Genomic DNA, 144,179 nt, shown 5'->3' on the forward strand with positions numbered 1-144,179 from the left:
TAGATTAGTGCATTATAATTTTATACATCAATTGTATTTAACTCCTCAGAAATTAAAGAGATATAATTTAATTTCTTCAGACTTATGTTTTAGATGTACTAAAGAAGCAGGTTCTTTTTTTCTAAGGAATTTTTGGATAAAGATTTAAAGATTCATTTACCAATGGACCCAGCATTATTTCCGTTAGGTAATGTTAAAATTTTGAGTTTGAGTTTGAGATCGACTAAGTACCAAATTGCGTTTTTATGGTTGGCAATGGCTGTGGCAAGAAAATATATAGCCATAACTTGGAAAATGAGATTAATTTGGGGTTGCAGAGATGGCATTCATATGGCATGTATCCCTTTGGGAAAAAAATAACATAATTCACATGATAATTATCTTTTGTTTCAAAAGTGTGGAACCCTTATTTGGATTATAATAGGTTTAAAATGTTGAATTCCCCAGAGCTTGGTGTAGTGGTGTGGCTTTGATTCATGGTAGTCCTTTGATGGTTTAAACCTTCTGCTTCTTTCTTCTTTCTTTGGGATTTATTTGGGGTGGGAGGAGGGTGGGTATGAGGGATGGGGAGAGGGGGTGTGGGGTATAGGGAGTTTGTTCATTTATTTGTATTGAACTTTCAAAATTTTAAATAAATTATTCTAAAAGATAGTAGCTTTTCCTGTCAGTCATAGCTGTCAAACCAAACTAGCTCATGTGAGTCTAGTTTAGTAGTGAAGCTCCTGCATTTGCTTCTGGTATGAATTGAATTAACACCAACAGAGTGGACAGGCCCAACAGTTCTTTGTGTTATAGAAGCCAGCTTTGTCATTTTGCAATTTTATATGCACACACAGATGTTGGATTTTTCCCATTCAATAATGGGATTGGATTCCCTGTTCTGTTAAACTGCAGTGCTTGGCTCAGAACAGAGTCAAATTACCTCTGTCAGAACAGATTTTTAAGATGCATTATATAATTACCAGGATCACAGAGTCCTACGGAATAGAAACAGACTTATTCCACCCAATTTATTCATTGAATTGAAAGTGGCAACCTTAGCTCATCCCATTTGCCTGCATTGGCCCATCTCCCTCTAACATTTCCCATTCATGTAGCTGTATTAATTTTTTTTTAACAGTGTACTCACCTCTACCACTTCATCTGGCAACTTGTTCCATATATTCAAGTCAAGCTTATTATCATCTGATTGCACAAGTACAAAAAGCATTCTCCAGTCCTTGGTGCAAAAACATGCAGACACATGACCAGACATTACACATATAGAGACAAACTATACATATACAGGACAAGTATTCATATATACAGATGTGTATGGGGTGCAAGGGGTCCTCAATTATTTTGCGTGCTTCAAACAATGATCCCTGTAGATCAGGTCGATGAAGGGGAGAAATAAATAAAAAATAGAATTAATTACTCAAATTAAAAATAGATAAACAATATGAACAGGTTAAAATCCTGAATTATATACAAAATTGAATCAAACACCAAGCTAAATTTGATTTCTTCTCAACACATCCAATTGAATGTCAGCTTTTGAAGAATACATCTAAGTTTTATATCCATGGAGATAAATCAGGCAAACCTTTAGCTAATCAGTTGAGGGGATATAAATAATAAAGATTCTAATGGAAAATGGCAATATAACTACAGATCATTCTGAGATAAATTATATTTTTAGGAACTTTTACTCGGGGTTTTATACTTCTGATTTTACATATGATAATAATACGATGGAAGATTTTCTGTTTTAAAATATTCCCGCATCATCCTCAGACAAAAGAATGAGTTTAGATAAGCCTATATTTCAGGAGGAAATAGTTGCTACTATCTCTTTATTACAAGCAGGAAAATCATCAGGTTCTGCAGTTTTTTTTAAAATCATTCTCTCATATGTTTGCACCTCATTTAGGTTCTGTATTATCTGACTCCTTTAAACATGATAAATTACCGGTATCATTCATTAAATTTCACTCATACCAAATAAAAGTAAAGATTCAGTGGAGTGCTCCTCCTACAGGCCAATTTTTATTATTAAACATGGATATTAAAATTTTAGTCATGGTTCTGGCCCATAGATTGGAGAACTTTTGCCTTCATTTTTTTCAGAAGATCAGACTGGTTTTATAAAAAAAATACTGTCACTCTTATTTTAATATTACCATTTTATATTTACCTTCTCGTGCAGTCCCTGAATGTGTTCTTTCTCTAGATGCTGAGAAAGCATTTGATAGGGTGAAGTGGAGTTAATTATTAACAATCTTAAAAAAAATAAATTTTGGACCATGTTTAATTACCTGGATTAAATTAATGTATTTATGCCCTACTGCTTCAATTCTTACTACCTCTCAATCGTCTCAGCCTTTCAATTTGCAAAAAGGCTCCCACCAAGGATGCTCCTTAAGTCCTCTACTTTTTGATCTGGTCATAGAGCCATTAGTGATTGCATTTAGGGAGTGACAATATATCTCTTGGATTTGGAGGAAGGACATTGAACACAAAGCTTCCCTCTGTGCAGATGATCTTTACTTTACAGATCAGACCCTGCAACCTTCTTTCCCTGTATGTTGTCACTACACCTTCAGTTTAGTCAGTTTTCAAGATATGACTTAAATTTACATAAATTGAACTTTCTCCTTTGAATGTGTCTGCTTCTTTTTAAGATTGTGAAAAATCAATTAATTTATCTTTCTTAACTTATTAAAGCATGTGAAACCTTCTTTCGCACATTGGTCTTCCCTGTCTAAAAATTTGATTGGCCATATTAATTCCATTAACTTGAGTATTCTACCTAAATTTTTATACCTTTTTCAATCTATACCAATTTTTATTCCTAAATTGCTTTTTTACTTGCTTGATTTGGCCATATCATCTTATATTTAGAAGGTTAAGTGCCTCATCTAAATAAAGTTCATTTACAAAAATCGAAAAGGAATGGAAGCATGACCTTGCCTAACTTTAGGTTTTATTATTGGGTGGTCAATATATGTATCTCACGTTTTGGTTATATTTTCATAACCAAGTCAATTGTCCATCATGGTTTACAATGGAGCTTAACTTTGCTTTAAAAAAAATTCAATTTCAGTGCTTCTTGGATCCTCACTTCCTTTTTCTTTAGATAATTCAATTGACAATCCAATTGTCAGATAATCTGTGATGGCATGGGTTCAGTTCAGGAAGCATTTTGGATTTATTTCTTTTTCTTTCATCCAATTTTATTATTTTTATTCTTATTATTTTATTCATTTCCGAACAGTTTTGTACAAATCTATTTTTTAAATTTGGCACAAAAAGAGATGAACCTTTCAGAGATTTTTTTTGCTAATAGTTTTGCATTATTTCAACAACTATCGAGAAGTACAATTTACCAAATATTCATTTTTTTCAGATACTTGCAAATCAGGCATTTTCTTCAATCTCAAATACCTGGTTTTCTGAGGGAACCTGATGTGAATGTCATTGATACATTTTTTTTTTAGTTTCAAACTTTTGTGTAAAGGTTTAATATCCTTTATTTATAATGAAATGGCTGACCTAAGGCATTCCCTGATACTTACAATTTAAAATGCTTGGGAACAATATTTAAATTTGTTCATATTGAAAGAGATCTGGGATTCAATTTCTACATCATTATGTGCCCGCCACTGTTTATTACAATTTAAAGTTGGTTACAAGGCCCATATTTCCAAAGCCAAATTATCTTGTATCTATCCAGAGGTAAATTCTTAATGTGATAAATGCAAGAGAGATGAGGGCTCTTTAATTCATGTTTTGGTCCTGCCCTAGTCTTGAAAAGTACTGGAAGGAGGTTTTCCAAAAATTATTTTTAATCTTTGATATAAAGTTAGAACTAAATCCTTTGATAGCTCTTTTTGGTACAATGGGAGATGTTGTATTACTTACTTCAAATCTTGTCTTTTACTTCTCCTTTGCCTAGACATGCTGTATACTCAGGAGGAAGGATGCCGTCCCCCCTACTCATGCTCAGTGGCTGAAAAATATTATGTTTTGTTTAAGTTTAAAAAAATTGAATTCAATTAATAAAATCTAGCATAAGGTTCCAAGCATCGTGGGGACCATTTTTGAATTGTCATCACAATCTTTAGATATAATTTAAAATCTGAGTTTTGTTGTATTTTTTTCATTTCACTTTTAGGAGTGAGGTTTATTGTTGTTTCTTTCTGCCTTGCAATGTTTTAAGGGGATGGGGTTTTGATTTATTTTTTGATATTTGTCTTTTTAAATTTTTTTTGTCTTTGTATATTATATTTACTTTTGTTATTTCATTTTGGATACAATATAATATGTTGATTTGCATAATTTCATACTTACATTTTGCATTCCATATGAACCATATAGTGTTTTTCTATGTATAAAATAAATAAAAACATTTTAAAAAGAAAGATTGGGGGAGAGAGAGAAAGAGACCCCTGTGTGGAGAAATTTGCTCCTTCAAATCTTTTCCCTTTCATTTTAAACCCATGCTCTCTTGTTTTAGACCATTACTTTATCTGTCCTCTTTGTGATTTTATAAATCTGTATAAGCCCGGCCCTCAATCTTCTATACTTCAGGAAAAACATTCCCATTTGGTGCAGTCTTCTTTTTGCTCAAGCCAACCAGTCCCAGAAATATGATCACCTTTTCCAGCTTAGTTATATGTTTGCTAAAGATAGTAACTAGATCGGCATACAATATTCCAAGTGTGGGCCATCGATATTATGTATAGCTGAATGTGATAGTACAGATCTATCACCAATGTACATAGTGTATATAGTTACTGTATCTAGACTGTGCTTACAGCGATTGGCTGAAAGCTAAGCCACACCTATTGTCTGGGCCTTAAAGGGTTGTGTCCCTAGCCAGGTCGGATCATTCCGGTCTGGTCGGCCACCTGTGAAGAGCTCCTGTCTTTTGCTAAAAAAAGCCTTGGTTTGGATCAACAAGTCTTTGGTTCTTTCGACGAGCTCTACACTGTAATAAAGCATCTCGACTTTTGTAAGCTATGCCCTGACTGTCGAAGGCAACTGTGCTGACCACCTTCTTAACCACCATATCTACCTGTGTCACTACTTTTAGAGAACTATGTACATTTATGCCAAGATGCCTCTGTTCTACAAACTCTACAGGGCCTTGCTGGTTACAGTGTACATCCTGCTCTAGTGTAGCTTCACAAAATGCAGCTTCACAAATGCAACAATTTCATCTGTTGTTCCTTCACCTATTTTTGCAGTTGATCTAAATTCTGTTTTAATCTTGTATAACCTTCTTGACTCTCCACAATATCTCCAAATTTGATGTTATCTACAAACTTATGAACTATGCCACATACATTGTCATGGAAGTCAGTAATATAGATGACAACAGCAGGGGACTGAGCACTGATGCCTGCTGTAGCCCACTGGCCACATGCCTCCAATCCTCCATTGTCACCCTCTGACTCTTGCCACCAATCCAATTCTCTATCTGATTGATTAGTTCACCCAGGATCCCATGAGATTGAACCTTCTAGACCAGCTTACCATGCAGGAATAAATGACTGATGCACCATAATCCCTTTGCCTCCACATCTGCTGCTTGATGCACGAGTTCTTCCAACAGTTTTTTCTCTCGATATTCCAGCACTTGTATCTCTCTTGAATCTTTATTGAATCACTAATTGCCAATCATTAAGCATCCATATATAATTTTACACTATTTCCAATGGCTCTGAGTTAAATGATCCTGAATGTTCTCTATCGCCATGTAACATATGTAGCTCTTGCAACATTAGGTGTTTAACCCTTTAAGGATTAAAACATGTGACCAGTTGTGTTCTATACATATTGGTACAGCTTAGAGCAGTAGTTCTCAACCTTTTGCTTTCCACTCACATACCACTTTAACTAATCCCTATGCAATAGGTGCTCTGTGATTAGTAAAGGATTGCTTAAGATGGTAGGTGGGTGGAAAGCAAAAGGTTGAAAACCACTGTTTTAATCGTGCCTAATTGACTCGTTATGTGAACGGTTTCATAACTCCAAAGGAAATGGGCCAATGACAATTTTTTTTAAGCAAAATATTTCAGTAACAATTGGGTCCAGAGCAGTGATTCTCAACCTTCCCTTCCCACTCACAGACCACCTTAAGGAATCCCTTACTAATCACAGAGCACCAATAGGATAGGGATTCCTTAAAGTGGTCTGTAAGTGGAAAGAAAAAAAGTTGAGAACCACTGGCTTCGAGAGAAAAAAACTTTATTTTTAAAGAAAAGACGTGTAATTATCTCACAGGGGAGAAATAATGCATCATTCTCCGTGAGCGCTTTTGTTCAAAAAGCACTTTGCTAGTATGTCTTTCATTGAGCATTTGTGTGGTGGCATGACCGCTAAAGCGGCATCCACACCTATCTATTTTTCGAGTGCTCATATTTCTTTGGTTTGAGCACCCTGACCTTCTTCCTTGCCCTCTTCCACAATCTGTGGTTTGTTTCCCTTGAAAAACACTTCCATCTATGTCATAAAATTTGAAGAGACGTTTGCTTTGTCATGTGCCAGGGCTACTGACATAGATGATTTTTGTTTGAGTGCCCAGTGTACCTGTATTAATAGTTATCGGGTGTACACTGGAATACACTGTTCCTCCTGTGCTCAACTGTAAGCTCGAGTCCCATTATTCCAGTCTGCATACTAAATCGCTATGACTCACCCAGTCATTTGATGACTTATTTTCAGCAGCTTTAATACATTTCATTCTGTCCTTTTCACCAGCATATTAATTGCTCGCACGAATTCTTTAATCCCGAGTGCAACAGCATGCGGAATGTGCAGAGAACTTGGTAAAGCTCAAAAATTATTTCAGAAATTAATATTTTATTTTAATTTTTGAGGTGCAGTACGATAACAGGATCTTCTGGCCCACAAGGCTGTGCTGCTTAAGCACACCCATATGACACATTAACCAACTAACCCTGTATATCTTTGGAATGAGGGAAGAAACTGGAATACCCAGAGACATGGACATGGTGAGAACTTATAAACTCTTTACAGACAGTGCTAGATTCAAGCCGGAGTCACTGGTGCAATCAATGTTAAGTATTATACTAACCAAGGGTTCAGTTTATATATGATACTTGGACTGTTCACTCACATACCAGGGTACCCATGTACAAATATGTCATACTACTTGTATCTAACAATGGGGGGAACCTGCAGTAGTGGTGGTTCCCTGTCCACACTGCACTCATTGATATGGGTTTCGATAGAGCTGTCGGATTACCCTGTTTGTGTGCTGGTTGAGGAAGGAGTAACTGTATAGGATAGTAGATGGGATGCCAGTAAAAGGTGCTGCTTTACCCCAGAAGGTGTCTAGCATCAACCTGATTGTTCAGGTTGCACTCACCCAGGCAAGTGACAAGTGTTCCATCACACTCTTAACTTTGATCTTGTAGAAAGGTTTTGGAGTATTAATAAATGAGTCAGAATATCCAGAATCTGACCCCGTCTAGTGGACAAAGAATTCAATATATCCATTTTTCTGTTCATTGGTTATCCCTGAAGCTTGACAATGCAACATGTGAAAAAGGCAAATCTGTTGACTGTCAAAAGTAAGTGGTTGGACTGTTTTTAAAACCTGGAAAACTGCCATAAAAATAATTTCACTCTTTAATAAAGCATAATTTAAGCTGGTGGTCAATAATGAAAATCTCTGTTGATTTTTGACTACCTGTTTTCATAGATTGTCCTTTTTCTTCCTTCAGAACATTAGCCTTATTTATAGTGTTAATGAGCCCAGGGGCCCCCAAAACCCAGCAGCCACAGATACTCACCAAAACAAATCTTACTTCAACAAACATTGCTTTTAATTATCTTTAAACATGAATACAGCATCACACTTTAACTTACCACGATTGTCTTAACTAATCTAACTTTTCCCCCTTCTAATTCTAAGCACACATGTATGTCATGTGTTTGTACATTTAGAAAAGTTCTTTGGTTCACAGTTCTCTTTCCTCCAAGTTCACTGGTTGCAAGCAATTCTTATACTGTGCACAGAATTTAACATTTATGAAGCTCATCAGGCTTTGGTGCTAGAAAGGTAAATGGTTACCGCTCAAGAAGGTTCTTGTTGGTTTTCAGAGAGAGATTTGTTGTTCACTGGACACCCTCAACTGATTCCTTGTAATTAGCCACTTCAGTGTCTTGCCGAAGAAACCTGCCCCATCAGGGTTCTCCAGATGATAACCTCTTTCTTTCAGGTCACCACAGAGTTCCTTTTGGTTTCCCTTATTTCAAATGAGAAATTAGGTAGCCAGTCCTCTCCTCTTGCACAAACCACAAAGGCTTTGACCAGGCTGAAATAAGCAGTCACAACCCATCTTCCAAATGGGGTCTTCCACAAACTTGCCAGTTTGTCCTTTTCCAGTCCCAGCTCCTGCTGCTGACTGTCAAACTGCAGAACATAATTCTCTCTCTCTCTCAGAGAGAAAGCCTGTTTTACTCTCTCTGCTTGCAAAACCACATGACCCTCTTAAAACAGCAAATTCCTACAGCTTATTGCTCTGATGAGTTCTTTCATCTGTCACCTTTTGTAAACAACAATCCATTAGTGACATCTCTTGGACACTCTCCAATACTTTTTCAAAGGCTCTTGGCGCCGGCCCGTCTATCATGAGCAGAGCTCCAGTATTTTAAATAAGATCTGTTTTGAAGTGTTTGTATGTGACCTACACTAAAAAACCTGCACCAATTTATCTCTCCAAAACATATCTATTTACAATACAAACAATAGTTTGTACTTGATGGTGCCACCCTGTCTCACCACAACTATGAATGTTTGCTGACTGTATTAACCCTTAAAGTGACAGTCACAATAAATGCCACGGGAGCTTGTAATACTACCTTTATCCTTAAGTGGCTCTATCTTCGCTTTGTCATCCTTCTCTTCTTCACGTAAGCATAGAACATCTTGGAATTTTCCTTACTCCAAATTCCCAAGGCCTTTTCATACCCCATTATAGCTCCCCTATCCTTTCTTAAGTTCCTTCTTGGCTACTATATAATTCTCCCTCCTGTATTTTGTTTCCTAAATCTAATGTATACTTCCTGCTTCCTCTTAACTAGTTGCTTCGCCAGTGCTGTCAACCACAATTCATTTTCCTTATCATTTTGTCCCTGTCTCAGGAGGATAAACCTATCCAGAACCCTGCTCTAGTAGTCCCATAACATCCTCCAAATTATTTATGTGCTTTTACCCCAGAACATCTGTTCCCATTTCACTATCCCTAGTCCTTGTCTCACCCCATTGTAATTATCCCTTCCCCACTTGAATGCTTTATCATTTTGTCTGCTAAAGCTCAGGGGGTTGTGGTCACTCTTTCCAAAATACTCCCCCACCTAGACGTCTATCACCCGACCAGGTTCATTTTCCAGTACCAGATCCAGTATTGCCTTTCCTCTAATTAGCTAGACCACATAATCCGTTAGGAACCCTTCTTGAACACCCCTGACCAATTCTGCCGCACCTATCCCTATTGCAGTAAGCAGGTGCTAGTCAATACTTGGTAAGTAGAAGTCTCCCATTACAACAACCATGTTATTTCAGTTCCATTCCAAAATCTGCCTGCTAATCTGCTCGTCAGTGTCCCGAGGCCTATTTCATGATTTGTTCTTTTCCTATTTCTGATTTCCACCCACATCAACTCAGTATACACTCCCGCCACAGCATCCTCCCTTTCTTTATCTGTGATACAATCCCTAACTAGCAATGCTACTCCCCTCCTTCTACCCCTCCCCCTTTCCTATCTCTTTTAAATTATTGAAACCCCAGTACCTGCATCAGCGTATCCTGTCTTTACAACAGCCAAGTCTCTGTAACGGCCACATTGTAATTCCACATATTGATCTATGCACATGTGGAATAAATGTTAAAATCACATTGCACCGTGTCCTGTAGCCTTTGTTGGACCTTCTCCTACGACATTAGTGTAGCAGTTAGTGCAACATTCTTTTATCAGCAGCTGCCTGGTTTCAAAATCAGTGATGTCTGTAAAGAGTTTAAATGTTCTTCTTATGGCCTGCATGGGTTTCCCATGGTGCTCTGGTTTCCTCCCACCCTCCAAATGTACAGTCTTGGAAGGATAATTGGTGCATTTAGGCAGTATAAACTCATGGCCCAGAAAGACCTGTTACCATTCTGTATCCGTAAATTTAAAAAAAAAATTAAAAAGCTGTAGGGATCTGAAGAGTGAATGCTGGAATAAAGATTCCTCTATTTAACCAATGAATTTTAAGCTTTGGTACAGAAACAGAGGAAGGCACAAAGGCAGAGCTGGTAGAGCTGTAAATCATTGGTGAGTAATGAGTAAGGAAACGTTATTGTCGTATATATAAGTTGTGGTGATACACCACCTGCCTACTGCAGGGGGTAGCCTCTGTACCTGCAGGAAGAGCACTGGAGGACAAGATAACACCTGGCCGGCTGTCAATCAGCCAATTTGAATGGTCCAAGCCCCACCCGGTCAGCTGCCAATCACCCTCTGGGATATAAGCTACATCCGGCCCCTCGAGGTCAATCTCAGAACCAGCACAGCTACTCTCACAGCCACCTCTGTGGAAGTTTGTGTGGAATAAAGCCTGCTGAACAGACTTTATGTTTCTCTGTTCAATAGCGCATCACATAAGTACAACGTGCAGATGCATAGTAATTCTTATTTGTAGCAGCCAATCAGGTATGTAAAATATACCATCTACAATAGTATATATTACCACAATATAAGACAGGAAAAGAGATAATAAATATAAAAAGTTAGATAGATAAATATTCAAGGTGGCAATTAGGACAAGAAAAAGTGATATCTCAATAGTGCATTCAGATCTTTTGGTTAGGGTTGGGGTTGCATGCTGAAGTTTGAGAACCTGTTGACATTGGAAAAGAACTGTTCTTAAACCTAGAGGCACTGGAGTTCAGACTCTGTACCTTCTGCCAGAAGGTAGCAGCAAAGGGAGATGATGATCAGGATGATAAGGTTTCTTAATGATATTGGCTGCCTTCTTGAGACAGCATCGTTTAAAGATCTTGAATGATTGTGGTGGGGGGGGGGGGGGTCAGTGCCCATGATGGATTTGGTTAGGTTTGCCACTTGCTGCATCTTTCTGAGTTCCTGGGAACTTGAGTTATCAAACCAGACTGTGAAGTAACCATACAGTTTACTTATCACAATACACCTGCAGAAGTTTGACAACATGCCAAAATATGAAGTGTAGATATGCCTTGTTCACAGTTGCCTCAATATGCTGACTCCAGAAGAGGTCCTCCAATACTTGGACACTTAGGAATTTGAAGGAACTAACCCTTTTACCCAGGACCATCAATGAAGGCAGGTGTGTGATCCCTTGGCCGCCCCTTCCTCAGTACTACCTGTTTTCCAGCAACCTACAAAGATAGCATTACTTTTTTGTGATCTTATCCTATGGGGCTGGACTAAAACACAAAGACAATGGACTTAAAGAATGAACTGTGGAGCATTATTGCAGGAAGATGTCTCCTCAGGTCAATTACTATTTTTTACATACCGCAATGGAACAGGATCAGTTTTGTCTGACATTTCAAAGTTTAGACCCTTATTTATAATGGACTGTTCCCTACTTTCAAAAAGTGTAACAGTGGTAAATAGGAGATTGTTTTCAACCCTGAAACAGAACTATTACAGGTGTGACCTGCAATTTGATCCACCATAAAATGTGTGATGAAGAGCACTTGTAGCAGAATGACAGCTGCAAACTGTCTTTCATTACACTGAACTAATTTTTAAAGACAAGCGATGAAAAAATTTCTAAACCACTTGGACGGTAGACAGAAAGTGACCAATAATAAATTTGTTTTGTCATAGATCCATTGCAGCTCCTTTGCGGAAATGAAGAAGACTTTTTTTTAATACAAAAAAGTGCTAGAGAAACACCGCAGGTCATGCTATGTTCTTTATGGCATTGATACAGGATACATAACCAACGATTTAGGCTTGAGCCCTTCATCAAGGATGCTCTTTGTTGGGAAGTTGAAGCACTGATGCACTTTAAGAATATTCTTCTATTGACCACATCGGAGAAGCAAGCAATTGATGTGTCTGGGAAGTTTACAAATTCATGGCTAATGGGTTCCTTCTTCAAAATAATCATGCTAAAAATATAAGAGGCCTAATTAGTAAGTTTGTGCAGAACAGAGGGAGAGATTCCTCTCAGACTGCTGAGCTAATAGATTAACTGTTGGTTTCTCTAAACAGGTTATGCAAAGGTACTATTTTCTCCAATTCCACTTGTTGTGTAGTGCAATTTTCTAATTAGATGATGAACCAGGTGCCATAAAGTACATGTTAGGCCTCCTATTTTGTTTGAAACATAAAGCTTCAGGCTCACCCAAAACAGAGAGAAGGCTTACCCTATTATTAAAAATGATCTGGCAAGGCATTTGGAAAAATATGATGTAATCAGACAAAATCAATCTGTTTTAGTGAAAGGAAATCAAGTTTGACCAACTTGATTTGCGAAGAAGTAACGCATCCTGTGGATGAAGGGAGACAAGCAAATGTACTATATTTAGAACTCCAGAAGGCAATGAAAAAGTCCTGCCCTATAAGTTATTGCAGTGGATAAAATATTAAAAGGTAGGAGATACATGGTATCTAATTTTAAGGAAAAGAGAAGAGGCAAGAATGGATCATCTTCTGATTGGCAAGATGAAATGAGTGGCATGCCACAGTGATTTATAGGTGTCTCAACATTTTACAATTTATATAAATGACTTGGATAAGACACCAAAGATATTGTTGCTAAATTTGCTGATGAACCAAATACAGTTAGATAAAGAGGCTAAGAGAACATTTTGGTCCTTATTGCAAAGGGATTTCAGGTAAAGGACAGAGAGGTTTTAATGCAGTTGTACATGATGTTGTTGAGGCCATAGCAGCAATCTTTGGCTTGGCTTCGCTGATGAAGATTAACGGAGGGGTAATGTCCACGTCAGCTGCAGGCTCGTTTGTGGCTGACAAGTCCGATGCGGGACAGGCAGACACGGTTGCAGCGGTTGCAAGGGAAAATTGGTTGGTTGGGGTTGGGTGTTGGGTTTTTCCTCCTTTGTCTTTTGTCAGTGAGGTGGGCTCTGCGGTCTTCTTCAAAGGAGGTTGCTGCCCGCCGAACTGTGAGTCGCCAAGATGCACGGTTTGAGGCGATATCAGCCCACTGGCTGTGGTCAATGCGGCAGGCACCAAGAGATTTCTTTAGGCAGTCCTTGTACCTCTTCTTTGGTGCACCTCTGTCTCGGTGGCCAGTGGACAGCTTGCCATATAACACGATCTTGGGAAGGCGATGGTCCTCCATTCTGGAGACGTGACCTACCCAGCGCAGTTAGATCTTCAGCAGCGTGGATTCGATGCTGTCGGCCTCTGCCATCTCAAGAACTTTGATGTTGGTGATGAAGTCGCTCCAGTGAATGTTGAGGATGGAGCGGAGACAACGCTGGTGGAAGCGTTCTAGGAGCCGTAGGTGATGCCGGTAGAGGACCCATGATTCAGAGCCGAACAGGAGTGTGGGTATGACAACGGCTCTGTATACGCTAATCTTTGTGAGGTTTTTCAGTTCGTTGTTTTTCCAGACTCTTTTGTGTAGTCTTCCAAAGGCGCTATTTGCCTTGGTGAGTCTGTTGTCTATCTCGTTGTCAATCCTTGCATCCGATGAAATGGTGCAGCTGAGATAGGTAAACTGGTTGACCATTTTGAGTTTTGTGTGCCCGATGGAGATGTGGGGGGGCTGATAGTCATGGTGGGGAGCTGGCTGATGGAGGACCTCAGTCTTCTTCAGGCTGACTTCCAGGCCAAACATTTTGGCAGTTTCCACAAAACAGGACGTCAAGCACTGAAGAGCTGGCTCTGAATGGGCAACTAAAGCGGCATCATTTGCAAAGAGTAGTTCACGGACAAGTTGCTCTTGTGTCTTGGTGTGAGCTTCTAGGCAGCTCAGATTGAAGAGACTGCCATCCGTGTGGTACCGGATGTAAACAGCGTCTTCATTGTTGAGGTCTTTCATAGCTTGTTTCAGCATCATGCTGAAGAAGATTGAAAAGAGGGTTGGTGCGAGAACGCAGCCTTGCTTCACGCCATTGTTAATGGAGAAGGGTTCAGAGAGCTCATTGCTGTATCTGACCCGAGCTTGTTGGTTTTCGTGCAGTTGGATAACCATGTTGAGGAGCTTTGGGGGGCATCTGAGGTGCTCTAGTATTTGCCAAAGCCCTTTCCTACTGACGGTGTCGAAGGCTTTCGTGAGGTCAACAAAGGTGATGTAGAGTCCTTTGTTTTGTTCTCTGCACTTTTCTTGGTGCTGTCTGAGGGCAAAGACCATGTCAGTAGTTCCTCTGTTTGCGCGAAAGCTGCACTGTTATTCTGGGAGAACATTTTCGGCAACACTAGGTATTATTCTATTTAGGAGAATCTTAGTGAAGATTTTGCCTGCAATGGAGAGCAGTGTGATTCCACTGTAGTTTGAGCAATCTGATTTCTCGCCTTTGTTTTTGTACAGGGTGATGATGATGGCATCACGAAGGTCCTGAGGCAGCTTTCCTTGGCCTCAGCAGAGCTTGAAAAACTCATGCAGTTTGGCATGCAGAGTTTTTCCTCCAGCTTTCCAGACCTCTGGGGGGATTCCATCCATACCTGCTGCTTTGCCATTTTTCAGTTGTTCAATTGTCTTATATGTCTCTTCCCGGGTGAGGACCTCATCCAGCTCTAGCCTTAAGGGCTGTTCAGGGAGCTGGAGCAGGGCGGATTCTTGGACTGAGCGGTTGGCACTGAAAAGAGATTGGAAGTGTTCTGACCATCGGTTGAGGATGGAGATCTTGTCGCTGAGGAGGACTTTGCTGTCTGAGCTGCGCAGCGGGCTTTGGACTTGGGGTAAGGGGCCATACACAGCCTTTATATCCTTGTAAAAACCCTGAAAGTCGCCAATGTCCGTGCTGAGCTGGGTTCATTTGGTGAGGCTAGTCCACCACTCATTTTGTATCTCCCGGAGTTTGCGCTGAATATGGCTGCATGCGTGATGGAAGGCTAGTTTCTTCTCTGGCCAGGACAGCTTTTCAAGGTGAGCCTGGTGGGCAGCTCGCTTCTTTTCCAGCAGCTCCTGGATTTCCTGGTTGTTTTAGTCAAACCAGTCCTTGTTTTTCCTGGAGGAGAAGCCCAGCACCTCTTCAGTGGATTGCAGTATGGCAGTCTTCAGCTGATCCCAGAGGGTTTCAGGGGACGAGTCCGAGAGGCAGATTGCATCCTCGAGCTTTGCTTTGAGGTTTGCCTGGAAGTTTCCTCTCACTTCATCTGACTGCAAGTTTCCAACTTTGAACCTCTTTCTGGGGGCTTTACTGTTCCTGGACTTTGGTTTGAAGTGAAGGTTGAGCTTGCAGCGAACAAACCGATGGTCAGTGTGGCATTCCGCACTGGGCATGACCCTGGTGTGGAGCTTATCTCGTTTGTCTCTTTCTCGCACCAGGACATAGTCCAGGAGGTGCCAGTGTTTGGATTGGGGATGCATCCAGGTAGTCTTCAGGCTATCCCTCTGCTGAAAAACGGTGTTTGTAATAACAAGCCGCTGTTCTGCGCAGAGCTCCAACAGGAGGCGCCCATTGTCGTTGCACTTGCCGACACCATGCTTGCCCAGGATTCTTGGCCAGGTTTCTGAATCGTTGCTGACGCGAGCGTTGAAGTCGCCAAGGATGACAACCTTGTCGGCTGTAGGGGTGCGTTGAATGAGGTTGCGCAGATCAGTGTAGAACTTGTCCTTTTCTGCTGGTTCCACCTGGAGGGTTGGAGCATAGACACTGATGAGGGTGATGTGACACTTGTTTTGAAGGGGGAGTCGCATGGACATGATCCGGTCCGAGTGGCCTGTCGGGAGGTTTTCGAGGTTGGAGGCAATGGTGTTCTTGACCATGAAGCCTACACCAGATAGGCGTCGTACATCCATAGGCTTGCCAGACCAGTAGAGTGTGTAGCCCGTGCCGCGTTCTTGGAGGCTGCCTACATCTGCAAGGCGGACTTCACTGAGAGCGGCTATATCGATGTCATGTCTGAGGAGTTCATGTGCGATGAGGGCAGACCGACGTTCAGTTCGGTGGCTGTCAGCCTTGTCTAGCATGGTTCCGATGTTCCAGCATGCTAGCTTGAGTTTGTAGCATCTTTTGAGCGGGAGGACATAGAGTGGGAGGACGTGGACATGTCCTCGGGCCTGTGCAAAGGAGCTTTTAGGTGGAATACTGTGTATAGTTTTGGTTACCATATTTAAATATTAACATAGCATCATTGGAGACAGTCCAAAGCAGATCTACCCAGAGAGGGTCAAGAACTTCAAATTCCTGGGTGTCAACATCTCAGAGGCCTCCAGTTTGATGCAATCACAAAGAACACTTGCCAGCAACTATATTTTGTGAGGTGTCTGAAGTGGTTAGGTATGTCACCAAAGACTCTCATAAATTTCTACAGGTGTACCGATGAGAGCATTCTGGCTGGTTGCATCACTTCCTGGTATGCAGGCACCAACTCTCAGGACAAAAATAAACTCCAGAGGTTTGTTATCTTGGACAGTGACATCACAGACACCATAGATCACTCCTTTGAGGATATCGAAATGAGGCTGTGTCTTAAAAAAGACCCTCACCACCCAGGCAACCACCCACCACTCCACTACCATAAGAGAAATGGTACAGGAGCCTAACGATGAGCACTCAGCAGCTCAAGGACAGATTCTTCCCCACTGCCATCAGATTCCTGAATGATCAATGAACCAAAGACACTGCCTTACTTTTCATGCTCTATTATAGTTATTATTATTTTATTTTATTTTTTATAATAATGTTGCAAGATGGTTATAATATGAATGTTTACACTAAGATGCTGCTGCAAACACCAAATTTCATGACTTGTTCATGCAATAAATCCTGATTCTGATTCTGATTTATATGGTGGGAAGGTTGTTTGATTAATAGAGGTGATACAGTTTGAGTCTGAATTGGTTGGAGTTTAGAAGAATGAGGGGTATCCTTATTCAAACACATAAAGTCTGAATTAGGCTGGACTGTGTCGAGTGTAGATGTTCTCATTTGTGGGAGTCTTAAACAAGGGAACAAAAGTGCAAAATAAAGGGGTGATGGTTTAAAATGTGGAGAAATAACTCTCTCAGGGACAGTGAATCTTTGGAATTCTCAGTCACCAAAGGTGATGGACACCAGATCATTTGATGTATTGAGAGTGGAGATGGAAAAAAATGTTTTAAATATTAAGGAATTGAGGGTTACGTAGATCTGGCACAGATGAGGAGTTGAGGCCAACATAAATCAGCCACATGATCTATGATCAACCAGCATGATTGTATAGAAACCTGTCCTAGAATCATAGAGTCATACTGCATAGAACAAGCCCTTTGACCCATTGCTAACCAATGTGGCATTCTGGGCTGATCCCATTTGCCTGTACCTCGTCTGAAACCCTGAATACATCTCAAAGCACAGTGCATGGTGAGCAGTTAGCGCAATGCTGCTACATTACCAGGGACTGGGGTTTGAATTCAGCGCTGTCTGGAGTTTGTATGTTCTCCGTGTGTCTGCATGGGTTTCATCTGGGTGCTCTGGTTTTCTCCCACAATTAAAAAAAGTGTAGATCAATTGGGTGTAATTTGCAGCATGGGCTCCTGGGCCGAAAAAGCCTGTTACCATACAGTATGAATGTCTAAATCTCTCCCAATCTCTTTGGCAGATGTGTGGGTAATGGGGGATATGCTGGTGAGCACCGAGCTAATGGAGGTAGAGGGAAAGCCCAGCTGTTTGAAGAAGGAGGACATTTCTGATGATCTGGCATGGAAGACCAAGAAAATGATATGGACAGGTTGTGAATGGGAAAAGATCAAACAAGGAGTACGTGGTGGGAAAATACGAAATTGTTAATTTTGGCAGAAAAAAAATACAATGAGAATCATATTGTCTAAATCAATGGTTCTCAACCTTTATATTGCTTAAGGTGGAAAGAAAAAGGTTTGAAAACCACTGTTTTTAATTATACCTAATTGACTCGTTATGTGCACAGTTTCATAACTCCAAAGAAAATGGGCCAATGACAATTTTTCTCAAGCAAAATATTTCAATAACAAGTGGGTCTAGAGTAATGATTCTCAATCTTCCCTTCCCACTAACATATCACCTTAAGCAATCCCTTACTAATTAAAGACCACTGATGGCATAGGGATTACTTACAGTGGTATGTCTTTCTTTCTTCTTTCTTTCTCTTCTTCTTCTTTTTCTTTGGTTTGGCTTCCGGATGAAGATTAATGGAGGGGTAATGTCCACATCAGCTGCAGGCTCGTTTGTGGTTGACAAGTCCGATGCGGGACAGGCAGGCACGGTTGCAGCGGTTGCAAGGGAAAATTGGTTGGTTGGGGTTGGGTGTTGGGTTTTTCCTCCTTTGTCTTTTGTCAGTGAGGTGGGCTCTGTGGTCTTCTTCAAAGGAGGTTGCTTCCTGCCGAACTGAGAGGCGCCAAGATGCGCGGTTTGAGGCGATATCAGCCCACTGGTGGTGGTCAATGTGGCAGGCACCAAGAGATTTCTTTAGGCAGTCCTTGTACCTCTTTTTTGGTGCACCTCTATCTCAGTGGCCAGTGGAGAGCTCACCATATAACACGATCTTGGGAAGGCGATGGTCCTCCATTCTGGAGACGTGACCTACCCAGCGCAGTTGGATCTTCAGCAGCGTGGATTCGATGCTGTCGGCCTCTGCCATCTCGAGTACTTCGATGTTGGAGATGAAGTCGCTCCAATGAATGTTGAGGATGGAGTGGAGACAACACTGGTGTAAGCGTTCTAGGAGCCGTAGGTGATGCCGGTAGAGGACCCATGATTCGGAGCTGAACAGGAGTGTGGGTATGACAACGGCTCTGTATACGCTAATCTTTGTGAGGTTTTTCAGTTGGTTGATTTTCCAGACTCTTTTGTGTAGTCTTCCAAAGGCACTATTTGCCTTGGCGAGTCTGTTGTCTATCTCGTTGTCGATCCTTGCATCTGATGAAATGGTGCAGCCTAGGTAGGTAAACTGGTTGACAGTTTTGAGTTTTGTGTGCCAGAAGGAGCCATTCAGAACCAGCTCTTCAGCGCTTGACGTCTTGTTTTGCGGAAACTGCCAAAATGTTTGGCCTGGAAGTCAGCCTGAAGAAAACTGAGGACAGTGGTATGTAAGTGGAAAGAAAAAGGTTAAGAACCATTGATCTAAATTGTGAGAGATTCACTGTTGCAGTCATCATTTACAAAAAAGGACTTGAATGCTGCACAGTGAGTAATTAGGAAAGCAAACAAAATGTAATCATTAATTGCTGAGGGAATTTAATACAGAAGCAGGGTAGTATTGCTTCAGTTATCTTGGTGGATGGTGAGTCATTGCTGGATGCTTTGAACAGTTGGGGTTGCCTTAATTCTGGTAGGATGTTGCTGTGTTGGAAGCAGTCAATTAATATCTGGACTGGGCAGATGATCCAGTGAATAAAGGCTGGGCAGATTGGGTTTATGTTTTCTGCAGTTAGAAAAGTGAGAGGTGAATTAATTGAAATATTTCAGATCCCAAAGTATTTTGGCAGAATCGATCTGGAGAAGATGTTTCTCCTCGTGTGAGAATCTTGAACTTAGAATCATATTTTAAAAGTAAGGCATTGTTCATTTACAACAGCATTTCTGTAAACGTTTTTCTCTCAGTAAATGTCTTTGGAACTTTCTTCCTCAAGAGAGCGGAAGCAGAGTTTGTGGATAACTTCAAGGCAGAGGGAGGTTGATAGCTGATAAGGTAACAGTGGAAGGTTTCCAGGAATGCTGAATTACTATAACAATCAATTTGTACCCCAAGATCCTTCTGTACATCTACACTCTCAATGTTTATCTTACATTTGACCTCTTAAAATGTATCACCTGCCACATATCTGGATTAAACTCCATCTGCTATTTATATGCCCATATTTCCAACTGTTCTGCATCTTGTAATATCCTTTGGCAATTTTTCTCATTATCAATAGCTCCACCAATATTTGAAAACTTACTAATCAACTCACCTGCATTTATGTCCAAATCACTGATACATATCACAGACAACAGAGGTTCCCGCACCGATCCTTGCAAAACTCTGGTCACACACCTCCAGTCAGAATAACACTCTTCTGCCATTAACTGTGTGGCGACAAAAATACCATGTACAAGTTTGCTGTAGTCGGTAGTCGGCTGTATGAAAGGGGTGATGAGTCAGCATACAAGAGATAGAATGAAAACTTGGCTGAATGGTGTACAAACAACCACGAATCACTCAATATCACCAAGACTAAGGAACTAATTGTAAACTTTAGGAAGGGGAAAACTAGAATTATATTATCCAATGATCACTGGGGGATCAGAAGTGGAGAGTGTCAAAAACTTTAAATTCCTAAGGGTCACTATCTCAGAGGACCTATCCTATTAATGCCATTGCAATGAAAGCATATCAACACCTCTACTTCCTCAGGAATTAGAGGAAGTTCATTATGTCATTGGAAATCTTAGCAAAGTTCTACAAATGTGTAGTGAGAAGTGAGCTGACTGGCCGCATCAAGGCCTGGTAGGGGGGCACCAATACCTCTGAGCAAAAAATCCTGCAAAGCATATTGGAGGTAGCCCCGTACATCACAGGCAAAACTCTCCCCACCATCAAGAACAGCTGCATGTTGCCCTTGGAGACCAGCATCAATTATCAAAATGTACACCACTTAGGACATGCTGTGTTCTCATTGCTACCATTAGGAAGGAGAAACAAGTGCCACATGACTCAGACTTTTGGGTTCAGGAATAGTTGCTACCTCTCCACCATCAGACTCATGAACAATAGACTCATTCAGAGACTAATTTAAGGACATACTTTTCTCATTATTCATTAATTAATATTTATACTTCTGTATTTGCAAAGTCAGTTTGTTTTACATTTCTTTCTTTCATTTACATTTTTTTTCATTCTTTGAGTACATTTTACGATTACTAGTAATGGGAAATTCTGCCTGGCCTGCAGAGAAATGAATCTCAGTGTTGGCAGTGATGTCAATACATTGGAACTTTGATCTTTGGTTTCCTTGAGTCTGGCCTTCCTGCTTTCAAATACTGCAATCATCTCCTAAAATAATATGGTGAAGTGGAGTGGCAGTCACATCCAGTTAAATTAAAAAAGAGTGAAGATTGGCAATCAACCTTTTGGGGATAGCTTAGGTTTGGCAGTGCAATTTTGCTCCTTTTTGATGACTCTATAGTCTAATGATCTGAGCAAATGATCTTATTTTTCACAAGGAACAACTTGATAATGATCCTAATATTGTCACTTTGGGTCAAACCAATTAAAATGTATTATTTCTTTGAATGAGATTATACCTTCTTTATAATGTTTTTCCAACCATCCAAACTGGTCCATGTGTGCTATAGCCATGATCTTCCACTCTATCCTTCCCCACCGAGGAAATTTATGCCTCGTGCACAAGGCTGTTGTTCATTGACTTCTTCTTAGCTTATAGCTGAACAGCTGGAACTCAACACTGTCTCCATGACTAGATTCTAAAAATCTTGAATGAAAGATCACAGTCATTCCCAATTGGTAGCAAAATCTCAAGTCCCATTGCATTGAGTACAGGTGCATCTGTGGGCCATGTGCCCAGCCCTCGACTGTTCACTGCTGGATTCAGTTCAAAGAGAATCAACTACTTTGTGGATGATACATTCTCATCGGCAATCCAATACATATCAATGGAAAAGAGTAGACAGCACAAAGTTAATTGGTATGCACATCAAGGACAACCTATCCTGGACCCATAATATCTTCTCATTAGTCAGGAAAGTGTGGCAGTGCCTACATTTCCCAAGGAGGTTGAGGAGGGAAAGGCTGCTGGCCTCCATCTTGACAACATTTTAAGAGGCACATTTAAGGGTGGCCTGTCTAGCTGCATCATTGTTTAGTATGGTAGCTGCAAAGGATCAGACCAGATCAATACAGATGATCATCAAAACAACTAAGAATATCATTGTGGTCTCCTTTTCCTCTATTGACAACAGTTTCTGGGAGCTTTGCTTCAAATGGGCTCAAAGAATTATCCAATACCCTTTCCTTTCAGCACACAGTATCTTTACCCCTTGTATTGGAGGATTTAAACCATGCTTTTGCTTCTGCAAGGCTGAGAATCAGTAACCTTATTTGAGACTCAGCAGACATAAGCTAAATCCGACCATGGGGCCTTGAGATACAGTTATCTGACAAAAAAGACATCTGTGTACCAAGAACGTTTAATCTTCCTGCTTGTTAGTATATTGGTCACAGACTGTCAGACAGCAACCTAACTTTGAAGCAAAATAAACCATTGTATTCAAAGTGATAAGCTAGAAAGTTTTATTATTCGATAGAAGCCTAGGCATGCTAGCTTGCTTGCTTATCTTTCTTTCTGTGCTGGGAATAAGTGCTGGAGTAAGTAGTTTTTGGGTAATATAAGCCATGGTCCCGCTGCTGATGGTTGAGACTCTCTGAGAGGTCGCAACATCTCTCAGAAGAACTTCTAGAGTCCAGCCAACGTCGCGGTCAGGGGAGGTGGAGAAGCTGCTACCGGCGCCCCGACAACCTACTCCTAGTGTGCAGTCATTGCCTAGCCTCGGCAGTTGGAACCAGTCCAGGCACTGATAAGTGTAATTGGGAAGGTCTTGCATAATGTGGTTTGATATCAGCTTTAGAATTTGTAATAAAGATTTGAAGTGCTCTCGGCGTGTGTGTCTATTTTCTTTCGGTAGCTCAAACACTGTGACCAATCTAAAACGAACAAAGTGAGAGGTACAAGTTTACCCAGGACACCCCTCTACCTATAAAAGGAGGTACTGAAGCATAAGCTTTGCACTGCCAAACTAGGAAATGTCTTCTTCCTGCAGGTTGCAAGATTGATGAACAGTATGCTGTAAATGAGTAAGTCATTCCAAAAATACCTGTTCAAGATTCAAGATACCTTAGATTTCTAAGATGTAATAGCACAGAACATGTAATATTACACAAAATTGCTTTCTTCCTGCTGTAATGCAGAGTCACTACCTGTTACCCAGCTCCCCTTACAGTAAAAGAGAATCCCTTCAGATCACTGAGTGTCTGTGGATTTGCCTCCATTACTCCTGCAGCCTCAGTAGCCGCACAGAATCTTGCTCAATTTATTAGCATCCCAAGCTCCAACTTCAAACCTCCATCACAATCAGAAAAGCTTTCAGTGCCTAAAGGCCTTGCCAGCCCTTCTTGCCCTCAGCCCACTTTTGAACCCCAGCTCTGACGAGTGAGTTTCCAGCAGCCCATAGCCTGACCACGTTGCCCAGAACCAGTGTAGGTCCCTGAGTTCAAAGGGAATGAAGGGGGAGGGGGGGTGTGGTTCTTCCTGTTTTTGGCACCCTTCGCCATTTTGCTGCTCCTTGTGTCCATTGCCAAGCACAGGTTTGACCATCTCCGGCACGGTTGGCCGTTGGCTCCTTTATCAGGCTGTTTACTGGCATTGGAGTGGACTAGGTGATTGAACCCTTCGGAGCTGGACAGTGTGTCCACTCTCCTCTCTTTCCTTCTCCTGGGTTCACTCCAGTAGCGGAACTGCTATTATAGTCCTCCACCAGTGCTGTCATTTTGTCCTCATATATATATATGTGTGTGTGTGTGTGTGTGTGTGTGTGTGTGTGTGTGTGTGTGTGTGTGTGTGTGTGTGTGTGTGTGTGTGTGTGTGTGTGTGTGTGTGTGTGTGTGTGTGTGCGTGCGTGCGTGCGTGCGTGTGTGTGTGAGAGAGATTACATATATGCTGTTAGATGATAATAAATTTCAACTTCAATATTTGGGAATGGACAAAGAAAGTCAGGAGTGAAGAAGAAGAAAAGCAATTTTTTAAAGATTTAAATCAATGATACAAAGACTGAAGTTGTGTCCTAGTCTCCTGGAAGCAACAGAATCCAATCAATCACTCATTCTTCGGAAACATTTCTCCTCAGTTGATTGTCTTCTGTTGTATTCTTATTATCCTTATTGCTGCGATAATAGGATGGGGAAGGTTAAGAATGAAATACATAGCTCACAGGTGCTCTAGTGCTCTCATTCCATTGCAATTACCCCAGAATTCTGCAATTAGCACTTAATCATGGTGTTAGATTTTCCATTCTACATTTTTTATCCTTGTCCAAATTTCTGCTGCCCATATCCTAACCTAAACCCCAAGTCCTGTTGATTGATTATTCCAAGAGTTATTGATCTACATTTTATAGTCTGGCAGTAGTTTTAAAATTCTCATTCCCTTTTTCAATCTTTCCATCCTCTTGTTCTTCCTTATCATTCCACTTCCACGGACTCCACATGGGCTCAAATGTTCTGCTTCTCCAATTCTCCCCACTTAATTTTAATCACTTTGCCAGTGACTATTGAACTTTCAATCATACGCTGGGATTTTATAACAACTTCCTTCTGTTTCTCCCTCTTGCTTTACGAATGCTCTGCTGGTAATTTTGCAGGTTTAACCATCATCCAGACCTCACCTTCTGCACACTCCAGCCAATTCTACAGGATGGGGATAGGGTCTTCCTGCAGTGTTCAGACTTTTTTCCATGCTCTCCAAATTCCTGGCGATACTGGGTCAAATGCAAAATGTTTCTGGATGTTTTAATTAGTTTGACCAAATAGTTTTTGGCATTGTAGCCTATTTTATCTAACAGAATTAATGAGGGTGTTATGCAAATGCTTGATGGTGTTGGAACCATTGCTAAAAGTACATTCTTCTGAAAACATTCTTTTCTATTTCTTATTGCTACAAATAATGATATTTCCTCAACTTTTAAAGTTCCTATATTTTATGAGTTTGGTGAGAAATATGTTCAAGCAGCTGTATTCAGTTGTATATGATGAGCAATAAATTTATTCAAAGTTCTTCATTGTTATTGATTTAATATGTGCTGATATACAGTATATTGCTACATTATTTCAGAATGAACGTTCACTTCCATCATGATCAATTATTTTTTTTAATTTTTGGAATAGATCCTCCTGGAAAAATTCAGAGCATTTATTGCAGATGCCCTCCCTCCCTCTCTCCTATTGACGATATCTACCAAGATTGTTGTCTGAAAAGAGTGTGCAAAATCATTGAGGACCCCTTCCACCCTGCGCACAGCATCTTTCAGCTTCTCCCATCAGGGAAAAGATACAGGAGTATCAGAGCCAGCACAACCAGGCTGAGGAACAGCTTCTTCCCACAGGCAGTGAGAATGCTGAACGACCAATGAACAGCTCACACTAACCCTCCGAGACTCTCATTCATGAAATAATATTTATTTTTATGTGTATAGATGAAATGCTTGACCAACATATATATTGTTTGTATATGTTATGTCTGGTTGTGCGCATATTTTACACCGAGAACTGGAGAATGCTGTTTTGTCAGCTTGTACTTGTACAATTGGATGACAATAAACTTGACTTGAAGCCAATCTTGAGTAATTGTTATTTCATTACATCATGTTATGGCAAGGGAAATCTGGAAAGTGTCTATCTTTTACATTTTAAATCTCCATTAACAATGAACTTTCCACCACCAAAGAATGGGTTGATTCTGTTTGATGTGCAGGGTGCTTTGAGTTTGGGGTCCAAGCAAGATGAACTGGAGGCTTGCATCTAAGCTGTTCATTAATTGTCAGCTGTTCTCTGTTCTCTACAGAAACAGGTACAAAAATATTTTGTACATATCCCATAAACACTGACATGTTGTGAAGAACTGCAGCACCATTTTGAAGCATATTTTAACCAGTTAATGGTTGAGTTTGTCTGTGCATTAATGTGTCATCATCGTTCACTGATGCAGAAATAATAGAGCTTTGTTATGTTGAGTCATACTGTGTACTGATGACTAACATGCTGACATACCAAAAAGAAAGCACAATTGCATTGTCTGGAGTAGATTCTGGGCTGTCATTAATTATAGTGTTAGAGAGGAAAGATGCTGTCAATTGGATTGCAATAACAAAGAATGGCCAAGTATTACAACCAAAATAATAGAGCTTGATACATGTAGTATTTAAGCACCATTAGCAAATTGATACAAGAGGTTAGACTGAGGAAGTATTGGAGACACCTAATATTCTGTCTGGGCACTCTCCAGTTGGCTGACATTATCTGGCTTCTCCGATCTCTGCTTGCCTACTCTCCATTTTCCCTCCTTTCCCCACCCCACTGTCTTCTTTCCTCCAGCTCTCCACCCCGTTCCCTATCATTTCACAGAGCCAACCCCCCATCCCCTGTTTGCTGGTGTGGCCTCCCTCCCTTAACCGTCTATTACCTCCTGCCTGTGGGACTGTGCTCCTCCCCCCCCCACCCCACTATTTTGTTTTGTTCAGGCAACTGCCTATATTTTGTTCATATGTTGATGAAAGGCTTAAGCCCAAAATGTGAGATAGGTATCTTTATCTTTATTACATAAAGTGCACTGTTTGACTAGCTGAGTTTCTCCAGCACATCCAATTTGAGATGGAGATCGATAGATTTTTAAATATGAATAGAATCAAAGGATATATGTTTAGTTCAGAGAAGTTGCTTTGAAGTAAAAAATCAGCCATTAAAGAGTGGAGGGGCCAAAAGGCCTTTTCTTGCTTCCATTTACCAACTAACTAATGTTCAGCAGCTTCTATAGGGAAAGGAGTAGGTTAATTCATTGAGGCACTGGGAGATGACCAAAAAGAGTTACCTGTGCCTGAAGGTTTCTGAAACAAAGAAATGCTTGTGTTAGAACCAGGAGAGTCAAGAAATCATTAGATAAATCGTCGTAAATTGACCTTATAAAGAAACATCTCCAGGGCAATTTCAATGGGGACATAAACAGACTTCATAATAAAAATAATAACCTTTATTCTGATTGAGTAGGGCATGAGTTTATGAAGGATAAATTTAAGACAGAAGCCAGAAAATATTCTTTTATTTATTGGAAGATCAATGACTGAAAATGATTGTCAAGGACAGTGGTAAAAGCAGGCATATTTAGGAACAGATGCTCAAAGACATCGGAAAGATGTAAAATTGATATGTGGATCTAGTAAAGTTAAAGAGTCAGAAGAATTACTTCAAAGCCATTCTTGGTTTTGATGGGTGCACTTTAAACACAAGGCTCATCTCTTATCCACCTCAGGAGGTCTTGTCCATTAGTAAAACATCACTAAAAAGACTTTTACATTGGCTGGTTGATTGACTTTGAATTCCCATGAGAATCTTTGCATGTTTAGCAAACATACACTGTTAAAATGAGTAAAAAATCTCCTTTCAAACATCAATATCAATTTATTAAACAATTGAGTATATTTCTCAATTATTAAAGCATTGTTTCTGATATTTAAATAAATACCAATTGCATCTCAGTTATGTTGTGCATGCCTCTCAGGGAAAAAAAAACATCTTTAAATCCACAATCTTAGATCAACAGAAAATTTTCACCATTAATCTTACTTTAATCCTTTGCAGAGAACAGATAATGGCCATGGCAATGCCATTAATGCTGATTTTTTAACCATATAACCATATAACCACTTACAGCACAGAACAGGCCAGTTCGGCCCTACTAGTCCATGTCGTAGAAAATCCCCACCCTCCTAGTCACACTAGGGGTTCATACCCCTCTAGTCCCCTCCTATCCATGTAACGATCCAGTCTTTCCTTAAATGTAACCAATGATCCCGCCTCGACCACGTCTGCCGGAAGCTCATTCCACATCCCCACCACCCTCTAATTTTCCCCCTTCAATCTTAAACCATGTCCTCTAGTTTGAATCTCCCCCTTTCTTAATTGAAAAAGCCTATCCACATTTACTCTATCTGTCCCTTTTAAAATCTTAAACACCTCTCTCAAGTCCCCTCTCAATCTTCTATGCTGCAGAGAAAAAAACCCCAGTCTGCACAACCTTTCCCTGTAACTCAGACCCTGAAATCCTGTCAACATTCTTGTGAACCTTCTCTGCAGTCTCTCTATTTTGTTTATATCTTTCCTATAATTTGGTGACCAAAACTGTACACAGTACTCCAAATTTGGCCTCACCAATGCCTTGTACAATTTCATCATAACCTCCCTACTCTTGAATTCAATACTCCGATTTACGAAGGCCAACATTCCAAATGCCTTCTTCACCACACCATCTACCTGAGTATCAGCCTTGAGGGTACTATTTACCATAATTCCTAAATCCCTTTGTTGCTCTGCATTCCTCAATTGTCTACCATTCAATGTATATGACCTATTTAAATTTGCCTTTCCAAAATGTAGCACCTCACATTTATCTGTATTAAATTCCATCAGCCATTTCTCAGCCCACACCTCCAGCCTTCCTAAATCACCTTTTAATCTAAGGTAATCTACCTCACTTTCCACAACACCATCAATCTTTGTGTCATCCGCAATCTTGCTTATCCAATTCTCCACCCCTACATCCAGATCGTTAATATATATAACAAATAATAGTGGACCCAGGACCAAACCCTGAGGAACTCCACTAGTCACCGGCCTCCAATTGGACAAACAATTTTCTACCACTACTCTCTGACACCTCCCATCCAACCACTGCTGAATCCATTTCACTACCTCTTTATTTATACCTAATGCCTCCACCTTTTTTCCTAACCTCCTGTGGGGAACTTTGCCAAAAGTTTTACTAAAGTCCAAATAGACAACATCCACAGCTTTCCCTTCATCAACCTTTTTTGTAACCCCCTCGAAGAACTCAATCAGGTTTGTCAAGCATGATCTACCCCTGACAAAACCATGTTGATTACTCCCTATCAATCCCTGTACCTCCAAAAATTTGTAAATAACATCCTTCAGAACACTTTCCATCAACTTGCCCACCACAGACGTTAGACTTACAGGCCTATAATTCCCAGGTTTGCATTTGGACCCTTTCTTAAACAGAGGAACCACATGCGCCACCCCCGTGGCCAGTGACATCCTAAATATCTCTGTTAATGGCCCCACTAACTGTCCACTAGCCTCCCTGAGTGTCCTAGGGAATATTTTGTCCGGTCCGGGAGATTTATCCACCTTTATCTTTTTCAACACAGCCATCACTACCTCCTCAGTTATCCTTATATGCTTCATGACCTCCCCACTATTTTTCTTTACTGCAACTGGTTCAATATTTTTTCCCTAGTGAATACTGAGGCAAAGAAATCATTCAAAATTTCCCCCATTTCCTCTGACTTCTCACTCAGCCTACCTTCACTATCTACAAGGGGTCCAATTTTATCTCTCACTAATCTTTTACTTTTAAAATTGAATTTTATATATTTATATACACAACAAAGAGAAAAAAAAAACAATGATTAAAGATAAACAATAAACTTATCCTAAATCTATAACCCCTAAACTACAAATAAAAAAAAACACTGGGATGCCTTAAACCACCAAAAGGGTATGTCGGTGAATTGATTTTATATGTAAATAAATACGTTCAGGAAGAGATTATAAACAATTATAAACATTTCATATGTCATATACAAAATAATAAACCACTCTATTATTCGTTAAACATTAAAATATTCCATAAAAGTGTGCCGCATTTTATCAAACTTAACTTCAGTTTTCAAAACATTACATCTAATTTTCTCAAGGTTCAAGCATAATAAGGTTTGGGTCGTCCATTGTACATAGCAGGGAGGGGTAGAGTCCTTCCATCTTAGCAATATACACCTTCTAGCCATTAATGTGGCAAAAGCTATCGCATAGCAATCCAACACCGATAATCAACTATTCTTTATCACCCCACCAAATAAAGCTCTAATGGGATGAGGTTGAATAGTAACTGGGAAAATGCATTAAACATTTCCTCCCAATAGTGATCTAATGCTGAACAGGACCAAAACATATGAAATAAGGAAGCAACTGATGAGTAGTAAGTCGCAAAATTCTGGAGACACAGTGCTTGAAATTAAAACACAAAATGCTCAACAGGTCTTTACCTCTGCTACTGATGTACCATCAATAATTCACAAAAGGCTGAGTAGTGAAACAGTCCGACTTTTAATAGCTAAAGACTGGAACATTATCAAACAACAATCCACCTCCTTGACTGATCAGAGCAAAAGAAAAGGGGTAGCCTGCAAGGGCTATGGGTAGGATTCGTCTTGAGAGGCATGCCCAGTTAATAGCAGCAAATCATGTGTAACAGTGGTTTACCGCATTCACCCCTCTTTTTTAAGAAGTATCTTGTGGGATGAAAACAAAAGAGTGAAACAACTGTGCATATACATACTTTACAGATTAAGTCTATCAGGGGGTCTCCTCTGATGCAGCGAATGATGTAGCAATGGTTGGAAGGGGGGGAAGTCGTAACATCATGATCAGATTGAGGGGTTGTCCTGTTAACAGATCGCCAAGGGGTGGGAACAGATGGGGGCATGAGGGAGTGTGGTGCTGGTACATTATTGGCAGCAATAGTAGCCTGGTCTAAGGCTTGGTCAGCTGCAGGATCGGGGACCCCTAAGGTTGAAATGGGGGAGAGTGTCTGTGGAAAGTCAGTGGTGGTCGGATGGGATCCCGATGGTGCCAGGTCTCGGATCAAGACTGTGTCCTCCCGCCCATCAGGGAATGCAAAGTAGGCATACTGGGAGTTGGCTTGGAGGAGGCAAACCCTCTCGACTAGTTAGTCAGTCTTAGATTGCCTGACATGCTTGTGGAGCAGAACAGGTCCCAGTCAGGTAAGGCAGGCGGGCAGCATATTCCCTGAAGCAAACTTCTGAGAGAAGGAAGACATCCGGTCATGAGGCATGCTGTTGGTGGCCATACATAAGAGTGACTGAATGGAGTGAAGTGCATCTGGGAGGACTTTACCAATGGGAGTCGTGAAGACCTTGTGACCTCTGTGCCTGGAGAATGGTCTTCCAGACTGTGGCTTTTCCCTTTCTACTTGCTCATTATATCTGGGATTGTAGCTGGTGGTTCTGGCCAGCAGGTACTGCTGCAGCTCATCGCTCATGAATAATGTACCCTGGTCACTGTGGATAAAGCCAGGGTACTCAAAGAGCATGAAGATACCACTGAAGGCCTTTATAACAGTGGCCATGGTAATGTCAGGCCATGGGATGACGAAGGGCAAATGGGAATATTCACTGATAACAGTAAAGAAATAGATATTCCAGTTGGAGGAAGGGAGGGGACCCTTGAAGTTGATGCTGAGGGGCTTGAAGGGGTGTGTAGCCTTGCTGAGATGTGTCTTGTCTGGCCAGTAGAACTGCAGTATGCATTCAGCACAGACTGGCAGTCTGGAGCTCCAGACTGAGTAAGGTAGATTCCAAGATTTGACAAAATGTAAAAACCTGGTAACTCCGAGATGACAGAGATTATTGTGAAGAGTCCACTTGACGACTAGCATGCACAGGTTCCACGAGATAGGGCTCATTAAGTTTGCCAAGTTTATAAAGGATATCATAGCTGTAAGTAGACAGTTCAATTCTCCACCTGAGGATTTTATCATTTTTGATTTTGTCCTTTTAATATTAAACATGAGTGCGACCGCTTGCTGGTCTGTGAGAAGAGTGATCCATTTCCCAGTGAGGTAGTGCCTCCAGTGGCGTACTGCTTCACGATAGCTTAGACCTCCTTAGACCTGGAGGAGCAGCAAATCTCAGGGCTTTGGAGGTTTTGTAAGAAAAAAGGGGACGGCCTGCCAGCCTAGTTGAGAGTGGCCACATACATTGCTTTCCACTTGGAATGATGTTGACTTGTCTATGGCATGCATGGTTGCCTTGACGATGTTATCTTTGACCCATTCAAACACTTTTTGGGCTTCTTTTGTCAGAGGAAATGTTGTGGCTTTGACCACTGGGTGAATCTTGTCCTCTTATTTGGGGATGCAATGGCAGCTCTTCGGTGAATTTAGGGTATGCAGCTCCATCAACGGACACATGTCATCAGGGTTCAGACCAATGATGCCTTTCTCAACAACACAGCCAAGGATGTCCAGTCATGCTCTCCGGAAGACAGATTTCTTCTTGTTATAACTCAGGTTCATACATTTCGCTGCACGAAAGAACCTGTTGAGATTAGCATCATGGTGCTGCAGATCATGACCACAAATCATAACATTATCTAGGTAGGGGAAAGTGGCCTGTAGATTGTGGCAATCCCATTGGAAAATGGAAAGTCCGTTTGTGATGCTGAATGGGACCTGGAGGAAGTGATAGAGATGGCCCTCTGCCTCAAATATTGTATACTAGTGGTCCTCTGGGTGGATTGGGAGCTGGTGGTAGGCCGACTTCAGGTCAATCGTGGAAATCACCCAATACAGTGTGATCTGGTTGACCATATTGTATATGTGGGGAAGGGGGAATGCATCGAGCTGCGTGTACCGGTTAATGGTCTGGCTATAATCCATGACCATCCTATTCTTTTCCCAATTCTTAAACATGACAGCCTGGGCCCTCCAAGGACTATTACTGGCCTCGATGATGCCCTCACCCAATAACTGCTGGGCCTCCACCTTGATAGACGCCCTATCAGCAGCACAGCTACTGGCTTGCAATTGGGAGTGAGGTTGGTGAATAGTCGGGGGTGGGGGGTTGGGAGTTGACCTTGATGGTTGAGAAGCCACACATCTCCTGTGGCAGGTTGTCCAAGAACTGTTCGTTGCAGACCCTAAAGAGGGGGAAGAGCCCGTTGAAATGTAAGGTGACCTCCAGTCCAGCCCCAGTAACAAGGGGGCACAGAGCCAAGGCATGATGAGCAGTCTGAAGTGTTCATACACTACGCCTCCAACAGTCAAGGTCACCACACAGGACCTTTGGATGGCCGTGGAGTACGACTCGGATGTGAGAGATATCCTGTGTTTGACGGGCCGTACTTTAAAGGACAGACTTTAGTGGTATCAGGATGGATGAACCTTTCTGTACTCCTGCTACTGAATAAACAGTTGATAACGTGCCCATTTATCTGGACGTCCATCATCGACCTAGCGAGTTCGTGCAATTGCTCCTGATTCAGTGTTTGATTGTGTTGGATGACCCCACTCCTCAAATGGCTGCCCTTGGCCCACGGATGGCAGGCCTCGACCCCTCGTGACGTCGTATGCCAGACAAGATGGTGTTTTGTGGGCAGTCCAAAATTGCATCTCCTATGATTCGCATATTCCTTTGAAAAATGTCCCTAATAAAATCGATGTACTATCAATAATTCACAAAAAGGCTGAGTAGTGAAACAATCAGGCTTTTAATAGCTAAAGACTGGAACACTATCAACCTTCTGCCTCCTTGGCTGATCAGAGCAAAAGGAAAGAGATAAGCTGCAAGGGACTATGGGTAGGATCAGTCTCGAGAGATATGTCCAGTTGATAGCAGCCAGAGTGTGTAAGAGTGGTTTGTCACAGCTACGTAAAAAGTTGATAGGAAAAATCTTAGCTAATTTTTTGGAAAAATGCGCTCTATGCACAATCTTGAATTGAATAAGTAAATGATGTGCACAAATGGAAGAGGAAGAGACCAATTTAAACACTTGGTCCATATATTCTTTAAAAAAAAAGTTTGTAAGTCACTCTCCCAAGTACTCTTAATTTAATCCATAATTGAATCCTATTAAACCCTTTTGACAAGGATTTAACAAAACAAATGTCAAAACAATTACTATCATGAGAGAACAGGTAAGTAGTAACTTGGTTTCTGCCAGGAGGTGTTCTTTTCATGTCTCCAACCTACACCATCACGCCATGTTCCTCCCCCCTCCCCACCCCCTTCCTTCAGAATCTATCAAAGGAGGATATGTAAGTTTTGCCATCTGTTTCTGCTCTCCAGGTCAACAACTTTAGTCGTTAACTGAGTTATTTTCACAAAGGTTGGAGCAGACATCTTCAAATTCAGAGTGTGAAAATGAATATGGGTGTGAGAGTATATGTGTCTGGGTGTTTGTGTGTATGTGGATGTGGTGTGTGTGTGTTTGTGTGTTTGGTGTGTGTGATATATGTGTGTTTGTGTGTGTGATGTATGTGTGTTTGGGGTGTGTGTTTGGAGTGTGTGTGGTGGTGGGTGTGGGGGTGTGTGTTGGTGTGTGTGTTTGGGGTGTGTGTGATGAATGTGTGTTTGGGGTGTGGGTGCACATGGGTGTGTGTGGTGGGTGTGAGTGTGTGTGGGGGTGTGTGTGTGGGAGTGTGTGTGTGGATGTGTGGGGGGGATGTGAGTGTGTGTGGGGTGTGGGTGTGTAATGTATGTGTGTTTGGGGTGTTTGTGCGTGAGTTTGTGTGGGGGGGTGTGAGTGTGTGTGTGTGTGAGGGGGTGTGTGTGGGTGTGTGTGTTGGGGTTTGTTGTGGGTGTGTGTGTGGATAATGCTGTGTTTGACTGGAATCCAACCTATATCTTTTAGTTTGTTTCAAAATCATAAAGCAGCTGGATTAAAAACATTTAAAGAGATATTGGTCAAAGAGTCAGAACAACAAACTACCTCGCCAACAATTTTACTATTAATTCCAGGTCCCTTATCCCAAAGCACATATGAACAATTTGAGACTTTGCCTGCTAGTTTGCTCATGGGATCAAATAAATTATTTCACTAAATGCCAAGAACAAATCACAGCTGAAAATCTAAATAGACCAAGGCCAACACTAAAACTGACACAATTTAGTACTCATACTTTCTATAATTATCTCCTCATATCAATACTTTACACAAAACAAATTCCACACTATTAAACCCTGAAGGCCAAAGGCGATGAAAATGAGAATGGCCTCAAGCAGCCAATGTTATCACTCAGTGCATTGTGGGAAGTGAATGACAGGGGAATAAGTTGCCGAATTTTCTACAGAGAAAGTGATCAGTCTCTTTCTGCCCAACTACTCAATTTGCTGGGATTGATTTCCAAATAATGGACTTGAGGACAGCTCACACAGTCATGAGGTGAGGGAAGGTGAGCTTTGGAGTGAGTAACTTCTGATTCCATGCAGAAGAAAAGTGGCACAAACCTTTGCTTTTTTGACCTCATGAAATAAATTTAATTAAATATTGTGAAAGGTTCCGCAAACAAATCTCCAATAAGCTGGAGTTCATTAGAGAAGTGGACACTGGCAGTTTGCAGTGACCTTGGAATGGTTGCAGGGGTGAGATTACCTTTGCCTTGGAAACCTCGACTGAATTGCATCACGTGTGTGTGGCACGCATACAGGCGTGTATCATGCATCTTAACTTGCCTTTCAGAGTATCGATCGGATCAGAAAGGTGAAAATTTAGAAGATATTGAAAGCAAGCAAAGATATGGGTTCAAAGTGTTTGAGTCATTAATAGTCTGTATGTGTTCAGTCTTCAGGTCAAGCCTTGACATTTTATTAATTTACTTCAGTGACAGGTCCACAGATTTCTACTCCTTAAAGGAAGCAGGCTACCCTCAGATTGATGTGTATGAGTCCTCAAAGACATAAGCATCAATAATGGAAACTCCAGCACAAACTGTCGGGACTAAAATAGACAATTCTGGAGCAAAATCGTTTTAAATAAATCCATCCAACTTGTTTTTGTTGGTTGAAAGAATTGCAGATGATCTGTACTTGTAACTGAGAAACCTGTACCGACAGGGATTAAGGTATTACCAGACACTCATTCAAGACAACTTACAATCATAGACTCATAGAGCACAAAACAGGCCATTCTGCCCATCTATTCCATGCTGAGTTGTCCGTGTGTGCTACACCTCTCTAAACCTTCCCTATCCAATTGTCCATCTGAATGACTCCTCGCACTCCTGATGTTCTTACTTGCAAATGTAAAATTTCTGGAGAAAAGAATGGACTGCACATGAACCGGAGAGAATTGCAGGACTGCTGTGCTCTGGTGATTACAGAAACGTGGCTCTAGGACTCCATCCCAGACTCAGCGATCCAGCTGGATGGCCTTTCCTTCAGGGCAGATAGAGATACTGCTGCTTCTGGCAAGACTCGAGGAGGGGAAACAGGGTCTATGCATTTACATCATTGAGAACTGGTGTATAAATGTCTCTGCTGTTAAGACCTTCTGCTCAGCAGGGATAGAGTACCTGATGGTGGAATGCAGACTCTTCTACCTGGCCAGGTATTTATGGCCATGCTGATTACTGCAGTTTACCTTGTGCCTTTGGGAAATGAGGGTGATGCCATGAAGGAAACTTATGGTGCCTTCTGTGAATCCTAGACGTCCTACCCTGATTGTGCTATGATTTTAGCTGGTGACTCAATCACACCAACCTGAAAGCAGTTCGATCACAGTTTCAACAGCAAATTAACATTACCAGCAGAGGAGAGAACACCTTTGATCAAGTGTACACCAGCATCCTTGGTGTGTACAAGGCTGCACCCCTCCCTTACTTTGGATACTTGGATCACATATCCATCCTGCTAACCCAAGCATAGAGCCAGCTGGCAACATGGACGAAGTTAGTGGACAGGGAGATCAGGATGTGGCTGGGAGGGGAAGGTTTGTGCGGATGGGGACTGCACAGCAGGGCTGCAGGACTGCTTTGAGACCATGGTCTGGTGTTGTTTCAAGGAGGTGGTTACCTACAATGGCCATGTAAATTTTGATGATTGCAAAAGCTCAGTGAATGGTTACATCAGAAAGTGCACCAGGATAAAGTGCTTCACAACCAGGGCTAACAAGAAAACATGATTAGATGCAGAGCTTGTGACGCTGCTTTCATGTCAAGGGACAAGATGGCACTAAGGGCAGCTAGTGCTGAACTCTTCCGTGCTATTTAGAAGGCAAAGCATGGGTACGCACAGAGGATCCACAGATAGCTGTGCAACGCCCATGACACAAGACGCATGTCACAAGGCATCAAAGCTATAACAGATCACAACAACACCTTGTCCACCCCCCTTCTGGACAGACTGAACCTTTTCCATGTATGGGCTGCCGAGAAGAACAGACTGATGCCAATAAAGGCTCCATGCACCCCGATGAATGGGTTCCCTGCATAGGCATGGCCATGGTGAGGAGAACCCTGACTAAGGTGAATCCAGAAAAGGCAGCAGGACCAGACAACATACCTGGACGGTTACTGATGGACTGCACAGACCAACTGACAGATATCCTTATGAACACCTCATTGTCTCTGTGGGTTTCAAGACGGCCACACATACCAAAGAAGGTGAAAGTAATTGGTGTCAATGACTACAGCTCATTGGCCTCCACCATTATGTAATGCTTTGAGGATGTAGTCATGTAGTGATGGAATATATCAAAGTGCACCTTACAGATTTAGTGATTGGGAGTTGGTAATCCTTCTGACTACTAGAGGACATCGGAGATGTCTCACCTCGGATTAGATGCACAAAATGGATATGTCCCACGAGGTTGTGAGTTGATAATAAAATATAAGTAATACAAAAGAACCCAAATTTCTTTATCACAATAGAAGAATCATCACATAGTACCAGGAGAGGGTATCAGCAGGAGACATGGAAAGTATGAAGCTGTCTGATGCTGTGAATTGTATTGGGAATGTTGACCACAAGTTGTGGTTATTCAAACAATGATTCATGCTGTATCTGCAAGCTATTGGGCTCAATAGCAAACCAAATGCACCAAAGATTGCACTGCTACTTATTGTGGTGGGAACTCAAGCACTAGAGGTTTTACAAAATATTTATTTTTGGCAAGGCAGATGACCAGGGCAAGTTCGACAAGGTTATTGAGATGTTTGATGAAGACAGTTCACCAAAGAAAAATGAAACATTCAAGAAGTACATGCTGCAGGGAGAGAGCTTTGATACTTTTTTAACAAAATTGAAATTGAAAGCAAGAACATGCAATTTTGGATTGCTGCAAGATTCAATGATCCGTGATCAACTTGTGTTCAGAATTATTGACAAGATAGTGAAGGACAGGTTGCTACAAGAGTCAGAGCTTATCTTAGCTGGAACCGTGAAGATATGCCATGCCAGTAAGGCAAGGCTGTGCAAAGCTGATAAAATGCCCAGACCAGATGGGAAATATAGGCCCCATTTCGACTTGCTCATTGAATATTTTTGTAGTCAGAGCTAAATACATATAATTTATGTATGGGTATATATCTGTACATGTAGTGTACATGGTGTACTTACAAGTAACAGAACAGAATAAAAGAACTAGAACAATTTATAATAAAGGTAATGGGAAGAATTTTTTTCAAAATGTATATAAGACAACGGAGTACAGTTCTGTAACAGGAAGCAATAAGTACAATTGTATATTCATGTTTATTCCATATTCAGAATTTCAGATGAGAAATGATGATCACATTCAGAAATGCTTCATGTGCTTTTCTTTGGGAAAATTGATCAATTACAACCAGAAAAATTAAGCAACTTTTCCTTGTCACTGTTGATGTTCAAATTTGCTAATCCATTCAAATGTTCTTGCAGCATTGTGGACCAAAAGTATGACTTAATTCATTTTAGGACACTAAAATCCTGTCATTAGAGCCCACTTTTGCTGGCAATGACAGATGCAAAGAGGACATTTAGGAAAACATTGCCCAATTTCCAGTTCAATATTTGACCATTTTCTTTGGTAACATAGCATCGAGTTTGAAATTCACATCAAAAATGTCTTTAAATATGACTTGAGAATCACAGCTGAAACTGATTAGCTTTTTGTAACTGTTATAAAATCAGGATAATGTGAACTATGTAACAGCTTAAGAATACATCCATCTCACTGTAGTAACTATAGAGCACAACTATGGGGTGTATGTATATGTGTATGTGTGAACAGTTTCCTGAGATGGTGGAAGGCATGAGTAAATAAAGTCCCTTTTGCTATTCAAATCTTGCATCTCTAAGTTATTTAAGAAGTCTCCCAAGTAACACAGAGACATAACAGTAACAATTCATTCTCATCAAACTGATAACTGCTTTAAATTCCACAAAAATATCAAAAAGTCCACAGATGTCCTTTACTGCAGAAAAGCGATGTGAAAGCCCATCGATAACAAAGTCAATTATGTTGAAGAACACATTCACCCTGAAGTAATTTTTGGCATCCTTTTGAGTTGGGTACCCCTGTGAGTAGCAAAACAATCCAGCACACCAATGTTGATTGACACTTGCCGTGATTCTTCATGCATATCATTCCATTTCTCTCTCAGTTTCATAGTTGATCTATGTTGTCCCTTTCTACATCTAACGTGGTATCATAAGATTTTATGACCAAGTTGACCTCATGGATTATTGTAAGAACTTTAATCCAAATGGCTAACATCAGTACACCTTCAAAGATATCCAAGAATTTTTTTTGATACCCTGAAGATCAGACTTAAACCATGCTGTCAAATTAGTAACTTCACTCAGCTCTGCCACTGCATCTCTAACACCATGCAATTGGTCTTGCACAGTCAATTCTCACTGACAACCTTTTCTTTAACATTTTATGCAGTGAGACAGGAAGGTGTTCTTTCAGTATCTCCCACTGCTGAGGACTTGAACTGAAGACATTGAACATTTTCTGTATGATTCCAAAGAATGTTATACCTTCACTCCAGGCTTCAGCACAATCCGTACCAATGAGGTTCAGAGTATGATTTGCACAACTGGAGAAAATGCAGTTCTCATTCTTCTCCTTCTGCCTGTGCACCACTGTACTTTCCTGCAATATTGGAGCCATTGTCACATGCTTGACCCACACAGTCTTCAAAGTTCAGGTTGAGACTTACTAAGAAGTCTAAGATTTTCTCTGCAATTTCTTCACCTGTCATTTTGATGATGAATAATAGCTGTTGTTTGTGAGAACAATCAGGCGTTCCATCAACTGCAATTGCAAAATACTTTACAGCTTCTATTTCTTCAATAATGCTCTTGTTCACAAATGATCGACAGATTTCAATGAACTCATTTTGTATTTTATTTGATAAGTAGTGTACTTGAAGCCATGTTTCATTCTTGTGGGGATTCCATACATGTGTAACATGTTTGGCTAATACTGAATCATATTTGCTGAGAAGCTAAACAATTTCCATTATGGCTGTCACCAATTGTTAACAAGAACCACAAAAACTGAGCCCCCCTTTGACAAAAATATGATGATATCAAGAACGAGATGAAGAATTTTCTTCCATTTATTATATTCAGCCTTGAGCTGGTCAACAATATAACTGTCCAAATCCATCAGTCTACTAATAAATTTCAACTGAGCTGCTTCATAATAATTTTGAAAATGGGTTAATTGAAGGCCACCTAACGAATACTTCTAACTAAGTTTATATAAAGCTACCCACGGTAATTGACCTTTCCATAAAAATTCTCTCATGACTTTATTTAAATCCTGAAAAAATCCCTTTGAAAGAGAACACAATAGTGATTGAAATAAATATTGAATATGAGGGAAAATATTCATCTTAATACAATTAACTCACCCAATTAAGTTAACAGAAGATCTTTCCACTTAATTAAATCTGCTTTAATCTTTTTTAATAAAGGAACATAATTTAACTTATATAAAGATTGATACTCAGTATTTACAATTATTCCTAAATATTTAATTTTATCAGACCATTTCAGTTTTATAATTTTTTATACTCTGAATAGTCTACTTCTCTGACTGGCAAAATTTCACTGTTGTCCCAATTAACTTTATATCCAGATAATGTTCCATATTGTAATAAACATTCCTGCAAATGTGGCAATGATTGTTCTGGGGTTGTTAAATATATCAAAACATCATCTGTAAATAAATTAATCTTATACTCTTCGTCCATAACTCTCATCCGTCTTATCTGTTCATTCTGTCTTATTCTTTGAGCTAACAATTCAATAGCCAATGCAAACAGGGATGGTGACAATGGACAACCTTGTCGAGTTGAACGCGTCAATTTAAATGATGATGAGACTTGAACATTTTTCACCACCATAGCAGTCGAGTTTGTTTATAAAGCTTTAACCCAACCAATAAAAAAAGGGCCAAATTTAAAGTTCTCCAATACTTTAAATAAAAAATCCCATTCGACCCTATCAAAGGCTTTTTCCGCATCAAGTGCAACCACCATTGGATGGTTAGGCTGCTGTCAATATGCATTGACCAAACTAATCAATCGAAGAATATTATCTGAAGCCTTTCTAATTTTAATAAAACCTGTTTGATCAACATGTATCAATTTAGGTAAATACTTGCCAAGTCGATTTGCTAACACTTTTCTTATAATTTGATAATCAACATTCAATAAAGAAATAGGTCTATACGAAGAGACTTTCAACGGGTCTCTATCTTTTTTTGGGATTACAGTAATTAAAGCACAAGAGCAAGATTCTGGTAACTCATGCTGTTCAGTCACTTGTTGTAATACCTCCTCAAACACTGAAGATAAATCTTCATAAAAAGTTTCATAAAATTCCACCGAAAGCCCATCGTCGCCTAGTGACTTCCCATTGGGCATCTCCAACATAGCCGCCTTAATCTCTAATTCTGTAAACTGAGCTTCCAGATCCATAACATCCTTCTCTTCCAATGGTGGTAATGCTAACTTAGATAAATAAGAATCATTAGAACCATATCCTGTTTCTCCTCAGAAGTATATAATTTTTTATAAAATGAATAAAACTGGTCATTAATTTCCTGAGGTGTATAGGTAACTATTGAATTATTTTTTTTTACAGCATTAATAGTCCGTGAAACCTGTTTCATCTTTAACTTCCATGCAAGTACCTTATGTGCCCTCTCACCCAACTCATAATAGCACAGCTTAGATCGATTAATTAAACATTCAAATTGATAAGTCTGCAATGTATTATAACAGAATTTCAGTTTAGCCAAAGCCACTTTTTTTAATCTTCTGTCACTTCCCTCTGAAATTCCTTCTCCAATTCATTAATTTGCTTTTCTAATTCTAAACTTTCTCCCATATACTGCTTCTTAACTTTAGTGGTATAGCTAATAATCTGTCCTCTTAAGTAAGCTTTTAATGCATCCCATAACACAAAACGACTTTCTACTGACTTAGCATTCTCAGTCAAAAACAAAGTAATCTGTTCTTTAACAAAGGTAACAAACTCTAATTTTTCAAAAACATTGTGTTAATTCTCCATCTATAAGATGAACATACCACTTTTGAACTTATGCAAGAAAAAAATAATCAGGCATGATCTGATATAACCCTACTTTTATATTCCACCTGTAGTACCCTTCCTTGATACTAAAAAAAAATTCTAGAAAATAAATCATGTCGAGACGAATAAAAAGAAAAATCCTTCTCTGTAGGATTAACCCTTCTCCAAATATCTACCAGATTTAAATCCTTATTCAAAGCCCAAATTTGTATCGCCATCTTTGATTTCTTTATACTTTTGGGGATCTATCCAGCAAAGGATCCAAGACACAATTAAAATCTCCCCCAACTAAAATATTTTAATTAGCTTGATTTAATAACAAAAAAGCATCCAAAATTAAAAAAAAAACTCATCATCCACGTTAGGTGCATAAACATTAAGCAAAGTCCAAGATTCAGTAAAACTTTTACAATTCACCCTTAAAACCCTTCCAGCATTCCCTTCCATAGTTAGCAATTCAAAAGGAAAATACTTATGAATTAAAATTGCTACACCTCTTGCCTTAGAATTAAATGTAGAGAAAAACACATGCCCAACCCAATCTCTCTCTTTAATTCCAAATGTTCTTTTTCAGTCAAATTAGTTTCTTAGAAAAAGATAATATCAATTTTCATTTTCTTGATATAAGCCAAAACTCACTTTTGCTTAATCAGATTATTTAACCCCTGAACATTAAAATTAGCAAATTTCAAATTAGACATCCTTATATACTAACAATATAATCACTTACTACAAAATATCATTCCCCTTCTAGTAACTTAAAACCACTCTCCCTCCCCTAAATATTTTTTTAGAAAAAAATGCTTAAAAAATTAAATTATCCCCAAAAAAACTACCCAAATGTAGTAATGCACTAAAAAAACTGGGTGTGGTAAACCCCACTAGTGGCAGATGACTATCAAAGATTTCAGTGCCATCCACCCTCCCCAGCCAGAAATGCATCATTCATATTAATACAATCCAGTACTGTGAATATATTCAACCCAATGACTCCATTCCTAATGATTGTTCCGGATCTTCAATGTCAATAACACTTTGTGTTAAAACTTCTTTCTTTCCATTTTCTCCATTCTTCCCATTCTGCCCATTTCCATTTGCCCTCTTTTTAGGTGACGGTGGCGAAATTCTTCCATGTCCTCGTAAATCTGGTAATGAATTAGCAAAAATTAATGCATCATGGTCATATTCAAAAAATTGAGATTGAAAGTTGCCATAAAAGACTTTTAACATAGCAGGGTATCGAAAAGCAAATTTATAACCCTTGCGCCACAGTAGTTCTTTAGTCAAATTAAATTCCCGTCGTCACCTAATAATTTCCTGACTCAGATCTGCGTAAAAAAATACTCTGTTATTTTGGATCATCATAGGAGATTGACTTTGTCGGGCCTTCTGTCCCACCCACCGTAATATAATTTCTCTGTCCTGATAGTTCAGGCAACGAACAAAGAACGCCCATGGCAGTTGTCCCGGCAATGGTTTATTTCGTAATGCTCTATGTGCCCTCTCCAATACTAAACCTTCTGAAAAAAACTCTTTGCCCAACACCTCGGGAATCCAATTCTTGAAATTTTTTATTGGATCAGACCCTTCAATGTCTTCTGGAAGACCCACAATTTTCACATTATTTCTCCGATTTTGATTTTCCAATGAATCAATTTTTTTTCAATAAGTCTTTATTCTGGATTCCCCAATCCTCAAACGAACCTTCCACTTTCTCCATTTTTTTCCTTATTACGTTCGACTTGAATTTTACATTCAGAAAAAGCTGCTTCAATTTTTTTAAAATTTTCTTGCACTGTATCCACTGATTTAATACATTTACTGACATCCCTCTTAACTGTAGATACATCTTCAGACACATTAGATATTTTAGTTGTCACATCCAGAAATCCTTGAGTAATTTGTTTAAACATATTGTCCATTTGATAGGCAATCCCTTCCAAAACTGTGCAAACAGACTCCATTCTAGATTCCAGTTCCACATTTTGAGGCCTACCTTCTCTAGTCTCCACCTCTAATTATTCCCGTGAACTGTTTATTAAAGGTAAGTCTTCCTCTTCTTCCAGTTTTGTCGGTCTCTTCCCAGTACGGCTGCGGACCCGCACACCTGACGGCAGCATCCCGACTACGTCGGAGTTCCACCGCTCACGCCCCCACACAGCCAACACACGGTCTAGTAGCTCACAGATCCTTGAAGCACCGCACATGCCTGGCAAGGCCAGGGACTGCACAGAGGCAGCTTCCGACGCCATTCTGCGTGTCCCCAACCCACCCGACGGCTGCCCGGGCTCAAGGGCTCTTCTCTCAGCTAGGTCACCAGCGGGCCCGACATCGCAAACACGCGGATTGACTCTGGCCGAGCTCTTCATCATGCTTGCACCATCTTGTGGAGACAAGATCAGCACCGGTGTAATACTTAGCCTGGCAGGAGTTCTCTGTGCCTTGGAGGTTCCAAACGAGAATTCCGCGGCTTCAGTTGAACAGGTAGGTCTCAATACTTCAGCACTTTTAAATGGGAATTTCTTCTGTAGTTGAACTTCCGTTTTTTTTAACATTAGTCGCCATTGTGACCCCCTAATATTCCCAAAAATAAAGATACAACTTTTAATCACTTATATAATCTTTAAAGACGGGTGCTTAAAAAAAACTGGCTGAGGAAGGGTGGGATCGCACGTCTGCCCTTTACGCCATCTTGCACACCCCCCAAACTCTTTTCTTCTTATCAATAAGTCCAATGTTTTATTTGTGATATGAAGGTTTTTCCAGCTGCGGACCCAGCTTCAGTTGGCATTTGTGGTTCCATTACTTGCTCTATCAGTTTATCATCAGTTTCTTTGTGAGCAGCACTTCTCGACCTTTTGGTTAAGATCAAGTGCAGTTTGTTTGGGAGCATTAATTTCTGTATCTCTAGCTGGTCCTGGTTCAACAGCCTGGTTATCAAGATCAGTGTGGTCATTCTCTGATTCATATTGATAGTGATGTCTAGCTAAGAAGTCAGCAATTGATTTGGACTTTTTAACAGCTTGGTGGTACAAGTCTTGTGGCACCTGTACTTCTTTCCTGATGGCAGCAGTGAGAAAAAAATGTGTGCTCAGTGGTGTGGTTCTTTGATGATTGCTGCTGCCCTTCTTTGTGGATATACTTAATAGTTGGGAGGGTTTTGCCTGTTATGTCCTGGACTGTGTCCACTACAATTTGGAGGGCTTTATGATCAGGGACATTGATGTCCCCAGACCAGACCGTGATGCTGCCAGAGAACACATTTTCCACCACACATCTGTAGAAATTTACCAGTGTTTCTGGTGTCATACCAAACCTCCACAAACTCCTGAGGAAGTAGAGGTGTTGATGTGCTTTCTTCATGATGCCATTGGTGTGTTGGGTCCAGGAAAGATCCTCCAAGATAGTGACTCCCAAGAATTTAAATTGCTCATCCTCTCCACCTCTGGTCCCCACAATGATCACTGGATTGTATACCTCAGGCTTTCTTTTCCTGAAGTCAACAATCAGCTCTTTAGTTTTGGTGACATTGAATGCAAGGTTGTTATTGGTGCACCATTCAGCCAAGTTTTCAATCTCCCTTCTGTGTGCTGACTCATCCCTTTCCTTTATACAACCCACTACTGTGGTATCATCAGCAAATTTCTAGATGGTATCATGGTCATACTGAGCTACACATTCATAGGTGTAAAGTGAGTAGAGCAGGGGGCTGAGAACACAGCCCTGTGGTGCTCTGGTACTGTTGGAAATTGTGGAGGAGAAGTTCTTACCAATCTTCACTGTCTTTGGACTGGAGGAGAGGAAATCCATGATCCAAATACACAGTGGGATGTTGAATCCCGGGTCTTGGAGTTTGCTGATCAGTTTTGAGGAGATGATGGTGTTAAATGCTGAACTGTAGTCAATAAAGAGCATCCTGATGATTGCACCTTTGCTAACCGCGTGTTCCAATGCTACTGGTTACTGCACTCTTCTTGGGCACCGGTATGACTAACACCTGTTTAAAACACGTGGGTAACATGCCCTGCTGGAGTGAGATATAGAAGATATCCATGAAAACCTTGGTAAGTTGATCAGCACAAATCTTTAATACTTGCCCAGGTACTCCATCTGAGCAAAATGCTTTCCCTTCTTAAGGCAGCATGCACATCATCCTCAGATATAGACAGGATGAGACCATCAGGGGAGATGGGGGTGTGGAGGGGTGGTTCATCCCTTTTACTATTGTCAAATCAGGCATAGAAGACTTTGAGTTCCTCTGGGAGAGAAGTTTTGCCGTCTGGTACTTTACCAGATTTGTTTTTTTTTAAACAGGTAATGGCATTTAGGTCCTGCCAGAGCTATCAGGTATCTCTTGTCATTTCCATTTTCACCCAGAATCTCCACTTCCCCCAGGAGGTCTGTTTACAGTTCTTTTGGTTGTTTTATATGTTTACGCTGTCTACAGTTTATTTTATGCTTTTGCACTCCCAATTAGTGGTAATTCTGTCATGCTGGCTGGAAAAAAAAAGGAATCTCAGGGTTGTATGTGATGTCATGTATGTACTTTGACAATAAACCTGAAATCAATAAACCTGAAATTTTAGCTTCTTATTGCAATTGTGTTACAGAGTCCAGAGGACCCCAAAACCCAGCACCAATAGATATACACCACAACACAGGGTTACTTAAACAAAAGTCGTTTTTAATTAAATCTGAACAAGAAAACAGAATTGAACTTTAACTTATTATTTAACCTACCTAACCTACTTAATCCCCCCCCTCTAATACTAAGCGCAGGTGTGTGTAATGTATATTTAAGGTTAGAAAAGTTCTTTGGATCACAGTCCAATCTCACTGGTTGCAGGTAATCTTTGTACTGTGCACAGAAGTTAGCATTAACAAAGTTCACCAGTCTTTGGCACTTAACAGGCAAATGGTTACCACTCAGGAGAGTTCTTGCTGGTTTTCAACGAGAGATTCCTTTTCCAGGACATCCGCAACCGATTCCTTCTCAATCAGTCTTGCTGACAAAACTTGCCCCCTTCAGGGTACTCCAGATGATCCTCTTTCTTTCAGGTCACCTTTCACACTGCCAGTCTTCTCCTTTGACCAGACAGCCTTCCAAAGTTTGCCAGCTTGTCCCTCTGGAGCTGATTTCTGTCTCCTCTCTCTCTGTTTCACACCCTCCCTCTCTAAGAGCAAAACAGTTCTCCTCAGCCTGCAAAGATCACATGCTCTCCCAGAGCAAGCTGTTGTTGATATTTTGTCGCCTCCTGCAAAAGTCCTGCAAATATTCTGTGTTTTAAAATTTGCATGAGCAAGTTCCTCTAACAACCCCCCCCCCCCAACCACCTCTAAATACTCTGTCACACCTTCCCACTTTAAAGGGAATTTTAACTCTTGAGTTAAAATTCAGTTATAACTAAGCTGTCTTAAAATCACTAAAGAGATAACAATAATAAATAACATTATAATATAGTAAGTCAATTTTTAAAGTATTTTTATACATGATCAATTTTAACATCTTGACAAATAATTGCCAATCACATTATTTATACCTCTGATATGGTTAATTTGCAGATTATATTCTTATAACATCAAATTTCCATTTAACAATCTTCTTTTTTTATTCTTCATTTTATTCAAAAACACCAGAGGATTGTGGTCAGTGAATATAACAATTGGTTCATGAGAGGTACCAAGATACACGTCAAAATTCTGCAGAGCAAATATGATAGCCAATAGCTCTTTTTCAATAGTGGAATAGTTCTTTTAATGAACATTGAATTTTTTTTGAAAAGTAGGCAACTGGATGGTCAATTTCATTATGTTTTTGCAATAAAACTGCACCTGCTTCCCCCTCATTGGCATCCACTGCTGAAGAAAATTGTCTGTCAAAATCAAGAGATTTTAAAACAGGGCAATGGCATAGCATCTCCTTTAAATTTTCCAAAGCTTCCTGACAATCTTTTGTCCACACAAATTTTACCCCTTTCTTCAAAAGGTTGATTAAAGGAAGAGCAACCTGAGCAAAATTTCTGCAAAATTTCCTGTAATAACCTGCCATTCCTAAAAATCTTCTCACTGCTTTCTTGCCATTGGGAATAGGAAACTCAAATTGCATTCACCTTAGCTTGAATAGGTGAAACTTCGCCATGACCAACTACATAACCAAGTACGTTACCGTGGCATTTGCAAATTGACTCTTTGCTAAATTAACAATCAAGTTTGCTTTGGATAATCTGGCAAACAATTTGTCCAATTGCCTTAGATGTTCTTCCCATGTGTCACTTTTTGTGACCAAGTCATCAATATAAGCATCTGTATGAGTTAACCCTTGGATAACCAAATTAATCATCCTCTGGAATGTTGCAGGGGCGTTGTCTCATGCCAAAAGGAAACACATTATACTCGTATAAACTGTATGGAGTTACAAAAGCTGAAATATTCTTTCCTCTCTCAGTTAAAGACACACACCAGTAACCCTTCAACAAATCCAACTTAGTTAGAAATTTAGCTTTGCCAATTTTATCAATACAGTCATCTATTCTTGGAATAGGATAAGCATCTGTTTTAGTTACTGAATTAACCTTGCTATAATCCGCACAGAACCTAACAGCTCCATCTGGTTTTGGTACCAGAATACAAGGAGAACTCCAATCTGAGTTCGAAGGTCTAATAATGTCATTCCTCAACATATATTCCACCTCCTGATCCATGATTTTACTCTTTTGAATGTTTATTCCATATGGATGCTGTTTTATGGGATTTGCTTCTCCAACATCTACATGATGGTAAATCACTGATGTCCTTTTTGGAACATCAAGGAACAAATTTGTGTATTTCAAAAGTAATTCTTTCAACTGCATCTGCTCTTGTAACTTAAGATGGCCTAACTATTCTTTCAAATTTTCCAAAATTGTTGAGTTAGACAGGCACACAGGAACCATGGTTTCTTTAAGGTTACCCTCACAAGATTCTGTTTCCATAATCTTATGATCCACCACTTCCTACACTCTCTCAACAGCCAACACCTCTGATACAGATTGTTCTTCACTACTTTTATTCTCATAATAAGATTTCATTAAGAATTCACCATCCAACCACAAACTATTTATTTACTCTCTTGTCCAGTTACTGCTTTCTCCCTTAAGATAGCTTCTGGGAAAATCTCTTATCAACTGAATTTTCTTCAGCTGGGAGAGCATTGAGGAATACAGAAGAGCAGAAAGATTTAGGAGTAACGGTACATCGTTCCCTGAAGGTAGAAACTCACGTGAATAGGGTGGTGAAGAAGGCTTTTAATATGCTGGCCTTTATCAATCATTGAATGGAATATAGGAGTTGGGAGGTGATGTTGAGATTGTATAAGACGTTGGTGCGGCCTAATTTGGAGTTCAGTGTGCAGTTCTGGTCGCCTAATTATAGGAAGGATATAAACAGAGTGGAGAGAGTGCAGAGAAGGTTTACCAGAATGTTGCCTGGGTTTAAGCATCTGGAGTATGGGGAGAGATTGGACAGATTGGGTCTTTATTCTTTGGAGCGTAGAAGGTTGAGAGGGGATTTGATAGAAGTATTTAAGATTATGAAAGGGATAGACAGAATGGATGTGGATAGACTATTTCCGTTAAGAGGAGGAAAGATTAAAACAAGAGGACATGAGTTAAGAATTAAGGGGCAGAGGTTTAGAGGTAACATGAGGGGGAACTTCTTTACTCAGAGAGTGGTAGCCGTGTGGAATGAGCTTCCGGGAGAAATAGTGGCGGCGGAGTCAATTGTATTATTTAAGAAAAGGTTGGACAGGTATATGGATGAGAAGAAGATGGAGGGTTATGGGCATTGTGCAGGGAGGTGGGACTAGAGAGGGGTGTTTGGTTCGGTGCGGACTAGAAGGGCCTAATGGCCTGTTTCCGTGCTGTAATTGTTATATATATTAAAAAAAATTAAAATTATGAATAATTTCCCTTGAAACAGACCAAGTTAACGCACATGCAGGATATATCTCACCATCCTCTCTAACCACATCCGTAGGCTGATTTGTCAATCTTAAAACTGACCCAACTTTATCCTCTGCCAAATCATTCCTCAACAAAAATGAGACACCCTGCATGGGTAACTTTGGAATTACTCCTACTACTACAACAGGTCCTTTGATTAATTCTTAATTCAGCACAACCTTGTGAAGCGATATTGGCTCTACCACACATCCAACACCTTTAATCAAAGTAGTCTCCCCTGTGTCAGTCCTTTGATATCTCTAAGAATTTTAACTGGAACCTGTGGTTCTCCCTCCTTTATTGAGACAAAGCCCTCTGACACAAAAGGCTTGAAAACATCCATGACCTCCTTACCAGGTTTGGCACCTCTGTTCTCCTTAAATTCCACTGTTTGAATACATGCTTCTGGTAAAACCTGTTTTTCTCTTCTTTTTCAAGACTAGACAATTTGAAATCACATGACCAGGCTTCTTACAAAAATGACATTCAAATGCAGAAGTTATATCCTTTCCTACCTTTCCTTCATTTCTTCTTTTAACATTTTGTCCAGACTTTATTCCAGGCCTACTATTCTGCTCCATACTAACCGTTTGAACAGGTTTATTAATCTGTTTCAAAATAGCTCTCTAAAAATGCCTATTATTCTGGAATGTACTTTTGTGAATCAGAGCAAATTCGTCTGCCTGTTGCGACGTCCCCATGTCTCTCTCATCCAGGTATAATTTAATCTCCTCTGGGACACACATTTTAATTTCCTCTATTAGTATTAATTCTCTCAATCTGTCAAAATCATTGTTTATTCCTTTTGAGGAGCACCAATGGTCAAAACACACAGATTTCTTCAGAGCAAAATCCATAGAAGATTGATTCCATGTTTTTACCAAACTCCTAAATTTTTCCTGTATGCTTCTGTAACCAACTCATAAGCTTTCAATACTGCTTCTTTAACAGTAACATAATTTGCCACTTGCTGTGCAGTCAAGCTACAGTATCTTTCCCTTCAATACACTCTGAAGCATAAGAGGCCATTTTTCTTTTGGCCAACTTGAGCTCTCAGCAACCTTTTAAAAAAAGCTGAAAATATGCATCTATAGCTTCCTCATCAAAAAGAGGCACTAGATTTACCTCTCTACTAACCAAAAACCTCTCCCCAGGAGCTACAGCCTCAGCTCTCTTACCTTTCTCTATCTCTATTCTTAACTTCTCTAATTGAAACTGTCTGTCCCTTTCAATTTCTTCGTTCCATCTTTCAGCTACCTTCTAACTCACATTTCCTCTATTTTTCAGCTTCCTCTGCCTCATGTATCCTTTTTCTCTCAGCTTCTGCTCTTTGCTTTTCAGCTTCATATTGTTGTCTCTGCAACTCAAAATTACGTTTCTTCCTTTCTTCTTGCACCCTCCATTTCTCCAATTCCAATTGCAATACAAAAGATCTATTCTCTGGAAAATTTTCTAAGTCTTCCTCAACAAATTTTCCTTCACTTATATAATATTTCACTATTGTCCTCTGTATTTGTACTTTTCTCATCCAATATTTAACCAGCAATTTTCAGTGCCTTAGAAATAGCTATCAGTTCCTCTTTTGTCATGCTCTGCAGGTGATGGTTGTAACAAAAATGTATCAACTTCCATTGCTGCTGTTTTTCCAGGCACCAGCTTTAAGTTCGCTTGCAAAAATTCTAGACACAATAGCTTGCAAAAAAAACCTAATCAACCAATAAATCATAAAATTGCAATGTTCAAATCCTAAACGACAAGTTCCCATAAAATGTTACGGAGTCAAGAGGACCCCAAAAACCAGCACCAATAGATATGCACCACAACACAGGGTTACTTAAACAAAAGTCGTTTTTAATTAAATCTGAACAAGAAAACAGAATTGAACTTTAACTTATTACTTAATCTACCTAACTACTTAATCCCCCCACCTCTAATACTAAGCGCAGGTGTGTGTAATGTATATTTAAGGTTAGAAAAGTTCTTTGGATCACAGTCCAAACTCACTGGTTGCAGGTAATTCTTGTACTGTGCACAGAAGTTAGCATTAACAAAGTTCACCAGTCTTTGGCACTTAACAGGCAAATGGTTACCACTCAGGAGAGTTCTTGCTGGTTTTCAACGAGAGATTCCTTTTCCAGGACATCCGCAACCGATTCCTTCTCAATCAGTCTTGCTGACAAAACTTGCCCCCTTCAGGGTTCTCCAGATGATCCTCTTTCTTTCAGGTCACCTTTCACACTGCCAGTCTTCTCCTTTGACCAGACAGCCTTCCAAAGTTTGCCAGCTTGTCCCTCTGGAACTGATTTCTGTCTCCTCTCTCTCTGTTTCACACCCTCCCTCTCTGAGAGCAAAACAGTTCTCCTCTACCTGCAAAGATCACATGCTCTCCCAGAGCAAGCTGTTGTTGATAATTTGTTGCCTCTTGCAAAAAGCATTCTGTGTTTTAAAATTTGTGTGTGCAAGCTGCTCCAACAATTCCTCCCAAACCACCTCTAAATACTCTGTCACAATTGGCACACTTTCTCTTTGCTGAAGAGTGGGAAAAAATATATTTTTATTTATGTGCGTGGCTACCACACAAGATACATATAATAAATTTGGAGCATAAGTTTGTTTCAGTTATCTGCAATTATTTATCTATATTTTATCTGTATTAATCTTCTTTCTCTCTCCCCCCCCCCCACCCACCACCCCCCCCCCGCTGTTCTTTTGACAGTATCTGTATTCTTTACCAAGGCAAAGGTTCCCCCTTTTTAAAATATCAATATTCTTTCCCATAGTAGCACAAAAGGTTTCAAACCAACACACACTGAACATCCAAGCATGAAGGGAATTGAGCAGGACAGGTGGATGCAAATGGAGCAGGTATTTCTTTCATGCTGGAGACAGGCAAAGGCCACTTTGATCTGTGTGCATGACATCAGGGCAATGAAGATAAAGCTGCACATCCATGCAAATTCTGTTCAGCTCAAGGCCATGAAAAGCATATTGGCACAAAAGTCACACAAAGACTCAAGGTGAAAGTTAAAGGTAAAGGTAAAGGTAGAGCACCATCTCATGTTTGCAGTGGTCCCCAGATGGACATGACTCACTGCTTGGTTACAAGGCATGTGAAAACTTAGGCCTAGTCAAGAGGGTGTACCACATTAACAGCACCAATGCATAGACTAATGTAGAGGAAATACTGGATCAATTTCCAGACATCTTCAAGTGGCTTGGTGTTCTACCATTTACCAATAAGATTCAGTTAAAGGAGGATGTACAGCCAGTAGTGAATACCCCAAGGCAGGTTCCAGCGCCACTAAAAGACAAGTTCAAGCAGGAATTTGACCGAATGATGTCGCTAGGTGTCATGATAAAGTGGAGGAGCCTACAAAATGGGTGAATTCAATAGTATGTGTCAAAAGAAGAACAGTGTGTGCATTGACCCAAAAGGCTTGAATGCCCATATAAAGAAGAAACATTATCACATTCCAATCAGGGATGAAATTACAAGTGAGATGGCCGGGGCAAAGTTTTTCACCAAATTGGATGCATCCCAGGGGTTCATCCCAGGCAATTAAAACTGCATGAAGATAGCACAAAACATTATACATTCAATACCCCATTTGGCCAATACTCTGTTTAAGGATGCCTTTTGGAATTTCCTCAGGTCCTGAAGTGTTCCACAGGACAATGGACCACATCATAAATGGGGTATGCATGTAAATAATAACATGTACCTAAGGGGATCCAAACAGGAGCAACACAGGTGCTCATCAAAGTGCTGTGGCACATCCAGTAGTACGGATTAAAGCTAAACAGAGAAAAATGTCTGTTTGGTGTGAAGGCAATCACCTTTCTGGGAGATAAGTAGTCAGAGGCAGGTGTGAAGCCAGACAAGAGCAAGATGAAAGCAATTGTAGAGATGCCCAGACCCACACACAACAAGGGTATATTGAGACTTCTGGGAATGATCAAGTTTATTCATAAATTCATGCCAAACCTCTCTTCTAAACCCATGTACCTGAAGGAGTTATTACATGAAAAATGCGAATTTTCATGGACGGCCAAACATGAGGAATGATTAGGATGACTGAAGACCATTTTAACTACAGAACTGGTGCTTTTGACATTCTGTGACCCATCCAAAAGGATGAAAATATCTTCACATACTTCAAAAGATTGAATCGATGTTGTACAAGTTCATCTGTGGAAGAAGATTGGAGGCCAGTGCATATGCATTAAGGATGATGACCAAATCTGAAATTTGCACAGAGAAAGTATGTCTAAGTCTAGTCTATGGAATCGAGAAATTGCACAGTTATGCGTATGGTCTACCAACATTAATGGCAGAGATGGACCAGAAGCCATTAATAGACATAATCAAGAAAAACCTCTGTAAAATGTCTCCACAAATCCAAAGACTGATGATGAAGTAACAACATTATGATTTTGAATTGGTGCACACACCACGGAAACCTATTTTGCTGGATGATTGTAATGGAAGATTCTAACCTATTTATTAACACCTATTTTTTAACCTATTTTTTCTTAATTCCCAGCTCTTGGTTCTGTAGAGCTGAGAACTTTTTTTTAAAAACTTGCAGCTTTGGGTTCTGCAAGGCTGAGAACCTGCTTGTGTTTTAGAATCAGCAGACATAAGCAAAATTCCACCAAGGGGCCAGAGCTGCAGTTATCTGACGAAAGGACATCTGTGTACCACAAACATTTAATCTTCCTGCTTGTTTTGGTCACAGACTGTCAGAGGCCTAGCCTTGATGCAAAATAAACCATTGTATTCAAAGTGATAAGCTGAAAATTATGTTATTCGTTAGAAGCCTAGCATGCTAGCTTGCTTGCTTATCTTTCTTGCTGTGCTGGGAATAGGTGCTTGGGTTAGAAGTTTTTGGGTAATATAAGTCATGGTCTCGCTGCTGAAGTTAGGAGACTCTCCGAGAGGTGGCAACATCTCTCAAGAAGAAGAAGAAGACTTCTGGAGTCCAGCCAAAGTCCCGGTCAGGGGAGGTGGAGAAGCTGCTACCGGCGCTCTGACAACCTACTACAAGTGTGCAGTCATTGCCTTGCTTCAGCATTTAGGGCCAGTCCAAGCATTGATAAGTATAATTGGGAAGGGCTTGCATATTGTAGTGTGAAATCAGCTTTTGAATTTGTAATAAACATTTGTATAATCTGAACTGCTCTCGGTGTGTGTGTCTATTTTCTTTCGGTAGTTCAAACACTGTGACCAATCTAAAACGAACAAAATGAGAGGTATAAGTTTACCCAAGACAATTGGCACTGTGAGCAGGATTGGTCTCAAGATGTTTCGCCGAAAGAAAGAGGTGAGCCCTGAGCAGTTCTCGATTCCAGGATGGACTTCCAAAGACGATGGATTTGGCATGTTGGCCAATACCCTGGCTTTGTTGGGACCACCCATTAGTTGGGATGAGAAGTTAGATTCATCAAGTGCACCTCTGGGAGAGCGGGTTGCCACTCTCCTTCGAGAAAAAATATTTCCTGATAAAAAGGGGACGCTGACGGATGGTTTTTGGTTGCTGGCCATAGCCTTACGCCACTCCGTTCAGCGTGAAGCAGAATCAGTTCAAAGAGAAGTAGAATCTCAGCGCAAGAGAAAGCAATTAGAGGAGGAGCTAGAAGCCATGTGACAATGCTGTTCCATGATGAGTGAGATTGTTTGCACCAGTCAGGAAAGAGCCAAAGAATTGGAAGATAAGCATGTTCAAACTGTCTGCCGTAATATTAAACACTGGCAGCAGCTCTATGCAGATAAGGAAAGGCAAGGAGTAGAACCTGTGAGAGATGGGAAAATTGACCTAAAATTATGAACATGGAAGAAACTAAAGTTCATCAGTAAAATGGCTGTAACCAGTTCAAACAGGATAAGCTTGGGGCTTAGGATGTAGGAAAGCAGAGTCAGCACGATTAACATAAGAATCTTCTAGTCTTTGTGACAAGACCATAGGACTAAGATAAGGAATGGTAAGGTACAATAGAATGTAGGAAGTTGAGGTAGTCTGGATCAGATAAGGGTCTCCTAGCCCTGGACAGAAGTACCAAGTCATACATTTCTAATTAGCTAACCATACACAGATTTATACATATGAAATTAGCCAACCCTAGATAGAATGAGTCAACTCTGCATATCAAGAGACTGTAGCCCAGAGAATCAGGAAGGTGTGAATAAGGACAATGACATGATGGGGCACCCACAGGATACCCCCTGGTCCTCCAAGTGTACTGAAACTGCACGTAGGCAGGAAGGATTACCTATGCCAAACCCATCCAGGGGGGCAGAAGAATGTAAGGTGGAGGGCATTCTGATACTGAAATTGACTGTATAAAAGTTGGGTGAGCCCCAGTATGTGTGTGTATTCCCAGGGTAAGGGGAAGCACCCAACTTTGCATTGTTGTAGTAATAAATGTTCTTTGTTCTCAATTTTTGGTCTCGAGCAATTTCTTTAAAGGTACTTTAATTTCTAACAAACCCAATCCATATCGTATTCGTGCCATGATAAGGAATGGTGATGATCCTGATGTAATTGAGGATTGGGATGGGAATATCTGGAATGATAATGGTAATAATGCAGATACTCTTCAGCATGTGCCTAACATACTACACTCTCCACCACCTGCTGTTCACGCCCACCCCATAAGGCAGCAGACTTCCCAAACAGACCGAAGGGGAGATGATGTAAGGGTAGAGATTGAAGGGATAGATACCCCGGTCTCCTAAGTGGATCCATGGGAAAATACCCAAACCCCTGCTTATGCTCTATGGCCTACTCCCTCTACAGGATGGCCTCGGAATCCTCCCCTAGACTGGGTGGAGGACCCTGCGGGCCAAAGTGGGAACAGGGGTCGGAAGCCGTCAATGATCCGTGACTTCTCTGTAAAAGAGCTGGTTGCCATTGGAGATCGATTTAGGCAAAAGGCAGGAGAAACTCTGGCAGCCTGGCTCCTGTGTGTCTGGGAACAAGGAGGGGGTAATGTATTTTTAACCCCTGAGGAATTGTTGGGATTAGGAACATTGTCTACTGATATCAGTATCACTGCTGAGCTGCGGGATAGAGGGAGAGAGGTGGATTACTTAGTTACTACTCTAGGGGACGCCCTGCTACGAGTATACCCATCACCAGTAGATTGGGATTTACATTTGCAGAACAATTGGAGAACCCCAGAGGAGGGCATAGCAGTAATTCGTCAACAGGCCCTGGCCTCTGCCTTGTATGCAGGGTGGTTGAGGCTGTGGGTACACGGGGGGAGCCCTGACGAAGAGATATTATGGCTGGAATGCATACCAGATTGGTTCGTTCCGCCCAACCTACTATACGGGGGCTGGTTCTGTCCGTAACTAGCCCACTAATTGAGCACCCTGTGTCTGAGGTGGTGCATGCCTTATCTGGGCTTCGAGAATTAGAGTTGGGAGGTAAAATCCACTCATGTACAGCCCAGGTTAAGTCAGACAAGCAGGATGAAAAGAGAGGGCCTGCTGCTAATAACGGACCAACAAGGAAGGACCTTTTTCTAACCTTGTTAAAGTTAGGCGTACCTAAAAGTGATATTGATGGGAAACCTACTGCGGTCCTTTATGTCCTTTATAAGAGAAAAGCAGGGGAACATCATCCCCAGCTGCTGAGTCCTGGTCCAGTTGTGCCCTCTGCTCCCCCGCTGCTTCTATCAAGCCGGCTTTTCCTGCTCCAGTTACCCGTGATGAGGTACAACAAATGATTAACAAGGCTCTTATGGATAATAGTGGCATGTGGGCCTGGAAGCCCCCGAACCCTACTAAAGCATAAAGGTGTGGGCAGGGCTCCCGTGTCTACACCATTGAGATACAGCGGATACACGGGGACCCACGGCCCTACAAACCGTTAACAATCCATTGGGGTGGGGGTAATGACCGCCAATATTTGGCCTTGGTCGATACCGGTGCGGAGCACTCGGTGATTCCGGGTAACCCCGACCTCTGGACTGGACCGACCTTTCGAATAGAGGGGTTGGGAGGGGCAGTCACCCTGGCAAAGGAAATAAAAGTCCGTGCCACGGGTGGGTGATAGCCCTTCCCCTATCTGGTTACATGCCCTTGTGGCTGCTACTGACGAGTGTATCCTGGGTATTAATATGTTGGCCAGTACGGCCCTTAATACTAGCCAAGGGGGATTTGCATTTGGAATTCGGACTATTATAAAAAAACTAGTAGTGGGTCAGGCTAAGTGGGATCCTGTAATGGTGCCACCCCCCATGAAACCAGTGTGCATTCCACAATATTGCCTCCCTGGGGGGCAGGAAGAGATTACTGCCACCATCGATGGTCTGCAAGAAGAAGGGGTAGTGAGGCCCGCAACATCACCCTTTAATAGCCCTGTTTGGCCGGTCCAGAAGCCGGACGGTTCCTGGAGAATGACAGGTGATGCAGATGTTCAATTGAGACCTGCACTTCCAATAATGAATTGGGTTCTGGCTAATGATGCTAATCTAAAGATTGGGCGGGCGCAGCAGTCTTCTATTGTTAAATGGAAGTGGTATATTCAGAGTTGTGCAACCAGAGGGCCTGAAGGGGTGGGCAAACATACACGAACAGGTGGCTGATCTTCCGTCTCGTCATGAGGACGTTGAACCTGCCTTGCCCCCTCCTTTACCCCCTTCACCAGTTCAGTGGGGTAAACCATATGATTTGCTCACTCCAGCAGAACAAGAGGATGCCTGGTTTACTGATGGTAGCAGCCGGTGGGTGCAAGGAAAGCAAAAGTGGAAGGCAGTGGCTTACCATCCCAAATCAGGAACTCCCTTATCAGAGGAGGGGGATGGTGGCTCCAGTCAGTATGCTGAGTTGAAGGCAGTCACTTTACCACTAGATCCCCATGATCACCCTCTTTGCCTGTTTACTGATTCCTGGGCTGTGGCTAATGGACTTGTAGTATGGATGCCTGATTGGCAAAAGAATGACTGGATGATACATGACCGCTCAGTGTGGGGCAAAGAGTTGTGGCAGCTGTTGTGGGATGCTTCCCACCACCGTGAGATAACTGTGTATCACGTTGATGCCCATACTAATGTGGCGACTAACATGGCACAACATAATGCAGTTGCAGATCAGCTTGCTACCATCAGCTGTGCTGATACCGTCCCCCTGGCTCGATGGGCACATGAACAGAGTGGTCATTTGGGGGAGAAGGGATCAGCTATGTGGGCCCGAACACATGCTTTACCTGTCCATCAGGATGATGTCCGCATGGTCGTGCATACATGCCCAGAATGTCAACTTGTGAAGTCCCGTGTCATTCCTCCTGGTCCTCATGGCTGAATAAAATGGGGTGCTTGCCCAGCTGCGGTTTGGCAAATTGATTACATAGGCCCCATGCCAGACTGTATGGGTAAACGTTACGTCCTAGAAATGGTTGACACCTTTTCGGGCCTGGTTTTTGCTTTTCCCACCAAGACGGCTGACCAAGCTAGCACTATCCAAGGACTAAATCATTTAATTTCTCATTACGGTGTTCCAGAGGAGATTCAGTCTGATAATGGCTCGCACTTCTCCGGGAAAGCAATCTGTGATTGGGCAAATGACAACGGTATCTTGTGGGTTCATCATATTCCTTATTACCCACAGGCTGCTGGGTTAGTTGAACGAATGAATGTCTTACTGAAGGAACAGATTCGTTTGTTAACACCACTGGGAACCCTGAAGGGGTGGTGTCATGTGCTGCAGTAAGCAGTCGACAATTTAAATCATCGCACTTTAAAAGGAGGTACACCTTTCCACCGACTTCTTCACGCTTCTGAACTACAGCCTATTCCAGAGGAAAAACAGTCATTGCCCCCCACTCCTGAACTAGAGAATCCCGGACAAAAGGTATGGGTGGCACCACCAGGTAGTGGCCCTCCTGTTAAAGGGGAAATAGTGACACCTGCCCAGGGTAACACTCGATGGGTAGCTATTGAGGGACAGGATGATTTAGTCTGCTTAAACACTGAACGCTTACGGTATCGTGAGTGACATGTATCAAGCTTCTTTCTTCCAGGTCCTCCGTTTTACACTCCTGATGATCTGGCTTAACAGCTGCGTTGGTGCCAACAATCGGATTTGTAATGACGAGGACGTTCCGAGAGAGTTTCCTGTGGGAGACACGGTCTGAGGCATTACATCAAGGAAGTCCTCGGTCACCCACCTCAAGTGCAGCTTATATAGATATGCTATTGTTCAGCATATTTCTAAATCTGTTTGTGAGCTCCAGTGTCTGGATATTGTGGCCAACAAGGATAATGTGAGCCTTGGTTGGAATCCTTTTTCATGGTTAGCTGGTACATTCGGGGGGTTGGGCCACAATATTCTCCGTTGGTTGCTCGCATTATTGCTTGTTTTTGTGATTATTGTAGTTTTAATTTCTCTTTTACACTCTTTTTGTACTTTTATGCTTGTCAGGTCTCGTGTCTGACAGCCTGTGACCAAGGGGTGGAATGTAATGGAAGATTCTAACCTATTTTTTAACACCTATTTTTTAACCTATTTTTTATTAATTCCCAGCTCTTGGTTCTGTAGAGCTGAGAACCTTTTTTTAAAAACTTGCAGCTTTGGGTTCTGCAAGGCTGAGAACCTGCTTGTGTTTTAGAATCAGCAGACATAAGCAAAATTCCACCAAGGGGCCAGAACTGCAGTTATCTGACGAAAGGACATCTGTGTACCACAAACATTTAATCTTCCTGCTTGTTTTGGTCACAGACTGTCAGAGGCCTAGCCTTGATGCAAAATAAACCATTGTATTCAAAGTGATAAGCTGAAAATTATGTTATTCGTTAGAAGCCTAGCATGCTAGCTTGCTTGCTTATCTTTCTTACTGTGCTGGGAATAGGTGCTTGGGTTAGCAGTTTTTGGGTAATATAAGTCATGGTCCCGCTGCTGAAGTTAGGAGACTCTCCGAGAGGTGGCAACATCTCTCAAGAAGAAGAAGAAGACTTCTGGAGTCCAGCCAACGTCCCGGTCAGGGGAGGTGGAGAAGCTGCTACCGGCGCTCAGACAACCTACTACAAGTGTGCAGTTGTTGCCTCGCTTCGGCAGTTGGGCCCAGTCCAAGCATTGATAAGTATAATTGGGAAGGGCTTGCATATTGTAGTGTGAAATCAGCTTTTGAATTTGTAATAAACATTTGTATAATCTGAACTGCTCTTGGTGTGTGTGTCTATTTCCTTTCAGTAGTTCAAACACTGTGACCAATCTAAAACGAACAAAATGAGAGGTATAAGTTTACCCAAGACAATGATGCATTATCCAGGGCAATGACACAGAGTGAAGGACGCAATGAGAGATTCACAGAGTCAGATGTGAATTTCCACATGAACCTGGTCACTGAATCTCTTCCCGTATCTGACATGAAATCCAAATAGATTCCAGCTGAAGCAGAAAAGGACAAAGTTCGACAGAAGGTAGAATTAAGGTTTTCCTAGCAGTGAATGTCAGCAATACTACAACATCAGAACAGAGTTGAGTGTTGTCAAAGGGCCATAACTGATTTACCAAAGGAGCCTGGCAGGAAGTTAGGACTGATCTGTTCCACCTGGATGATAAGAATTACCTGGTTGTTATTGACTATCTATGAAACTTTTCTGAGATGGTGCTGCTTCCCAACATGTCTGCTGCCTGCGTGACCAGATACATGAAGTCCATCTTTGCAAGATGTAGAATTCCTCAAATCATCTAGAGCGCACATGTCAAACTCTGGCCCGCGGGCCAAATCTGGCCCGCAATATAATTATATTTGGCCCGCAAGATCATTTCAAAAATGTATTAGAGGTGGCCCGCCCTGCAGTGAGAGCCGATGCTGTTTTTTGGTCATATCACCCCCACCATCCTCGCCCTTCATTGCACATCCTTCCCCATTGTAACACGAGAAATTGTAACACGAGAAGTCTGTCAATGTCATCAGCTGGCAAGCCGGATGGAAGGCTCCCCGCACAACCAGTCACTTCTCCCACCTGTCAAGCGGTGCGGCGGATGGGCGAGCGCCTGTGATTTGCTGTCGGCGCGACGGGCATGGCAGGCTGTGCACAGCCCCCGGGCAGCGTGACCCCCGCGTGACTGGCACCGGATGGCCCTTCCACAGCGCGAGTGCACTTCTCCCAGTTGCCACGGCCTTCAGCGCTTGAACCCGCGCGGACCCCAGGGACGGCTGGTTCGGCCCTCCACGTGAAGACAGAGATGGTGGCTGTCCGCAAAGGCTGATCGGCAGCGCGCTGGGCCTGAGTGGGTGGGTAAGCAGGGGTGGGCAGAGGGTGCAGGTGAGGAGTAATGGGCAGGGGAAGTTATGGTGGTGCGAGGGGCAGTTAGAGGGAGGGATGAGTAAAAGGAGGGGTGGATAAGGAAGAGGTAAAAGGGGAGGGCCAGGGCGAGTAGGGAAGGGGTGATTAGAGGGTGAGAGACAGGTAGAGGGAGGAACAGGTTGAGGGGAGAGGCAGTAGAGGGGCATGTATAGGATGGGGTGGGTAGAGGCAGAGCGAGTGGAGTGAGGGGTGAGTAGAGGTTGGGTAAAGGACTGGTCAGGTAGAGGGATGGTGGGTCGCGGGTGAATAGAGGCCTAGAGCCTGAGGAGTGAGCAGGAAATGCTGAGTCCTGATGCAGGCCAAAATGGACACAGCCTGTGAATGCTGACTACATCTCCACAGGGACCAAATAGGTTTCCCTCAGGTCAAGCAAAGGGTGAGCTTGAACTACCTACTCCTGACCTGTAACATTATCCTCCTAAAGTTATATCCTAAAGTTTAACATTACATATGTTGAAAGAAGAGAAAACATGCAGATGTTGTTGAAAATTTTCAATAAATATTTAGTTCGGCCCTCGACTTAGTCCAAGTTTTTAATTTTGGCCCTCTGTGAATTTGAGTTTGACACCCCTGATCTAGAGTGACAATGGACTTTACTACAGATGTAGAGAATTTCAGAACTTTGCAGAAGAGTATGGTTTTTGACATGTGACATCCAGCCCTCTGCATCCCCAGTCAAATGGTAAAGCAGAGAACAGCTGCTCAAGAAAGCACAAGACAGTGGCTCAGATCCTTATCAATCTCTGTTGAGTTACTGAGGTTCACCACTTGAACATGGCATGTCAGCCCCTGAAGTCCTGAAGGAATGTAGACTATGCAGCACATTTTCCTACTCCAGACCCAAACAAGAATACAGATATCAAACGGAAACAAAAGCATTTGCAAAGAAGACAAAAAGCCAACTATGACAAGTCAGCAAGAAGCTTAGGGCCACGGGCACAACATGACACAGTGAGACTTGGAGATTCCAAAACCTGGAGGAAGTAAATCTAAGATCTTAAACTGTCAGAAGAGAGGATGGTCAAATACTGAAAAGGAATCGAAAGAGTCTACTGAAAATGCAAGAGACACTGTAGGAACAGACAAATGCAGAAGATCCAGCTTGCACAGTAACAGAGGAACTACCACCAGTGTTGAACAGTAGTGGAATGGCAGAGCTGACACATTCACCTGTGTTGGGAAGATCCAGATGCATTATCAAAGCACCCAATAGACTGAATCTCTAAATGAATAAGAACTGCACACTTAAAATGTTTGTGCTGTTGATGTTTGTGTTTATGGTTGTGTTTAACTTTAAATCAAAATTAATACTGTATTATCGTGTAATGTTGCTAGGCTGGGAGTTGCTGATCCTCCTAACCACTAGAGGGCATCAGAAATAGAATGTCCCACTTTGGGTTAAATGCACAAAATGGATGTGTCCCACAAGGACATGAGTTGATAATAAAATATAAGTAATACAAAAGAACCCAAGTTTCTTTATCACAATAGAAGAATCATCATCCCAGGCACACTGGACCAATTTCAGTTTGCCTACAGAAGGAACAGTTCCGCTGATGATACTATACCTTGTCCCTGCGCTCCATTCTGACCTACCTGGATAACAATGCTTCATTAGCCAGGCTCCTATCCATCGCCTTCAGCTCAGCATTTAATATGATCATTCCCCAGAGGCTGGTGGAGAAATTGTCCTTGCTGGGACTCAACACTCATCTCTGACCCTGAAATCGGGACATCCTAATAGAAAGACCACAGTCTGTCCGGGTTGGCACCACAACATGGAGCACTATCCTTCCCTTCATCAATGTAATCTACCTGGATCGTTGACTGAAGTTGGCAAAATGATTGAGGTTGCCTATCACCCCACACACAACATCTTCCAGTTACATACTTCAGGAAAGAGATACCGAAGTATCAGAACCAGAACCACTAGGCTGAGACATAGCTTTTTCACACAGGCAGGGAGACTGCTGATCAACAGACTCTGTTACTTATTTTTTTTATATGTTTATATGTACTGTATATACTATACTTTGTCTATATGTGTGGTACTATGCCTATACATACATATATTTGCATGTTTTTGCACTGAGAATCGAGGAACACTGTTTTGTTGTGTTGTACAATCGGATTATAATAAATTTGAACTTAGAATACTACAGCACAGAAAACAGGCCATTCAGTCCTTCTAGTCCTTCATATCGCTAATCCATCTGACCTGCACCCAACCATAACACTCCAAACCTCTCCCATCCACATATCTATCCAGTTAATTTTATAATTTAAGAGTGAGCCCGCATTTACCACATCAGATGTCAACTCATTCCACACTCCCACCACTCTCTGAATGAAAAGGTTCCCCCTAATTTTATCCCAAACCTTTCACCCTAAAGCCATGTCCTCTTATATTTATCTCTCCTACTCACATTTACTCTGTGTATACCTCTCATAATTTTGTAAACTTCTATCAAATCTCCCCTCATTCTTCTTCACTCCAAGGAATAAAGTCCTAACCTGTTTAATCATTCCCTGCCACTCAACTCCTGAAGACCCAGCAACATCCTAATAAATCTTCCTGTAGTTTGGCTATCAGAACTGCACATAGTATTCCAAATTTGGCCTCAACAATGCCTTATACAACCTCACCATAACATCCCAACTCCAGTACTCAATAATTTGATTTATGATGCCGAAGATGCCAAAAGCTTTCTTCACAACCCTATTTACTTGTAATGCCATTTTCAGGGAATTATTCCCAGATTCCTTTGTTCCTCTGCACTCCTCAGTGCTCTACCATTTATTGTCTATATCTTACCTTGGTTTGTCCTTCCAAAATGCAGCACTTTTCTACATTAAATTCTATCTGCCACTTTCTGGCCCATTTTTTCAGTTGGTCCAGATCTCTCTGCAAGCTTTGAAAGCATTCCTTGCTGTCCACAATGCCTCTAACCTCAGTGTCATCCACAAACTTAAAGATCCAATTTACTACATTATCAACTAGATCATTTATATAGACAACAAACAACAATGGTCCCAGAATCGTTTCCTAAGGTATACCACTAATCACAGGTCTTTGGTCTGAGAAGCAATCATCCACTACCACTCTCTGTCTTCTCCTATTCAGCCAATTTTGAATCCAGTTTACAACTTCTCCATGGATACCTAGTTATTGGAACCTTCTGAATTAATCTCCCATGTGAGACCTTGTCAAAGGCCTTACTAAAGTCCTTTCAGACAACAATCTACAGCCTTTCCTTCATCTACTTTCTTGGTAACCTCCTTGAAAAACTCTAAGATTCATTAAACATGACCTTCCTCGCACAAACCCACGCTAACTATTCTTAACCAGGCCTTGGTGGAAAAATACTTATACATCTGATCTCTCAAAATGCCCTTCGATAATTTACTTACTACTGATGTCAGGATCACCGATCTGTAATTTCCTGGTTTACTTTGAGAGCCTTTTTTAAACAATGGAACAACATAAGCTATCCTCCAATCCTCCAAGAAATTTAACCTGAAATTTCTTATCTCATCGTGCAGATAATTACTAGGTTTCATTCTGAACTCATGAATACTTGAGCAAATTTCATCATTGAGCCGTGGACTGTTCATGTCTACAAAGGAGCTCTATTGGACAATTCTGAATGTTGGTCAATCACTTGAACAAAGGTGATAAGATTACCCAAGTGAGCAATAAGAATGATGTAAATAACTGGTTTTAACCTTTCATCAGAAAACAGAATGCTCCAAGTACACAAATAGTTGGTCTATTTGTTCCACACTGTCCGCCACATTAGGAAGCAAAGTTCCACAATAGATTTCCATCTGTTGCATTTAACAGGAATGCAAAGTGTCATTAATTTCATTTTAACACCAAATTTCTTTTCAAAATGCAATTGGAATTGAGATGTTGGGAATGTGTGTGGCATTTGACAGCCACTTAATAAATATAATTTTCAATACCACTATGGTATGTATTTATAGTATTTGTCAAACAAAATTTGACACTGATGCTTGATTACAGTACAGTGACCAAATCTTTGATCAAACAAGAGGGACCTATTTTCAAAATCTAGAGCTTGAGTAACTAACGGCATGGTCACCGTGGTCATAGTAAGGTAAAGGGGAATGTGAAAAGGCCAGAGATTAAGTAATGTAGAGTTTTTGGAGGATGTAGGAGATTAGAGGATTGGGACATAAGCCCATGCAAGGATTCAGAAACAAAAAGTGAAATTTCTTTGATTCCGAATGTTCATTTACCACTGTGGCTTTAGATCTCCAATGTAATATCTTGAATGCACAATTTGCATTATTCACCATGGCTATGTTCCAGCAATATTAAATTACGTTGTATTAACCGTAACTTATGTTAGTAACCAAAGAGCATATTTTTAGATAGCTTCAGGCATACGCATTCATTCACTTCAAAGGAGAAAGGGGATAATGCATGCAACAGTAGAAGTCGAAAAGAGGCAACTATAGACTTAATTATCGAAAATAGGCTTGCTGGTAATTTAGAGGTCAGGATTTATTTTAATGATTTTGTTTATATCTTCTGCCTCATGGACCAATGAACATATTAAAACCCTTAAGTGTAAAACAGGAATCTATATAATCCTCTGCATAAGCTAGCTTTGGAACCGGCCTTACTGATATTTTGAAAGGGGACAAGAAGAGCTTAGGCCCAAAATGTTGGTTAGGTATTTATATCTTTGCCATATAAAATAACTGTTTGGCCTGCTGAGCTCCTCCAGCACCGTGTTTTTATTCATTCATGACAACTGCACACTTTCATGTTTTACTCCCTCTGTTCAGTCAGCTACTTGGGTTATTTCAGTACCTTTGTTCTTGTGTCATGGTCTAAAAGGTTAAATTAGCTGCTCAACTAAGTACCTTCTTAATATGGTGTGGGTTACTTTCTTCATCTGACTTTCTGACAACGTTCTGCCAGAGAAGAAATGTTTTTCTTTACCTCTCAAGAAGTATTACAGGAAAGATCACCTTTAAATCTATCGCTTGCTTGTTATTGTTCTTTTGGTTAAATGAAATAGTCCTGTACATTTGGTCTTTCGGAATTTTAAAATTATATCTCCTTGGTCTACTTTTTTTTCCAATGAGAATTACACAACCTTGGTCATCTCTTTTCATATCCATAATTAATTTCATTTTAATTTTTAATAATATTTTAAAAATTTAGACATACAGCATGATACAGGGCCTTCGGGACCATGACCCCGAGCCTCCCAAATACCCCAATTAAAACTACAACCCAGGTACATTTTGAAGGCTGGGAAGAAACCGGAGCACCCAGAAGAAACCCATGCAGACACATACAAACTCCTTACAGATAGTGCTGGATTTGAACCCCGGTTCGCTGGCATGGTAATAATGTTGCAACATTCTCTAGCATTAGACTGTTGTCATGAATCTTTCCTGCAACCACTCTGATACACTCACAGCTTTCCTCTATGCAGTTATCCAGCTGTAGTCAAACTCATATTTTGTACAGTTCCAGCTTGAATTGTATTTTCGTGTATACTGTGAAGTGTCCCATGTGGTTTCTTTACCAACATATATTTCTGGTCTGTTGAAGTCCCCTTATTGCTCAAAACCTCCCATAATCTGACCAGTTATTATGAATTCCCACACTTTCTTTGGTCTTCACAAATTCATTACGTCACTTTTCCAAACTGAATCCTTTCGCCCTCAATTGTCATTCTAGCAGTTCACTAATAAATTTCAAGTGTCTCGAACATTTTCCATCATTATTAACGATATTGACAATTTTCGTGTCATTCACAAATCTCTAAACATGGTTTCAGTGAGCAAGTCTAAGTCATTCAAACACATCAGAATCAGAATTTATTGTCAGGAAATTCAGTGTTTTGCAGAAGCATAAGGCACACGTTCATATTCTAATAATCGTACAACATTACAATAAATTTTAAATAGTCCACGAAACGTAAGGCAGTGTCTTTGGTTCATTGATCATTCAGGAATCTGATGGCAGTGGGGAAGAAGCAGTCCTTGTGCTGTTGAGTGCTCGTCCTTAGGTTCCTGTACCTAGTACTGATCCTTATAGTATCTCAACTTGCACATACAACTTTCCAGTAATTAAACATCCAGTTGAACATTACTTTTTTTTCCTCAATTTTTAATCTGAGTCTCCACTCTTAATTTGAGGTCTTGCTTTTCTGGAAAGATCTCCTGCACCTTCCTGAAATCAAATGTGCTTTTTTAATTGGCCCTTAAAGCTTCAAACATAACAGGCAAATATTATCTTTAGAGTTGAGACAGAAGCTCAACTGACCCTGCATCCTGCCCCTCCATCAACTTTGCATACTGCTGTGAAGATCTATCCATGTGGGGAGCTTCAGGGGATTTGGTGTGTCACCAAAGACTCTTGCAAATTTCTGCCGGTGTATCATGGAGAGCATCCTGACTGGCGCACCACTGTCTGGTGTGGAGGTGCCAATGCACAGAACAAGACTAAAGAGAGTTGTGAACTCAGCCAGTGCCATCAAGGGCACCTCTCTTCACGCCACTGAGAATATCTACGAGAGGGGGTGTCTCAAGAAAGCAGCCTCTATCCACAAGGGTCCTCACCACCCAGGTCATGCCTCTTCACAGTGCTACATCAGGAAGGAGATAGAGTAGCTTGAAGATAAGCAAAGAACAAAACTAAAACAGCTTCTTTCCTTCTGCCATCAGACTTCTAAATGGACAATGAACCACAGAACACCATCTAACTTTCTTTTCTTTTTGCACACATTTATTAAAAATGTAATTTATAGCAATACCTGTACCTGTGATGCTGCGGCAAAAGAACAAATTTTGTGACATGTTCATGACAATAAATTCTGATTCTGATTATGAAATTTCTATATTTGGTTATCATCTGCCTGTTTCTCTGGAACACAAAGGATGTCTTGCAACTTTTGTTCAATACTTCTGCATCCAAATACCTCACATTCTCAAGTTAAACAGGAAAGGGTGCAGACACTGTGAATGTATTGCAATGCACAAAATTGCTGGAGAAACACAGCAGGCCATGCAGCATTTGTGGGAAGTAAGGAATAACCAACATTTTTCGATTGAGCCCTTCGTAAAGGTATGGATAAAAAGCAGGTAGACACCTGAATAAAAGAGAGGAGGGTGGAAGGGCAGGGGGAGAAGTACAGGCTAACAGGTGGATATGGGCAGGAGGGTAGAATAGAAAATAACTGAGGTGATAGTGGGTGAAGGGTAGCTCTCTAATAGAACAGGGAAGAGAAGAGTGGGGAGCAGGTGGAAAGAAGATAGAGGCGTGGGGGTAGAGAGAGAGAGAGACTCTGGCGAGAGATTTAATAAAAAAATGGAGAAGTCAATCTTAATGCTATATGGTTAGAGAGAGGCCACATGGAATATTATGTATTGTTCCTTCAATTTGTGGATAGCGTCAGTTTGACAATGCACAAGATCATGGTTGGTGTCGGGATGGTGGGTGGAACTAACATGGTTGGCCACTAGGAGGTTCGTGTAAATCCTGGATTAATTTAATTATTTGATAAATTGCCCAGATGCTGTGGAGGGATTTGAACTTGAGTCTCTGGCCTCTGAACACCGGCTGCTTGTCCAGTAACTGCAATGCTACTGTAGAGAGTGTAACACATTTAAGCCTTTAATAATTGTCTTCTTGGGAATCGCATGACTCTGAATGCTGAGGAGTTGCAGTGTTAGAAAACATCCATCATGTCCATGAAAGACCCCCTGATGAGTTACATTAACATAATTACTGACAAATTTGCAGACCTCTAAATAAAGTCTAATTTATTTCCAAATATTATGATTGGACAATTAATTAAATTTTCACCTGATTCGATTACATAAATAGTGCTTCCATATGAGAGTAATTTCTGACACATATCCAGTTTCAACATGTTTCATCATATGAAGAGGTTCCATAAAAAATAGCACAATTATTTGTGATAAAGAAAAGATGGCAGATGCTGGACAACTGAAGCAACGCACAAGTTGCTGCAGAAACTGTGCCGATCATGCAGAATCCAAGTTGCAATCCTACACGGGCATCGTTCACCAATCCTTTCTCCTCCACATTGACTACATTGCTCTTTCTTGCACCCATGATGAGCTCATCAACTTTATCAGCTTTTCTGCTGACTTCTACCTTAAATTTACTTATTCACACTCCTCTCTTGGGAGACAGATTGTCTTCCAATATCTTTAACAAGCCTAGTGGCCCCTGAAGTAACCTGGACTATACCACTTTCCACCTAGTTTCTTATAAGGATGCAATTGCTTCCACCCATTACCTCTGTCTCTACCATATTTGCTCCCACAGTGATGCTTTCTATTTCAGGACACTCCTCCTTCAGTAAATGTGTTTCTCCCTCCATTGCCATCAATGTAGCCCCCCACATGCAGCTCCTTTATTTCCCACAAATTTGCCAATGCCCCATTTCTCTTGCCTCTGTCATATTAAGGATGCGTTCCCCCCTCATCCTCACCTACCACCTCACCAGCCTCCACATCGTTCCCTGAAGGTAGAAACTCACGTGAATAGGGTGGTGAAGAAGGCTTTTAGTATGCTGGCCTTTATCAATCATTGCATGGAATATAGGAGTTGGGAGGTGATGTTGAGATTGTATAAGACGTTGGTGCGGCCTAATTTGGAGTTCTGTGTGCAGTTCTGGTCGCCTAATTATAGGAAGGATAATAACAGAGTGGAGAGAGTGCAGAGAAGGTTTACCAGAATGTTACCTGGGTTTAAGCATCTAGAGTATAGGGAGAGATTGGAGAGATTAGGTCTTTATTCTTTGGAGCGTAGAAGGTTGAGAGGGGATTTGATAGAAGTATTTAAGATTATGAAAGGGATAGACAGAGTGGATGTGGATAGACTATTTTCATTAAGAGGAGGAAAGATTAAAACAAGAGGACATGAGTTAAGAATTAAGGGGCAGAGGTTTAAAGGTAACATGAGGGGGAACTTCTTTACTCAGAGAGTAGTAGACGTGTGGAATGAGCTTCCGGGAGAAATAGTGGCGGCGGAGTCAATTGTATTATTTAAGAAAAGGTTGGACAGGTATATGGATGAGAAGAAGATGGAGGGTTATGGGCATTGTGCAGGGAGGTGGGACTAGAGAGGGATGTTTGGTTCGGTGCGGACTAGAAGGGCCTAATGGCCTGTTTCCGTGCTGTAAATTGTTATGTTATGTTATGTTGCTTTCCACAATTTTGGCCATCTCCAATGAGATCCCATCACCATACCCATCTTACTTCCACACCCTTCACATCTTCCATAGAACTCACTCTCTCCATGATTGTGTTAACTATCCATTCCTACTAATCTCACCCTGGCGTTTATCCCTGTGACCACACAAAGTGCTACACCTACATCTCCCTAACCACCATTCAGAACCCCCAACAGCCATTCCATGTCAGGCCACTCTTCACCTGCATATTGATAGGGACCATTTACTCCATTCGCTGCCCCAGTATGGCCTCCACTTCAATGGGGAGAATGGACACAGATTGGGTATCACTTAGTCTGTCTGACACAACAACAAGGATCTCCCAGAGGCTAACCACTTTAATTCCACTTCCGTTTCCCATGTGAACATGTCCGTCCATGACCTACTGGACGGCTGGGTTGAGGACAAACACAAATTGGAAGAACAGGACTTTGTATTCCATCTTCAGAGATGGCATCGACATCAACCTCCAATTTCTGGTTACAATGCCCTTTGTTTCCTCAACCCCCTTCTCCCTTGCTTTCTCATGTCTCCCTGCCCCCTTTTTTTCTCCCCCCTCCCCTCCCCTCTTTATCTGTACATCACTCACACTATCCTTCTCAGCCTTTGGTCTCTTCTTCCTATCACTTCTGGCTTCCTAATATTTATTTCCATTTTCTCCCTTCTTCCTTTACTCACCTATTACAATTCAAGTTATGTTCCTCCCCTTCCCACTAGCCCCCACCCCAACCCTTTATATTTGGGCTTCTGTCCATTTCCCTCCTATTCCTGCTGACAATTTATTGCCTTCCTGACCTGCTGAGTTCCTCCAGCAATTTGTGTGTTTAGTAGTTTAGTTCTAATGATGTCAAGCAAGCATGAATATCAGCAAATCATTTCCAAATGATCGATGCCTCAGATATGTTGTCAAAGGTTAATAAAATTCCATAAATATTGTCTCAGTAAAGTAAGTAATTTCATGGGTAGCAGCAAATTTATTCAGCTGTAAAGACCTAACAGATTGAAGTGAAGCAAACTAAATATTGTAATCATCACAAATGCAAAAATATTTTCATCCACAAAGGTGGCTGCCAGTATTGCAAGGTTGTGATGGAAAAGGCAGGCTTTAAAGAGCATTTTAAAGGAGATTAGAACATTAGTGAGGCAGAAAATGTTAGGAGGTAAATGCCAGTTGTCAATGGCAAGCATTAATGAAGGTTAAATTTGGACATGATTTGAAGGGGTGTAGTTGTTAGAGTGAGTTGTTGGATAGTGTTAAGGAATGGGAGGGATGAAGCTTTGGAAGGATTTGAAAACAGCAGTGAGAATGTTTATATTGAGACATGGCTTAACTGTGAGGCAGAGTGGACAATAACTTCAAGTGTATTAGGTGAATTGGCTTCATCTCAAGGTTATGGAGACTGAATGAGGATATGAGCAAGGAATGCTCATTGATTAAGTCAGGCCCAGGAAAATGGGGTGAAAATTTCAGCAAAAGAGTGGGCTTAGACAGCTGTAGTCGAGTAACTGTAAAATCATAGAGCAGAGAAACTCACCCTCTTGAACCACCTAGCTCAGTGGTTCTCAACCATTTTTACTTCCATTCACATACCACTTTAAGTATTCCCCATGCTATCGGTACTCTGTGACTAAGGGATTGCTTATGTGGGTGGAAGGAAAATAATCTGAAAACCACTGTTTTAATCATACCCAACTCATTATGTGCAGTTTCATAACTCTAAAGGAAATGGGCCAATTACATTTTTCTCAAGTAAAATATTTCAGTAACAATTGGGTCTAGAGCAATGACTCTCAACCTTCCCTTCCCACTCACAGACCACCTTAAGCAATCCCTTACTAATCACAGAGCACCAATGGCATAGGGATTACTTAAAGTAATATGTGAATGGAAAGAAAAAGGTTGAGAATCACTGACCTAGCTTGTGTTGACCATGCTGCCTATCTATGCGAATTCCATTTGCCCACATTAAGCCCATTTTCCATCATTGCTTTTTTTATCTAAGTACCTCTCCAAATTTTGTAATGTTAGGGTTCACATGGCAGCCATTTTTTTTATTGTAGTTCTAACTTTTAGGCTGTGAGCTGGGGGAGGAGAGAAGGCTGACTGTGTAGGCACCAGGTTTAAAAAGGTAAGCTCCAGGTTTAAAAAAGTAAGCTCCTTTCCACTTACTTTAATTGCTATGTGAGGAGGCAGTGAGAAATTAGTTGACTTGGGGTGTCTTCAATTGAAACAATTGATTAGGGCTAGGAAGCAATTGAGTTTACAGGTAGAGAGCAAGAAAAGGTGGGACAACTATTAGAGTGGGCAGTAGCAGAGTGGGTCATTGATGAGCAGCAGCTGAGGAAGATTCTCCTCTTAAAGTAAGGGTGGCAAGTTTCTTTAATTAATTATGATTTGCAAGAATAAAATTATGGAGCTGGCAGTCCAATGTTCCAATTTTGGGATGTGGGAAGTCCAGGGCAGCTCAAGTGTCCCTGATGACTACACATGTGAGTGGTGCATCCAGCTGCAGTTCCTGGAAGACTAAGTTATGGACCTGGATGAACTCCGGATCATTTGAGAACCAGGGTTGTGATAGATAGGAGCTTCAGGAAGCAGTCACCCTTAAGTGTGGGGAGGAAAGCAGCTGGGTGATTGTCAGGAGAGGGAAGGGGCAAAGAGAGCAGGGTAGCCCTGTAGTTGTTCCTGTTAACAATAGGTATGCTGTTTTGGATACTGTTGGTGGTGATGGCCTACTAGGGACAAGTTGTAGTGGTTGGGTCTCTGGGACTGGACCCTTAGCTCAGAAGGGAAGAGAGGAAAGCAGATGTGATAGGGGATTCAATAGTAAAGGGGACAGACAAGAGGTTCTGTGGGAGAGAGTAATTATCTTGGATGGATTGTTGCCTCCCTGGAGCCAGGGTCTGTAATATCTTGGATCATGTGCTCTTGATTCTTGGCAGGGAGGGTGAGCAACCACATGACATAGTCCATGTAGGGGCTAATGATATGGGTTAATAGTTTGGAGCAAAGTTGAAGGAGAGGACCTCCAAGGTTGCAATCTTGGAATTGTTCCCCATGCAATGTGCTAGTGAGGCAAGAAACAAAGATAATTCAGCTTAACACATGGTGGAAGAGATGGAGGAGGAGGGAGGGCTTCAGATTTCTGGATAATTGGGCTCTCTTCCATGGAAGGTGAGACTTGTTCTGGTAGGATGGTTTGCACCTGAATGGGAGAGGGAATAATATCCTTGAGGGTAGTTTTGCTAGTGTTGCTTGGGGGGGGGGGGGGGGGGAATGAAAGATGGGGGTTTAAAGCAGATTTGCAGGGGTAGGGGAACCAGAGTGTTAGAGCAGATAATAAGGTGGAGAGTGATGAAAGTCATGCAAGGACTGATATAAATACAAGGAAAGAAACTCTCATGTGCATCTACTTCAATGCAAAGAGCATCATTGGTAAGGCAGATGAGCTTAGAGTGAGGATTGCCACATGGGATAGTGATATTATTGCTGTTAGTGAGACTTGGTTGCAGGAAAAGAGAAAATGTTATACTTGATCTCCTATTAGGGAAGCAGGTAGGTCAGGTAGTAGAAGTATGTGTAGGTGAGCATTTGGGTCCAATTAGTTTCAAACTAATTATGGAGGATAGGTTTGGTCTTCGAGTTGAGGTTCTGAATTGGAGGAAGGCCAATTTTGAGGAAGTATCTCAGAAAAATCAATTGGAAAAGGTCCTTTTCTGGTAAAGATGCATCCAACAAGTGGAAGGTAGTCAAGGATTAAATTTTGAGAGTCCAGAGATTGCATGTTCCTACCAGGAATAAGAGCAAAATTAACAGATGAGGGGAACCTTGGTTTTCAAGGAATATTGGAGAGTTGGTTAAGAAAAAGACAACAAGGAGGAAATTAGCTACTTGCAGAGTACAGAAAATGTAAGAGAATGCTTAAGAAAGAAATTAGGAAGCAAAAAGAAGACATTAGGGTGCTTTGGCAGATATTGTGAAGGAAGATCCAAAGGATTTCTACAAGTATATTAAAACTAAAAGAATAGTAAGGGACAAAATTGGACCTCTAGAAAATCAGTGGAAAACTATGTGTGGAGCTTTGTGAAATGGGGATATCTTAAACAATTTTTTTCATCAGAATTTATGCAGGAAACTGGCATAGTGAATAAGGATGGGAGGGAAATAAATAGAAGTGTCATTGAGCATATGGAGTTTTAAGGAGAAGGAAGTGCTTGCTACCTTCTAGACAAATCTGCTGGACTGAATATGATATCCCCTACACCTTGAGGGAGTCAAATGCTGAAATTCTAGGGCACCTGAAAGATGTATTCAAAATGTTGTTAGTCATGGGAGAGGTGCCAGAGGGTGGCTCATGTTGTCCTGCTGTTTGTGTCCAAGAGTAAACCAGGCAATTGTAGGTCAGTGAGCCTAAGGCCAGTAGTAAGTAAATTATTTGAAGGATTTCTGAGAGATAGGATATATAGTTATTTGGACTGTCATCAGCTGATTAAGGACAGTCAGCATGGATTTGTGCGTAGTAGATCATGTTTAACAAACCATGTAGCTTTTTTTGAGGAAGTTACCAAGAAGATTGATAGGGGAAATGCTGTGGATGTTGTCGAAATTGATTTTAGTAAGTCCTTTGACAAGGTTGCATATGAGAGGTTGGTATACATAGAGAGGTTGAAAAATGGATTTGAAATTGGCTTGGTGGAAGAAATCAGAGGTGGTGGGTGGTTGCTTCTCAGGCTAGAGGTCTGCATCAAGTGGAGTGCATAAGGGATCTGTGTTGGAACCATTATTATCTATATAAATGACTTAGATGATAACATGGTGAATTGGATCAGCAAGTTTGCTGATGACACAAAGATAGGAAGTGCTGTGGACTGAGGAAGATTTTCAAAGCTTGCAGAGGGATCTGGACCAGCTGGGAAATTGGGCCAGTTATAGCTGATGGAATTTAATGCAGATACGTGTGAGGTGCTGAACTTTGGAAGAGCGAATCAGGGTAGGATGTATATAGTACATGGTAGGCCATTGAAGAATGCAGAGGTGCAAAGAATTGGGAATACATATACATTGTTTCCTGAAGGTGGTGTCACACGTGGTCAGGTTTGTAAAGAAAGCGTTTGGCATCTTGGCTTTTATAAATCAAAGTATTGAGTTTAGAAGTTGGGAAGTTATGTTAAAGTTATTCAAGTCATTGGTGAGACCACACTTAGAATATTGTGTGCAGTTCTGGTCACCCAGCAGCAGGAAGGATATCAATAAGATTGAAAAAGAGTGCAGAGAAGATTTATTAAGATGTTGCTGGATCTTCAGGAGTTGAGTTACTGGGAAAGGTTATACAAGTTAGGACTATACTCCTTGGAATGAAGAAGGATGAGGTTTATAAGATTGAAGGGTATAGACAGGGCAGATGTGAGATGTGAGTAGGATGTTTCCACTTAGATTGGGGGAGATAAATACTTTAGGCTGAAAGGGGAAAATAAGGGGACCATTTCCACTCAGTGGTGGGAGTATGAATGTAGATTCAGTCTTGAGTTTTAAAAATGGATAAATACATGGATGAGAGGTGTCGGGGGGGGGGGGGAGATTATGGAATGACTGCAGGTCAATAGGACTAGCTAGTTTTATTGGTTGGAACAAACCAGAAGGGTTGAATGGCCTGTTTTTTTCCTCTGTGCTGTAATGCTCTAGGTCCTGTGTGTGTGTGTGTGTGTGTGTGTGTGTGTGTGTGTGTGTGTGTGTGTGTGTGTGTGTGTGTGTGTGTGTGTGTGTGTGTGTGTGTGTGTGTGTGTGTGTGTGTGTGTGTGTGTGTGTGTGTGTGTGTGTGTGTGTGTGTGTGGTGGAATGGAAGGCAGATAGGTGCAACTAAGCCCACAGCCAGATCAGCCATGATCTTGGTGAATAGCAGAGCAGGCTTGATGGGCCAAATGTCCTCCTTTTGCTTAGATTCTACCCTTCTCTCTGACACTGCACATCACTACACGCCACTGGCCACGAGCAAAACGTCATTCACAAGTTGATTTGTCTTATTTATTCTAAACACAACATTAAGAATATTAATTAATCTCCTTTTACTCTGCCTGTCTTTCTCCACTCCTACATTACAAGATGGTTGGTGGAGCTGTTGGCTTTGAGTGGTGGATTTGCAATTGGCTGCGAAAGGGGAACATGGCAAGCCACAGGCCACTGCAAAGATTATTGCTTTGGGATGGATAGATGAATTCTGGGCTGGCTGACAGACAAGCCTGTCCAATTCCAGAGCAGCAGCCATTTGAGGGTGAATGGTGTCATGTTGAGCATGAAAGCCACACAACCACTGCCCGGAGAAAATACCTCAGAGTACTGTATTATAAAAATCAACAAATGAAACTGTGAGAGATGAGAAAAACTGACATTGTAATATGAACATGAAGAAAATAAAATTGATACATAAGTAAATGAATGAAGCCAGTGCAAACAACATGAGACATGGATATTAGAAGGCAGGAAGCTGACACTGTCTGAGTAAGATAAGAATCTCCTACACCAGCAAGTTCACTGAATGAAGGAGAGAAGGACAGACAATTGAGAATAGAAGTAGAGTTAGTCTGAACGAGATAAGGGTCGCCAAGCCTCAGATAGAATTAGCAAGGCTTGCATAAATAATTAGAAGACCTTAGATAGTATTAGGAAGTTATACATATATAATTAGTAAGCCATAAAACAGATTTTTCAAGTATGTATATTTAACTAGTAAACCCTAGACAAGATTAACGAACCCTGCAGATGAAGGGACTGTAGCCCTGAGAGTCGGGAAGGTGTGAATGGGGACAAGGGCTAGGATGTGAATAAGGACAATGGGAATAGTGGCATAAGAAGACACCGACAGGATACCCCCTGGTCCTCCAAGTATACTGAAACTGCACGTAGGCAGGAAAGATTGCCTCTGCCAAACCCATCCAGGGGGCAGAAGAATGTAAGGGGGAGGGTATTCTGATGCTGAAATTTACTGTATAAAAGTTGGGTGAGCCCCAGTGTATGTGTGTATTCCCAGGGTAAGGGGAAGCACCCAACTTTGCATTGTTGCTGTAATAAATGTTCTTTGTTCTCAATTTTTGTCTCGAGCAATTTCTTTAAAGGTACTTCTATTTCTAACAAATGGGGGCTCGTCCGGGATCACACTCCCTCCACTGATAGAGTACCCCGACGACGAGAGTAGGTGCACCCCAGCTGATTCAGCTGGACTCACGGACAACGGGTGACTGGTCAGTGGATGAAGCAAGTGATATCCGAGAAGAGGCATTGAGAACAAACGTTAAGGAAGCGCGCTAGAACCTTGCTACTGGAACCTGGTAAGAGGAATTTTACTTGCCTTTCAGTATGGGAAATACAGGTAGCAAGGAAGAGAGTCCTGGTTCAGGATGTGAGGATCAGATAACTACACACAGCCCGCTTGGGTTGATGTTATCTGGGTGGGGCACGGGAAGGACCCGTGGAAAGGACAAACTGACCATGGTCAGGTATTGTTGTAGGGACTGGGTTAAATACCCGATAAAAGGGAGCTCCGTGTACTGGCCAAAACTCGGATCCGAGGATGACTGGATGTGTCAAGCATTGAACATCTGGCTCTATCAAAACCAGAGAGATAACCTAGAGAGCAGAGAATATGCAGCCTGCTGGCTTAGGGGATCGTTTGATCAATTGGTTTTGAAAGAAAAAGAGTACAGGGATAAGAGAGAGGAGGAACCTTTTGTCCCTGAACCACAAGGGTGGGATGTGTTACATTCCCTCCCTCCACCTTATGTTCCTCCTATGCTGGCTCCTATCTTTCCTCCCCCTCCTATAACCTACCCTTCTGCACCTTCCCCACCTCCCCCACCACTAGAGAAGAGAGAAGAGAGCAGGAGTGGTATGATGACTCGCTCACAAAGCACTCGATTACCACCCCCGTTGACAGGAGAGAGAGGAGACTTTAATTCAGAACATTGTGAGACTCTTCAGGAAGAAAGGGCAGAGCCCCCCAATCCATCTCCCAGGGAGCAGGAACCCAGACCAAATCAGCCAGAAACCAACTGGATGCGACCCCTGCGGGAGGTTCCCGTAGGAGAGGGTCTCGGTTTCGTTAATGTGCCCCTGACCAGTACTGAAGTGCGTAACTTTAAGAAAGAACTCACCTCCTTGATAGAAGATCCCCAGGGATGTGCTGAACAGTTAGACCAATTTTTGGGACCAAATCTATATACTTGGGAGGAGTTAACATCTATCTTTAGGACCCTGTTTACTTTGGATGAGCGTGGGATGATCCGCCAGGCAGGGATTAAAGTCTGGGATAGGGATCACCAAGGGGGACTAGATGTGGTACCAGGAGAAACTAAATTCCCCTTGGCAAGACCTAATTGGGATAAAAATACCAATGATGGTCGGATACTGATGGAAGAATACAGGGTTAATTTGATAAGAGGAATCAAGGAATCTGTCCCAAAGGGACAGAATTTCAAGAAAGCCTTTGAGGTTCCCCAAGGTCCCGACGAGACCCCTTCCGCATTTCTGAACAGATTACGTACTGCAATACAGCAATATGGGGGTCTCGACATAGAATCCCCGGCAGGGCAACAATTGGTACTAACTGGTTTTGTTACCAACTCAGCCCCAGACATTAGAAGAAAGTTACAAAAGACAGAAAATTGGCATGAGCAGGGAATAACCCAGCTTCTACAGATCGCACAAAAAGCATTCGTCCAGAGGTCTGAAGATAAGCAAATAGGGAAGGCAAAGACATTAATCCAAGCAGTCAGAGAGGTAGTAGATGAGCGACCTAAAAAAGGATAGGGACTGTGTGCCAGCTCCTGTATGCTGTGAGGGAAGCCATGGGTGGGGAAGTGCGGACCCCAGTGGATGGAGGAGTAGAGGAGGATTCCGGGGACGACGACCCTTCCCAGGGCACCTTAGAAACCCAGGTAGAGATTGGGAAACGGGAACATTTGTATGTTTCCATTGTAAAAAGGAAGGACACTTTAAAAAGGATTGCCCACTGTGAGCCAGGGACACACGATCCTATGCCCTGATGGAAGCAGACTATGAATAGGGGGGTCACGGTTCTCAGTCAATACACACTGTGGGGCTGCACGGAGAACCATTAGTTAATTTATGCATAGGACCCCACAGTGACAACATGATATTTTTAGTTGATTCTGGAGCAGCCCGATCTAGTATCTTACACCAACCAAAGGGGGTTACAATAGAAGGGACAATGATAGTTTCAGGGGTGGGAGGAAGAGAATTCACAGTCCCTGTATTAAGAGAGGTCAGAATCCAAATGGGAAATAAGGTAATAGTAGAGGATCTTCTACTACTTCCCCAGGCTGGGGTATGCTTATTAGGACGAGACTTACAGGACCAATTGGCTATCGGTACCAGACCACTAGAATCAGGCATCGGGGTTCAATTTTATATTTTAAGCGAGGAAGATCGAGAACTTATCAGTCCAAGAGTATGGGCAGAAAAAGGCAATAGAGGAGTTTTAGACATTCCTCCCCTCCAAGTTACTTTAAAAGACTCGCGACAAACTATTAGAAGGAAACAGTACCCAATTCCTATGGCTGGCCGCAAAGGTCTGCAGCCCGTAATTGACCAGCTGCTTAAGGATGGTATACTCGAACCTTGTATGTCACCCTTTAATACCCCAATTTTACCTGTCCAGAAACCTGCCGGTACCTATCGATTAGTACAGGACTTAAGGGAGTTGAACAAAATCATTCTCACCCGCCACCCTGTTGTACCTAATCCCTATACGATCATGAGTAAAATCGATCTCCAGAGAAAATGGTTTAGTGTAATTGACCTCAAAGATGCTTTCTGGACCTGTCCCTTAGCAACAGAAAGCAGAGACATGTTTGCCTTTGAATGGGAAAACCCTTTTACTGGACGTAAAAATCAATACCGATGGACTGTCCTTCCTCAGGGCTTTACAGAATCTCCAAATTTATTCAGTCAAGTCCTGGAACAGATATTAGATGAGGCTCCACGGAGAGACAATTGTCAGCTAATACAATACGTAGACGACTTGTTAATTACAGGAAGAACATACGAATTGGCTAAAGAATTTACTGTTGCCCTTTTAAATTTTTTAGAAAAGAAAGGTCTTAGAGTGAGCGAATCCAAATTACAATTTGTTCAATCAGAAGTTAAATACTTAGGTCATCTAGTAAGTCAGGGAACTAGGAAAATAAGTCCAGAGAGGATACGTGGTATTCTGCAAATTCCCCCTCCCAAAAATGCCAAGGAACTTAGGAAATTCCTTGGCTTAGTGGGATTCTGTAGAATCTGGATGGAAAATTATTCTAGCCTTGTCAAATTTCTTTACGATAAACTCACGACTATAGAGACCGTACCTCTAGTCTGGACAGACGATGAGATCAAAGATTTTGACTTCATTAAACATAGCCTTACGCATGCCCCAGTCTTGGCACTACCCGACTTAAATAAGACTTTTGATTTATATACTAATGCCAAGGGAGGTGTAGCCACCAGAGTACTAACCCAGGACAGGGCAGGCTATAGACAACCAGTTGCTTTTCTATCAAAGATTTTAGACTCCGTTTGTCGTGGCTGGCCAGAATGTGTACAAGCCACATTCTGTTTTAGTTGAGGAAGGACGGAAGATTACTTTCGGCGCCCCTATGATAGTTCACACCCCTCACACAGTCCGCACTATTCTGTTACAACGTGCTGGGAGATGGCTCACAGACCCTAGAATTTTAAAATATGAAACGATCCTAATGGATAGGGATGATTTGACCCTCCTCACGACTAAAATCCTTAACCCAGCAGCCTTCCTCGTTACACCTAATTTGGACAATTCCACAAATGAATTGGAACATGAGTGCTTAGAAGTCATAGACCTACAAACTAAGATTAGGGAAGATCTAACTGATGTCCCTTTAAAAGAAGGTGAAAGGTGGTTTATTGACGGCTCTTCACGCTGCATTGCAGGAACTCGCTATAGTGGGTACAGTGTAGTGGATGGGAAGCAAGGACTAGTGATTGAATCTGGTCGCCTCCCTGGTCATTCATCAGCGCAATCCTGTGAATTATACACCCTATGTAGAGCACTCCACGGCTTAGAGAACAAAATAGGCACTATCTACACTGACTCTAAATACGCTTTTGGTGTAGTCCACACCTTTGGGAAGATCTGGAGAGAACGGGGAATGATAACTGGTAAAGGACAAAAGTTAGCCCATGAACACTTAATTGTTCAATCCCTAGATGCTCTGACGCTCCCGACTGAAATAGCAGTAGTACATATCCGAGGACATCAAAGTGGTGACAGTCCTGAAGCTAACGGCAACAGACAGGCTGATGCAGCTGCCAAACAGGCTGCACTTACGAAAAATATTCACATTCACCTATTGCTGCCCATACCACTAGAGATTAAAAAAACCCCCATCTTTTCACGGGAAGAGGAGATCTCATTGAAAGATCAGGGATTTCGCCAAACTGCCGACGGGTTGTGGTGGACAGTAGACGGACGTCAAGTCCTTAACAAAGCATTAACCCGCCAAGTGATAGATCAGCTACACCAACAGACACATTGGGGAACTCAGGCACTTGTGGATGCCTTTCAACGATCTTTTTACTGCTCCGGTATTTACACAATTGCTAAACTTTCCACTCGCAGCTGTCCAATTTGTCAGAGAATTAATAAGAAATCTATGCGCCCTGCACTGCCTGGCGGTCGTGACATCGCAGTTCGCCCGTTTCAGCGCATACAAGTTGATTTTACAGAACTACCTAAAATTGGTATTTACAAATTTCTTCTAGTCATAGTAGATCATTTTACACGATGGGTTGAAGCTTTCCCCACCCCCAATGGTCGAGCTCTCACTGTAATCAGAATACTTATTGAATCTGTGATTCCAAGATATGGTCTGATTCAAACCATTGATTCAGACAGAGGAACACATTTTACCTCCCAGGTTCTCCAGGGTGTCTGCAAGAGACTGGGAATAGACTGGCAACTACATACCCCATGGCACCCCCAAAGTTCAGGTCGAGTTGAAAGAATGAATCAAACCTTGAAAAATCAACTCACTCGGCTTCATGAGGAGACTGGCCTCACTTGGATTAAATCTTTACCATTAGCCCTGATTAGAATTCGCACAGCCCCTCGTAAAGACCTTGCAGTCTCACCATATGAAATGATGTTTGGACTTCCATTTATGGGATTCCACACTGATACCCCTATCCCTGAGGCTAATGATCAATACATTTCCAAATTTCTACAGGGTCTTTCTACTTCTCTACATGACCTGAAACAGAAGGGATTATTAGCCCAAACGCCACCCCTAGAATTTCCTATCCATTCTATTAAACCTGGTGATTGGGTTTATGTCAAAGCATGGCAAGATAACCAACTGAAACCTGCCTGGGATGGTCCCTACTGTGTACTTTTGATTTCAGACGCTGCGAACAAGAGAAAAAGGCTGGACCCACATCCAACGGATTAAACCAGCTACCGAACCACAGAACCACGACAGTCAAACTCAACCCTCCACCTGGCGTGCAGTGCCTCATCCTTCTGACCTGAAGCTTACACTACGCCGTGAAAAAGTGCCGTAATGTTGTTTTTATTCTTTATTGTATTGTTTTATTGTTGCTTCTCCATTTCTGGGACATCACTTAATTACTCACAATGTATTAAGTCCTCCTGGAATAGGGGCAGCAGAGGTCACAATTTTTTTCCGTTAGAGTTTAGACAAGGTGTAGATTTAGTTTTTAGCCATAGTAAGATATGTTTTAATAAGGGATTCCAATACGGACCAGGGGCTCAGAACAGCTCTACAGACCATCACTTTACTTCCCACATAGATTTTAAAGGTTTCAGTTCTAAATCTGTAGCACGAAGAGAGCGATATGACACACTCCCACTGAATGCTAGTAACCAATGCACTGGTCACAGAGAGAAAGAAAAGACGCTTGCTAATGTTAACAGACAGGTTTCGACTTCTCATACTGTCACACACATCTCTGCCCGTAATACACAATCCTTCCCAGACTGGTCTTTTCTCAAACATCCTTTGGGTTCCGCCGGCATTCACAATCCTTTCTACTGCATCGTTAAGGGAAGTTCCACTTTTAAACGGCAACAGCAGCTACAGATCGCTAACGCTCCTTGCCATCTGAAACATCTAATCAGACTCCATGCAGCCTTGGGCATTCTCATCCAACACAACACAATGGCCCTGAGGTTACGGGCTGAAGATAAACAACGTTTAACAGAAACACTTCAACAAAACCGCCTGCCTCTCGATTACAGCTTCGCTGCTGAACGCAGCACTTGTGAAGGACTCCTTAAAGACACTACTCACAACAGGCAGGCGGTTATGAGCACTTCTTCAGGACGTCGAAAAACTTCCCATGCCCAGGGACAGACTTTGCAACCTCGGTCCTCTGCGGGATGGACTGGACTTTTCACGGGTTACTGGAGTCTGATCATCGCAACCCTTTTAACAGCTGGACTCATTGCTCTCACCATCTTACTGCTTCCCTACATACAGACTGTTACACATCGTTTAACTCATCAACCCTTTCGCCAGAACGCTTTCACCCAAAGGATGTACGATTCCCAACATCTTTCTGAGGACATGGAAACTGCTATCCGTTTATTGACCAGCTGGGAAAACCAACATGTTCCACTCTACCGCATCAGTGATACTGATCTAAAAGAAAACGGAGGATTGTGAGAGACCAGTAACACTGAGATCAGTAACACTGATCATTTCGTGAGATCAGTATTACTGATCTAAAAGAAAAGTGAGGATTGTGAGAGATGAGAAAAACTGACATTGTAATATGAACATGAAGAAATGAAGAAAATAAAATTGATACATAAGTAAATGAATGAAGCCAGTGCAAACAACATGAGACATGGATATTAGAAGGCAGGAAGCTGACACTGTCTGAGTAAGATAAGAATCTCCTACACCAGCAAGTTCACTGAATGAAGGAGAGAAGGACAGACAATTGAGAATAGAAGTAGAGTTAGTCTGAACGAGATAAGGGTCGCCAAGCCTCAGATAGAATTAGCAAGGTTTGCATAAATAATTAGAAGACCTTAGATAGTATTAGGAAGTTATACATATATAATTAGTAAGCCATAAAACAGATTTTTCAAGTATGTATATTTAACTAGTAAACCCTAGACAAGATTAACGAACCCTGCAGATGAAGGGACTGTAGCCCTGAGAGTCGGGAAGGTGTGAATGGGGAAAAGGGCTAGGATGTGAATAAGGACAATGGGAATAGTGGCATAAGAAGACACCGACAGGATACCCCCTGGTCCTCCAAGTATACTGAAACTGCACGTAGGCAGGAAAGATTGCCTCTGCCAAACCCATCCAGGGGGCAGAAGAATGTAAGGGGGAGGGTATTCTGATGCTGAAATTTACTGTATAAAAGTTGGGTGAGCCCCAGTGTATGTGTGTATTCCCAGGGTAAGGGGAAGCACCCAACTTTGCATTGTTGCTGTAATAAATGTTCTTTGTTCTCAATTTTTGTCTCGAGCAATTTCTTTAAAGGTACTTCTATTTCTAACAAAACTGTGGTGCGAACCCTGGCTGATAAAGGTTTGTAGCCATTAAACCTTTTGCCCTGCACATTCAGACCCAGAGCAATGTCCAGTTATCTTGGAATGTATGCGGTTCAAGTTCTACATTTGGTCATTTTTACCGAGATCTGACTGACTTCTTCCTACCATTACTAGCACCTTCTACAGGCACAATACACTTTCCCTTGAATGTATTGAAATTGACTTCAGGCAGAGCCTTCTAACATATGAACCATCCACAACGTTAAACCACTGACGCTTGCAGCCAATGAATATAGTGTACAACTGAATAATCACAGCTAAATGAGATGATGACGTAACATCAGCATGGTGCCTGAATTTCAGTCAATGAATAGTCTCCACACATCTCTGCTATAAGGGTTGAGTCATCAGTCAGGAAGCGGCCTTGAGATGCATAATCAGGTGTGATTCTCTTGAATGGTAACACAGGCTCAGCCAAATGGCCTGCACTCATTTGTATTCAATGTATATAATCAGTTACAATACTTTTTCTGGTTCACTACATGTGCAGATATCAAATGACCTTCTCACCCCATGAATTTTTTGAGGAAACCTACTGCAAAATTATCGTAATAGCTCTGTTCAAGTAAAGGCTTTCTCCTCCTTTGGGGGTTGAGGCCAAACTATTCAGATCTGCAGCTCAGTGATCACCCACAAAGGTAAGATGTTTAGTTGTTCGTCAGAGACGTGTGATATCCACCCACTCCCGTCTCTGACACATCAGTCAAAGCCACTGATGTCCCCAGTACTTTAGATGAAATTTTTTTCCAAATTTATTTGCTAATCCTTGCTGTCATTCTGCTCCTTCCTTGAAAGGCTCAGGCCTGAAACATGAGCACTATATCTTAGCCAGTCTTTCAGCATCCATAGGATTTGACAGCATTCCTCTGGATTTTGGTGGGTTTTTTCTCTTTCACTCTGCACTAGTTACATCTTCTTTGGCTTTTCTTTGGCATGGCTTCGCGGACGAAGATTTATGGAGGGGGTAAAAGTCCACGTCAGCTGCAGGCTCGTTTGTGGCTGACAAGTCCGATGCGGGAGAGGCAGACACGGTTGCAGCGGCTGCAGGGGAAAATTGGTTGGTTGGGGTTGGGTGTTGGGTTTTTCCTCCTTTGCCTTTTGTCAGTGAGGTGGGCTCTGCGGTCTTCTTCAAAGGAGGTTGCTGCCCGCCAAACTGTGAGGCGCCAAGATGCACGGTTTGAGGCGATATCAGCCCACTGGCGGTGGTCAATGTGGCAGGCACCAAGAGATTTCTTTAGGCAGTCCTTGTACCTTTTCTTTGGTGCACCTCTGTCACGGTGGCCAGTGGAGAGCTCGCCATATAACACGATCTTGCGAAGGCGATGGTCCTCCATTCTGGAGACGTAACCCACCCAGCGCAGCTGGATCTTCAGCAGCGTGGACTCGATGCTGTCGACCTCTGCCATCTCGAGTACTTCGACGTTAGGGATGAAAGCGCTCCAATGGATGTTGAGGATGGAGCGGAGGCAACGCTGGTGGAAGCGTTCTAGGAGCCGTAGGTGATGCCGGTAGAGGACCCATGATTTGGAGCCGAACAGGAGTGTGGGTATGACAACGGCTCTGTATACGCTTATCTTTGTGAGGTTTTTCAGTTGGTTGTTTTTCCAGACTCTCTTGTGTAGTCTTCCAAACGCACTATTTGCTTTGGCGAGTCTGATACCTCACTGCTAATAGACCTTGCATGATTTCTTATCTATCTTATTTCATGTTCTTCACCACCATACTTCAAAAGGCATTGGTTGAGATGGGCAGTTATACTGGCTTGGAAACAATATCCACATCCCATCAATGAATGCAAAAAATGTATTTTTCCTAATTTTTTTCAGTGGCTGCTACTAATTCAGGCAGCAATACCAAATAAACCATCACCATTCAATGCATAAAGATTTTTTTTTCCCCCTAACCCTTCTCTGATTTCCTTTGGTTAACAAACTACTTGAGAGATTTTTGTAGATAAGTTAATAGGATGACATGGATGGGGTGAGAAGAAGGAGATGTTTTTCCTTTAAAAGTCAGAATAATTTCAAAGGGCGGAATAGTCTCCTGATTGGGATCCTAAAGTTGTCTTGGGGGGGGGGGAAATAATGAGCTAGGAATGTGGCTAAAGTGATACTGTTCTTCATTCTCAAATATACCATGTATTTTCATTGGATCAAAATTGTTAGTTAATTAATTACTTTAGCCTGTTCCAAAATATTAAATCAAATATCCGGGTGACTGCTTTATGAAAGCAGTAATAGTTTTGACCAAGGCACTGCACAATTCAATGTCTCCTTCTGAATACATGTGAGAATTTTTTTTTTCACAGCTTTTGGCACTTGTTGTCAATGTTGCATTAATGTGATTAATCAAAGCAAGAAATAATTAATTTCTCAGATGCAAAACTGCTTTTTAAACAATTGGATGATCAATCTTTTGAAGGCAACAGACTATTTTTTTCTGTTTGTGGGAACACCATAATTTTATTGTGAAATAATAGTCCATAATAATGCTTAGCACACCATATTTTAGATAAATTGCTTAATAAACATTCAGAGCATCTCTTTGAAATCCTCGAATAACTTGAGGTGATGCTATTTTCTAATTGCAAATATGTTGATTCCACATAGGAGCTCTAGTTTAGTTCCAGTTCAAATTTATTATCATCCAATTGTACAAGTACAATCTGATGCAAACACATCCAGGCCTTGTATACATACAGACAAACTATACATATGCTCTCCATGCATACAAATATATAATATATATGTATATACTGTACATAATGGAATATTTACCAACAGTCATGATTAGATTGGACTTAACAGATTTTAAAATTTAGACATACAGCATGGTAATGGGCCATTTTGGTCCATGCTGTCCAATTTGCAGCCAATTACCCAACACCCCAGTATGTTTTGAACTGAGAGGAAACTGGGGCTCTGGGGGAAACCCACACAGGCAGGGGGAGAATGTATAAACTCTTTATAGACAGCACACAAAACTTCCTTTAATTTTCTTAGTTATCTCCATCTCAATCTAACTCTGACTAACCTGTCTGTAGCTTCCTGCATTGTTCCAATGAGAGCCAATGTAAGCTTGAAGAACAGTCCTCCTGTTTTTGTCTGGACATGTTGTGAGAGATAATAGAATATAGGAAGTAAAGCTAGTATGACTGCATGGAGAACCATTGGTAAATTTAAGCATAGAACCCGACAGTGACAAGATGACTTTTCTAGTCAATTCTGGGGCAGCCCGGTCTAGTATTTTACAATGGCCCGAGGGTGTTAAAACAGATGGGACAGTGATGATTTCGGGAGTGGGAGGAAGAGATTTTACGGTCCCTATACTAAAAAAATGTAAGGATACAAATGGGAGAAAAGATAATAACAGAGGATATTTTACTAGTTCCCCAAGCTGGAGTTTGCTTGTTGGGACGGGATTTACAGGACCAAGTGGCTATCGGTACCAGACCAAAGGGATCAGGTATCGGGGTTCAATTTTAGGTACTAACCGAGGAGGATCGGGAACTAATAAATCCTAGAGTATGGGCAAAAAGGTGCAATAGAGGAGGGTTAGATGTTCCTCCCCTGCAAGTTACTTTAAAAGACCCTGACCAAGTAATTAGACGAAAACAGTATCCAATTCCTATGGCTGGCCGAAAGGGGCTGCAGCCAGTAATTGACCAATTGGTGAAAGATGGTATACTCGAACCTTGTATGTCACATTTTAATACCCCAATTTTACCTGTCCAAAAACCAGACGGTACCTATCGATTAGTACAGGATTTGAGGGAATGAAACAAAATTATTCTCACCCATTATCCGGTTGTACCTAACCCCTATACGTTAATGGGTACAATTGATCCCCATAGTAAGTGGTTTAGTGTAATTGACCTCAAAGATGCCTTCTGGACCTGTCCGTTGGCAATAGACAATAAGGACATGTTTGCATTTGAGTGGGAGAATCCTTTTACAGGATGGAAAATCAATACCGGTGGACGGTCCTTCCCCAGGGTTTTACAGAATCACCAAATTTGTTTGGCCAAGTTTTAGAACAGGTACTAGATGAGGCCCCTCAGAGAGAGAATTGTCAATTAATACAATGGGTTGATGATTTATTAATCACGGGAAAAACGTATGATGTGGTTAAACAATACACTGTTGAATTTTCTAGGGAATAAGGGTCTTAGAGTGAGTGAATCAAAGTTACAATTTGTTCAATCTGAAGTTAAATACTTAGATCATCTGGTTAGTCAAGGAATTAGGAAGATAAGTCCAGAGAGAACATGCGGTATTCTGCAGATCCCGCCTCCAAAGAGTGCTCAAGAACTTAGGAAATTCCTTGGTTTAGTGGGATACTGTAGAATTTGGATTGAGAATTATTCTAGCCTGGTCAAATTTCTTTATGATAAACTTGCAACTCTAGGGGGCGAAACTGTTGTCTGGACGGAGGAGGAGATTAAAGATTTTACCTTGGTGAAACAGCATCTTATTAGTGCCCCAATTTTGGCTTTACCCGACCTAAATAAGCCATTTGACCTATATACCAATGCAAAAGACAGTGTGGCCATGGGAGTATTAACGCAAGAGAGGGCAGGTTTTAGACAACCAGTTGCCTTTCTGTCAAAAATTTTAGATCCTGTTTGTTGTGGTTGGCCAGAATGTGTGCAAGCCTTCGCAGCCACTGCTATTTTAATCGAGGAAGGACGAAAGATTACGTTTGGTGCCCGATGAGAGTTCACACCCCTCACACAGTCCGCACCATTCTCTTACAACGTACCGGAAGGTGGCTTACTGATTCTAGAATTTTAAAGTATGATGCAATTCTTATGGATAGGGATGATTTGACACTGATTATAAACAAAGAATAGAATCCAGCCGCCTTCTTGGTTTCTCCAGATTCTGATACTGTCCCCAATGATTTAGAGCATGTATGTTTAGAAGTGATAGATTTACAGATGATTTAAGTGATGAACCTTTATGGGAGGGTGAAAGATGGTTTATTGATGGATCTTCCCGCTGCATTGACGGCATTCAGTATAGCGGGTATAGTGTAGTGAATGGGAATGAAGGAGTTGTGATTGAAGCCGGTCGTCTTCCCGGTCATTGGTTGGCACAATCCTGTGAATTATATGCCCTCTGTAGAGCTCTCCAGGGTTTAGAGGGAAAAGTGGGCACAATCTATACCGACACAAAGTATGCTTTTAGTGTAGTGCACACCTTTGGAAAGATTTGGAAAGAGCGGGGAATGATAACTGGGAAAGGACAAAAGTTGATCCATGAAAACTTAATTGTTCAATCCTTAGATGCTCTTATGTTACCTGAGGAGATAGCTGTAGTTCATGTACGGGGCCATCAAATTATTGACAGTCCTGAAGCATAGGGGAACAGACGGGCAGATGAAGCTGCCAAACAGGCTGCACTCACAGAAAAAATAGACATGCAGCTGTTACTCCCCACCCCACATGAGGTTAAAAAGACTCCGATCTTTTCACGGGAAAAGGAGATTTATATGAAAGACCAGGGAATGCGTCAAACTGCCGATGGGTTGTGGTGGACGGCAGAGGGACGCCAAGTACTGAACAAGGCCTTGGCTCATCAGATTATTGATCAGCTCCACCAGCAGACACATTGGGGAACACAGGCACTTGTTGATGCTTTTGTACCGACCTTTAATTGCTCGGGAATATACACCATAGCCAAGCAAAGTACTCAGGGGTGCCCAATCTGTCAGCGAGTGAATAAAAAAGTAATGGCGGTCACGATATAACTGTATGCCCGTTTCAACGAATACAGATTGACTTCATGGAATTACCTAAGACAGGGGCTTATAAATACCTTCTGGTGATGGTGGATCATTTTACTTGATGGGTTGAGGCTTTCCCGACCCCTAATGATCATGCTAGCACCGTTATCCAGATATTACTAGAGTCTGTTATTCCGCGTTATGGCATTATTCAAACCATTGACTCAGATTGAGGTACACATTTTACCTCTCAGGTACTCCAGGGTGTGTGTAAAATCCTGGGAATAGATTGGCAGTTACATACCCCATGGCACCCCCAGAGTTTAGGCCGTATTGAACAGATGAATCAGACCCTGAAAAATCAACTCACTCGACTTCATGAGGAAACTGGCCTCTCCTGGATGAAATGCTTACCCTTAGCTTTAATTAGGACTCGCACAGCTCCTCGTAAGGACCTTGCTGTCTCACCATATGAAATAATCTTTGGTCTTCCTTACATGGGATTCCCCACTGATACCCCTACCCCTGAGGCTAATGACCAATACATATCTAAATATTTACAGGGACTTTCTACTTCTCTGTATGACTTAAGACAGAAGGGTTTATTAGCTCAAAACCCACCCCTGGACTATCCTAGTCATTCTGTTAAACCTGGTGATTGGGTATATGTAAAAGCATGGCAAGACCATAAATTTAAACCGATATGGGACGGCCCTTATTGTGTACTTCTGATTACAGACATTGCAGTGCGAACAAAAGAAAAGGGGTGGACTCACATGCAACGCGTTAAACAAGCTAATCCACGAACTAAAGACGTTGATAATATACCCTCCACCTGGCGAGCAATCTCGCATCCTTCTGGTCTGAAAGTTACGCTCCGCCAGGAAAAAGTGCTGTAATGTTATTTTTATTATTTGTTGTATTGTTTTTCTGCTGGTTCCCAATTTTTGGGAAACCACCCAATTGTACATAATGTATTGTCCTCCTGGAATAGGGGCAGCAGAGGTGATAATTACTTTGAGAAATGGACAAGTTTACCTTTAGAATGCAGACAGGGCACAGGTATAGAGTGTATTCATAGTGGGGTGCCTTAGTATGGTTTAATTTAGGTTCCCAACATGGACCAGGGAAACAGAACTGCCCTAGGGGAGTGGATTGGGTTTGCGTCCCGGCCTCTACAGATATTAAAGAGATGAGTGCTAAAAATATGGTACAAAGAAGATGGTGGGAAAATGATAGGCAGAACATTAGTCAGGGCTATACCTGGAGTAGGGATAAAGGGGGTGTATATGCTAATGCTCGCAGACAAGCTGCAACTCACAGGTTAGGTAACAATAAACGCCCCCCCAACTTGGCATCTTGTAAATCATCCTTTGGGTCACGAATACATTCGGAAGGCTAAAGGCCATCACTATAAGGGGGATTCCAGTGGTAAACGGCTCAAGCTTCTCCAGAGTACCACAGCTGTTTGGTATTTAAACCATTTAATCAGACGCCAGGCAGTTTTGGAGATTATCACCAAACAGACAGCGACGGCCTTGGATTTATTGGCTGAAGAACAACGACAGATACGAGCTACAGCTTATCAAAACCGCCTGGCTCTCGATTACTTGTTGGCTGCTGAGGGCGGTGTTTGTGGAAGATCGATTGATGACAATGGTCACAATGGTCAGGCGGTTGAACTTTTTACTGGTGACTTATAGCAGTTGGACTCGTTATTTTAGCCATCATGATACTTCACTGCCTAATGACTTATGTGCAGTGTTTAATTCAACGGACCCTTCGTCAGATCACTACAACCCAAAGGATGTATGTTCCCCAAACTCCGTCTGATGATGCTGAGATTGCAGTTCGTTTGCTGACTCGCTGAAAAAAAGACCAAGCTTCCAGTTGAGAATTTACTTAGCGTAGCTAAATAAAAAGTGTGGATTGTGAGAGATAATAGAATATAGGAAGTAAAGCTAGTATGAATGAAATAAGGAATACTAGACTAGATTAGAGGAAGTTAAGCAAGTGCTGAGTAGGGATGAATTCCGATAAGAGTGAGAGGAAGGGTTACGCAAGTATAATAGAATAAGGGTCTTATAGTGATAGAAAGAGTTTGCAAGTTCTGCAGAATTAGTAAGTCCTGGGGGTTGAGATGTATGAATAAGGACAAAGGCAGATTCATGAATAAGGACAATGAAATGATGGGACCCAGACAGGATACCCCATGGTCTTTCTCACAGAAACTGCAGGTAGGCAGACAGAATTACCAAATGCCAAACCAATCCAGGAGGCAGAAGAATGTTAAGGGGGGGGGGGAGGGTACCTCTACACTGAAATGAACTGTATAAAAGTTGGGTGAGCCCCAGTATGTGTGTGTATTCCCAGGGTAAGGGGAAGTACCCAACTTTGAACTGTTGTACAATAAATGTTCTTTGTTCTCAATTTTTGTCTCAAGCGAAATCTGTGAAGGTACTTCTGTTTCTCACAATGTCAAAGCCAATGAGGCTCTATATCGGATGCCACACAATTTCACTAACTTGCTTTCTCTAGGCTATTTTGTGTAATGAAAAAGCCCAACTGGAAAGGTGGAAATTCTCTGCCCTTGCGTCAGGAAACTTGCCTCTATAAATACTCTGTGGCTGGCTGCAAGGCGCCGACTGCAATCCCTCTGGGGGAAGGATCATCGGTGGAGCGGAGCGCACTGCCACCTCGCATGAATGTAAGGCTGCTGCAAGCGGCCGGCTTGGGGTGGCCTGATGATGACTCCATCAGCACGCAACTCCTCTCCCTTCTCTCTTCCTCCGCTCACCCCTCTCCCTCCACAACACCCCCCCACAGAGCAGGAGTGTCTGGTGGGAGCTGTCAGGTCAGTGGGGCTTGGGGCCAATGGGTGCTGTCCGGGTGGGGGCTGGCTGGCAAGGGCTGTCGGGGCAGCCGGTGTGGGCTGTGACGGCCTAGCCAGCCACTCTGGCATCTCACTGGGCTGTTCGTCAGCAACTCAAAATGCGGCAGAGGAATGGCTGTCTTTTTTACCCATAATCCCTCCACGCAGCTGGAACTGCTCTATGTTTCCCAGAACCATTCCAGCTGCGTGGGGGAATTATGGGTAGGGAAGATAGCCATTGCTCTACTGCATATTTAAGATGGGTGGTGTTAAGGCACCAGTCGCCCCACCTACATTGGATCCAGAGGGCGTTACGAGGCTCTGCTCGACGTGAATGTGACACAGGAGCAGCTTTTTAGGGCTGCTCTATGAAAGACAAATTTGTTTTCCCGCCATGCTTTTTAGCTGGCTGCCAGGTGGGGGGCTGGCATGAAAGGGCCTTTTGTTTATATCCGGAGAAGTCAGTTTTGTTATGTAATTTAATTACATAAGGAAGAGAGAAGGGAGAGGAGTTGCGTACTGATGGAGTCATCATCAGCCCACCCCAAGCCATCTGTAATTCAATTTAAACGTACAACATGGCAACAAGCCCTTCGAGGCCAGATATAGTGTGCTGCCCAAATAACCAATTAACCTTCAACCCCTGCACATTTTTGGAGGGTGGGAGGACACAAGAGTACTCTGAGGAAACCCATGTAGACATCGGGAGAACATTTAAACTTCCTACGGCTGCGCCAGATTATAACCCGAGTCTCTTGGACTGTATTAGCGTCATACTATCTGTTATGCTCACTGTGCTCCCTTCAATTTTTCCCTCTTGGCCTAATCTGTCAGTTATTTCCTCCAATTCTGAATTACATTTCACAGCTATGACATGTGCCTTTGTTTCCTCTCTTGCTAACTTCTCCCATTAATCTATCAACCAGAAGGCTTTGTCAGCAAGTTATTACCATGACAACCTGCCTTCACCTGATCAGAGACATTTTTTTTTGTCTTCAACTCTTCCTGCAACTTAAAACCAACCCGTTTCTCTACTTCTCAGTTCTGATGGGACATCTTCACCTAAACTAGACAGTCTTTGTCAAGCTGAGTGCTTCCATCATGTCCTTTTATATTTATTTTTGGGTTGTTTTTTTTCCATGGGCCTCCATTACTGGATTATATATGCTGTCATTCTTCAGTGTCTGAAGTTGGAAAATAATGAATTAAAAGGCATCTGGGTTACATGTGTTCAATGCAGAACCCAGTTTCCATTCATTCTCTGTCCATTTTACTTGTTGCATGCTGGAATTAACGACAAATTAAAAAAATTGACCACATGGAATATAAACAAGCATTGAATCTCTCTGAGAAAGTTGGATATGACAGGAAATGCTGTAAAAACACAAATAGAGGAACTTAGTAGGTCACACAGTGTCCATAGGAGGTAAAGATGGGGATGAACTGTGACAAGGACCCTTACATTCTTCTCCAATGACTCTTGGAGAATCTGCATTCTGCAAAAGAGTGGGTGTCTGTCTCCACACCACTACAGAGATCTCAGGGAAAACATGCATTGTCGGTGATGTTGTGGTTGTACAGGAAGCATCTGACTGGGAGGGATCCTCTCACCACCAGCCACGCCAAGTCTTGGTGACTGTTCATGTGCACTGGTGTTGAGGCATTCTGGCAGATGACCTGGCTGATCTGTTCAAGAAACTACCCCAGTGTCAAGTACTCATCTTTGTGTCTACAGGCTGTTACATGCTGACCATTGCCTTATCAATCAAGTTTGTCTGTGGGGGGGGGGGGGGGAAGAGAGAGAGAGAAAAGCCTATCTATGAAGGATAGATGGTGTAACAAAGTGCAGCTGATTTGAACATTGTGTGGCAATGGGTCTATCCCTTGCAACACCTGGGACAGAAATAACCTCAGGATATAGGGCCAATTGATGCCCTCTTACTATGGTTCCTTTCACAGACTGATGCAGCTGAAAGTGGCCATCCAGATGAGGGCCATGTTGGATTAACTGTTGCCCCAATGTCTTCCAACTTGTACATGGCTACACTTCAGACCCTTTCCACCTTGGATCCCCATATGAACTGGTGGATGGGGTAGACATGTATCACTTGCAGCAGTATCAAAAGCACCTGTTTTTGAGAGGGAGCATTGCACCCACAGTCTCAATTTCTGGTGGACATTTTGCAATTTTCCCCTATGACCAATTTTGTTGTATGCCTCGGACTCTCCAAACCAGATACCCAATACCCTTGGGTAGTCACATCTGACTGTCAAGAGGATGATGGACCAGTCAGACCAGTTTCCAAAGAGTATTGCCTCCCTCCTGGTTTCCTCTGGCACCCAATGCAGACTCAAATGGGCTACAGATGCTGAACAATCTGCAGATCGATTGTGCGTATCACTAGAATTTGGCAATATCGTCAGTATACAGGGTGGCTTTGACTTGAATGCCTCCACTACCTGGCGGAGAGGTGGGAATTGATCAGTGGAGGAGAGGGAAGGTGGGAATTGATCAGTGGAGGGGGTGGCTCTATGAATGCAGAGCTGAAAGAAAGGAACATAGGGATACGGGAAGGGGAGAGATGGGGAAGGGGGTGTTTGTGGGGGAGGGGGTAAATCACTGAAGCTAATGACCTTTGTTTGGAGGTTTCCCATGCAGAATATTTGCAGTTGATCTCAGTTTGGGAGAGCATGTGAACATGAACAGACCTGTCAGCATAGGAATGGTGCAAGGAATAGAAAGGGGTTGCCATTAGGAGATGCCTGCTATTGTTGTAGACAGACCAAACATGCTCAATGAGGTGATTTTCCAGTCTTTTTGATGGAGATGAGGCAACAACAGGAGCACCAGATACAGTAGGTGAACCATGCAGATTCACAGGAAGTGTTGCTTCACTTGGAAGGATTGTTTGGAGCAAGGAATTGTGGTGAGGGAAGATGTGTGGGTGCAAGTTCAGCATTTCTTGCAATTACAGGGGCAGGTATGAAGATGGCAATTGGTTGGAAGGGAGGAGAGGACAAAGGAGTCGTGGAGAGTGCTGTCCCTGCGGCAGGCAGAGGGGAAGATGAATGGTGGGTGGGGTCACTCAGTTGGTGGTGGAAATGGTGGAGGATGATGTGTTGAATGAGGAGGGTGAGGAGAAGGAGATTCTTATCCTTGTTGCAAAGGAGCCAAGGGGAATGTGCAGGGAATGGAAGATATGGAGGAGAGGGCTGAGTAAATGGTAGTGGAAGATATGGAGGAGAGTAGGTGGTAGTAGAGGAGGTCTCTCTTTTCTCCTCTCCTCCCTATCTCTCTCTTCCTCCTCCTCTTCCCTCCCTGTCTCTTCCTCTATTTTTCCTCTTTTCACCCTCCTCCTCTCTTGCTCTCCTTTCCTCTTCTGAATCTCCTTTCCTTTCCCTCTCAGAATTAGTAAGGGAGATTTACAGATCTATATTGCTGCAAACAGGAGATGAAAAAGCTGGCTGGTGCTAGTTTAAGGACATCTCCAACCACTCAAAATTATTCTTCAACCCCCAACCAAAAGGATCCAGTTTTTGTGATCCATGAGGAAATGAATAGAGCTTGAAGGACAAAGAAGGTTTCACAGAAAGGGTGTGACCAGTTCAAATCCAAATAAAAAAAACAGTGGAGCGAATGTGGCAATGGTTCACTAGATTTGTTGAAAGTGGAGAAATTGAACAGAAGGAATGCCTTTGGTCTGGACTTTAGAAGAGTGAGCAGCGATCTGATTTTCTTCTTTGGCTTGGCTTCGCGGAGGAAGATTTATGGAGGGGTAGTGTCCACATCAGCTGCAGGCTCATTTGTGGCTGATAAGTCCGATGCGGGACAGGCAGACACAGTTGCAGCGGTTGCAAGGGAAAATTGGTTGGTTGGGGTTGGGTGTTGGCTTTTTCCTCCTTTGTCTTTTGTCAGTGAGGTGGGCTCTGCAGTCTTCTTCAAAGGAAGTTGCTGCCCGCCGAACTGTGAGGCGCCAAGATGCACGGTTGGAGGCGATATCAGCTCACTGGCAGAGGTCAATGTGGCAGGCACTAAGAGATTTCTTTAGGCAGTCCATGTACCTCTTCTTTGGTGCACCTCTGTCTCGGTGGTCAGTGGACAGCTCGCCATATAACACGATCTTGGGAAGGCGATGGTCCTCCATTCTGGGGCATATAAAATAGCCAAAGAAGGTGGTTGCAGAAATGTGACAAGAAGGAGGGTAATAGTATCAAAATAATGGATTAGCTATTTGAGATTGAGATGAGTAGGACCCTCTCCACTCTGAAGATGGTGAATATTTGGAATTTTTCACCCATGCTACCGTGGAGACTAAGTAGATGATGGTGACTGATAGATTGTTCAAGGAAAGTGGAATTAGTGCTCAAATCTGGTGCTGAACTTAGATTTCATTGAATGATAAAAATAGGCATGAGTAACTGAATGCATGGCTCCTGATTTTAATCTGGCACTCAGTTGTCATGTTTTTGGTGAATTTTACTCCAAGCAAAAATGAGTAGAAAGTGACATCTTTTAAGGAGAATACTGGGGCATCAGAGGAAAGTATTTGGGATTTGGAGTTGACTCATTGAGGGAATAGTGTAGAAGGACATATTAAACCAAAAAAATTAACTGATGGTTGAATGAATGAGACACAGAATGTCCAAAATTTTGAAAATTCCAGCTTTTTGCTCAGTAACTGAATGTCTTTGACTTGTCATTAGAAGTGATGGGTTTTGCTGGTACAATTGTCATCTGGAAACAGTGCTGTCCAATCCACACCCTAAATACAGGAGACACTCTATGTTATTGGAGAGGGGTGTTCTCAGAGAACTGTCCATATTGTGGGGATTTTTTGTAATTTGAAAATACATAATTTGCACTTTAAGAAATGTGAGCTGAAAATAACATTTGACTATATGGAATTATCTTACAATTAATTTGGAGGCTAAAATGATGAACAATTCCATTGGACAAGAATATCACAAACAGTTTGTGAATTTCTGGGGTTTTATTGTGTCGACCAGTGTGAGACATTGATATCAACCTTGTGCTTCTAAAATGGGATTTGAACATATAACTTCAGAAAGTCTTTATCCTTGATAAAGATCTGTAAATCCTTGTATCATTTAACACTTCATCCAAAGTTTTTTAAGAGATCAATAAGTGAATAATTTGAAGTAACTTGAAGTAGCTTAGTTCAGTTTTTTGAATGCTCCTTTCTGTTTCTCATACTGCTGTGTTCTTTATAAGACAGATGAAGGTTAATTATTTCAAAACTACAAATAGACCGGTTTTATAAAAGTTCCAATTGTTTACTAAAACCAATATGTTCACAAGAACTTTGCCACTCTATTTCTAGTAATGTGACTCCTTAATGTGGGAAATCAATGTTCCTGATGCATTCCTTCCTATCTCACAGAACCAGCAGAGCTGCTTTTCCCTAGAAAAGGGAGAATGGTGAAATAATTTGCTGACGACCGTAAGGTAATGAAGGTGTGTGATAGGGAAAAAACAAACAGAAGTTTTTGGGCAAGTCCAAACCTCATAAATGTGCAATACCACTAATAATTAAATCAAATAATTTGGAACAATCTTCCTAACTTGAACAATAGTGATGGTGAGAATTTTCCACCAAGTAGAGTGGTTGAGGAAGAACACTAGGGATGATTTTAAGGAAGAAGTTGGTTGATTGCACTTGCACGTATAATTATAAATTTTCAATGTACAAATACTCTCTGATCCTTTCTGATTGGTACAGCTACACAGATGCATAAAATGAACCAATAAGCAAGTCTAAATTAACACTCAAGGATAAATATAAAAGATAATAAAAAATAAAAGGAATGATAAACAGCTACATTGCTGTTAGTGCAAAAATAAAGTGACATTACAACCTTGCAGTCAGATTTGGTTAGTTTAGTACAGGAAAGTTTGAGAACCTGATAGATGATGGGAAAAAATTCTGGGTCTAGAGAAGAAGGAATAGAAGTATCTGCTCATATGGTGGGGTGAGTAAAATGAGAAGAAGATCATAGGGAACAGAAGCAATATTAAATGCCAGAAAGGCTGAATGGCTTCGCTAGGTGCTGTATCTTCCAAATTGGATTGCTAATGCCATAGAGTCACAGAGCATGGAACAGGGGCTCTTCAGCCCAACATATCCATGCTGACCAAGTTTGCATTCTGGACCACCAGTCTCATCTTCCTATATTTGCTCCATTTCCTTATAAGCCCTTTCTATCCATATGTCCGCTGAAATTTCTTTATAATGTCTGAAGCTATCTCCAATAAGGAACATCACTTGTTTACTATTGAATCAGCACAAATAAACCTGAGTACCAAGCATTTATTTATTGCTGTTAACCCTACAAATTAACTGCAATTTGCAATTTTCTCCCATCTGCCATGGCCTATCCACCAAAATAATGATTATAACGTAAATGTGACATCAATCTGGTACAGTTTAATGACCCTCTTCATGAGCGATTCAAGAGTGATAATCTTTGCATCTTTAATCACTTTGATTAGGTTAATACACATTAAACAAATCTCTGAAGAAGAATTATTTGCAAAGCTTGGTTTATACTTTGAGCAAATATCTGACAATTCCACAAACTGCTAGCAGCTGCCATCTTTTATTTATGAAGACAATCATTTCACTTTCTACTGAAAAGTCTGTACAGGTAGCTGGCTAATTAGCATTACATGGCAAACCATCCAAAAGTTTTGTTTCACTTCTGAAGTAAACTGTTTTTGGAGATTTTTTAAACTTTGCACATTGAGCAATGGTGTGATGTAATGCTATGACATGAATTGAACATTGTTCCTCTTCATTTTCCATTAACCCATTCCAAAAACTCAGTGAGAAAATCTGTTTATCTTACCAGTAATCATAAGACCAAATAACAGAGGGGCAGAAAGCCATTTGCCCTCTCAGGTCTGTTCTGCCATTCCATTATGAGCTGATGCATTCTCCCATTGCCACACTCCCCTACCTACTCCTCATAACCCTTGATTCCCTGACTATTCAGATAGATATCAATCTCTGCCTTAAATACATCCATTGATCTGGCCTCCACAGTTGCCCATGGCAGAAAATTCTAGAGAGGTTTACTACTCTCTGGCTAAAGAAATTCCTCTTCATCTTGATTTTAAAATGGACATTCTTCAGTCCTGAAGTTGTGCCCTCTTGCCTTTGACTCCCATACCATGGGAAATAACTTGCTACATTTACTCTGCCCAGACATTTCAACATTTGAAATTCTTCTATAGGACAATACAGCACAGAAACAGGCCCTTTGGCCCTACTAGTCCTTTTTAAAAAAAACTTGATTTAATACTTTCAAAACAAAAACTTTTACAAAGTCCGCAATATAAAAATGAATGCTACAACTAACCCACCCCCTCCACCCACACTCTGCAAACTCCACAAGGCAAGCATTAAGAAAATAAAAGAAACACATACAACAATTTAAGATATTACTAAAGTCATACATTTCAAATAAGGTGAGCACATCTTAACAAAAAAGTCATAATTATCATGCAAATTATATGCTATTTTCTCCATATAAATACAGGACCTCAATCATTATGCCAACGAGTTACATTTACCTCAACCTTGTCTTTCCATGAAATCACAGCACATTTATGTGCTACAGCCAATGCTAAACGAAGAAATGCTGTCTGAAACTTATCTAATCCCAAATCAATAAATGGGGCAGTGCAACCCAACAAAAATTTTTTTGGATCTAACAAAAATTGGATCTTAAACAATTTTTGAAGAAATTCCCTAATTTTATGCCAAAATGATCGAACCTTATTAAAAAACCAAACTGAATGTAAAAAATGTTCCTATAGATAATCCACATCTAAAACACAACTCTGAATTATTAAATCCATATTTTTAAAAATTTCTCAGGGGTTAGATACAACTGGTGCAAAAAATTATAATTAATCATACTATATCTTACATTAAGCAATTTAGTCAAACCATCAAAATACATCGTCTCCCAATCGGCCTGATTAATATCACAAATTAAATCATTTTCCCATTTAATCCTAGATTTATCTAAATTTATTTTATCCATAGTGTCTTGCAACAATGCATACATCTCTGAAATAAAACCCTTATTTAATGAATGAGAAATCATAAACTTAAATTTCGTTAACTTAGGAATTTTAATTTCTCTTCCAAAATTATCTTTCACTAATGCTCTAATTTGATAATACACAAATAAAGAATTCACTGGAATTCCAAATTTCTCTCTAAGTTGATTAAATGATAAAAATTTACCTTCTTCAAAACAATCCTGCAACGACTTTATTCCTTTAATCTGCCATTCCCTTAAAAATCTATTATTCAACGAAAAATTAATCAATTTATTTTGATATATTGGAGCTTGAACCAATAATTTACCTTTCATACCTATCAATACATTCCTTTTAGTCCAAATCTCTAACAAATATTTTCAAATCGGTACATTATATCTCTGTAATGAAACAGAATTCCACTTAAATATAAATTGACGTGAATAAGGTTCAGAAATACCAGCCAATTCTCCCCTTGCCCAGCTAGGGGGATATGAAACATCCAGCATACGGTTAATAAATCTTAATTGAGCTGCTTCATAATAATTTTGAAAATGAGGTAATTGTAAACCTCCCAAAGCATACTTCTGTCAATTTATGTATCGCTACTCTAGCTAGTTTTCCTTTCCATAAAAATCCTTGTACTACTTTATTTAAATCCTGAAAAAAATATTTCAGAAGTAAACAAGGAATCGACTGAAAAAGATACTGAATTAGCATAAAAATATTCATCTTAGTACATTTTACTCGGCCTATTAATGACAAAGGTAGATCCTTCCACCTAATCAAATCAGCTTTGATCTTTCTCATTAATGGTACATAATTTAAATTATACAGTGATTGAACATTTACATCAATCATTATACCTAAATACTTAATTTTATCAGTCCAACAAAGTTTAGTAATTTGTCTACACTGATTGTAATTTGCCTCAGAAATTGGTAATATTTCACTTTTATCCCAATTCACTTTATATCCTGGCATTTTACAATATTGTTCTAAATATTCTTGCAAATAAATTAAAGTTTGTTCCAGATTAATTAAATATATCAAAACATCATCAGTTAAATGGGGAGTTCCTACTTTTGTACGGATGGCAGTCTCTTCAATCTGAGGCACCTGCAAGCTCACACCAAGACACAAGAGCAACTTGTCCGTGAACTACTCTTTGCAGACGATGCCGCTTTAGTTGCCCATTCAGAGCCAGCTCTTCAGCGCTTGACGTCCTGCTTTGCGGAAACTGCCAAAATGTTTGGCCTGGAAGTCAGCCTGAAGAAAACTGAGGTCCTCCATCAGCCAGCTCCCCACCATGACTATCAGCCCCCCCACATCTCCATCGGGCACACAAAACTCAAAACGGTCAACCAGTTTACCTATCTCGGCTGCACCATTTCATCAGATGCAAGGATCGACAATGAGATAGACAACAGACTCGCCAAGGCAAATAGTGCCTTTGGAAGACTACACAAGAGAGTCTGGAGAAACAACCAACTGAAAAACCTCACAAAGATAAGCGTATACAGAGCCGTTGTCATACCCACACTCCTGTTCGGCTCCGAATCATGGGTCCTCTACCAGCACCACCTACGGCTCCTAGAACGCTTCCACCAGCGTTGTCTCCGCTCCATCCTCAACATCCATTGGAGCGCTTTCATCCCTAACATCGAAGTACTCGAGATGTCAGAGGTCGACAGCATCGAGTCCACGCTGCTGAAGATCCAGCTGCGCTGGATGGGTCACGTCTCCAGAATGGAGGACCATCGCCTTCCCAAGATCGTGTTATATGGCGAGCTCTCCACTGGCCACCGTGACAGAGGTGCACCAAAGAAAAGGTACAAGGACTGCCTAAAGAAATCTCTTGGTGCCTGCCACATTGACCACCGCCAGTGGGCTGATAACGCCTCAAACCGTGCATCTTGGCGCCTCACAGTTTGGCGGGCAGCAACCTCCTTTGAAGAAGACCGCAGAGCCCACCTCACTGACAAAAGGCAAAGGAGGAAAAACCCAACACCCAACCCCAACCAACCAATTTTCCCCTGCAACCCCTGCGTGTCTGCCTGTCCCGCATCGGACTTGTCAGCCACAAACGAGCCTGCAGCTGACGTGGACTTTTACCCCCTCCATAAATCTTCGTCCGCGAAGCCAAGCCAAAGAAGAGTTTCCACTTATTTCTAAAAAAAAACCTTTTTAATTTTTGTGTAATCTTTATTCTGTTTAAGGGGGAGGGAGTTCTAATGGTTGATTAATTTAGGGGCTATTTGGCAAGAGGAGCTTCACTTTATTTTATTAAGTAGAGGGTTTTTTTGTGGACCGAAGGAATAGAAAGGGGGAGGGAGTTAATTGTTAAAACAATGTCTTGTTTCAATTTTGCAGCATTTAATGTTCAGGGCTTAAATAACATGATTAAGCGTAAACATGTTTTACCCTATATAAAAAAGATGAAAGTGGATATTCCTTTTTTGCAGGAAACTCATTTAACTGAAAGAGATCATTTGAAATTGAAGAGAGATTGGGTTGGTCATGTAATTTCATCTTCTTTTAATTTGAAAGCAAGAGGAGTGGCAATTTTGATTCACAAGAAAATACCATTTGAACTCGAATCTTTGGTGGAAATAGCTGGTTGCATTTTAATTATTAATTGTAAATTGTTTGCCAAGTCATGGTCTTTGTTGAATGTGTATGCACCTAGTGTTGATGATGAACAATTTGTGTCTGAAGCTTTTTAAACTCTGAGTCAAGCTGAAGAAAATATTTTGATTGTGGGATACTTCACTTGTGTATTAGATCCATTATTGGATAAATCTCTGAAAACTTTAAAAAAATCAAAAGCAGCGGTCCAATTAGTTTCTTTGATGGAAGATTTAAATTTGATAGAAGTTTGGAGAAGGTTAAATCCTTCTGAGAAAGATTTTTCATTTTATTCTTCGCGTCATGATTCATTTTCAAGGATTGATTTATTTTTGGCATCAGCACACATGCAACTTCATTTTATTCAAGCTGAATATAAGAGTAGAATTATTTCTGACCATTCGTTGTTATTTATTTCTTGTGTTGGGCCGGAAGTTTACTCAATCAACTTTTCGGTGGAGGTTTAATACAATGCCTTTGAAAAAAACGGAATTTGAAAAATGTATTAAGGATCAAATTGCTTCTTTTCTGGACTTGAATAGGAATACAGTTCAGAGTAATTTTATTTTATGGGATGCTTTAAATGCATTTTTACGTGGTCAAATTATTAGCTATGCATCAAAAGAAAAGAAGAAATTTTTGGTGGAGAGTCAGTTATTGGAAAAGCAGATAGTTGATTTGGAAAAAGAATTTCAGAGGAATTGTACAGAGGATAATAAGGCAATTTTAACTAAATTGAAGCTATGATATAACACATAACAAACATATCAATATTAACATTTGATTCAAAGATCTAAGCAATGTTAAACGAGTTAGGGGATAGAGCTCATAAAGTTCTAGCATGGCAATTGAAAACAGAACAAGCATCGAGAACAATTAATGCTGTGAGGAAAGATAATTCAGTTACTTTTAAACCTCAGGAAATTAATGATCAATTTTTATCATTTTATCAGAAATTATATACTTCTGAGGGAGTTCGAGATGATGGTTCCATTGAATCTTTTTTGTCAGATTTAAACTTGCCAATATTAGGGGAAGATGATATGAGGAAACTGGACTCTCCTTTTACAGATTTAGAAATATAGGATGTTATTCAACAAATGCCTAACGGGAAGTCTCCAGGAGATTATGGGTTCACTGTTGAATTTTATAAAGTTTTTTTATGATGCTTTGACTCCTCTATTTATGGATGTTCTTCAGCAGGTAATGCAAGAACAAGCTTTACTAGATTCATGTTTGAGTGCAATAATAACAGTTATACCAAAAAAGATAGAGAACCTTTGAATGTAGCTTCATACCGGCCAATTTCTTTATTAAATGCAGATTATAAAATAATAGCAAATTTAAGGGAAAATAGACTTGCCAAGTATTTACCTCAATTGGTACATGTGGATCAGGCTGGTTTCATTAAAATTAGGTATGCCTCTGATAATATTCTTAATTTCGCTGATCAATGCATCACGTCAGCAACCCAGCCTACCAACGGCCCTTCTAGTCCTTGCCGAACTATTATTCTACCAAGTCCCACTGACCTGCATCCTGACTATAGCCCTCCATACCCCTCCCATCCATGTACCTGTCCAAATTCTTAAATGTTAAAATTGAGCCTGCATTCACCACCTCAGCTGGCAGCTCATTCCACATTCCCACCACTCTCTGTATGAAAATTGCCCTAGTGTTCCCTCTAAACCTTTCACCCTTAAACCATGTCCTCTGGTTTGTATTTCACCTAACCTCTGAGGAAAAAGCCTACCTATATTTACTCTGTCTATCCCCCTCATAATTTTAAATGTCTCTCTCAAATCTCCTCTCATTCTTCTACGCTCCTGCGAATAAAGCCCTAACATTTTTAATCTTTCCCTATAACTCAGTTCCTGAAGTCCTGGTAATGTACTAGTAAACCTTCTCGGCACTCTTTCAATCTTATTGATGTTATTCCTGTAGATAGGAGACCAAAACTGCACACAGTATTCCAAATTTGGCCTCACCAATGGCTGCTACAATTTTACCATAAAAATCCCAACTCCTATATTCAATATAGTAATATGCCCATTATCCAGAAACTATGGGGATTGTGGGTGCCAGAAATGCAAATTTTCTTGTTCACTGAAGGTCACTCTTCACCAGCATTAACAATACACTATTTAAAAGACAGTACAAAATGCAAAGTAATTTGAAAAACGAATATCATAGTTTTTAATTATGTAAAGTTCACTTTAATTGAGTAATTCCCATAACTTACAAAATTTAATCTTGAACCCCCATCACTGACGCTGTAACACCACTATGGAGCCATCATAATTAACCACCCTCATCCAAGTTTTCAGATAAAGCCTTACTAATGTACTTCATACTAATTAAGATAACTATGCAGATACACTATGGGAGACTCACCCCCAGCAGCAAGCGGCATTGACCAGCTCTTCATCCTGATTACCCAGTCAGGTCTTCAGCACAACTCTACTCACCTCCATGCAATTGTCCTGGTCAGACCCTAAGAGCACCTGCCTTTACATTCAAACTTCAGTCACTGGTGCTGTAACATTGTTGTGCTAGCCGCTACACTAACCATGCCACTGTTCTAATTAAGCCCCCCTCCCCCAGGTTTACAGATAAAGCCTTATTAATATACTAATAAAGATAAAGACTCTTATCAGACAAAGTTGGGAGACACTTCAGGAGAATCACCCCAGCAGCGAGCATCATCGACCAGCCCTTCAACCTGAGCACTGCAACTTTATTGAAAATTTATTTAAACACCTGCTGTGGACGAGGCATAACGAGGTGCTCTGCTGTTGAATGTTTGCTCCCATGGGGTTGTGTGTTGCTATGGAGAATCTTTCCTTTTACAATTTTAAACTTTAAATTAAAACTTTATTCTTATTTATTTTTTTTGCCGGTTGTTTGAGTTTCCAGTTGATTGACTGCCAAACAATGGGGATTTTACTGCATTTTGACTTACAAAGGCCATTATGCCAAAAGTGCTCTTTTATAACCATATTTACTTGTGACACCACTTTCAGGGAATTCTGTATCTGTATTCCCAGATTGTTCTACCACACTCCTCTGAACTCCAAGGAGTACAGTCCATGTTAATCCTTCATACCAGGAATTAATCTCTTAATTCTCTGAACTCTCTCCAATACCACCTCATCCTTTCTTAAATAAGGAGCCTAAAACTGTACCCCATACGCCAAGTGAGGCATCATCAGTGCCTTATAAAGCCTCAACATCACATCTCTACTGTTCCTCTAGAATATGAATATCAACATTGCATTTCTTCACTGTCCCAACCTGGAGGTTAACCTCTAGGGAATGCTGCACAAGAACTCCCAAGTCCCTTTGCACCTCTGACTTTTGAATTTACTTCCCATCCAAATAATAGCCAGCTTTTTTTAATTCCTTCTACCAAAATGTATGACCATACAGATTCCAATATTGCATTTCAGTTCCTACTTCTTTGCCCATTTCTCCTCATCTAAGTCTCTCTGAATCCTTTTAGTTTCCTCCTTACTACCTGCCCTCCACTGATCTGCAAACTTAGCCACAAAGCCATTTATTCTGCAATCCAATCATTAACATTCAGCATAAAAAACACTGACCGAGTGGGAACCACCAGTAACTGGTAGCCAACCATAAAAGGATCCCTTTATTCCCAAACTGTGAGTCATGCCAATCAGCCAATGCTAGTACTTTTCCTGTAATTCCAAGGGCTGTCGTCTTGTGAAGCGACCTCGAGTGCCTTTGGTAATCCTTATACAAATGATTAAATCTGGTGAATGATTAAATCCGGGGAATGATTAAATCCAGTGTGATAGTACAGATTCTATCACTAATGTGTGTATGTACATACATATGTACAGGTGGTAGTGTAGGATGGCTGTGATTGGCTGAGAGTGTAGCCACACCTATTGGCAGGTCTTAAAGGATTGCTCCGAGCCAGACCAGGTTATTCTGGACTGGTCGACCTACTTGTGATATGCTCCAATCTTTTAGTTAATAAAAGCCTTGGTTTGGATCAACAAGTCTTTGGTTCTTTCGACGTGCATTTCATCCAGTGAATGATTACATCCGGTGAATGATTAAATCCGGTCAGGTTTTCCTTCAGGGCTGCAGGAGGATTTGATTCAAATGCAATGGTGACAAGTTAAATTCAGTTTCATCTGTGCCATGGCTCTTAAGAAAAAGAGGGTGGAAAAATTCTCATGGGATAATTTACACTGGAGGGCCAGTTCCAGAACAGAAGATGACACAAAAATAGATCAAGATATTTTTCCCCAAATCTGGTTCTAAATGAAATGACATTTTTGCCAGTAAATGCTAACCCTAATCTATGTCCTTATGTGGGACATTTTCCATATTTACAATGGAAAAACCCAATGATCAAAGTATTTTGTGGAGGAAAAAAAATCAGGGTTGAATCCCCTGCAGCACAGTAAACTGCATTCTGAGCAGGATCAAGGAGAGATTGTAAGGGACAAAGTTGGGGAATACTAAAAAGAAGGGGGAACCTAAGTGTTGCCCTGTTGGCACAGGGCTGAGGGAGTGTAGCATTGTTGAGGCACAGCGAAGTGCAGTCTGCCCTGCCAGTGCATTGCTGGGGGTGTGCTGGCCTGTTAGGACAGGCTTGTGGTGTGCTGCACTAAAGGGAAGGGATGATGGAATGCTGCATCGTTGGGACAGGTTAGAAAGAGTACTCTATTGTTGGGGGAATTTTTTGGGATTGCTCCACTGTTGTGGTAGGGCTAAGAGAATGCTGCACTGTCAGGTGAGGGCTGATGGAGAGCTGCATTAGTGTGATATGGCTGAGTGAGTGTTGCATTTTTTGGGCAGGGCTGAGGGTGTTCTGCATTATTGCGGTAATGTTGAGGGTGGGCTTCATTTTTGATGCAGGATGAGTTCGTGCTGCACGGTTGGGGGCCGGGCGGAGGGCATGCCATACTGTTGGGAGTGGGATTGGGTGAGAATATACTGTATTGTTGGGCTGGGGTATATTTCATTGGTCAATGGTACATCACAATTGGGGTGAGATTGAGCCTTGCTGGATGGTTGGTTTGTTTGGGTGGGGGAGTGCTATGCTCTTCAGGTGTGTCTTTGGTGAGACCTTCTCCATTTGGTGGCACAGATGTTGAGTGATAGGATAAAATAGAACTTTCTCATCTTCGCTCTCAGTTCAATGAAGAGAATTCCCTGAATTAATTCAAAGGTTGTCAAGGGTAAGTTGTCAACAGCCCAGTGATCAATGGTTAACTGGATTGGATTTGCCCTCTGTTGAAAGAGGGGATGGTAATTCTGTTGATCATACCTTGGAATGTTGGATCGGATTGGCTTGTCCCAATATGCGATTGTTTCCAAAGGCATTGCATTTTTTTTATTGTGACTGATGGCATTCCCAAAGAAAATATAAACATGCAAAGTGCTGAACGTTTTTTGAATATATAAACACTGTGAGAGATGAGTAAAACTAATATAAAAATATGAGAGATGAAGGAAGCTAGTATGGATATATGCCAGTATGAATAGGATAAGGGTAGATAATAGAATGTAGGAAGTAAAGTTAATCTGAATAAGATAAGGGTCTTCTAGCCAGACATCAGCAAGTTCCACATATGTAATTAGTAAGCCTTAGACCAGAATTAGCAAGTTCTGCATATAAGAGTTAGTAAGCCCTGAGGGTTGGGAAGGTGTGAATAAGGACAATAAGGACAATTGACATGAGGACACAGACAGGATACCCCCTGGTCCTCCAAGTTCACAGAAACAGCACGTAGGCAGACAGGATTGCCTAATGCCAAACTCATCCAGGAGGCAGAAGAATGTAAGGGGGAGGGTACTTCTATACTGAAATAAACTGTATAAAAGTTGGGTGAGCCCCAGTGTGTGTGTGTGTATTCCCAGGGTAAGGGGAAGCACCCAACTTTGCATTGTTGTATAAATGTTTTTTGTTCTCAATTTTTGTCTCGAGCAATTTCTGTGAAGGTACTTCTGTTTCTCACAACACCAAACTGTAGCGGCTGTTATAACACAGAAACACACCACTGAACTTGGTGGGGTTTCCAGGAGAACTATTTATTTGAATTTCACGCGCACCCCTTTAAGGCCAACGGAAGTTCTGCCCCGCACAGTAGTGACATCATCACGTGGCCCAGGGCGTGAGCTGTGGCCTAAGCCACAAGGCAATAACCAAGCCCCGATGGCGCCATATTCTGCAGCTGCCCGCCAGCGCAGCGGTACATACAGGGCCAGTTCACTTACAGAGATGTGCGCTGCTACACAACCCCCTCCCAGAACTGGTTTACATGTCCCGCTGCTTGGGTGGCCGATCCCTCGTTTAGGTTGGGCTGTCTGTACTGTAACAATATTAATATTTGGGGAGAATTTATAAGATTTAGAGTAGGTCACATGCATACACATTTTAAAACAGATCTTGTAGGTGTTAATTGAACTAGATCATAAAATGCTTGACCATTATCTTACTGGAGTCATGCTGTCTTTCAGTACCCTTTCTGCAAAGTGCTCACAGAAAGGTCAATTCTGGATTGTTTACCCAAGATAATAACTTGAAAGAAGAAAGAACTCCTGTTGTTTTGCTCAGGAAGGTGGGAGTTTCAGTTGGGGAGAGAGAGAGAGAGAGAGAGAGAGAGAGGGGCCCTCTCAGCTGATGTGTGTGTGAGGCACAGTGCAATCCAGGAAGAACTGATGAAAAGTTCCAAAAGCAGTGGATGGTTGGAAGTGCTATCTGTCTGATGTTTCTTTTGGAATAAGAGGAACAGAAGGAGCTCTGTCGTAACCTGAAAGAAAGAGGTTACCATCTGAAAAACCTTGATGGGGCAAGTTTCATCAGTGAGACCCTGAGGTAACTAATGGTGGTACCTCAGTTGTGGAAATTCTGGAGCAACAAATATCTCTCTCTGCAAATCCTACAAGAATCCTTCCTGAGCAGTAAACATTTACCTTTCAAGCACCAAGCCTGGTGAACTTTATACATCTTAAATTCTGTGCACAGAATGGTGATTGCCTGCAACCAGAGAACTTGGAATGAGAAGTGAGATTGAACTGTGAACCAAAGAAATTTTCTTAAATCCACAAACACACATTACATAAACATGCACTTAGAATTAGAAGGGGGTAATTTGGGTTAGTATAGAGTATAGTATAAGTCACGTCTCCAGAATGGAGGACCATTGCCTTCCCAAGATCGTGTTCGATGGCGAGCTCTCCACTGGCCACCAAGACAGAGGTGCACCAAAGAAGAGATACAAGGACTGCTAAAGAAATCTCTTGGTGCCTGCCACATTAACCACTGCCAGTGGGCTGATATCACCTCCAACCGTGCATCTTGGCACCTCACAGTTTGACGGGCAGCAACCTCCTTTGAAGAATACCGCAGAGCCCACCTCACTGACAAAACACAAAGGAGGAAAAACCCAACACCCAACCTCAACGGACCAATTTTCCCTTGCAACCGCTGCAACCATGCCTGCCTGTCCCGCATCGGACTTGTCAGTCACCAACGAGCCTGCTGCAGACGTGGACATACCCCTCCATAAATCTTGGTCCGCGAAGCCAAGCCAAAGAGAAGAAAAGAAAAAGAAGTATAAGTATAGAGTTAAGTTAAAGTTTGATTCTATTTTCATGTTTGAAGATTATTAAAAATAACTTTTGTTTTGAAATCCACTTGTCTTGGTCAATGGCTATTGCTGCTATGTTTTGGGGTCCTTTGGGCTCGTAACAGTACGAGTTGGTCGAAGTCCACATGTGCCAGCTTCAGTGGGTCAACTGTGAATAGTTCCTCCCTGCCCCCAACGTCCAGGGTGAAAGTCTTTCCCGATTGATGGAGGACCTAGTACAGGTCCTTGTATGGGCGCTGCAGGGGTGGGGCAGGTGTGGGCCACACTGGATGAACACTAACTCTGCTGAGCCCAGTCCTTTGGGTACGTTTGCTAGGTGCTTGAAGTGGTGGGGGTGCTAGTGAGGCAAGTCTGTTGTGGAGGTCTGTGAGGAGGGTCGGGATCTCACTTCTGGACTCTGCGCCCGCTCTGAAGAACTCCCTTGGCAGCAACAGCGGTGCACCATAGATGAGTTCCACGGATGAAACCTGGAGGTCTTCTGTCGGAGTCGTTCGAATGCCAAGCAGGACTCATGGCAGCTCATCCATCCAGTTGGATCCTTTTAGCCCCGCCATGAGAGCCGCCTTGAGGTGCCCGTGGAAACGTTCTACAAGTCCATTCACTTGGGTATAATAGGCTGTGATATGGTGGAGGTTGATTACCAAGCAGTTTTCCAGTTGCACCCAGAGGGTGGAGGTGAACTGGGTGCCCCTATCGCTGGTCATGTGGGCTGGAATGCTGAAATGGGTTACCTAGTTAGCGAGCACGGCTCTTGCACAGGACATAGCAAAAGTGTCCCTGATGGGGATGACTTCTGGCCACCTCATTGTCCGGTCAACCATAGTCAGGAGGTAGAGGGCGTCCCTGGACACTGGTAGAGGGGCCACTATGTCAATGTGGATATGGTCAAACCTCCTGGCTGGTGGGTCGAAATGTTGTATCGGGGTTCTGAAATTGCACTGTTCTTTGGAGGCTTGTGAATGCATGCAGTTCCTCACCAGATGGGCTACTTATTTTTTCAGTCCTTGCCAGACGAAACATTGAGCCACCATGCGCAACAATGTCTTCACTGAGGTCATGAATCATCGAGAATGTTTGCTGCCTCCACTGCAGGGGAACTACTGGTCATGGCAAGCTGGTCAAGGCATCGCAGAGGACTGAGTCATAGCTGCTCGGCAGCTTCAGGTCCTCGAGGTGCAGGCCAGTGATGGCAGTTTGGAAGGCCTGTATCTCTTCGTCCTCCTCTGGGCCTGACCTAATTGGTCATAGCTCAGGCCAGGGGACAAGTTGTGGATAGTGCATCTGGAGGTCACGTCAGTCCTTACCCGCCCAGTGTCGGATGTCAGTGGTGAACTCCAAGATGTAGGAAAGATGTCACTGCTGATGCGCTGAGCAGGGATCCTTAGCCATGGTGAGGGCCTGAGCAAGTGGCTTGTGATCCATGAAGGCTGTGAACGGTCTGCCCTCCAGGAAATAGCAGAAGTGTCTGATCAAGAGGTACAAGGCCAGGATCTCCCTGTTGAACACACTGTACTTCAGCTCAGGTGGCCGGAGGTGCCGGCTGAAGAACGCCAGGGGGGGGCACCACTGCCTTTTGACCTCTTGCTCAAGGATGCCCCTGATGGCGTAGAGGATACTTACACCAAGAGTGCTGTGTCGGCATCAGGTTGTGGGTGGGCCAGTAGAGTGGTGCTTTCAAGGGCAGCCTTGGACTGTACAAAGGCTGACTCAGCCTCTTTTGACCATTCGAGTGTCTTTTGTTTGGCTGAGATCAGGGCAAACAGTGGGTGCATTATGTGTGAGGCCCCCGGGATGAAGCGGTGGTAGAAGTTAACCATCCCAGTGAACTCTCGCAGGCCTTTGAGGGTGTCTGGCCTGGGGAACTGTTGTATGGCCTTGACCTTGCCTTGCGACAATGCTGCTCCATCCATGGTGATAGTATGGCCCAGGAACTGTAGCAACTCCTTCCCAAACTGATGTTTCACCATGTTAACGGTGAGGCCGAATTCAGCCAGGCGAGGGAACAGTGTGCGGAAATGGGTCTTGTGCTCATTGTGGTCTCGACTGGCGGTGAGGATGTCATCGAGATAGATGAACACGAAGTCCAAGTCTCTGCCCTCTGTGTTCATGAGCCACTGGAAGGTTTAGGCTGCATTCTTCAGGCCAAAACGCACCCAAAGGAATTAGAAAATTCTGAAAGGGGTGATGATGGTGGTTTTGCCAATGTCATCTGGGTCTACGGGGATCTGATGGTATCCCCTCACCTAGTCAACCTTGGAGAAAACCTTGGGACCATGTAAGTTGGCCGTGAAGTCCTGAATGTAGGGGATGTGTTATCGGTCAGGTGTGGTTGCAGCATTGAGCCAGCAGTAGTCCCCGCATGGGCACCAACTCCTAGAGGCCTTTGGGACTATGTGCAGGGAAGAGACCCAGGGGCTGTCCGACCTGCGAACTATGCCAAGCTCCTGGAGGTGGGAGAACTCCTCTTTAGCTAACTGCAGCTTCTCCGGCGGCAGTCGTCTGTCCTTGGCATGGAGTGGAGGGCCCTGCATGGCATTGTGCTTGCTGATGCCGTGCTGAGGCATGGTGTCGGTGAACTGTGGGCATAAGATGGCGGGGAGCTCGTCTAGGATGCGGGAGTACTCGTTCCTGTGTGTGCTGATGGTTGCTATCCCTGAGCCGTGCATGCTGGACAGCTTGAATCGGAGGGTCTGGAAGGTACGGGCATGCACAAGCCTCTTGCCCTTCAGGTTGACCAGCAGGCTGTGCGCTCTGAGGAAGTCAGTTCCTAACAGCACAGTTCTCATGGTGGCCAGTAGGAACTTCCAGTGGTATTTATCTGGCCCAAGGTGTACCTGAATGGTCCGTATGCCAAAGGTCTTTACGTTGGTGCCGTTTGCTGCCCACAGGGTGGGGCCTCATATTCTCATGCGGGATTTGAGGGTGGTCAGGGGAAGCATGCTCAACTCTGCTCCAGTGACCAGCAGGAAATGCCGTCCATTGCTCTTGTCCACCACGTGTAAGAGGCTGTTCATGTGGCCAGCTGTCATGGCCATCGGCGGCGGCTGGCCTGGTCGTTTCCCTGGTACAAGCAAGATTGGCGGCACTTGCAGGATTGGGCTCCCCAGCGTTGGTGATCAAAACACCAGGTGGGTTGTTACTTCTCCGACTTCTGTCCGGGGGTGGACTGTGGTTGGCTGGGTCCAGGGTGGTGATATGGTTCATAGTGGCCTCATTCTCGTTTCGTTCACCACAACACGTCGGCACAGGCTGTGACTTTCCGGGGGTTCGAGAAGTCCTCGTCCACTAGTACGAGCTGGATGTCCTCTGACATTTGTTCAAGGAAGGTTTGTGACTTTCTACCAGTGGAAACATTTCATCCATTAATGCAGATGTGGCTCTGTCCTCCAGGCCATCGAGGTGCATCAACCTGGCCGCATGCTGCCGATGGGAGAGACCAAAGGTGCTGAGGATGAAGTTTTTGAGGGCAATATATTTGACCTCCTCTGGAGGTCGTGGATCAGGTCATCCTCTCTGGCTGCAGTTTCCTCTTTGAGGGCTCTCACCGCATGGTAGAACATGGAGTCCAAGGTAATCTGCCTAAGATGAAACTGCGCCTCCTCCTGCCCGAACCGCTTGCGGGGCTGATGGGTCCAAAAGTGGGGTGGGGGGGGGAGTTTCATTGAGACAGTGCTGATCGCCGATGAATTCATGTTGGGAGAATAGATAACGTCTGGGCTCTGTGGGGTCACGAATGTAGCGACTGCTACAACTTAGAAAACACATCACTGAACTCAGTAGTGTTTTCAGCTAAACCATTTATTCGAATTTCGCGCACACCCCTTTAAGTCCAACTGGAGTTCCGCCCCATGCAGCGGTGATGTTATCACGTTGCCTGGGGCGTGAACATTGGCCTAACCCACGAGGCAATGAGCAAGCCCAGATAGCACCGTCTTCTGCAGCTACCCCGCCAGCTCGACGGTACAAACGGGACCGGTTCACTCACAGAGATGTATGCTGCCACAAAACTGCACTTATAAAAAAAATCTTCATGAAGTCGTGTCACACTTTCAACTGTAATTTGTTGGATTTTACCATTAATTCTAAAACATGCTGAATCGGAGGGTCTGGAAGGTACGGGCGTGCACAAGCCTCTTGCCCTTCAGGTTGACCAGCAGGCTAACATGGAGAAATTCCACTTCTCTTAACTTGGAGTGAGACGTGGAACAGGCCCTTCAGTCCAACTCATCCTTGCTAACAAAGTTGGCATTCTGGGCTTGTTGCTATTTCTCTGCATTTAGTTCACATCCTTCTAAACCCTTCCTATCTCTTTATCAGTCCAAATATCTTTTCAATACCATGACTGTACCAGCTTCAAGACCTTTATGAGCAAACAGTTAACAGTGCAGAGATTGATTAAAGGGAATTTTGTAATGTTCCAGTCAAGCAATTAACCACAATGTTAAGTCCGTAAGTAAGTGCTTAGGAGCGACATCATTTTATTGTCTGATTGTTCTTTCCACCTATGATAATGAAAGAATGAATAGAGAGGGAATAAATCAGATCACATCTATCAAGAATGTTCAAAACTAATTAGTGATTGTTGAAGTAGGAACAATCTCCGATGTGCAATGAGATGTAACATTATTTCATTAACATATGTTGGATTTAAGCCAGAAGAATGCAGTTTTAAAGAGAGGGTGCATTGGTTTACATTCTTTACACAGAGCATTGTTTTTTTTATTGATTTAAAATTAAAAACATGTCAATGTTCATGGCATTTAAATCTTTCTGCTTTTGTGTCTGCTCGTGTTAGCTTGCCAATGGTGTGTTTCTTCAACAGTGAAACACATCAGTTGTTTCAGAGGATAGGCTTAAGAGGTATGTAAAATGTCAATTGTCAATCAGTTATCATAATAAATACCTCTGATACTGCTTCTTTCTTTCCATCAATGCTCAATGTCACAGGGGCTTGCTTAATATGTCAATCAAAATTATTCTTTGGTTTAATCCAGCAGATGACCTTTAACTTTCCATTGTATGAGCTCATGTAGCATTTTATGTCTGTGTGCTAAAAAGGCTGCCAACTTTGGTTGGAAGAGTCCTGGAGGTCAGGTCGCATGACATTCTAGTCGGATAGTTTATGCAAGAGTTGTCCATTTACTTTTTGAGATTCAAAATCCCGACCATCACCTTCAATTTTGGAAGTCTTAATTATTGATCTATTCGACACTTCTAATTTCTTCTTCTTTGGCTTGGCTTCGCGGACGAAGATTTATGGAGGGGGTAAAAGTCCACGTCAGCTGCAGGCTCGTTTGTGGCTGACAAGTCCGATGTGGGACAGGCAGACACGGTTGCAGCGGCTGCAGGGGAAAATTGGTTGGTTGGGGTTGGGTGTTGGGTTTTTCCTCCTTTGCCTTTTGTCAGTGAGGTGGGCTCTGCGGTCTTCTTCAAAGGAGGTTGCTGCCCGCCAAACTGTGAGGCGCCAAGATGCACGGTTTGAGGCGATATCAGCCCACTGGCGGTGGTCAATGTGGCAGGCACCAAGAGATTTCTTTAGGCAGTCCTTGTACCTTTTCTTTGGTGCACCTCTGTCACGGTGGCCAGTGGAGAGCTCGCCATATAACACGATCTTGGGAAGGCGATGGTCCTCCATTCTGGAGACATGACCTACCCAGCGCAGTTTGATCTTCAACAGCGTGGACTCGATGCTGTTGACCTCTGCCATCTCGAGTACTTCGACGTTAGGGATGAAAGCGCTCCAATGGATGTTGAGGATGGAGCGGAGACAACGCTGGTGGAAGCGTTCTAGGAGCCGTAGGTGATGCCGGTAGAGGACCCATGATTCGGAGCCGAACAGGAGATGTAGTCATGGAGGGGAGCTGGCTGATGGAGGACCTCAGTTTTCTTCAGGCTGACTTCCAGGCCAAACATTTTGGCAGTTTCCGCAAAGCAGGACGTCAAGCGCTGAAGAGCTGGCTCTGAATGGGCAACACTTCTAATATGGCTATGTGAAATCCATCAGGAGTGCTCTTCAGTGGAAATTTTAAATTGTTCATTCTTCAGCTGTTGGTTGGGAACCACTCTTCGGCACACATTTGTGAGAGATAATAGAATATAGGAAGTAAAGCTAGTATGAATGAAATAAGGCATACTAGACTAGATTAGAGGAAGTTAAGCAAGTGCTGAGTAGGGATGAATTCCGATATGAGTGTGAGGAAGGGTTACGCAAGTATAATAGAATAAGGGTCTTATAGTGATAGAAAGAATTTGCATGTTCTGCAGAATTAGTAAGTCCTGGGGGTTGAGATGTATGAAAAAGGACAAAGGCAGATTCATGAATAAGGACAATGAAATGATGGGACCCAGACAGGATACCCCATGGCAGACAGAATTACCAAATACCAAACCAATCCAGGAGGCAGAAGAATGTTAAGGGGGGGAGGGTACCTCTACACTGAAATGAACTGTATAAAAGTTGGGTGAGCCCCAGTATGTGTGTGTGTATTCCTATGGTAAGGGGAAGCACCCAACTTTGCACTGTTGTACAATAAATGTTCTTTGTTCTCAATTTTTGTCTCGAGCAGAATCTGTGAAGGTACTTCTGTTTCTCACACATTAATAGCTCAATAGTGGAGAGAAGGGAGAGCACCAAGTTGCTTGGACACCACTTAAGAAGTCACTTATCCCACATGCATAACATCTCCTCACTTGTCAGGAAGGTGCAACAGCGACTGGACTTCCTGAGAAGAATGAGGCAGGCAAGGCTACCTATCAGTCACCATCCCATCAACTTTGTACAGGAGCTCTGTTAACAGCACCCTGGCTGGCTGCACCACAGTCTGGTGAGGTTGCTGTACAATATTGGATCAAAGATCAATGCACAGAAATATAAAAGCAGTGGAGAGGATCACTGGGGTCTCCCACCCAGCCCCCCCTCCCCCAAATAAATTATGTGATTTAGTGGAATTGCTGTTTAAAAAGGGCTCTTAATATCTGTGTGGACTTCAACCACTCTACACGCAGCATCTTCCAGCTACTCCTGTCGGGGAAGAGATACAAAAGTATTAAAACCAGAACCATCAGGATCAGGAATAATTTCTTCCCATGGGCAGTGAGAATGCTGAATGTTTGTTGAACTGCTAAAACAACTCCCCATGACTCTACTATTTATTATTAATGTTTATTTTTAATATATGTATACAAGATGTGTATTGGTTCTGTGCATAGGTATCATTTGTCTGTATGGGTTTTTGCACTGTGGATCAGAGAACGTTGTTTTGTCGTGTTGTACTGTTAAAATTGGATGATAAATAAACTTGAACTGGAATTTAAACCAAGCTTGTGGATTTTTCAGATTAATGTATAAAAATTTATCATACATGACATCACATACAATCCTGAGAATCTTATTCTTTGTCATGTCTTACAACTTTGGTTGAGGTTGTTCACTAGTTGATGAAGGAGTTTAACGAGGGTAGGGCAGTTCATGTCTTCATAAACTTTAGTAAGAGGTTTAACAAGTTCTCTATGGTTAACTTGATCCAGAAGTTACTGAAGTAAGGATCAATATTGAATTGGTGGTTTGGATTTTGAATTGGCTAGTCCATAGAAGACAGAGGGTGGTGGGTGTTATTCTGACTGTGACCAGTAGCGTTCTTCAGGGACTCGTGTTGTGCCCTGTTGTTTGTAATGAAATTGGATGAAAAAGAAGATGAATGACATTGAGTATAAGAATAAAAAAGTAACACTAGAACCATAGACACTGCAGCACAGAAACAGGTCTTTCAGTCCATCTCATCTGTGCTAAAAGTATTCTTCCTATTCCTATTGACCTGTATGGGGACCATAGTCCTCTTATATCCCTCCTATCCATGTGACAATCCAAATCCCCACCCCTCCCTTCATTCTTTATGTTCCAGGATTAAAGTCCTAACGCTTTAAACCTTTCCCTATTACTCAGCTCCTCGTGTGCTGACAACTTCCTTCTATGTTTTCTCTGAACTCTCTCAATCTTATTGATACCTTTTCTGCAGGTATGTGACCAAACCTGCCCACAATACTCCAAAGTTGTCCTTCCCACTATCTTGTACAATTTCAACAAGTGCAAATACAACAATGAATTAGAAATGCAGGATTATGCAGCCTGATTTTTATTACAATGTGATTTGAATACAGGAAGAAAGATTTCTTGTATTTGTACAGGACCTTATGAGATCACATCCAGAGTTTTGGGTGTTTGGTTTCCTTTAACAAAGCACTTGGCTGAAACTATTCCTTAACGAAGGGCTCAGGCCCGAAATGTTGGTTATACATCTTTGACTCTTTTGGACCTGTGGAGTTTCTCCAGCATATTTGTGTATTTGCAGGGATGTTGGGTTGACCATATGAGGATAGATCAAGTGAACTAGGGCTGAATTAGTTGGAGGCTGGAGTAATGAGAAGTATTAATAATGAAACTGCAAGTCTTTTGCTATATTTGACAGGGTGGTTTCTATTTCATTACTGAGTGTGTTTGCCTGGCACAGATGTAGGTGTTTATATTTCAGGATAAACTCTCGGTCTTTCAGACTGAAATTTCTTTCCCAGAACCTGCTGAATCTTTGGAATTCTCTGCATTGAAAATTTCTGAAAGCTTGGTTACTGAGTTAATTAAAAACACAGATTTGTTTTTTTGCATAGTAAGGATCTCAATGAATCAAGAAATAGTACAAGAAAATTCTATGCTGCATTATCCATGATCTTGATAAATGATAGAGCAGATTGTGAGGGCCAGTAAAATAAAACATACTGAAATCCAGGAAGATCTCAGCTGGTCCATTGGAGTCAAAGATATTTTGCTGACACTTCGGGCCTGAGCCCTTCTTCAAGGAATCTTTGCTTATTCCTTGAAGAAGGGCTCAGGCCCAAAACATTAGCAATTTTTTTTTGTCTCCTGTGGACGCTGAAAGATCGGCTGTGTTCCTCTTGCATTTCGGTGTGTCCTTACTATAATCGCAGCATTTGAAGACTTTTGGGTTTCACCTAGATTCAAAGTGTCCCATGGGTTACTTTGCTCCCAATTTTTAAATTCTTAGTACAACATGAGATATTAACCATTAATAACAATTACAGTGTCAGTTCATTCCCCATCATTGGGTTACTGTGCATTAACGTGAACTCTTTACAATTGAGTATTAAAGTGTGAGATCATTCTCCATCAATTTGATTATGGGATGAAATCATATTTTATCAATAGAATTTAATATGTGATTACTGTGAGAGATACTTATTGTGAGAAATACCTCCCTATGATAGAGAATGATCTCAGAGATCAGTAAAGCTTACCACCAGAAGTCATAATCAAAGTGCTGGTGACATATCTTTCCATCACTAGGAATTACTATGTGAAAGTTGCTCTGAGTAATTGGGTTTATTATGTAAATTATCCCATCCATAGGTAATACTCATTGAGATTGTTTACCACTGAGTACCTTCACTGAGACTGATCTGTTTACTGGATCAATAATTGGTATTTTCTCCTTTTCTTGCAATGAGCACCAGGGTCTGGATATGATGTGCATAAATTTAGAATAGGCCATCTAGTTCAAGTGTATCGAGTACTATCACCTCCCTTCTGAAGCACTTCAAGTATTTCCCTTCGGTAGAAGAGATTTTCTTTCAATTAATGTCCACTTATAAACAGCCAACTGCATAGAATTGTTGTAAATTAGTCTTTCAGAAAAGAACCACAAAGCACATATATAAAAAAATAAATTGATGATAGTTTAATTCTTCTTGGTTATTAACAATTCTGTGCAGAATCAGAGATCCATCTGGTTTACTAATATCCTTCAGGACATTATCCTAAGATCTGAGCACCATGTGATTACAGACTCTTAATCCTCATTCTGTTCAGAGGGGGCGGGGTGATGAGTTATGAACAATAAGAGCTGCCCTTTTGAAAATAATGATCTGTTAAAGTCTATGCATAATATAAAAGTTGAATATTTAATTTGCTGGGGTTTAAAGTAATTATTACCTTTACCAGTTTTAACATGGTCATTCCCTCTGACCTTTCTATCTCTTCCACTCAATGTTCGCGTTTTCTGATATTTCTAGTTCTGAGGAAGGGTCCTGGATCCACAATGTTGACTCTGTTTCCCATTACTTGACCCACGGAATGTTTCCAGCATTTTCCATCCTGGATCTGGTTTTCACTTCAAGATTCACTATTGTTGGACTCTGGCTTTACCCTCCCCTCAATTTGGTCTATGTGTCGTCTGAGTCCAGTGTGCTCGTTGAATGAAGTGATAGGAGAAGGTATTCGGTTTCACAATCAGTTTATTACATAGTACAAGAATAAAGCTTAACAGAGCTCTGGTTCAGTCATTAGTTCATAGGTCACCTGCTCAGTAAGCTATTCCCCAAGACTGACCCCTACTGTCCAGTCTCTTCTGTTTATATAGATCAACATTTTTACATTGACCACGAGTTGGCTTTCTTTGATAAACTCCTTGCATAAAATTTATCTCAAGCAATTTCCTGCTCTGCACTTATCGATGGTGTAGACCTCCTATCTTAATCCCCAAGGCCAGAACATCCTGTTGTTTTGATCAGAAGTCAATCCATACACCAGATATTTCTAATTATTTCTTTGTTCTCATCTGGCCATAGTCTTCTGTTCTAATCAACACCTCCCGTGTATCCTTATGACTTATTATTTCTACTAAATTGGTTTATCCATTTTGTTTGTCTCTGACATTCTCAGTCATGGTACTCTTATCACTTATCCTTACAATCCACTTATCTTCCTGTCACTGGCCTGTTTCAGACTAAATCACTGTCCCTATGGTTCCTCCAACCTCATCCTGTCTAACTTCTCCTATCTGCTATCCTTTTTCTCCCATGTGTGCTTTACAATTAGATGCATAATATGTTTAATGACTTGAGTAAAGATGACAGGATGTTGTCTTGAAATAACCTGGTGAACCAAGAGAGGTTTTGAGACAAAGCATCCCAATGACCTTGTCTATAAAGCAGTCCAGAGCTACAGTCTAGCCTTCCAGGTTTGTCGTGCAGAGAGACGAGACCTCTTAGTGTACATATTAGTTTATTAAAGCTGTCTTATACTCGCACTGCTGTTGTGGTTATTGTCAATACATATCTATTTGAATACTGTCTGGGGCAACCAAACCAGGGTCTCTAATCAGAATTGGGTGGGAAGTTTTGTGCGTTACAACCCTATTGATGCAACATTTCAAATTCTTTAGGTTCGTGACATTCTAAAAGAGAAAATTCAGGTTAAAGGTTTGATTGCAGACTCCGAATCCTGCTGGAACTAACAATTTCTGAGAATTAACTTCATTAAGATTTTCCACTTTACAGGAAGAAGTGAATCTGTTGCATTGTTCAAGTGAACCGGCGTGGACTTGAAGGACCGACATGGCCTGTTTCCATGCCGTAAACAGTTATGTGGTTATATGGTAATGGTTTCAAATTAACCTTCATTCTCAATTCCAAATATATTTGGAAGCCTGTTAGATGTTCAAAGTTCAAATTTACTGTCACACAACATAAATGACATCACACACAAACCTGAGATTCTTTATTTCCTGTGGGCCAGGCATAATTTCTAATATATAATAAATTAATTAATATATCTCACACATGAAAAGATGTAAACAAATATTTTAAAAATCCAATAATAAATAACATGCAAAGTAAGAGTCCTTTAAACGAGTCTCTGGTTGAGTCTCTTGTCTAGGAGTCTGATAGTGGAGGGGTAGCAATTGTTGCGGAATCTGGTGGTACAAGTTTTGTGGGACCTATACCTCTTTCAGATCATGTCCTGGGTGCTGTGGATCACTGTTGATTACTGCTGCTCTGACAGATATTCTCAATGGGGGATAGCATTTTGCTGGTGATGTACTATGCTGTGTCGGTTGCCTTTTGCTGAGTTTTCCACTTTGGTCCGCCCATCCCAAGCTATAATGAAGCCGGTCAGCACATTTTTCATCATATCTGCAGAAGTTTGCCCAGGTTTTCAATTTCATACTGAACATCTGCAAACCCCTGAGAAAGCAAAGGCACTGACATGATTTCTTCACATTTAGGCTTTTTAGACTGCAGGCATGTAACTGAACAATCAACAAAATTTGCTGTTACATGAACAGTCTAAAAAGAGCAGGAATTTTTAGTCAATTTCTGCACCACAATTGGATCACCCCTACTACTTTCTGGAGGAAGCCTGCAGTCTACATCACACCACACAAAAAAAAACCTCATGAATTCGACATCCAGCTGATGACTCAGGCCACGTTGCTCCACGGAAAAGCACCGGGACTAACACACACAGGAACTTGAGGTCTGTTGTGTAAACAACCACAAGGTGAGTAATTATGTTAATTTGTGTAAAAAATTTCACAGATATTTCCAACATTGCTGTCTAACAACACTACAGACATTGATGTGTTGAATCCAGGAAAGTTAGCATCTCCAGGGAATTTATATTTATTCACCTTCTGCATTAATGGAGTAAAGGTGATAAACTATTGTCTAAAGTGAGCTGTTATGTTGTTGACTCTACATCAATGTAAGTAATAAGTAAAACACGAAAATCTGTAGACACCATGGTTGAAGTAAAAACACAATGCTGGTAAACTCACATAGCAGAGTGAATTATGATAGGTTGCAGACAATGTGATTGTAGTAAACACACCAAAATGCTCAACAAACTCAGCTGGTCTTTTCAGCATCCATAGGAGACAAAGATATATTGTTGATGTTTCAGGCTTGAGCCCTTCTTCAAAGAAAAATCAGAAAAGGCAGAGCAGGATATATCAGAAAGTCTCAGAATTCAAACAATGGGGGAGGAATCCAGACCAACAGAAGGTGTTAATTGGATATGATAAGGGACTAGGTAGAATTTATCATGTCTGTCTCTCTCTCTCTCTCTCTCTCTCTCTCTCCGCTGTCTGACTTTTCCAACTCTCCCCATCCTCCTTTGGATCCTTCCAACCCTCCACTTCCTGATTTACCCCATCCTCCTCCCCTCCCCAAAAACCTCCACTCCATTGAACCTCCCCGTCTCCCCTGCCTGGTTTTCACCATCCTCTCTGACCTTTCCCTCTTGGAGAATGAATGCTCTGCCCTCAGTGGAGGCCTTGCCTTCATTCCACTCATTTCATGATGTTGAACTCTTCTGTTGGCTCCATCTCCATGACTACTTCCATAACCATGATTCTCTACTCTCCACTACAGATCTCTTCTCCCACTTTAAAATATCTTCCTCCTCGTTCCGGTCTTCTACCTGTTTTGGACCTTTATATTTCCAACTGTCACAGCTACATCAACCATATCAACTTCACTATTCTCCTCATTCATTCCAATCTCACCCCCTCAGATCCCTGGCCCTCCACACACTCTGCACTAAACTGAACCTCACCATCAAACCTGCAGAGAAGGGTGGTGCAGTTATGGCCTGGCACACTGACCTATACCTGGCAAAAACCAGACAACAACAACTCAGACACCTCCTCTTACTCCTCCAACAGGACCCTACCAAATCTCATCAAACCACTGTATCATGCATCATCCCTGAACTCTCATTACCAGTCACTTCGCTTGCATGGTCTCCAACCTCATTATTTCGCAACCCTATACCCCTCGTTTCTACCTCCTACCCAAGATCAAAAAACCCAATTGTCCTGGCAGACCAATCGTGTTCATGTGCTCCTGCCCCACTGAATTGGTCTCTGCTTATTTTGTTCCCCTTGTCTAGCCCCTCACCACCTACATCTGGGAAATTTTACACACCTTCCATCACTTCAACAACTTCCAATTCTCTGAATTTGATCACCTCATATTTACCATGGATATCCAATCCCTATACACCTCCATCCCCAATAACGAAGGTCTCAAAGCTCTTTGTTTCTTTCTGGACAACAGAACCAACCAGTTCCCCCTCCATCACCACCCTCCTCTGGCAGGTAAAACTAGTCACCCTCAATAATTTCTCCTTTGACTCATCACTATTTCTCCAGGTTAAAGTGGTAGCCATGAGTACCCACATGGGCCCCAGTTATGCCTGCCTTTTTGTTACCTTCATGGACCAATCCATGCTACAAGCCTACACAGGCAAGGCCCTCTCAACATTTCCTTTGCTACGTCAATAACCACTTTGGTGCTGCCTCATGTACCCATGATGAGCTCACTGAGTTCATCCACTTTGCTGCCAACTCCCACCCTGACCTCAAGTACACTTGGTCCATCTCTAGCAACACTCTCCCTTTCCTTGATCTCACTGTTTCCATCTCAGGAAACACTCAAAAGACAACTTCTACAAACCCACCAACTCCCACAGCTACCTCAACTACACCTCTTCCCACCCTGTCCCCTGTTAGCATTCCATTCTCTCAATTCCTCCCTTTCCATTGCATCTGCTCTCAGGATGAGGACTTCCATGCCAGATCATCAGAAATGTCCTTCTTCAAAACAATATGATTTTCCCTCTATCACCATCAACTTGATCCTCAACCGCATATCCTCCATTACCCTTACATCTGTGCTGGCCCCCTCTACTCTTATGCACAACAAGGACAGGAGTCCCCATCCTCACCTATCTATCTCCCACCAGCCTCCACATCCAAAATATTCTCCTCCGCCACTTCCACCACCTATTCTGCGATCCCACCACTAAACAATTATTCCCCTCCCCTCTCCACCTTCTGCAGGTACCACTTCCTCCATGACCTCCTTATCTACTCCTCCCTCCCCACCAATCTCTCTCTTGGGACCGACACCTGCGACCGCAGGAGACGTTCCACTTGTCCCCACACCTTCTCCCTCACCACCGTTCAGGGTCTCAAACAGTCCATCCAAGTGAAGCAACATTTCACTTGTGAATCTGCAGTGGTCAACTACTGCTTCTGATGCTCCTGCTATGGACTCCTCTACATTGAAGAGATTGGATGCAAACTGGGAGATCACTTTGTGGAGCACCTTGACTCTGTCCGCCACAATAGTGTGGATCTCCCAGTGGCCACCTATTTCAATTTCCAGTCCCATTCCCTTGCTGACATGTCTGTCTATGGTCTCGTGAACTGCCAGACACAGACCATCTGCATATTGGAGGAACAACACCTCATCTTCTGACTGGGCACCCTCCAACCAAATGGCATTAATATCAACTTCTCTGGCTTTCATTAAACCCCCCCCCCCCCACCACCCCCTTCTTTTCCCCATCGTCTCTCCATTCCTTGTCTCTTTTCGCACAGACATAAGTTCCATCTAGACCCTTATCACATCCAATTAGCACCTTTTGTTGGTCTGGATTCTACCCCCATTGTATGAATTCTGAGACTTTCTGATATATCCTGCTTCTACCTGTTCTGATTATTTATTTTTTACCCTGAAGAAGGGCTCAGGCCTGAAAAGTCAGCATGAAAAGACCAGCCGAGTTCCTCCAGTATTTTGTTGCATTTACTGCAAACACACGAAGCAACTCTGCACAGACTTTACTCATCTCTACATTCTGATGCCAGATTCACTGTTGCATAAGATTGAAACATTTTAAATGTAAAGATAAATGGATCTGTTATGGCTGAAAACCAAACTGAATGCCTTTTCACTATATTCCTTAATCACATCTCTGGAAAAATCTAATTTTACCTATCTTTTGTGTGATTTTAAATTATTCCATAACTTGTTTCTAATATTCACCCATGTTCATAACTATTTAACATGACTAGCCTGGGCCACAGTCACATTCTCAACTTTCCTTCATTGAGTTCTGGCATTTTTATTTCCCTTCATAACAATATTTGCCTTGATCCAACCTATGATACCAAGAGAGACCCACCTATTCTCTTGTACAACATTGAGAAATCCCTGTCCTGTGAAACTGAATAATGTTCTGGTTCCAAAGCATTGCAGATGGACACTCAAAAACCATGATTGGGCCTGGAATAAGTTACATAGTTGTTTCCATAGCAACCAGGGTGATAAAACATTGTGGGGGGGGGGGCACCTAGATGACTGTGTGCACTTCTGATCACCACATGATATGACGGATGCGATGATGAGAGGGCAGGGAAGAATGACCAAGATGTTGCCTTGGTTCTGGGGAAAATTTTGATAAGCTAGTCGTAGTTTCTATGGTTGAGCTGTCTATAAGATGATAAGGATAGATAGTGAAAATACTTTCTCATGGTAGGGTATCATATTAAGATAGTAATATGATTAAGGTGAGGGGGAAGGCTTTTTTAAAGGGACCTGACACTGAGTTTCTTGTACAGTGGTTGATATCTGGGATATGTTGCCAAAGGAAGTGGTAAAATCAGGTTCAATTACTACATTTAGGAGGCATTTACATGAAGGGATATATGGATAACATCCTAATATAGGGTAGGTGTAGATGGGCAGAAATGCTACAATGGACATGGTGGACTGAAGTTCCCATTTCTCTGCTGTTCAACTCCACACTCTGTGAGTGCTTTGTATTTTCTTCTCTGCACTACAGCAGTCTTAATAGTGAAGATGGGCATTGACAGGTCAGCAACACCTAACAGCAAACTCTGTATTACGCTACCTGGTGAGCAGCAAAAATCATATCAGTTCCAGCTGGTGGTGTTTGCATTAGTTTCTTTGGCAACTTGGATCTGGAAGGATGGACCGAGAACTGAGGAGAATAGCATTGACATGCATGATAGAACACGAGTGACGAAGCAGTAGAGGGTATTACTGAACAGTTTAGGAATAGACCAAGAGGAAGCAACAATAATTACTTTAAAAATCTTTTCATTGAAATCATGGATATAACTATTGCCCTTTAATTCACCTGTGGTCTCTGATGAATATTTAATATTATGGGTCAATATTACTTCAAAATGATGCCTCTATATCTGTGTTTGAGAGTATATTTAAAAAGGAAAATGTTAACAATTAATTTACAATGCCAAGGAAACAAAGGTGTTATGAAACAAACCTTTCCAAAACAGCTTCTCCAGCCTCAGGTCCTTTTCTGTCCTATGTGTTGAATGGCTCTAATTTATTCCTTGTGAATCACTGGTGACTCTTCCACACAGCAGAATTTTTTAAAAATTGATCACAAAGAATTGAAGATTCATATAAAAGCATCAAGTTGTTGGAAGTAAATTATTGCAAAATATGCTGCTGTATTCATGTCTGTCCTGACATTAGTCCTACAGAAAACACATATGTCTTTGTTGTAGGAATATATGCAGACTATGATCTTTGGCTGTCCATGGCAACAGATCCTCTGTTGCTCATTGAAGCTGAGGAATAATAACCCACTCTCTATTTAAAAAGAACAAAACCAACCATCCAAATACACAGATGAATGTAATTTCACTTAAGTGGTTTATGATCAAGGATTATTTATAGATATATCACAGAATTATGTCAGACAAATGCTGTTGCACTGGTTTATAATGCTAGACGGCAGTACAAGTGAAAGAGGTACTGTCTCCTAAAAAGACAATGTATTTACTTAATTTATTCACACAGAATATTGATGTCAAAATGTGATGTGACAAAGCACACAGCTCAAAGAGATTCCATCAGTTTATCTGGGCTTGGCTTGGGTATCCTTGTGGGGGGGTGGGGGGAAGGGGTGGTGGGGCAAAAAATATGTCACCATGAATTTTATTCCATGTTCGTTCAGGAAAGGACATCTTCCTTTACCTTCTGCTTGTCTTTTAGTCCCAGAGGGGGGAAAAAAATCTTTTAACAAAAATTTGATAACATACTTAACAAGACAAAAACACAAGGACTGCAGATGTTGGAATCTTCAGTGAACAAGGAGAAGCTGGAGGGACCAGTGGACCAGGTATGGATGGATAGCACTGGACAGTCAATGTTGCAGGTTGGGATCTTTTATCCAGACTGAAGTACAAAAATGTGATATTAACTATATCAGAGTGGGATAAGAAGCAGGCATGAGGCTAAGATGTGATAGGGTATTGGATTGAAGGTGGGAGAGATGTAGTGACAGGTGGAAGGAGAGACCACTGACTGGCAGAGGGAAGGGTTAAAGATAAAAAGAAGAACCAGAGTAGATAAAGTACAAATGAAAAACCGATAGTGGTGGGGGGAGGGATGGTGGTTACCTGAATCTGGAAAATCTTAATGCTCGTGCCTTTGGGTTTAAAGTTGTCTAGGAGGAATATGTTTTTGTTTAACCTCACCCTGGCAATGGAGCAAACTGAGGACAGACATATCCATGTGGGAGCGGTTAGGGAAATTGAGATTTCTAGCCTGGGCCCACAGAGTGCAGGTGGTCAACAAATCCATTCCCCAATTTACATTTGGTCTCATTGAGGCAAGTCTGCAGTTTATGTAGTCTTCCAGATATAGCCATTTCTTCATGTTTGACATTAAATGTTGGATATCCTGCTCGTTTGTTTTCTAGAAGTGACTTTTTTTTATATGCTTTTGCAATGCAAATATTCATGTCGTGGTCAGTTCCATATCAGATATATAAACATAAACAGAAATGCTGAGGAAGTTGGACACTTTTACTCTACTATTTATTACACTGAAGTTGAAAGAGTTCTCTCAAACCTGAAATATCCAATAGACTCCATCTTCCAAAATGTTCCTCCAAAAAATGTATAGCGTGTCAATTAGAATCATGGTCTTACAGCACAGAAACAGGCCCAAAGGTCCAGCTTGTCCATGTTGAACAATGTGCCCTCCTGGTTTACACCATCTGCCTGTATTACCCTTCCAAGTCCCACTAATCTATGTAGTTAACCAAGTGTTTCTTAAAGGAAACACACATCTTCTTGAATCACCTCGACTGGCAGCTCATTCTATATGCCCACTATGCGCTAAGGGAAGAACTGTCCCTTCTTTTTGAAAACTTTATTTTATTGAAAATAATGGAATACAAACATACAAGAAAAAAAACAATATTACAGATTTCTTTCCCCTTTTTAACTCCTCAACCCCTCCCTTTACTTCCCTCCCCTTCCACCCTCCCTACCCCTCCCTTAAACAACAAAAAATTGATAAAAGATATTTTATATAATAAAAAAAATAATAGGAGCAGTAGCAATGAATATTTTAGTCTATTTTTAATTTACTACTTATACTAATTTACTTAATTTCCAGTCTCCCGCATTCCAAATACGGACTCCACTTTTTAATAAAAAAGGAATAATTCTCACGTAAATTATGTTATTTTTCCAAAGGAGCACAGCTTCTCATTTCAGCATGCAACCTCTGAATATTTAGCCCAATATCATCTTTCCAGGTCACTGCTATACATTTCCTAGCAACTGCCAAAGCTAAGTGAACAAATGCCATCTGAAATTTATCTAACTTAAATCCCTGTACCAATGTCCCTTCTAAGCTGATTTGCCACAAGGCCTCCTTTTGTATGCTACAACTGTCATATTAATGACGATAAAACCAAACAGAAATCTTACAGTTTCTAATGCTTTTAACAAAGCAAGAGGGTCACAAGCAGGAGCCTTCATGTCTCATTACTGGGAGTCTGTCTGGCTGCTTATCTGACTTTCAGTATTCACCAAGTGGAATTGATATCATTCTGACCACCAGTGCAAGAATTTAAGGGTTTGGTCAATAGGCATGAAAGATTACAAATTTTGTGCTGCCTTTCAGGACTTCACAGGAGCAATAAACTTAATTTGACAGCCAGCCACAAACAGGCAAATGTTTGGACTGGGAACAGATGCTTGATCATATTTTAAAAATGTGCAATGAGCTACAGTCTTAACTTAATCCTATTCTTGGATCAAGATCACTAAATTTGGTTTATCTATTTTAATGAAAAGTAAAATGTGGGTAGAAAGTGAAAGCAAGCCCCAACCTGCACCTTTCCTATCCAGGCTGGGAGCCTTGAGCCATTTTTAAGACACTCCCCTCCATTAGTGAGGACTAAGCCTAATGCCATGTACCCAAATGGACAATGCATGAAGTTTGGTGGCGTTAGAGCAAGAAGAAAAAGAAAAAAATAAGGTTCCCCTTTCAAAGTCTAAGCACTTGTACTTAGTAATGGGCTATTGCAATTTCCATTTAGAACAAATATTCCTAAAAATTTCCTATCTTCAGTCTCCAACCAAACAGCATTATGTCGACATTCATGTCTGTCCATGGGCTCATACTTTCAAATCGAGGAACATCTTATATTCTGTCTTTACAGTTTCAAATCAATGGGATTAATATCAACATGTGTATTGCACTCAATCCTAGCAGCTGCACATTTTCTTATTTAACTTCCTGAAGAATTTTGTACTTTACTGAGACATTTCTATTGGGGGTAACCAATAATCCACTCTGGTTGAGTTTCTATCACAACAATTTGTTACCACATTATCATTCGGTAGTGTCCCATGAAATAAAACTCTTCATGTATTGGTTAATGGAAGACTTCATAGTCACTTTAATTTTAAGAAGGGTATTACACAAATGTGTTTAACTGTGCAGTAGGCTGCTTTGAGATCCCATATCCAACTGCAGCCTTCTGTTGCTATAGCAACAGCACATCAATGTGAAAACTTTGCTCAAGAGTCACTTATTATTCATGCCAAGAATTGTAGTTTTATGACATTTCCCAGTCTCAAACTTGCATTGCCATGTCCTTGCTTGTCAAACATTAATGGGGTCATAAGCTTAGAGTTAATTGTAACCCTTCTAACTAAACACTGCTGAGCTGGCCATTCCATTATGTTAATGAGTGTCCAGTTTATCAGTATTGTATCACAATATTTACTCACCCAGTACAAAGGATTGGACTTGGTGAGATTGAGGGTAGAATAAGGATTAGAGATTTCTGGTACCTAGAATTTGCAATCTGCTCATAATGCCTGAAGTATCTTTGCAAACTGATGGATCAAAGGATTTCAACTCATTTCTAAGTGGATGAATGTGAACTTCAGTCATTAAAGAGTTATCTAAAGATGCAGCTTGGGCCAAAGAAGCAAGAAATGATGCTATGATGGGAAAATAGCCAGTGTTGCCAAGGGACTTTCCCACTCCTCCATCTGAAAGCAGAGACCTGGGTTACTTACCACATTGAACTTGAGAGCATTGAAGATTTAACCCCAGCATTGGTTGTATTGGTTGGCTCATGACCATTGTAAATCCATTTCTAACCTCAATTCTTACTACATGCCACAAGAAAAGATTAAGTAGTCAATCATGGCATTTGGTCATGTGTAAACTTTTAAAAAAACTTTTACTACCTTTACAAAATATACAAGAAAAGGGAGCAGGAGTAGGCCAACTGGCCTGTCAGTTTCTGCTGGTTACTAACCTTTGTCTGCCTAACGGCAAACTAAAGCCAATTTTGTGCAATATTACAACCGTTTTATTACATGACAAAAAAATCTTGAATTTTGAATCTTGAAGTCATTCACTAAGATCAAGGCTGATCTGGGGAATGGACTCAGCTCCACTTAACCCACCTGTTGTCCATAAATCTTAATCAAAAAATCTGTGTCTTAAAATATATTTAATGATGCAGCCCTTTCTGTTTCATTGGGCAGAGAATTCTACAAATTCACTACTCCCTGGGAGAAACAGTTCATTCTCATCTCAGTCTTAAACCTACACGCCTGAATCTTGAAGCGGTCCCGTCATACTAGTCTCACCTCCCAGTGGAAATAGCTTTGCTGCTTCAATCCCATCTCTTCCTGTTATTGACATATCTCTGCAAGATCCCTCTTCATCTTTCTAAATTCCAGTGAGTGCGGTCACAGGTTACTCATTTTTCTCATCATAAGATAACCCTTTATTTGCAGAATCAAAATGGTGAATCTCCCTTTCACTGCTTCCAGACCTAAAAGCTCCTTTCTCATGATATAGCGACTTTAAGTGAGACACTTAGGAGTGACATGTTTTCAATTAGTTTCAATACAAGTCCAGATGTATTTTAAACTTTTATTTAACATGTAAACTTGAAATGATCTTCTTTAATGTTGACATGAAATATTCATAAATCACATCTGCAATGATGCTCAGTAAATAGAGTAACATTAGTGCTAACGGTCAACTAAAGTAATGAGTGTTTCACTTGCCCTTTTCTGTTGCCAGGTTTATATTCCAAATGAAGCTCCCCCAGCAAGTCATCCATTACCACGCATGCTTTAGCTGGCACTCTAACACCCGAACGCACTGCGCATGGTCTGGGAACCATGCATGTTCATAACTACAAAGATGACTGTTCCCACCCAAAATGTACACGAGATGCCTCCGACGCCCGCGGTGGACCAACAGAACATTGACCTAACAAGGTAAGTAAATAAATTAAACTAATTTTGGCTCTTATATGTGATGTTCAGTATGAAGCTCTATTTAATGGTGATTTCAATTCAAAATGCATTCATCACCTAATGTTATATCAGTAATTAAATACAAATATGCATTTATCTGAGTTATATAGTTGTACAGCATATAGACTGACACAAGGCTCATCCATGTCAATTGTGATTAGCTTGTAATCCTGTACACCTTTCCTATTGAGGTGTCTGAAGGTAAGAATGCTGAATACCATTTTTGTCATGCTATGTACATGTGTCCCCATTTTCAAGGAACAAAGAACATGCACTCCAAGTTCTCTCCTTGCATACCATCTCCTGAGGTCCCTGCCATTATTCTATATAGGTCCTACTCTATTAGACTATATGCAGTCTACTGTAGAGACCAACTGAGTTCCATAGAAACATAGAACCTTACAGAACAGAAAAAGTCCCTTCAGCCTTTCTAGTCTGTACCGAATTATTATTCTGCCTAGTGCCATTGATCTGCACCCAGTCAAGAACCCTCCATACCACTCCCATCCATGTACCTATCAAAATTTTTCTTACATGTAAAAATTGAGCCCACATTTATCACTTCAACTAACAGCTTATTCCATTCCTCCACTTCCCACTATTGTTCCCTGTAATTTTTTTTGCCTTTCACCCTTAACCCATATTCTCTAGTTTGTATCTCACCTACTCTCAGTGGAAAAGCTTACCTGCATTTATTCTGTGTAAAACCCTCAAAATTTTGTATTTCACTTGTAAATCTTCCCTCATTCTTCTACGCTCCAAGTAATAATATCTTAACCTATTTAACCTTTCCCTGTAACTCAGTTACTGAAGTCCCGGCAACATCCTATTCAATCTTCTCTGTACTCTTTCTATCTTATTGATAACTTCCCTGTATTTAGGTGATCAAAACTGCACACAATACTCCAAATTTGGCCTCACCAATGTCTTGTACAACTTTAACATAACATCTCAACTCCTATACTCAGTATTCTGATTTATGAAGGCCAATATGCCAAAAGCTCTATCTGACTGTGACACCACTATCAGGGAATAATGTATCTATATTCCCAGATTCCTGTTCCAGCACACTCCTCAGTGCCCTATCATTTATTGTGTTTGTCCTTCCAAAATGCAACTTGTCTGCATTAAATTCCATCTGCCATTTTTCCAGCTGGTCCAGATCCCTGTGAAAGCTTTGAAAACCTTCATTACTGTCCACAATGCCTCCAAGCTTTGTGTCATCTGCAAACTTGCTGATTCAATTTACCACATTATCATCCAGATCATTGATATAGATGAAAAACATCAACGGTCCCAGCACTGATCCCTGAGGCTCTCCACTAGTCACAGGTCTCCAGGCTGAGAAACAGTCATCCACTATTATTCTGACTTCTGCACAGCCAATGGCAAATCCATTTTACAACTTTACCATGAGTACCAAGCATATCAAACTTCTTGATTGACCTCCCATGTGGAACCTTATCAAAGGCCTTTCTAATGTCCATGTAGACAACATCCACAGCCTTTCCTTCCTGGCAACCTGCTTGAAAAACTCTAAGATTGGCTAAATGACCTATCATGCACAAAGTCATGTTGACTATTCGTAATTTGTCCTTGGCTGTCCAAGATCTTGTATACCCTATCTCCTAGGCACCTTCCAATAATTTACCTACTATTGATGTCAGGCTCACAGGCCTATAATTTTGTTGTTAATTTTGGAGCCTTTTTTTAAAAAAAGCAATGGAACAACATAAGCTATCCTCCAATCCTCTGGAACCTCACCTGTAGCTAAGAACATGTTAAATATTTCTACCGGGGCCCCTGCATTTTCTACACTAGCCTCCCTCAAGTCCGATTGAATATCTTGACAGTCCCTGGGGATTTATGTACCTTTATTTGCCTTAAGACCTGAAGTACCTCCTCTTCTTTAATATGTATAGGTTCCATGACCTCACTGCCCTTTTTCCTTACTTCCTTAAATTCTGTGGCAATTTCATAAGTAAATACTGATGCAAAAAATTCATTTAAGAATCTCTCATCTCTTCTGGCACCATATGTAGCCAACTACTATGATCTTCAAGGGAATAGATTTTGTCCCTTGCTATCATTTTGCTCTTAATATGCTTGTAGAAACCTTTAGGGGTTTCCTTCACATTATCTGCCAAAGCATCTTCATATTTTCTTTTTAGCCTTCCTGATTTCTTTCTTGAGGTGTTTCTTGCATTTTTATACTCCTTAAATACTTCATTTGCTCCATGTTGAAAATACCTACTATATACCTCTCGCTTTTTTTGAATGAAATCCCCAATATCATTCAAAACCAATGTTAACATTGCCTTTATTCCTGACAGAAACATGCAAAATCTGTGGACTCAAGATTTCATCTTTGAAGGTCTTCCATTTATCTCAAACATCCTTTCCAGAAAACATCTTATCAACTCAGTCTAAATCCTTTCTCATCTCATCAGTATTGGTCTTTCTCCAGTTTAGAATCTCAACACGTGGACAAGACCTAACCTTCTCCATAATTAACTTGAAACTTACAGCATTATGATCAATGGACCCAAAATGATCTCCTGCACAAACTTCTGTCACCTGTCCTGTCTTATTCCCTCATAGGAGATCCAGTATTGCACTCTCGCTCATTGACACCTCCAATATATTGATTTATAAAACTTTCCTGAACATATTTAACAAATTCCAACCCTTCAATATGTGGAAAGTTAAATTCTATTATTACAACCTTATATTGCCTTTAGCTATCTGCTATTTCTCAACTGATTTTTCTCCTCTATTTCTCGTGGACTATTGGGTTGTCTACAATATAACCCATGAGTGTGGTCATACCTTTCCTGTCCCTCATCTCCATCCATATAACTTAGTAGATGAGCTCTCTGGTCTATCCTGTCTCATCACAACTATAATATTTTCCCTCCCCTTTTCATTCTCTTCATTCTATCGCTTCTAAAGTAATGGAAGCTGCCAGTCCTGCCCCTCCTGTAATCGTTTCACTAATGGCCACAATGTTATAATTCCATGTGTCAATCCATGCTCTTAGCTCATCTACCTTTCCTACAATACTTCTTGCATTGAAAAAGATGCACATTAGAACATTTCACCATGTACAACCCTTTGACTTCAGATGTTACATTCAATTTTCACACAATCTTTTCCCTCCTTTACTCGCCTCTCTGCTCTGGCACGCTGACTCCCATCCCCCTGCAAATGTGGTTTCACTTTCTGGAACAGTACTAGCAAACATTCCTGCGAGGATATTAGTTCCTCTCCAGTTCAGATGCTAACTGTCCTGTCGGAAGAGGCCCCATCTTTCCTAGAAGAGAGCCCAATGATCCTGAAACCCTCTCTCCTGCTCCATGTCTTGAACCACCTTTTAAGCTGCATTATCCTATTTCTAACCTCACTAGCATGTGGCACAGGTAGCAATCCTAAGGTCACAGCCCTAGTGGTCCTGTCCTTCTACTTAGTGCCTAACACTCTGAACTCTCTTTGCAGGACCTCATCATCCTTCCTACTCACACCTTTGGTCCCTACATGGTCCATGACATCTAGCTGTTCTCCCTCCTGAGAATGGCATGAACTATGGCTCCATGGAGGCAACATACCATCTGGAAATCTCAATCCCTCCAACAAAACCTCTTATCTGCCCCCAATCACTACAACTTGCCTTTTCTCCACCCCTCCTTCCTACACCACAAGACCAGACTCCATGCTAGAGATCTGTTCACTGTGCCTTGTCCCTGGTAGGTCATCCCTCCCACCAGCAGTATCCAAAATGCTACACTTGTTATTTTTTAATTTTTAAAAAAAATTTCACTCTATTAACCATATAAATCAAATTACACTCAAAAAATTTTTCTCTTGAATATACACAGTGGCATTTTCTCCCCTTTTTTTCCCCCTCCCTTCTTCCTACCCCCCTCCAAACCCATTAAATGTTCAACATATACAATACAATAAACCCATTAAAAAATGTCATCACACAATGAAAATAAACAAGAAAATTGTGTCATCTACTTTTAAACACTGGATCAGGTCATTTTGTCTTCTTCTCATTTTATCGTTTTAGGGGGTGGAGGTCCAAGGTTGGCCCTCTCTGTTGTGTTCCATGTACGGTTCCCAAATTTGTTCAAATAATGTGACTTTATTTTTTAAATTTCATTATTTTTTCCAATGGAATACATTTATTCATTTCCATGTACCATTGCTGTACTCTCAGGCTCTCTTCTGATTTCCAAGTTGACATTATACATATAGCTAAGTCTATCATAATAAATCTTTTTTAGTGCTTCATCCAGTTTGAGGCCCAATTCTTTACTTCTAATATTACTTAGAAGAAAGATGTATACCTGATTTAGATCTTCCCAAAACTTTTTCACTTTCTCACATGCCCAAATTGCATGTACTGTTGTTCCCATTTCCTTCTTACAGCAAAAACATCTGTCTGATAACGTTGGATCCCATTTATTTAACTTTTGGGAGGTGATATATAGCCTGTGTAACCAATTATATTGTATCATGCGTAACCTCGTATTTATTATTTTTTTATAGTTCCTGAACATAACTTTTCCCATATTTCATTTTTTATCTTTATGTTTAAATCTTTTTTCCCACCTTTGCTTGGGTTTATAGCTTATTTCATCATTTTCTTTATCTTGCAACTTGATGTACATGTTTGTTATAAATTTTTTTATTATCGTTGTTTCTGTAATCACATATTCAAAGCTGCTTCCTTCTGGTAATCTCAGTCTGCTTTCCAATTTGTCCTTTAAGGTTTTCAGTTGGTGGTATGCAAACATTGTACCGTGAGTTATTCCATATTTTCACTTCATTTGTTCAAATATTAATAAATTATTTCCTAAAAAACAATTTTCTATTATTTTAATTCCTTTTCTCTCCCATTCTTTGAAAAAAAGGTTATCTATTTTGAAAGGGATTAGTTGATTTTGCATCAATAATAATTTTGGTAGTTGGTATTTTCCTTTCTACGTGAATCTTCTTCCATATGTTGAGTAAATGGTGCAGTACTGGTGAACTTCTATATTGTACCAGTTATTCATCCCACTTATAATGTATATGTTGTGGTACCTTCTCCCCTATTCTCCTCTATCTTGGTCCAATCTCGTTTTTCCTTGTTTGATAAAATCTGATAGATACCTTAATTTTGCTGCTCTATAATAATTTTTAAAGTTTGGTAGCTGCAAACCACCTTGTTTGTACCATTCTGTTAATTTATCTAGCACTATCCTCGGTTTCCCCCCTTTCCATAAGAATTTCCTTATTATTCTCTTTAGTTCATTGAAGAATTTCTCTGTTAAGGAAATTGGTAATGATTAAACTAGGTATTGTATCCTTGGGAAGACATTCATTTTAATGCAATTTACCCTCCCTATCAGTGTTTGTGGCAATTTTTTTTCCAATGTTCTAAGTCATCCTGTAATTTCTTCATTAATGACTGATAATTTAATTTGTATAGGTGGCATAAATTATTATCTAATCTAATACCTAGGTATCGGATTTCTTGTGTTTGCCATTTAAATGGTGATTCTTTTTTAAACTCTGTATAATCCGCATTATTCATTGGCATCGCTTCACTTTTATTTGCATTGATCTTGTACCCTGATATTTCTCCATATTCCTTCAATTTCTTATGTAGTTCTTTTATTGATATTTCTGGTTCTGTTAAGTATACTATGATGTCATCTGCAAATAAACTGATTTTATATTCCTCCTCCTTTATTTTTATCACTTTTATTTTATTTTCTGTTCTTATCAGTTCTGCCAATGGTTCTATTGCTAAAGCGAACAGCGAGGGGGATAGTGGACATCCCTGCCTAGTTGACCTACTTAATTTAAATTGGTTCAATACATATCCATTTACTGTCACCTTCGCCAATGGTCCATTATATAATGCTTTAATTGAATTAATATATTTTTGTGGTAGGTTGAACCTCTGTAATACTTTGAATACATAATTCCATTCTACCCTGTCAAAGACTTTCTCTGCATCTAAAGCAACAGCCACTGTTGGTATCTTATTTCTTTGTATTGCATGGATTAAGTTAATGAACTTACAGACATTGTCCATTGTTCGTCTATTCTTAATAAATCCAGTTTGATCTCATTTTACTATTTTTGGTACACAGTCAGCCAATCTGTTTGCTAATAGTTTTGCTATTATCTTATAATCTGAATTAAGTAGAGATATTGGTCTATATGATGCTGGTGTTAGTGGATCCTTCCCCATCTTTGGTATTACTGTAATTATTGCTGTTTTACATGAATCTGGCAAGTTTTGTGTTTCTTCTATCTGGTTCATTACTTCCAGGAGAGGAGGAATTAATAACTCTTTAAATGTTTTATAGAATTCTATTGGGAGTCCATCCTCTCCAGACATTTTATTGTGCAGTAGCTTTTTTTAATATATCCTGTATTTCCTCTATTTCAAATGGTTTTATCAATTTGTTTTGCTCCTCTTCTTGCAATTTTGGTAGTTCAATTTTAGCTAAAAACTAATCTATTTTGTCTTCTTTCCCTGCATTCTCAGTTCAGTATAATTGTTCATAGAATTTCTTTTATTTTTAACATTTTTTATTTTTCACACTATAAACCATACTGACCAAAATACATACAGACATTTTTTCTCTTGAATATATAGTGTCATTTTCTCCCCCTTTTCCCCCACTCCTTTCCCTCCCTCCCTCACCCCCCTTCCCATTTATTCAAAGTTCAATCTATAAGATACATTAAACCCGTTAAACAATGTCGTCACTTAATAAAAATAAACAGAAATTTTTGTCTTTTACTTTCATATACTGAGTCAGTTCATTTCGTTGTCTTCTCCTTCTGTCATTTTAGGTGGTGGAGGTCCATGGTAGGATTTCTCTATTGTATTTTATGTATGGTTCCCATATTTGTTTGAATATTGTGATGTTATTTCTTAAATTATGTGTCAGAAATAAAACTTCTCACACATGAGTCTCTTTAAAACTGATGACACGACAAGCTTTATTTACAAGTCTGCAGAGTTGGACTCAACTGGCTTCTCACCAGTTAAGCCCCGATACATACAGTGCATTGATTTTTATACCCTTGTTGTTTGCCCTTCCCCTTCTTATTAATACTGTTTTAATTGGTTAGTATTGCAAAAGCATTCTAAGTACAACTGCATTTTTAATTATCACGTTCGTTACGTACGCTGCGAACTCTACATACACTAAATTCTGTTTCTCACCCTTCTTATCAATTTTTTGTCTCCTGCATGTCTCTCACTATGACCATGAAAAGATATGTTTAAAAAAAACATATCCAGCTGAACTTTTTGTCCTTGGCTGCTAGTAAGCTCCCTGTCCGTTCTGGCTTCCCTTTTTATGATTAATCATCACATTTTAACTTAAGCCATTTTAACCTAAATTCTCTATCTCTAACATTATGTGTTATTTTTTCTAATGGAATACATTTATTTATTTTGATGTACCATTGTTGTATTCTCAAGTTGTCTTCTAATTTCCAGGTTGACATAATACATTTTTTTGCTACAGCTAATGCTATCATAATTTTTTTTTGTGCTCCATCTAAATCAAGTCCAAATTCTTTATTTCTTATATTACTTAGAAGGAAGATCTCTGGGTTTTTCGGTATATTGCTTTGTGTGATTTTATTTAATATCAGGTTTAGACCTTCCCAAAATTGTTTCACTTTCTCACATGCCCAAATTGCATATATTGTTGTTCCTGTTTCCTTTTTACAGCGAAAACATCTGTCTGATACTGTTGGGTCCCATTTATTTAACTTTTGGGGTGTAATGTATAGCCTGTGTAACCAATTATATTGTATCATGCATAACCTCATGTTTATTGTATCTCTCATAGTTTCGGAGCATAGCTTTTCCCATGTTTCATTCTTTATCTTTATGTTTAGATCTTGTTCCCATTTTTGTTTAGGTTTACAGTTAGTTTCCTCATTCTCCTTTTCTTGCAGTTTGATGTACATGTTTGTTATAAATTTTTTAATTATCATTGTGTCTGTAATCACATATTCAAAATTGCTTCCTTCTGGTAACCTCAGACTGTTACCCAATTTGTCCTTCAAGTAGGTTTTCAGTTGGTGGTATGCAAAGATTATATCATGAGTTATATTATATTTGTCCTTCATTTGTTCAAAAGATATTAATTTATTTCTCGAAAAACAATTTTCTATTCTTTTGATCCCTTTTCTCTCCCATTCTATGAAGGAAAGCTTATTTATTGTTAAAGGGATTAGTTGATTTTGTGTCAATATTAATTTTGGTAGTTGATAATTTATTTTATTCCTTTCTATGTGAATTTTCTTCCAAATGTTGAGCAGATGGTGCAATACTGGTGAATTCCTACGTTGCACCAATTTATCATCCCACTTGTATAGTATATGTTCAGGTATCTTCTCCCCTATTTTATCTAGTTCTAATCTGGTCCAATCTGGTTTTTCCCTTGTTTGATAAAATTCTGATAGGTATCTTAATTGTGCTGCTCTATAATAATTCTTAAAGTTTGGTAGTTGTAAACCTCCTTGTTTGTACTATTCTGTTAATTTATCTAGTGCTATCCTCAGTTTCCCCCCTTTCCATAGGAATTTCCTTATTATTTTCTTTAGAGGTAGTTGAAGAATTTCTCTGTTAGGGGAATTTGTCATGATTGAAATAGATATTGTATCCTTGGGAAGATGTTTA

The sequence above is a fragment of the Narcine bancroftii genome, chromosome 1 (assembly GCF_036971445.1).
Source record: "Narcine bancroftii isolate sNarBan1 chromosome 1, sNarBan1.hap1, whole genome shotgun sequence".
Taxonomy (NCBI): Eukaryota; Metazoa; Chordata; class Chondrichthyes; order Torpediniformes; family Narcinidae; genus Narcine; species Narcine bancroftii.